This window comes from Capricornis sumatraensis, chromosome 11 (genome assembly GCF_032405125.1).
Source record: "Capricornis sumatraensis isolate serow.1 chromosome 11, serow.2, whole genome shotgun sequence".
In the NCBI taxonomy this organism is placed as follows: Eukaryota; Metazoa; Chordata; class Mammalia; order Artiodactyla; family Bovidae; genus Capricornis; species Capricornis sumatraensis.
The window spans coordinates 54,730,742-54,874,920 of NC_091079.1; the positions used below are offsets into that span (position 1 = coordinate 54,730,742).

Here is a 144,179-nt window from a genome sequence, read left to right on the forward strand (position 1 = left end):
CAGTCGTGTCCAACTCTTTGTGACCCAATGGACTATAGAGTCAACGGAATTCTCCAGGCCAGAATACTGAAGAAGGTAGCTGTTCCCTTCTCCAGGGGATATTCCCAACCCAGGGATTGAACCCAGGTCTCCTGCATTGCAGGTGGATTCTTTAGCAGCTGAGCCACCAGGGAAGCCCTACCCTGCAAACAGGTTCATCAGTGCCAATGGGTTTTTTAAATTATACTTCAGTTGGTCTTAGTGCTGTTTGTGCTTCTATAACAGCAATGTACTTTCTTTGTACAAGGTATACACTCACTAAACACTGAGTGATAATCAGACTGCTTTGAAGGATCCATTTGGGGGGACTTGGGCCAGCTCTCTGATGCTTCCAGAAAAATGAGCACAGATAGATTAACTTTCACCCTTTCCTTTTCCATGTGCAAATGGGTTCGATTGCTAGACTGATTGGAGATAACCGGGCAGACTGATGTGGGGAGGCAAGCCCAGCTGAACAGATGTCTGGAACTAAAGTCATTTTTAGGAGGAAAAGATACAACACAGACCTAGAATCAGAAGCTTAGGGAGGGGCTGCTGTCCTAGTTACTTCCTGTCTGCTCAGCCCTGAGCCAATCTCAGGATATCTTTGACATCACTTCCAACTTTTGCTTCTGAAGTGTCAGGGATCCCTAAAGAACAGTGCCCTAGGCATTCTCCAATGAGCATTCTGCAGCTTCCAGAACAAAGGCTCAGAACAGAGGAGTGGGGCAGGCATCTGATGAGCCCATTGCTGAATCAAGGCAAATTCTTCATGAGGGGCAAAAAGTGAATCTCTGATAAAACCCAGGTGTGGAGAGCCTTAGAGAAGGTTCTCCCCTTCAGTTTAAATCGGGTTGCTTGACAGGACATTACCAAGCCACAGGTGATGGGGAAGGACATGGTATACTTAATTTTTCATCTGTGGAAGAACATTCCGTTCTATGTGCTATTTTTAAAAGTTCCTGCAACGTAAGTTCCACACATTTTCTTAGGAAAGGAATTTTTTATTCTAAACATTGCACTCGGGGCTTTTACTATTACAGTAGGTTTTTTTCCTTCATTTTTTATTAATTCCCAAGTACACAATGCAGAGATAAACAGACTTAGTCTTTTACCATTTACAGCTCTGAAGTGTTTATGTATAAATCCAGGAGCACTGGAGTTCAGTGCGTAGAGTGATACAGATCACATTACTCTGTCTTATGGTGTGTTCTTTGGTTGTAATTTCCTGTTTATTCAAGGTAAAGAAGGGTCTTGCTACCACGGACTGGAATCAGACATATGCCGTTTGCACCTCTGAGAGCTGAAGTTCCAAGGACCATCTCTGTTTTTTTAAACAAGTGGTGTTTAACTCCTACAGGGTTTAGACCTGCCCATTTCCTCTTATGTTTATGCTCCATTGCTCTATTTACATATTTCTTCCAAAAGCCCTAGGAGAGCAGCTGCATACATTGTAATTTCTTTCCTTTATAATGTAACACCTTTTCCTCCTGTATCACATGGGCAACTGCTACCTTATGGCACACCAGCTCTCTTCTCCTGCTGCTCATGGCCTGCTGATTACCTAGTAATGTCTGAAATAAACATGAAGTTAACAGTGATTCGATCTCTAAAACAAATAGGACAGTTCTCTGCAGCCCCAACTTCACAAAATGCAGTTCATTCCATCATACCTAAGTTTCGTTAAATTGAAAGAAATATCCATCTCCCGAGCTGTCCAGGGAGGCTAGAGCTTTGCTTGTCCTTAATGCCTTCGTTATTATTAACTGGTTAGGGGCCCCTATATCACTGCCCTTCTTGCTATAAAGCCTTTCAGAATGCAACTGTGATTAGTGACTATGCCCTCTGCCTTCAAAGCAAGTACCTAAGAAATGCTCATTTTTGGTTTCTGACTAATCTTCCTATTTTCAGATGCAGTGCTGACTAATCTTTCTATTTTCAGATGTGGTGCTGAGTGGACTTACAGAAATGCAAAGTAAGGAGGTAGTTTAAGAATTAGCAAAAGTCTCTTAATGAGAAATTGACCTAGCATTGATCGACCAGATGGGTAGCTAGAACACATTTCGAGAGTGTCTTATAATCTTATACCTAGAACTACACATGAGCCCTTAGAGAAGGAAATGGCAACCCGCTTCTGGCCTGGAGAATCCCTTTGACAGAGAAGCCTGGCAGGCTCTGGTCCATGGGGTCACAAAGAGTCAGACCCAGCTGAGTGGCTGGGCACACATGAGCCCATGCACAGTGATGGGAGTTAAATAAGCCAGAGCTTCTGGAAATTCTAAAGAACAGTTCAGTGATGACCCTTCTCAGTTTCTGTTTCCGTTCTGACTCACTTTCACCTCTCGTAGGGTGTCATAGACGTTTATAGTGTCCTAAATACTGCTCCTCTAATCCAGTGTTTGTCAACCTTGGGCTACTGAATTCGGGGTCTCTGTCCTTTGGTTCTTTGTTGTGGGATCTGTCTTATATATTGTGGGACACTGAGTGATATACTCATTATATGCAAGTAGCCTTCTACTGAACTGAACTGAGCCTTCTCCCAGCCCGGTTGTGACACCCAAGATGTCCCTGTCTCTCATTCTCTGCCCCCCCATTGAGTACCACGGCTATAATCCTATACAGCAGCGGTCCCTGACCTTTTTGGCACCAGGGACCAGTTTTGTGGAAGACAATTTTTCATGGACTGGTTTTGGGATGGGTGCTTTTCATGTGTGGTTCTGGGATGATTCAAGCACATTTACTTTTATTGTGCACTTTATTATTATTACATGAGCTCTGCCTCAAATCATCTGGCATTAGATCCCAGAGGTTGGGAACCCCTGCTGTACAGTAAACCCTACATATGAATGAATGAGTTCCATTCTAAGAGCATGTTTGTATGTCCAGTTTGTTCATAAGTCCAACAAAGTAAGTCTAGGTACACATCTAACACAATCAGCTACATGTTGTAGAGCTGTCCTATCATAGGTTTATAATTCGTTTCACACAAATAATACATAAAGATAGCAAAAACTAAAGAAAGCATTTTTAGTGTTACTGTACTTTGAAAAGTACAGTAGTACAGTGCCACGGGTGGCACTCAGGGACTGGCATCGAGTGAACAAGCAAGAAGAGGATGAGGGAGACGAGGTGGGATAGGGGAGAGCCGAAGGATCGTCAGCAATAGCAGACGGAGGGCAAGTGCAGTGTCACTCAAACTGACACTGATAGACACGTTCAAGTCTGAAAGTTCACAACTTGAAGGTTCGTATGTAGGAGACTTGTTGTCTAGTTGTCAAGTCATGTCTGACCGTTTGTGACCCCATGGGCTATAGCCTGACAGGCTCCTCTGTCCATGGGATTCTCCAAGCAAGAATACTGGAGTGGGTTGCCATGCCCTCCTCCAGGGGATCTTCCAGACCCAGGGATCAAACCCACCTCTCCTGCATAGGCAGGCAGATTCTTTACCACTGAGCCCCCAAAGAAGCCCTGTAATTAGAATGCATGTGCTCAGTCACGTCTGACATTTTTGAGGCCCCCTGGACTGTAGTCTGCTAGGCTCCTTTGTCCATGGGATTGTCCCAGCAAGTATATTGGAGTGGGTTACCGTTTCCTCCTCCAGGGAATCTTCCGACCCAGGGATTGAACCCAGGCCTCCTGCCTTGCAGACAGAATCTTTACCATCTGAGCTATCAGGGAAGCCCAATAAGTGAGACTGTAGGCAAAGGAAGACAACTAAGGTGTGGATTGGTCTATATAGAATATTTCATTAAAAAATATTGGGGGAAGTGAGCTTGTTTGTACAGAGAAGGGAAAGAATGGAAAAATAGAACCCACACTATTAATTTTTCAGTTTATGAAATTACAAAGGAAAAGTTATATGCTCACCAAGAAGGCTAGCTAGGGCAGGGGATAGAGGAAGAAAGTATAAAGTAAAACGTGGACCATCTGAGATTTTGCCTGTGCTGGCGATTGATGACAGGAAAACACTTGAAGAGATCTTGAATTGGATAAAGTAATTATTTTAAGAAGTGCATGAAATCATCATTATTGCAGCCAATTCATTTAGCAGTGGTATTTGGGGTTCCAGTGGATAATGGGTCTGGTCTGGGGCTCCCTTAGGGGTCCCTGTTTACTAAACCATCTTCACTGCCAGTTTCTTCTTTCTGGCTCTAAGGAAGGCTGAGTGTGCTTTGTCCTGAGACTACCCCCTATCTCATGACCCACCCTTGAGCTGCACAGAAAGGCAGGGCTGGACCTCAGAGTGTAGATGATGAATAACCTCTGCCTGCCCGGTGAGTCACTAGCAGATTCTGCCTTTCCTCTGTGCTATCAGATATCGGACAAGAAAAAAGTGGGCTTCTTTTCTTTTCCTAGCCTTACTGAAATATAACTGACACATTACATTGTGCAGGTTTAAGGTATATAATGTTTTTATTTCTTTATTTTTCATTGATTTTTTTTTTAAAAAATCAGAGTATAATTACTTTGCTGGAGAAGGAAATGGCAACCCACTCCAAATATTCTTGCCTGGAAAATTCTATGGACAGAGGAGCCTGTTGGGCTTTACAGTCCATGAAGTCACAAAGAGTTGGCCATGACTGAACAACGGAGCACACACAGTTGCTTTACAATGCTATGCTAGGTTCTACTGTACAGCAAAATTAATCAGCCGTGCATGTACATATATCCCCTCTTTTTTGGATTTCCTTCCCATTTCGGTTGATTTGATACATTTGTAAAATGCCACATGATTATCACCATGGTATTAGCCACCACCTCCAACCTGTCCCATAGTTACCATGTCTTTTTGTGTTGAGAACATTTAAGATCTACTCTCTTACTTAGACTGACAGATGAGGGAAAGAGATGGAAGGAGAACTTTTCACTAGGTACATTTTTAGGTCTTTTGGTTTTTGAAACACGTGAGTGTATTAGCTATTCAAAAATTAAAATTACATAATTTAAAATAAAACTGCCCAAGGATACACACACACACACACACACAATCTAGTCTTTAGCAACATTTAAATTTTTGATACAGGATTATGATCTATAATCACCACACGGCTCTTCTTTTTTTTCTTAATCTTTTCATCTTTTCGTTTTGGAAGTCTAGTCTCTCAAGCATGAACTTCAGATTCTACCCTCCTTCGCTCTTAAGCAAACTCTTTCACATAACTGATGATATTATTTACCACGTCCATATTCTGGGAGAGACAATGTCTTTAGGACCTTGGGTTGGGCCATCAGCCAGAGAAGTTCATCCTCTGTATCCACGTGTTGGCCTGTGTAATAGGCATTCAATAAATATCTGTTGAATGAATGAATAGTCAGTCAAGAAAGCTTAATTTCGTTTTTATTTCTGGGGAAATTTTAGTCATATTCATAACAGTAATAGGATGAAGATGTGTTTTAAAGTCATATCTATCAGTTAAATAGAAGGATTTATTATGTGCTCATTAGAAGACAATTATCACAGTAATAAATTGTGTTTGCCTTCAGGCTCTGTAGAACTAAAGTCAGTTGAAGCATAATGAGTAGAAACGACCAAAGTATTGGGTTGACCTCAGAGTTCCTTTGGGTTTTCCCATAAGATGGTATAGAAAAACTTGAGTGAAAATTTGGGCCAGCGCAATAGCATGGCCACAGGACTGGCACAAGCTGAACAAAGAAAAACTCCATTAACATCCAACTACTATAGCAAATCAGTAGTTACTTAGAATGGTGGCTGGCACTTGTGAAGTGCTCAGCAAAGGTCAGGATGCTGATGATGGCATCATGATAACAAGATAATTTTAAATGCTATTTGGATAAGACATTAAATAATGTCCAATCACACTGATAAAGTTATTTCTTTTTAATTTGATTTCAATTATTCTGATGATCTCTAGAAATGTTGCCAAGTGGTACTAACATATCTTGTACACCTACTGATGTTCACTCTTTGAGCTGACCTCAAGTTCAGAGCTTACATTTAATACCATTATTCTGTTTTCATTGCATTTATCTTTATGATCATTTTCTATTTATTACAGACAATATTGATTTTATTAATAGTGTTTAAAGTTTCCTTTAATATTTCTTTACATAGATAAAGCAAGTGAGTTTAAAGAAAATATGAAGTTAGGAATAGAACAGAAGGTAGGTAGATGAGGCAAACTCCTGACGGTGGAAGGCTTAGGTATGTCTAAAATTTGCAAAAGGGACATTCCTGGTGGTCCAGTGGCTAGGACTCTGGTACTCCCAGTGCAGGGGACCCAGGTTCGATCCCTGATCAGAAAACTAGATACCCACATGCTTCAACTAAAGATCCCGCCTGCTGTGACTAAGACCTAGTACAGCCAAATAAATGAATAATGTAAAATAGAAACAAGCCCCCAGAACTAAAGTTTGGGAGAGCACTTTGGGGCAGTTACTTGGACCCAGTGAACATCCATAATCCGAATGTTTCTACTCAAAACTGATGCTGTACCGCCTGCGGGTGCCGCACCACCACTGCCTGGCCACCTTACTGACACAGATGGCCCTGGAAGTGCTCCTCCCTGCACTGGATTACTAATGGAAAGGAGGGAACACCACATGCCAGCGGCTACAGCACCCTTGCCAGATACATGGCCCCCTTTCCAGCTCTCCCTGCCCAGCTGGTAACTGGATACACTCACAGAATCCTGTTCAGCAGCAGGTAGATATCCTCCCCAAGAGACATAACACTTCTTCCAATGATGTGCAGGTAAATGTTAACAGCAGGGTCTCTGAGGGGAGGGCTGCTTTGTGCCAGTTGCTGATCTCAGTGGTCTGAGTACTTCACCTTAGTTGATTGCAAGCATGGCTGACAGCCCTGTGATTAACACAAGGCTGACAAAATTCCTGAAGATTTGACAATTGCCTGGGGTGGGTATGGGAAGCCAGTAGCAGAGGTTTCAGCACACCACTGCCCTTGGAAGCATTCAATCATGGAACTGTTCCCCCCCACCCCAAGTCTGTCTTTTCTTCTAAAGTTATAAACTCCAGGAAAGAAGAAAACACATATGTTTTATTCACCATCCTAGCCTCCATGCCTAGCACAGTCCTGAGGACTAGCAGATGCCCTACAAATACTCATGGGCTAATGTTATTGGTGAAGGATGTGAGGGTAAAAGAAGTTCCCACAAAGGCGCCAGTATCCTTAAATACTGCAGATTTCTTTTTTTTTTTTCTTTTTAAACCATTAAATATACCTCACTGTAGAGTTCAGTGGCATTAAATGCATTCACATTGTTGTACAACTCTCACCATCATTTATCTCCCCAAGTTTTCACCTTCCTAAACTGAAACTCTGTCCTCATTAAGCACTAACTCCCCATTCTGCCCCTCCCCCATCTACCAATGTACCTTCTGACACTGATTTTGACTCTTCTAGGAATTTCATGTAAGTGGAATCAAACAGTATTTGTCTGCACTTACTGTATACTGGAAAATTCTTGCAGATTGCTTAAGCTCAGAAGAGTTTTGTTTTTTAACCTTTTTAAAAATTATTTTTCTTTGAGCAACAGAGCATCATGGTTCCCAGTTTCAGAGAGCGAGTGTATCTTCTTGTAAGCCCGAGATGAGCTGGGGCTGGAAAGAAATAATTGTGGAAGTAGAACAGGTCAGGTCTCTCCCGGTTCAAGGGCTCCCTAAGCCCAGTTCTCTCTCCCATAAGCGCAGTCGCCCTACCACCTACAGGCCCTCCGGCTTAGAGTCCTACAACTCTGCTCCTACGAGCTGTCTCCTAGAGTCAGGACTGGCGGTCCTTCCCTGCTGATAGTGGGAGCATTCCTGCCTGTGCCACCCTGGGGTGGGGGCAGCTGGGATGAGCCAGGTGCGGCAGGGCACCCATCCCCACCCTGAGGTAGCGCGCCTAGAGGGGACTGGAGGTGGCGCACGACCAGGGTGCAGTGCTGGTGGGCACAGGACGTGGGCACAGGACGCTTGTCCCCCCAGCGCTGTCTCCCAGGCCACCCGAGAGGCCACCTACACGGCCATTGTCGCCCCTGGATGTGGGCAGCGACAGGCTGGGGTGTGTGAAGCTTCAAATTTCTCTTCTCCTTTAAGTTTAGGATGGGGGACACCTCTTTCCTCCCAGAAGCAGGGACCTGCACTCACCCTTTGCGGATTGCTTCAGTGGCTTAAAAAAAAGTTGTCCTTGTATCCTACCCCTCTGCCCTTTCTGCAGAGCCTGTGTGGGACTTGGTGCCATCTCCCTGGGCTTCAAAACCTCGGAAGCTGGCAGAGACTGGCTGAGACCAGAGGCAGGATGTTTCCCCCAAACCCGGCCCCCAGCCTGGAGAGAACCTACTTTTCCCACTCAGTATCTCTGGCCTGGGAGCTTATAAAGGGCTAACAAAGAAGCTCTATAGGCCAACATACCTTGGTTCTGTTTCCAATGCCCTCACTAAAGGGCTGCTTGGTGACCTCAGGCAAATTACTTACCTACTCTGATCCTTAGTTACTTCCTCTGAAAACGGATGGTACTGGACCAAGTAACTATTAATACTAAGGTCTTTTTCAGCTCTGATGGTCCAAGATGCTAATATTCTAGCTCCTGGGAATATGAAGCCGCTTGATGAAAGTGAAAGAGGAGAGTGAAAAAGTTGTCTTAAAGCTCAACATTCAGAAAACGAAGATCATGGCATCCGGTCCCATCACTTCATGGGAAATAGATGGGGAAACAGTGGAAACAGTGGCAGACTTTATTTTGGGGGGCTCCAGAATCACTGCAGATGGTGACTGCAGCCACGAAATTAAAAGACACTCCTTGGAAGAAAAGTTATGACCAACCTAGATAGCATATTCAAAAGCAGAGACAGTACTTTGTTGACTAAGGTCCGTCTAGTCAAGGCTATGGTTTTTCCAGTAGTCATGTATGGATGTGAGAGTTGGACTGTGAAGAAGGCTGAGCGCCGAAGAATTGATGCATTTAAACTGTGGTGTTGGAGAAGACTATTGAGAGTCCCTTGGACTGCAAGGAGATCCAACCAGTCCATTCTGAAGGAGATCAGCCCTGGGATTTCTTTGGAAGTAATGATGCAGAAGCTGAAAGTCCAGTACTTTGGCCACCTAATGCGAAGAGTTGACTCATTGGAAAAGACTCTGATGCTGGGAGGGATTGGGGGCAGGAGGAGAAGGGAACAACAGAGGATGAGATGGCTGGATGGCATCACTGACTCGATGGATGTGAGTCTGAGTGAACTCCGGGAGTTGGTGATGGACAAGGAGGCCTGGCGTGCTGCGATTCATGGGGTCTCAAAGAGTCGGATACAACTGAGCGACTGAACTGAACTGAGGATATGAAAATATAACACAATTTCTTCCTTTAGGATAATTATATACTTATAGGGAAGAAGACTAACAGGTAGAAAACAAATGCCTCAGGCTTGTTTCTCATATGGCAAAACAAAACCTAATACAGTATGTGTTTAAAAGATGCAGTGCTTATTCAGAATTCTCCAAGTGCAAGGCATTTAAAGCACTTGACTAGGAATGGACAACAGTCAAATAAAAGAATGAACAGTCCGCTGTTTCTAAAGACTGTATATATAACACTTTTTTTTTGAAAGAAAAAAGTATATTTACAGTAAGGGATATAAATGTAAAAGATTACAACACACAATAGCACCAAAATGAAAAATGGAGAAACTGAGTGTTGCAAAGAAGATTGAGACGTAACTATAGCTGCCATTGGAGAAGGAAAACATAATGTCTTCCATACATCATTTGCATTATAGCTAGAACAGAAAACAAGGCTAGAGTGATCAGGTGATTTTTGTTGTTGTTATGGTTCTAGGTCAAGACTCAAGACAGTCCAAATATGTTCATAGTGTCATTCAGTTCAGTTCAGTTCAGTCGTGTCCCACTCTTTGCGACCCCCTGAATCGCAGCAGGCCAGGCCTCCCTGTCCATCACCAACTCCCGGAGTTCACTCAGACTCACGTCCATCAAGTCAGTGATGCCATCCAGCCATCTCATCCTCTGTCGTCCCCTTCTCCTCCTGCCCCTAATCCCTCCCCAAATCCAAGTCTTTTCCAATGAGTCAACTCTTCACATGAGGTGATGACACCCAAATCCTATTTTCTATTAAGTACTATCATTCACTGCCATCTAGTGTTGAGCAGATGAATTTTTTTTTTATACTATATTTCCTAAATTCCTTTCCCGGCCTTATCAGGTTAAAGTGAGCATGCAAATTCTCTCTCCTGAACATCTGGTCTTGTGCTGTGATGTCTGTGTGTGAAAACTCCTGTGTTGTCCCCCTGCTTCCAGCCAGGCAAGCCCTGCTGCTCAGAGGCTCTGTTTATTTTCTATTCATCTTCCCTGGACCTCCATCATTGGCTCCAGCCTCTGTCCATGGACTTTTCCTTCAGATGCGATAATCTCACAGGACCAGATGCATTAATTGCTGGGCAGAACATTCTTAGCAGAAAGAGAAAGTCTATAACTCACAAATAAATTGGAAAGATGACTAAGAAAAGTGCTCCATTTTTGGGAAAAAAAAAAAAACACTCCAAATCAAGAGAAGCCTTTTAACTTTATGTTAAATACTTGGGTTACAAATGTTCTGAAATTTTTTAAACTAAAAGTTATTTAAGTAAAGTTCAATTTGTTTTCATGCTTGTCTTATGACTTTAGTAAACATGTATCTGGGCATAAACAGAAATGGCCTTTACTTCAAATATCTTCAGTTACATTTGTCGACTAAAAGTCACAGCCTGAAAGTAGAGAGTTGCTTTATTTGGTGGGACCATTTAGGGTATGGAGACAGTATCTCACTAGCTCTGAGAAAACTGCTCCAAGGAGGCGGCGGTGGGGGACGGGGCAGGGGTCGGGTGCGAGGGTGGAGAGTCAGGCTATATACAAGTTTGCAACAAAGGTAGCAGGCAGTCTGGACCTCAGAGATAAGGTATCAAGGAATTTAGCTTTCTGTGTACGGGGAAGGTGCAAGCCTCTGGGCTCTCTGAATCCATTCCTTTCGCATGCACCTCAGCTCTCTGGGGCCAACCCTGTTTCCTTGTCCACCTTAAGAGTGGTAGATTCGCAGCCTCTTGCATCTCGCCGCTCCCCGCCCCCCACCCCCAGCTCCTCAGTAATCACAGCGGGGATTGGTGGCATCTTCTGGATTGTACATTTGGGAGCCCTCATTCTCATTTGGAGGCCAGAAATGGCTGATGGCCGTGTCATTTCTTATTTATTGATATGGAGGAAATATTTTCATTTCACAGTTTTTTCTAATTCCCTCATTTTATTTCAAACTATCTCCCATAGCTCAGTAAAATTCCTATTATAGTTGTTTTAGTGAAATCGTTTAAACAACAAAACAGACAAAATATAAAAATTTAATTAGTTAGAAATAGAGTGAAAAGAGAATAATTCACTCACAATATTCAAATTTAAATCATCTGTATTCATAAAACACTATCTTAAGAATCAGAATTCTATCAACCTTCCTTTTGGGTAATTTGTATAAACCCTAAATAGAAATAAAACTGAAGTAGATTCAAAATCACATTTTGTAAGAGATAAAAATGATTGTTGTGTTCCGAATCTTCAGAAGTAAGCTTATCTGAAGGTTGAATTAATTTCTGTGCTGAGGATGTAGGGCTAGGAAAAGAAACAGTGTTAGTGGAAACATTTTATTAATATATTGTGAACAGAAGACGTGTTAGAACAGGAAAGTCCCTTGTTCTAGTCAGTTAGTTCACTCACTCTCTCCTTACCCCTTTCCTTTTAGTAAAGCAGATTTATTTTCTGAAGATTTTCATCAGAAGCCTCTTTTTGTTGTTGTTCAGTCTCTAAGTCATGTCTGACTTTTTGTGACCCCATGGACTGCAGCATGCCAGGCCTCCCTGTCCTTCACTATCTCCTGAAGTTTGCTCAGACTCATGTCCATTAAGTCAGTGATGTTATCTAACCATCTCATCCTCTGTCGCCCCTTCTCCTCCTGCCCTCAGTCTTTCCCAGCATCAGAGTCTTTTCCAATGAATTGGCTCTTCACATCAGGTGGCCAAAGTATTAGAGCTTCAGCTTCAGCTTTAGTCCTTCCAGTGAATATTCAGGGTTTATTTCCTTTAGGATTGACTGGTTTGATCTTCTTGCTGTTGAAGGCACTCTCAAGATTCTTCTCCAGGACCACAGTTGGAAAGCATCAGTTCTCTGATGCTCAGCCTTCTTTGTCCAACTCTCACATCCATAAATAACTACTGCAAAGCCTCTTTTATGGTGCCGTTAAGCTATTCTTCATTCTTCTGACATATTCAAAAGGCTATTTTGGCTGTAGCCACTTGAGACTAGCTGATTTTGATAAAGCTTCTCAAATCCAGAGTAACTCTTTTCTGTAATGTCCATCCATTAGTTCAAGAGTTAGCAGTTTATTGTGCTCAGTCACTAGTTGTGATTAGACCTTTCTCTACCACCTTGAGAGCCCAGGGTCAAATTTTCAGGAATTTTGCAAATCTCTCTCTCTTTTTTTCCCTTGCTGTTGATTCCTGCGGTTATGAGAGCAGGAAGACAGTTACTAACTAGTTCTTTTTTGGTTCATCATATTGGTGGCCATGGACCAGCAGGTACATGAATTGGTGGTCTAAGTCCCTCCACGTCGTTAGCTTAGAGGAGAAAAGGAGAGAGAGAACTCTGGGAGTGGATGCACTAGGCTATATGACGATCTTAACTCAGAGTGAGATAAAGCAGCCTTTATTTGTGTTTTTCATTTTTTGGCCACAAAGCATGTGGGATCTTAGTTCCCCAACCAGAGATTGAACCCATACCCTCTGCATTGGAAGTGTAGAGTCTTAACAACTGGATTACCAGGGAAGTCCCAAGCCTTCTTTATTATATCACGCACTTCAAACTTCCAAAGTTCTTTCTAAAGAAAGTTGTACTGGTAAGAAAGGATGTGGTGATGGGCCACACCATATCACATCTGCAGTCAGAAAAATTGCCGCTACCTTTACCATAGGGCCCTAGGCAGGCTTCTCTCCATCATTTAGACAGTCTGACCTAAGTGTCAGCAAAATCCCTTGACTCAATAACTGGCTCACAGTTGAAAGAGGAATGGAATGACTGAAAATAAACCATAGTAAATTCTTAAGTAAAAAGAGAAATAAGCATGTAGAATTTATAGCTAAATAAATTTGGTTTCCAGAAAATTGTGCTGCTCACCATGGGCTTTCAGCTATTATCCCATTCCCCCATAGACAGCCAGGAAGAAAAAGAAGGCCTTTCCTGGGATATGAATTAACTAGTTTCTAATGTACTTTCTCAAGACTGCTTTTCTGTTTAACACCTAATCTCTTGCACAGCGTTGTACCATTTCAAAAACCTGATTAAGCCAAGTTGTCTTTGCCTTTTAACTAAGACAGCCTCCCAGTGGCTCAGTGATCAAGAATCCACCTGTAATGCAGGAGACAAGGATTTGACCTCTGGGTTGTGAAGATACCCTGGAGAAGGAAATGGCAACCTGTTCCAGTATTCTTGCCTGGGAAATCCCATGTACATAGTCCATGGGATCACAAAAGAGTTAGTGACTAAAAAATAGCCTCCTGGGAATGCTTCTGGTCTAAGTTCCATGTCTTCCCCAGGTGAGGTGCCTAGCATCAGAAATGGCTCAACACTTTAAGGAGCTGCCTTCTTCAAACAGGTGTTAGAATTTTGTGATTTTTCTCTTCTAATTTGTGGTAGAGATTGCTGGTTGACCGCCAACATCCATTAATCCATTCTTTCAAAGAATAGCACATAGCTGCATGGAGTAAGAACTGTATTTCTCAACTTCTCTCAAAGCAAAATGTAGTCATTTTGCTAAATCCAAATATAATAGTATATATGTGGTATAATACATATAGATCCTAGGAGTCTTCTTTAAGAGACCATTGCTGCAGTCCTTTTTCCTGTTCCTTCCTGCTATCCACAGTCTAGAACCTTAGGTGCCAACATTTTGGACCTTGAACACAGGGCACATGCTTGGATGATGTGCAAAGGATTCTATGGAGCAAGGTGGCTATATTAGCCCTGTACTCCTTACCTCTAGCCGTTATGATGACACAGAGAAATCAACCATTGGTTTATATCATTTTAACTTTAAACGTTTCATTTATATGTATGTTATTTTGAGTTTTGCTCTTGTAAGCAGATCTGTTACGAGGTGAATTGTATCCCCTGTGAAATCCATATGTTGAAGTTCTAACCCCCAGTGCCTCGGAATGTGACCTTATTTGGAAACAGAGTCATTCAGATGTAATTACGATGAGGTCATAAGGTGGGCTTTAATCCAAAATGACTGATGTTCTTACAAAAAGGAGAAATTTGACACAGACATGTACAGAGGGAGAATCCCAGGTGAGAATGAAGACACAGATCTGGGTGATGCTTTCACAAGCCAAAGAATGCCAGTCGTCAGAAACTAGGTGCAAAGCGTGGAGAAGATCATCTCTCATAGCCCTGAAAGAACTGACTCTGCTAATGCCTTGATCTTGGACTTCCAGAATTGTTAGATAATAATTTTTCTCTTGTTGAACTTCCAGTCTGTGGTACTTTGTTATGGCAGCCCTAGCAAACTAATACACTATCCTAACCGAAGTCTGTATGAAATAACCAGGACAACAGCCTTACCATTCAGATAAGAACAACATGATCTGCATTCCCACTTGAATGTCTATCATAATCTCTTGCTGCTGCTGCTGCTGCTGCTGCTGCTGCTGCTAAGTTGCTTCAGTCGTGTCCGACTCTGTGCGACCCCATAGACGGCAGCCCACCGGGCTCCCCCATCCCTGGAATTCTCCAGGCAAGAACACTGGAGTGGGTTGCCATTTCCTTCTCCAATGCATGAAAGTGAAAAGTGAAAGTGAAGTCACTCAGTCGTGTCCGACTTATAGCGACCCCATGGACCGCAGCCTACCAGACTCCTCCATCCATGGAATTTTCCAGGCAAGAGTACTGGAGTGGGGTGCCATTGCCTTCTCCCATCATAATCTCTTAGCAGTTACCAAAGAACAGTTTCGGCCAAATCTCAGTTTATGTGGCATGCCAAACCAAAGGAATCTAGTGACTGTCCCATGAAAGTACAAGTACTCTATCACCAGGAGTGTGTTGCTGCTGCTGCTAAGTCACTTCAGTCATGTCTGACTCTGTGCGACCCCATAGACGGCAGCCCACCAGCCTCCCCCGTCCCTGGGATTCTCCAGGCAAGAACACTGGAGTGGGTTGCCATTTCCTTCTCCAGTGCATGAAAGTGAAAAGTGAAAGTGAAGTCACTCAGTCGTGTCCGACTTATAGCGACCCCATGGACTGCAGCCTACCAGACTCCTCCATCCATGGGATTTTCCAGGCAAGCGTATTGGAGTGGGGTGCCATTGCCTTCTCCAAGGAGTGTTTTAAGCACACCCAAATGTTAGTTTATTTTAGTTCCCACATAGAATACTCTCATTTCAGTGGAGCAGCTATCAGCATTTCAGTCAAAAGTGTTATATTTCCCATCATTGACTCCTCCTGGTAGAATGAATACATGAATGAATGAGATGGAGCTGACTGACACTAACTGAAGGAAATTTTATACATCAGAACTTTCCACTAAGCACTGGCTATATTGTCTAAAGGTAGGACTTCTAAAGTTATATGTCCCTGGATTCAAATCCCAGCTCTCTTTTACTTGTCACATCATCTTAGAAAACATTTTGTAATCATTCCATACCTCAATTTCCCCATCTGTAAAATGGGGGAAACATAATAGTTATTTTCTTCCCAAGTGGTTACGATTTATTTTACGTGAACTACTTAGAATGGTTCCTGCCATGATGTGCTGTTTGTACTGGCTCACAAGGACTGATAGTTTACATCTTTTTTGAATCTACAAATCTTCCCATCCCCATATTCGGTGATGTCATATTAGTAACTTGCAGTAATTGGCCTTGCGGAGAATATTTACACCATGGAAACTGGCAAATGTTATACATCAGAGGCTGGCTGGCCAGCATGACTTTGATTAAAAACTACCTATTAGTAAGTTCTATATAAATGCTTACATTATTATTATTACTAGCCAGTAGGTACTCCTATTCCCTGTGGGTTTGAGAAGGCATTCTGCTAAGTAAATAAATAGTTTTGAGTTAAACTAACACTTATAGGATTCCTTTAGAAGTTGATTACCTCAAGGGAATCATTACATACATTTGTGGTCTTTAGATCTTAATCCTTAATTCACTTGAAATTGATTTTTGGCTCCATGGAAGTAGGAACTGTGTCTGCTCCTCTCGTTGCTGTAGCCCCCACACCTACCAACAGAGAAAGCACTCATAAATATTTTCTAAATGAATAAATAAATGAATTAAAATTTCAAAGGGCTTTCACATCTATTTCATCTTTTTCTTAGCTGTCAATAAGTCAAGATTTATCCCCAATGCCTGGTAAGGAAACTGAAATCCCAAGAAGTGCCTGATTGCTGCTTTGCTTTCTTTCATCACATTAGGTCCATTAGCTCAGCATTTCCCAAAATATGTCCCATAGATTGTGAACTTTGGAGGATGTTAATAGTTGCCATGTGACAGGGGATCCGTGGGTAGTAAATATCAAACTTACTATGTTATAAAACCAAAATATATTGGTTTGTTCATTACAGGTTTTATCAGAGCCCTTACTAAGTCAGTATGCATTGTGAAACTGGAGTGGGGGTCGTTGAGTATGAGCATTTCCTGTATTGGATGGTAGGTTTTTAAAATCATGTCTGTAATAATAGTGTGAAACAATCACCAGAGCAGTGCTTCTCTAGGCCAGAGTACTAGAGTGGGTAGCCTTTCCCTTCTCCAGGGGATCCTCCCAACTCAGGGGTCGAACCACGGTCTCCCACATTGCAGGCAGATTCTTTACCAGCTGAGCCACAGGGAACCCCAAGAATACTGGAGTGGGTAGCATATCCCTTCTCCAGCAGATCTTCCTGACCCAGAAATTAAACTGGGGTCTCCTGCATTACAGGCGGCTTCTTTACCAACTGAGCTATCAGAGAAGCCCCTGAATCACCAGGGACCTTGTTAAAAATGCAGATTCTGACTCAGTGGGTCTAGGTTGGTGCCGGAGACTCTGCATTTCTAACAAGCTCCCAGAGGATGCCCATGCTGCTGGTCCAGCAGGCCATGCTTTTAACAGCAAGGCACTAGAACATTCCAGAATCAAGAGTCATCTAGCATCTCAGTGAAAGAGTAGGTGACATCCCTGGAACATATGCTATTCACCATGAGAACCAACTGTTGAAACAAGTATCCTGTTTGGGGTGGGCAGATGAGGGAATATGGGGGATTCCCTGGTGGTTCAATCGATAAATAATCCACCTACAATGCAGGAGATGTGGGTTCGATTCCTGAGTTGGAGAAAGGCATGGCAATCCATTCCAGTATTTTTGCCTGGAAAATTGCATGCACTGAGGAGCCTGATGGGCTACAGTCCATAGGTTTGCAAGGAGTTGGACATGACTGAAATGACTAAGCACACATGCACGAGGGAATATGGGACAAACCCATATGAAGAGCAAGATTTGGAGAGAGCAGAGGGCAAGACTAAATTTTAGTAGCATGAATAGGGCAGGTCTCATTCAACTAAAGTTTAGATAGCAGACTAATTGGGGAAGGGACACAGGGAAGAATCAGTATCTTTTCAATTGGCATATGGATTAAAACAGCTTCATTTTTGTCAATAAAAATCAGGTAAAAGAGGAAGAAAGCCAGACCCAGTAATGGTTCAGATTTAGTTATTATTTTCTCTCTCTACTCACAAATTCAAATTCCAAGGGTTATAAACTCTTTACTCTTTTAAACTTTTAAAACTTTGATTTATTAGGGAAAATGGGATTTTAATGTCAGAAATTGGAAGGGGGAAAAAGTGGGCTGGGATCAAAAGAGGTTAACCTTGGGTCAGATGAGGAAGTAATACTAAAATTATAATCAAGAGTCTAAAGGCTTCCTAAATCCTCCTGTCTCCAAAGACCCATCTTTCTGACCAGGTCCTCTTCTAGTCTGGGAACCTAATTTTGGCACCTGCATTACCCCAGCAGCTGCTACTCTCTGCCACAGCCTAGCAGATTCTTCTCTGGTGGTTCCTCAGCAACTATGTTTTAATAACCTTTGTGGGTCACACAATTCATAAACGTAGAGCTGGGATTAGGCTAATGGAGGTGTGATAAGATTCTCCCGCAGTATTTCTATCAATGATTCATGACTACCAGGTATAGCTTGACACATTTTGATAACTTACTTGAAACAAAAAGGTTAATAACTCATGACTTCCTAATAGATCAAAACTTTTATCAGTGTAAAGCAATATATTTTTCTAATTTTAAATTTTTCCCTTGAATTCTTTGTGTTAAGTTCATTTTGTCACTCCTGTTGCTTACATTTTCACATTTACCTTTGCTCATCTTTCTGTAATGCTGGTTTAGATTATTCTCTAGTTGATTAAATTTCTTAAGCCAAATGGAGAGTATTTTTGCTTTTACTAATGTTTATATTTGTTGTCAGAATTGATAGGTTTTATTATTTTTCTGTTGTTTATGACTTTGGATTTTTGTGGGTCTCAATGTTTTCCTTTTTGTTTTTAATGCTTTGGTTATATTGATTCTTTTTGCCTATTTTCTTCTCTATTTTAGTGCATTGACATGCATTTATTCTGTTTAAATTATGTTTGTAGTTACTTAAAATTTTTTGAAAAATAATCTAACCTATATTTCTTTAGTTTCAAATGTGGCACTTTAGTCACAAATGATGCACTATCTTTAACTTTTAATTGAGTAGAATCAACTCTTTGCTAAAATAATGAGTGATGCAGTATGTTTACTATCCCCTGATCACCATGCATAGCTGTGAAATGCAAATGATTTGATCTTTTTTATAGTTACCAGAGCTGTCAGTGGTCAATACAGAAGATATTGATATAATCTACAGTTATATTGCACTGGCTCGGTCTTTGAAATCTGTACAATGGAAATTTACAAAGAGGTTTGTCACTTTCCCATAAACATCTGTGTCCTGTGTTGTATACATACACGTTATGTACATGTTACGCTGTTCTTGATCTCTTGAAACATTTGTTGATAAGTGAGAATTCATAAATGTCCCTTTTTCCAAAGTATGGAACACACAGGCATAATCAGTTAAAAATGAGTTTTAAAACATCATAAAACAACTATGTGTGCCCAATAGGACCTCAGAAAGCATTCTTTTCTTTGTGTTTCAACCCTGTGTTTTATTGTTCCTGTCTTATCTAGTGAAATTGTCGTACACGTCAAATATACTCCTCATTATGGTGAAAAATGAAACAAAAGGTGCTTTTTTTCCATTACCTTATATCCTGAAATAGCCAAAATATATACACACAGCACCAGAAGAACAGAAAGTTTGCCTTTTTCTGACTTGTTTTTAAAGTGCAGTGCAGACAGGCTAATTCCAGCTGGGATTTCTGTGGGTCACAAGTGTCATTAGCTGTGCAGGGTTGAAGCCCCTGTCTGGGGCTGACTCTAGAATATTTACATGGTCAGGTTAAGCTGGAAGTGTATTTTTGTTTGTGTTGCCTTAAATCTTCTTCTTTGAAGGGTATGATAGCTGCTAAATGACTAAGTAGTTTTTTTTTAAATCAGTGACACTTTCTTTGTTTAATATAAAAGCATCTGATTCAATCTCAATAAAAAGTTTCAAGTTACACACATAGAATTCTGTATATGAGCACAAGAGCCTCAGTGTATAGTCATAGTTTGCTATCTACCGACTTGATCTGTATCATTTGAAATGTGCTGTTTAAATCTGATTTTATATTTCAGAAATTATCTTCAGTAGTAACTCAATATATTCACTTGTGAATAATTCATAGAATGTCATTTTTCAAAATATGAAGATATGTATATATATCCATGTGAGCTCAAATTCTGCAGCCAATTACTTCTGATACTCTGTGTATGTGTGCATGCAGTCACGATTCAGTTGTGTCTGATTCTTTGAGACCCTATGGGCTGTAGCCCACCAGGCTCCTCTGTCCATGGGATTCTCCAAGCAAGAATACTGGAGTGGGTTGCCATGCTCTACTCCAGGGGATCTTCTCAACCTAGGGATCAAACCCACATTTCCTGCATTACAGATGGATTCTTTACTGCCTGAGCCACCAGGGAAGTCTTACTCTGTGAATGTAATATTTTTCTATGATTATAGTTTCCTTAAATATTTTTTTAAAAGAAAATATTAACAATAACCAAAAACATTCAAAATTGTACTTATTTTTGTGAATGCCATTTTTAAATGGATGATTTAATCAAAACACCTATTTGACTTTCCTCATTCATCCTTTCCCAGCAGGTAAGGAAAGGATAGGAAACATTTTACCCAAGCGGTAGAGCTGCGCCCAACCACAGAGGCCTTCCCCGCATTGTTTACTTTAGTTACTTGCTTTTCAAATTATAAACAACCTTAAAAGCTAAAAAATAATGTTTCAAACAACTTAACACTTTTTTGGCACCGTTTTATTCTATTTCAATGTGGATTTCTATAGTTGTGTACCAGTCTTGGGAAAAACAAGAAGCACCAATTCAGCTTTTCACAGTTAACTTCTCTTGCTGAATCACCATGTGCAAAGAACAGCAATGAAGCCCTGGGTATTATATTCATAGCAAGGAACTTGCCACATTTTTATGTTTCTTATCGTAAACGTCTCTCTCTCTCTCTCTCTCTCTCTCTCTCTCTCTCTCTCTCTCTCTCTCTCTCTCGTGTGCCTCAGTTATGTCCGACTCTGTGACCCCATGGACTGTAGCCTGCCAGGCTCCTCTGTCCATGGAATTTTCCAGGCAAGACTACTGAAGTGAGTTGCCATTTCCTCCTCCAGGGGATCTTCCCAACCCAGGGACTGAACCCTTGTCTCTTTCATTTACTGCTTTGGCAGGCAGATTCTTTACCATTGCACTACCTGGGAAACCCTAGGATTTAAAATGTTAGTAACAAACATATGTCAAAAATATTTTCACAGAATTTAGCTTTTTCTCTCACTGGCTTTTCTTCAGAGTTAAAAAAAAAAAAAAACACTGCCTTAAAAACTACTTAAATGAAAACTACTTAAAAAATGTAGCATTTTGAAAAATTAGACCAGTCACATAGGTGGTACACTTCTACACTTCATCTTATAAAATTAACATAGTCCATGTTTCAAAGTTCTGTGGATTGTCATTTATCAGTTTATGGAAACTTCCAAAATTGATTTTCTCCCATTTTTTGGCAGTGTCACTTATCAGCTTGGGTCAAATCCATTTTAAGGCAGCACAGCAATTGTAGGAAGGTAAAATGTGCAAACAGGGCTTGTGTGCTGAGTGGTAAGACAACGGTGATTTGAATGAAAAAGGGCCCCTTCATTCCTCAAGACTAAGAAGGAAGGACAGCACTGACCGTTAGACTCTAGGCAGCACTGTACCTGCTGCAGAACTGAGGTTCCACTCCTCTGAGTAGAGGGCCAATTTGGATTAATGCATTTCTCATCTTAATTAAATTTGGAAGATTACATATATTTTACAGATTTATATTTGGTAAGGTTTTCAAAGTGACACTGCATGGTGGGAATTGCAGAGGTTCTTACAGGCAGTTCAGTGTTGTAGTTCTGGGGACTTCCCTGGTTTCTGTGACATACTCAGCATTTGAGGCAAAACCCTCCAGGCCATCAGGTTTCTGATGACCAACTGTGTCTGCTGGTGTGGAAGAGACTTTGAGTCCCTAGCTGAAAACTGCAGTTGGGTTTGCTGGTTTCCTTCCTTCTGAGGACCGAATCTGTATCTCAAAGGCTGAGGACACCACCCCGCATGACAGTAAATTTGGGACTTGCTGGTTTATCTGGTTGTGAACATAAGAGATGTGGATTCGATCCCTGGGTCAGGAAGATCCCCTGGAGGAGAGCACAGCAACCCACTGCAGTATTCTTGCCTGAAGAACCCCATGGACAGGGGAGCCTGGCGGGCTGTGGTCCATAAGGAACACGTGGTCCGTAAGGTCACAGAAGAGTTGGACAGGACTGAAGCCACTGGGCACACAGCACAACAGCTCTTGTGTCTGCTGAGGTGTTCTGAAAGCAAAGATGTCTGCACTCTTCAACCCCACTTCGGGTTTGTCTCTTATGGTTTCCTCAACTTTGGCTTCTTCAGAATCAAAGCTTTGTGTCTGTACAGAATGTGGTTCTTGACTGAGCTGGACGGTGTTGGCCTTTACTGAGTCAATTTGCAGCTACTTGTCTCCCATATGTTCCTTTTTTTAATCCAAGTCCTTAATGGGGATTAAACTGAGGATCCTGCTTTGTCCCTGGACCACATCCACAGAAGGTCCTGATGAAGAATTTGAGTTCTGAGAACAACTGTCTGAGGGGCTATAGCAGAGTTGGTTGTTATTCTCACAGAGTCCTGAGCTTCAGGATTGCTTCACAATTAGATTCTTGCAGCTTGTGTAGAAAGTGCTGGTGAGACCCTCCCTTCAGGTTTTGCTTATACTGATATACTGTCCTTCCTTTTCAGAAGCCATAATCACCCCTCTCCTCCTTCCCTTCTCTACCAATTTTTAAAAACAGCTCAACAACAACTGAAGTTGTAAATTTCTCTTCCTAGAGTTTTCTTTCTCAACATGTGTGCTTAGTCACTCAGTCATGTCTAACTCTTTGCCACCCCACAGACTGTAGCCCACCAGACTCCTCTGTCCATGGGGATTCTCCAGGCCAGAATACTGGAGTAGGTAGCCTATCCCTTCTTCAGGGGATCTGCCTGACCCAGGAATTGAACTGGGGTCTCCTGCATTGCAGGTGGATTCTTTACCAGCTGAGCTACCAGGAAAGTATTAATACAAGATTAATGCAGATTGACACAGTGAAAAACAGGCAGAAAAGTGGTGTTTCAGTGTTTCTTCCACCAGTTAGAGGAAAATCATTCAACTTCTCTAGGACAAGAATCAACAGAAAAGGGGCACTAAACTGCTTTTCAGAAGCAGGTTGGACCAGTTTTCTTAGTATCTCTCAGGCTTATAGTGTTTATTATTTTCCCTGATTTTTATTATTTATGTATTTATGTTCATTGAGCATACTCAAGGCCCTGTGCCAGAAACTACACAAGATAAAAGAAAAAAGAAACAGGATGGAATTCTTTTTAAATATAAATTTATTTAATTGGAGGTTAATTACTTTACAATATTGTATTGGTTTCACCATATATCAACATGAATCTGCCACAGGTATACACGTGTTCCCCATCCTGAACCCCCCTCCCACCTCCCTCCCCATACCATCCCTCTGGGTCATCCCAGTGCACCAGCCCCAAGCATCCAGTATCATGCATCGAACCTGGAGATGGAATTCTTTAGATTGCTTGAGACCATTCGTGATAGTCAATCACTGACCTCAAGAGTCTACCCCCAGTGGCCAGTGCAACAGACAGAAGTGGCAAAGGAGAAATAAAGTCTCCAGTTCAAAGGAGGCAGGGAGCACTATCTTGGGGCATTAGGAAAGACTTCTACGTGGAGGTGCCATTTAAACTGAAGTGGGAAAAAGTTGGAGAGAGGAGACAGAGGACATTCTGGGTGGAAAAGAGATAGTAAGAGGTATGGAGATGGGAAACCATGAAGTTTTTTTTTTTCCATTTATTTTTTAATTGGAGAATAATTGCTTTACAATGTTATGTTAATTTCTGGCATACAACAATGTGAATCAGTCATAAGTATACATATGTCCCCTCCCTCTTGAACCTCCCTCTCACCCTCCATCCCATCCCACCCCTCTAGGTTGTCACAGAGCACCAGCTTGAGCTCCCTGTATTATACAGCTTCTCCCCATTGTTGTTTTTCAGTCATGTTCAACTCTTTATGACCCCATGGACTGCAGCACACCAGGCTTCCTTGTCCTTCACTATCTCCCTGAGTTAGCCCAAACTCATGTCCATTAAGTCAGTGATGCCATCCAACAATCTCACTCTCTGTTTCCCCCATATCTTCCTGCCCTCAATCTGCCCCATCATCAGAGTCTTTTCCAATGAGTTGGCACATTGCATCAGGTGGACAAAGTATTGGAGCTTTAGCATCAGTCCTTCCAATGAATATTCATGGTTGATTTCCTTTAGGATTGACTAGTTTGATCTCCTTGCTGTCCAAGGGACTCTCCAGAGTCTTCTCCAGCACCAGTTGGAAAGAATCAGTTCTTTGGTGCTCTTCCCATTAGCTATCTGTTTTACATATGGTAATGTATATGTTTCAATTCTACTCTCTCAATTCGTCTCAACCTCTCCTTCCTCTGCCATGTTCACAAGTCTGTTCTCTAGGTCTGTTTCTTTCATAATATATACTGGAGGATATACAATATAAATAATATATATATATATATATATATAAGTAAGAACAAGAAGAGAGAGCATAGAAAATCACCCATGTAAGTAAAAACACACCCCAAGCTTAACACTGTTCAACACAACACAAAAATGCATACCCAGTCAAACACGTTCATTAAAGAGGGTGTTTCCTGGGTGGAGAGTACCATGAGACTTGAGGCGAAGAGGAAAATGAAACAAGAGAAGGACTTTGAAAGATCAATGATGAGGCGTTGATCATACTTTGTACTGGACATCAAAAGAAAAAGGACATAGATGATGGAGGTGTTTTTGCAAATCTCAAAAATAAACGTATTAATAATAGAAGGCTTACACAATAATTGGGGTGACTATATAGATTTTACATTTATTATCAGCAGCAGCAACAAAATATACAGAAATAACAGATGCTACATATAGTAAAATTCATGTATAACAGAAGGTCTATTAATTGGGGCCTCATCTCAAAGTGACATCAGGTGTGTTAGGAGCAGCCTGAAGGTGGGGAATCTATTCTGGTGGGAACACAGCACACAGGGTTCCAAGCACAGAGTTTTTCAACCCAGCGTTTTAACACCAAGTGGTAGGATCTAATACAATACTTCATTGTCTAATGCATTTCCCTACTGTAAATTATTAAGCAGGGATCCAGTATTGATATTTGTATTCTAGCTTAATAGTTATTACACATATTACTCCTTATCATTACAATGTGTGTTCTAGTAAATGAGCTTTCTACCCACTCAAATAATTCGAGGTAAAGTCCAACCTGAACTTATTAGCAAGGATAATCCCTGTACATGGTGACTGGCAGAAAATATGAAGAGAAACAGAGAGTCTACCTTTTATATAGAATACAGGAACCATGATTTCACAAATAGTGAAATCAGAATCACATTTCTGCTTTTTCTTCACTCTTGTCAAATTGGAATGTAGACCCAGTAAGTCACATAACCCCCCATCTGACCATCAGGAACCCGTTGCACAGTTGCACAACTAATACTTAAGGGCTGTGTGTTTTTGCCTTTACTGCCCTCAAAACACAATTCCATTTGCTATTCCTTTGTTCTAACTGCTGTTTCTTAAACCTGTCCTGAAAAGAACTGTGGTAATCTTCATCCTCTGTCTCAGAGATGATTTCCATCTTCTGAATGATGAGTTTAATAAGCTCGTGCTGTTTTTCCAGAAGAGAACCGAGATCCTTCAGCCTGAAAGGAAACACATTTCATGGGTTAATTTCCAATCATCCTTTCAGTCCTTGAGTACAGAAAGCCTACTGGGTTCTAGATCCAGTTAACTGTCCCAAGGCCTTCCCTGGTGGCTCAGATGGTCAAGAATCTGCCTGCAGTGCAGGACATCTGCATTCAGTCCCTGGGTTCGGAAGATCCTCTGGAGAAGGCAAATGCACTCCACTCCAGTATTCTTGCCTGGAAAGAATATGGACAGAAATCCCATGGACAGAGGAGCCTGGCAGGCTACAGTCCATAAGGTAGAAAAGAGTTGGACTCGACTGAGTGACTATCACTTTCACTAGTCATGATCCTCTTAATGAATACATATTTTAAAAGTTTAAGTGGTTCTCCCAAGTTTAATTTTCATCCCCATTTTAGAGATTAAAACAGTTAGTTGCACAGGAAGGTTAAACGCCTTGCCTAGGGTCATGCAGTTAGAAAACAGTTGAGTAGGTCTTTGAAAGCAGGTAAATTAGCCCTGAAGCCCTCAGGCTTCACCACTGAACACTGCATAGTTTCTCCAGGGATCCTCAAAGCTTCTAGAGTTTTGATGTAAAAATTCAGACAGCTGATGAAGAACGCAGTTTAGGATACTGTTGGGAAAAATGATCTGTCAGTAGCAGCAAATCAGTTGTTGGGTCTAAAAAGAAACAGTCTCAAAATTCTCAGTATACTAGCCACATCATCAATTAAAGCATGACAATACAGATAAACACAATTAGACAATATAGACTTTTACTATTCATCATTATTTAGAGTGTTAAATTTTAAAAATACAGATAAAAGGAAAAATACATACCGGTACTTTTGCTTCATTATTTCTGTTTCTAAAGATGTATCAACATTTGGTATTTCTTGTCTCGTTTCATGGGGGCAAAAGATATAATGAAATACACCACGCTATGGGATAAGAGATTAATAGTTATTCAGGTAGAACTCCATTCAGGAACTTGTTCCTGAACAGGTGCCATCAGTCAGCTACAAGGCGGGCATGCCAGCACAAATATTCAGAGACACAATCATGGCCCTCAAGGAGCTCACAGCCTCTTGATAGAAATAGACAAATATAAACAGCCATAAAATGAAGTCACACATGTAACTGAGGGATGTATAAGATGTATAGTTAGTATAGAAGATGGAATAAACTGGAATAGGAGATTGTTTAGGAAAAGGTATGACTGAACCATGTTTTCTCATTAAAAACATCCAACACAAATACTGGTATTCCACACATGATTGGTTGTTATTTCTTTCAAACTGCTTTGTACCATTATCCAACACAACTTAATGTCACATGGGGAAATTTCTGGAATAGACTTTTTTTTTTTAGTGTCTTTTTTCTTATTTATTTATTTTTATTGAAATGTAGTTGATTTACAATGTTGTTAATTCCCGCTCTACAGCAAAGTGATTTGATTATACCTATATATACAATCTTTTTTAATATTCTTCTCCCTAATGGTTTATCATAGGATTTTTTGCTTTTCTTAAATATTTTTAAAATTTATTTATTTTTAATTGGAGGATAATTGCTTTACAATATTGTGTTAGTTTTTTAATGTCTTTTAAACCATCAGTGCACTGCAAAGGGTCAAAGGCAGGTGTGAAATGACCAGGAATGAGGTAACTGTAGTCATCTAGGCAAGAGAAGATGGCCACTTGCACAGGCCACAGGGGAAGTCAGGTGGACCAAATGCGGGATCGACTGGGTGTGAAGGTGAGAAAGGGAGAGGAGATGGACGACATCTCTCACAGGCAAATGAACGGTGCTGACATCCAGTGAAACTTGAAGGTCTGGAAAAAGATGGAATGGTTTCACCCTCTCCCTGTAGGGGATGTTGAGAGGAGGTGAAACAAGAGGAGTAGAGATCATAAGTGTGCTTTACATGAGTTTGTTCTGAACAGCAGTATTTGAGGTACCTTGGAGATACACCAGAGAAGATGCCATATAGACAGTTGGCTACAGGGGCCTGGAACTCAATGAGCTCCAGGCCAGAGAATCAGCTGCTGAGCTTTCTGTGTTTCAGTGGTGATGGCAACTGCAGTTATGAGAGAAATCAAACAAAAATAATGTAGTGCAGAATAAAGCCTAAGCCCATACTGAGATTGACCTTATCATTTATAACTACATAATGGAAATGCAAAGAGTTGGACACGACTGAGTGACTGAACTGAACTGAACTGAATGGAAACTCAACCTATGAAGAACTCAGAAAGAATTAGAATCCAGTACTTCTGACTGTTAGTATAAGTTCCTTTTCCATTATAATGCAATAGCCTTGTTCAGTCTTTGACACTTTGTATATTTTCTGTAATGTACACTCTCCCTGTGTGTGTAAGTACCTGTTTATATATACACATGTATTCTATATATGTACACACATATCTTCACACATATGTAAGTCACACGTGACTAGGAAGAACAAATGAAGTATGCCTACACTGGTCCACCCACTCCCTACTCTCACTGGGGGATGTGGTACGTATTTAACACAGAGGCTATGGATGAGCCACTTGGAAGACGGAAACTTTGCCCATAAACGGGCACCCTTAGGGATAACACAATGAATGAATGCCAATATCATGTGACTGATGACAGTATTTATCACATGTACTTACTAATATCCCTCTGCTGTATCTGGGTCTGTTGGGATACACGATGATGGATTTCTGATCAACTTTGTGTAGGAACCAGAGCGGCAGCTTCTTCTCCAAGCTGGTGTGAAGTTCCACCTAAAGTACGTTTGGGAATTATTGATAAGAATCACTGACGTTCTTGGTCCAGCCTCTAACTACCTGGCTGGCCAAATGCCAACATAGAGAGAGGCTCAGGCAATTACCCAGTTTCTCTGCTGAGATTGTTGGGGAAAATCTTTGTCATGATTACTGACTCTCAGACCAGAGCAGGAGCGCTACACTGACGCAAAAAACCGGCAGGGTGGGGTACCTCTCAGGGCTAAGACAATACCTGTATTAAATAACTGTGTTCTCAGAAATCAGCAGTGTTTATACCTGAATAATTGGGAGGTCATTAGTGAGTTCAGTCAGTCATAATGAAATAAATAAATATAACACTTACCTGCATGGCAATTCTCTTCAACAGTGCATGTTTCTGGACCTCAGCAATGTCACCAACTGCCAAACCAATCTGAAGGACAACAGGGCAGCGAACCACTATTGGTTTAATGACTCATCTAAAAGTGTGTGTGTTGTTCCTTTGGCTACAGTCAGAGTGGGCTTGCAATTTACTAGCAGGGCCTCAAGACACTGTGCTTACACACCGTACAGAAACCTGCAAAAGCCTGTAGACCTTTGTAACAGTGCTGGTCACATCAGTGGGTCCAGTAGTCATAAGTGTTCTCATGAAAAGTGAGGGCACACAGATTAATCTGCACTTCATCTTAACTTAAAATGAAAATATGTTACTTTTGGACAAGACAGGGGTGAAGTGAAAGTCGCCCAGCCGTGTCCGACTCTTTGAGACCCCACGGACTACATATAGTCCATGGAATTCTCCAGGCCAGAATACTGGAGTGGGTAGCCTTTCCCTTCTCCGGGGGATCTTCCCAATCCAGGGATAGAAACCCAGATCTCGCACATTGCAGGCAGGTTCTTTACCAGCTGAGCCACAAGGGAAGCCTGGGATTGGTGTAGCCATGCAAAATGGTTGCAAACTCCAGGAGTTGAGCACTTGAGGGAAACAAGAGTGACCTGACAACATGGAAAAGCTAAAACATTAAACTGAGGGAATGGAAGGAATTTATATCTTCCATACTTGGGGAGGAAAAGGTTCACTTTAAAGCTGAGTGAGGATCTGATAAAATCTCCCTCTAGAAATCCACAGCTAGGTAGAATTAAGTGAGGTAAGCTGTCAGCTCAGTTCTATTGAACCTGAATTAAATCAGCTACATTCACTCACTCTCTCATCACCTGTTAGGAACTTCGTACATGTCTATGCCAAATCAGTCTTCTATAGGCGGTAGCCAGAGAGAAAAAACCAGTCCATGCTCTCAAGGAGCTCAGAGTCAAGTGAACTCCATGAGAGAAGGACTCTGGCTGCCCAGGACACCACCGTATGCCCAGTGCTTAGAACAGTCCATGGGACTGCAAGAGTCAGACATGACTTAGTGACTCAACAACAGCATGAATCAAAACATTACGTAGTCTGTATTATTATTTTTTTCCATCAACACTGCCTAGCACAGTCTCTGCTGTACAGTCAGATTCAGACAAAATGTACTGAATGTGTGCTTGTCCATTTATTTATCTATAAATATTTATTTCTATGGACAGTCACAAATTCAGTAACAATTTTGCCAGTGAAGGTTCCCCATGGACCCGGAATTGGGATGTATCTCTGTCTACATCAACCAAGATGCCCGTGACTGGAGCAGACTCCCTGTGGAAGAGAACACCTGTGTCTGCTGAGGGCATCCAGGCTCTGACTGGCTCAGAGGTGGCAGCTGAATGCTGCCGATGCCCTCTGCATGAGCGACTCTTCCCTGCTTGAATCTCCAGAGGGTCAATGAGAAATTCTAGGGCAGAGATGAGGTCTTAATCTTCCACTCCATGAAGGTCTCTGCCTAACCTCTGACCCTCAGCCCAGCTGCAAAGCAGCACTCACCATTCATCATTTCTTTATTACCCTGTTGATACTTTGTACTTCTTCATGGCATTTAGAGGTGATGTCAGGCTACATATTTATTTGTTTACTACTCATCTTCATGACAAGTTTATAATCATGTCAGGGCTTGGTACTGGTATGTTTTGTTCACTGTTGGGCCTGGATCAGCGTCTGGCATTTTGGTAGATTCTTGGTAAATATTTGCTAAATAGATGCATCTTAGCATCCCCTAACTTCACACTGCCTAGCTCGCCCCAAGTACTAATGAATGTTGAATGAATGAATTTTATAGCAGTTCCTTTTCTCCCTTCGTGAAAGGAGACAAAAGAGGCTACAAAGCATTATCATTCTTAAACGCCCCAAGTGATCTGCTGACAGCAAACAAAAGGATAAATTACTTACAAGTAAATTCATGAGGACAATTGGGACGAACATGGTGAATGTGATAAGGTGTACAAAGGACAGAAGTGGATACTCCAATTCATCCTTCAAATATGGCTCTAGGAAGGCATCGTGATAATTGATGTCTCCTAGCATCATGCTGAAGGTCTGCATTATAGAAAGGAACGGAGAGCTGAAAGCATCCTGGGAAAAGACAGTAAGGGGAGAATGAAATTCGAAATGCATATATTAAAAAAAAAATTCCCTAGAGAGTAAAATGATAGAAATCACATTTAAAGTACTTTTTTAAAAAGTCATAAGAGTATGCTACTGAAATACAGTGATAAGAACTATCAATACTAATAAACTGGTGGTAAAGTCATCAAAACGGCTTCCTTGGCGGCTCAGTGGTAAAGAATCTGCCTGCCAAACAGGAGACACAGCTTCATTCCCTAGGTTGGGAACATCCCCCGGAGGAGGAAATGGCAACCCACCCCATTAACCTTGCCTGGGAAATCCCATAGACAGAGGAGCCTGGTGGCCTACAGTTCATATTGTCGTGAAAGAGTCGGATGTGACTAAACAACAACAGCAACAACAAAAGTCCTCAGGAAGATCTTTTCTGCACATATAACAAATCACCATGCACTAGACATAAACTTTCTGACAATGGAAAAAGTCATTTACTTTTCCCTGTGATAAAAATCATGTGAATGCTATTATATCAGATAAAAATATTCAAATATTGTGAGGTTACTATGAATTTTGTACACCATCAAGATTTAAGTATAAATATGTATTCCCAGTATTCACAGCAACAAAATCAACGACTCATGCAAATACCTCACCTGGATATTCAGGAGCACGTAAAAGCAGAGTCCAAAAGCCACAAGAAGGAAGACAAACACAATTGTCGATTTCAACAGAGTTTTCATGATCACCTCCAACATCACGATAAAAATTCCACACTTTTCAAATCTAGGGACGTTTTGAAAATTACAACATTTATTCACTTTTCTGCTGAAACTGAATTTCATTCAGTGTCAATAGTTATGAGGCACCAGGTACTAAGTTTCATAGATGAGATCATTGAGGCCATCTACTTTCAGAGAGGGACACAAGAATTTGTGAAGAGTCAAGCCTTTTATTTTCAAACTGTCAAACTGCTCTGTTTTCTTTTGGTTTTACTTCTTCCTAATGTTTATCTTGAATTGTTTTACCACTTGGCCACTGAAAATTATTTCATAGCTTCCCAGTATCAATGCTACCAATTGCTTACAGGCTTCCCAGGTGGTGAAGTGGTAAAGAATTTGCCTGCTAATGCAGGAGACGCAAGAGACGTGGGGTCTATCCCTGAGTCAGGAAGATGCCCTGGAGAAGGAAACGACCACCCACTCAGTATTCTTGCCTGGGAATTCCCATGGACAGAGGAGCCTGGTGGGCCACAGTTCATGGGGTTGCAAAGAGTCGGCCATGATTTAGTGACTACACAACAACAACAACGAAGGATGTAGAAGTCACTCAAGCTGGTTTACCTCTGAAGATACAATAAGAAGTTCATCCAGTAGAGGAAAATAGCAACCGCTCCACACTGCCACTGCACATATGCTGGTATCCTGATGAACAAGGGCGACACAAATATGATGCTGGTTGTGTAGATGGTCCATTCAGCTGCGTTGTCCTTATCCAAAAAGTAATTCCTTTTCTGGGGTTGAAAAGAATAAAGAATTACCACATGTAGAGCCTGAGACCTGGAAACTTATGGATGGTTATATATATGTAACCAGTAACAACATTTGTCTGGCATTACAGCTGGTGAGAAGTTTAGGACCAAGGGGCCAGCAGCTCTTGCCATCCTGGACTTAACTCAGAGTCTTGGGTATAGATCAGTATTAGAGGTGCCCCGGCCTCTCCTGCTGACCTGGCATTTTGGGAGCCTAAGCAATTCTATAAGTTTTGAGGCTTTACTCATAAAGTTCACTCCATCTTAAGGAAACTCCTGGGGGGCTGCAAGTTGTTTTAGTAATTCCTTTCTGTCTATATAAAGACATGCATGTGGATTTCTCAGGATAATGAACTAAAGCTGCTTCTAAGGAGGTTTGGGGCCAGTGCTAAGACTTAATTACCATAATGATTTGTTGTCATCTATTCTTAAATATTTCATGTTTTGAGCATCAGATTTCCCATAGGGTAGAAAATTTACATATGAATAAGGAATTGTGGAGACCAAAACTAATAGAGAAATCATACAACTTTACAGTTCAATATAAACTATCATTTGTAATCCTCGTCTTTAAAAAATAAAAATAATGACAAGAGAGAATAAATAATATGCCCGAAATCATTTAAGGAATAGTGGAACAACATAGTCTTAACTCTCAGAATTGTGACAATTTAGTGGAAATGTGTATGTATGTATGTGTGTGTGTGTACTTGCGATGTATAATATCAGACAAATGCAAAGTACTATTATTACTACTAACATTCTTTAATGCAAATATCCTTGTGCTTATATCATGTAACATAGCAAATTCTTTCAGAAAATGAGGCATTGTATAAAAGCTATATGACTTATAAAGAACACAAAATTATACCAAAAAATGAATAATGAAAGACTTTAAGCTTCCACACTGAGAGATAAATGATTGATGCCATTTATCAACTGCATCAAAGACCTACACATAATTTATATAAACCTTGGGTCTGATCTGAATGTGTGTTCACCTGTTTAAAAAGACATTGTTGTTGTTGTTGTCTAGTTGCTAAGTCATGTCTGACTCTTTGTGACCCCACAGACTGTAGCCAGTCAGGCTCCTCTGTCCCTGGGATTTCAAGTAAGAATACTGGAGTGGGTTGCCATTTCCTTCTCCAAGGGATCTTCCCTACCCAGGGATCAAACCTGAGTCTCCTGGATTGGCAGGTGGATTCTTTACCACTGAGCCACCTGTAAAAATTATGCAATAAAAAGCTTCCCCAATTTCATTGTTAACTTGAAATTTTATCTAATAAAGTAAAGCTTTTCTATTAGGAAAGGAATTCAAAGATCCATTTGAAATGGAGTCTTAAGCCAAATAAACAGTTACACCTAAAATTACTTCTGTGAAGAGTGACATTTAAAATTATCAAATTGAAAAAATCTGTGTTAGCAAAATATGAAATATATCTCAGAGAAAAAAGTCTTTCAAAAGTTCATCAGAGCTGGGTAGACACATACATACTAATAAAACTGGAACCACTTGCTTCAGATAAATCAAATAGGCACCATCCAATGCAGGAGCCTTATCTGAAATCATGTAATTTCTACATTTTGAAGAATTTATACTTGGTATATCTGATTTATACATTCATCCAGCTATGTGATTTTATTCTGACATAAATTGCTTCAATAATAGTTTAGCAATTAATCTATATTTTGCATATTAAAATATTTGCAACTGTAAAGATATAAAACATATCATGTACCTGTTGGAAAATTTGGGCCACTTCTTTGCAGTATCCTAATATACTTGATAGCAAAACTAAAATCATACAGAAATTTATAGCGTAGGAATTCTGAAACAAAAAAGACAAAGTTATAAAGGATATCAAAGAAAACAACACTTTTCTTCATCATTTTCACTATTAAACATTTGTTTTTATCTGCTTTTATTTCTAGGTACTGTCCATTTTTTCTTTAAACAGAAAACTCTTGTGATGCCAATATAAAGACAACACAGTCATTTCATAATGTCTTTATTAATAGAGGTTGCCAATTGAATTCTAAAGGAAAACGAATCTATAGATCTATATAATTGTCTTTAACTGTGGTAAAATACATATAACATAAAGTTTACATTTCAAAAATGTTACATTTTACATATAGAGTTACCTTTTAATACATATAATTCTGTGGCATGAAGTACATTCACAATGTTATACAACTATTACCTAGTTCCATGCCTGTTTCATCACCTCCAAATGGAAATCCTATCCCTGCTAAGCATCACTTCCCCCTCCCCAGTATCCATGGCAGCTAGAAATCTGCTTCCCTGTATATGTTTAGTTGTTCAGCCCTGTCCGACTTTTTGCGACCCCGTGGACTGTACCCTGCCAGGCTCCTCTGTCCATGGGGATTCTCCAAGCCAGAATACTGGAGTGGGTTGCCATGCCCTCCTCCAGGGGATCTTCCCAACCCAGGGAGCGAATCCAGGTCTCCCACATTGAAGGCAGATTCTTTACCATCTGATCCTCCAGGGGAGCCCTTGAATACTGATGTGGGTAGCCTACCTCTCCTCCAGGGGATTGTCCTGACGCAGAAATCTAACCGGGGTCTCCTGCATTGCAGGCAGATTCTTTACCAGCTGAGCTACCAGGGAAGCCTACTTCCTTGTATATCTTATTTTAAATTTTTATACTTCAGCACCCATCTAAGCTAGGTACATGTCAATGTACCTTATACATGTGAGGTGCATTGGCTCTCATACATGTCAATTCCTTTTGTTAGTTGATAAGCTCATTTATTGATCTATTTATTTACATTCCGTCTCATTCTACAAAGGGTTTTAGAAGTTGCTGCATATATGAATTCTATAAACTCTTTGTACTAAACAAAGTCTTGATAGTTCAGATTTATTCTGAGGTTAAAGTATTTTTAAAGAAAAAATGCCCACAGTTCTGAAAGTCTCTTGTTTTAAAAAGTTGGAATATAAAAACCAATTGAAGATACCTTGGTGTCTAAAATTTCTGAATGGTCACTAGTTTCATTGATGATTCCAGTTGAGTTGAAAGCCATACCTGGTCTGATACTGACAACAAGAAAGGTCATGGGAAACAGACCAAGACAGTAAGATCCTAGGTTCAAAACATGGGCTCTAAACCCATAAGCCAACCTACAAAACATAAGCAAACCACACTCAGTGTTTCAACCACAAATATTCAGTTAAGATACCTGCAGAAAGAGGAGTTATAGTCTCTTCTGGAAATGCATTTGATAAGTTCATTGAACTTGAAAGATTTTAGAATTCACCTTTTTCATTTCCAGAAAAGGAATCACAACTTCCTACGAAATTATGACTTACTTAAAATCTCTCACCAGTTAATGGAAGGAACTTTAGCTCTGACTCCAGGTTGAATGCTCTTCCCAGGGATACTCTAGTTACTTCATTGTCTGCTAAACTGCAGAGCCCGGGAATGCTTCTTTGTGTTTTATATAATGATCCCCCCAAATATTTCATTTAATGCTAAAGATAAATTAATATCAACATTTTTAATACCAAAATTTGCCTTTGACATATTTCTTTTTTAAAGTATAAAACATTAAAAGTAATAAAATATAAAGTATTCCGATACCATTAAATAATTATTTAGAAGATTTTTTAACAATCAAATATTACTGGGTCAGTTTATTTTTTGTTTTGCAAGATTTTTAATGAATTTAATGAGAGCAACATTCAAAAGAAACGCTACTTAATACCCACCATTTCATAAGTAAGTATTCTTTACACACAGGGTGGTTGAGAAGCTCTATGCGGTTATGTTGCACCATTGCCTGAGAAATAAGGAAAGATCAATAAAAATACAATCACATTAAACTCTTGAGTATAAACTCAGCTTTTTGTTTGCTGGCTTTATAACTTTATTTTGATTTTTATCAAAACAACACTTGCTTATTTTAGAAAATTTGAAAAATCAAAAATTCTATCAAGAATATGTTTCTTTAAAAAAAAACACAAGCTAGAGAGAACCATTTCCTACAGATGCTAAAATGATTTGCATGGAACAGATGTGAGAGTCAGCTGTCATCACCAGTCTTACGGGCATTAAATCCACATGTCTCCTCTTCCTTCACACTCCAAGTCCTCAGTGAGCCTTTTAAAGATTTTTTTTTTTTTCTGACGTGGACAATTTTTGAAATCTTTATTGAATTTGTTACAATATTGTTTCTTTTTTTATGTTTTGCTTTTTTTGGCCATGAGGCCTGTGGAATCTTAACTCCCCAACCAGGGATTGAACTGGTGAACTGGCATACCCCCTGCCTTGGGAGGGGAAGTCTTAACCACTGGACAGCCAGGAATTCCCATCAGCCAGCCTTTTAAATTTCACATTAGGTGATGGCTGGTACCATGGTCTGTATCAAAGCCTTCCACGTAGGGAAATGAACTCATTTAAAGTAAATGAAAGTTCTTAATTGATCTAGAACAGTGCTGTCCAATGGAACTTTCTGCAGTGACGAAAATTTCTATATCTATGCTGTTGAGCAGAAGAGCTACAAGCCACATAGGCTTCTGAGGGCTTGAAACATGGCTACTGCAAATAAAGTAATGAATTTTTAACTTTATTTTAATTTTCATTAATTTTCATTTAAGCAGTCACATGTGGTTCAGTTACTATATTAGAGAAAGTAGATATGGATCCTACACCACCATTTGCCATCCAGCCTTCAAATATGTTTTCTCCCACATGCTCACAAGCTTTTGTGTTGCCAATACTTACACCACAAGTCTGCTGCTCCACGTGGCTAAAATCTGTTGAAACTAGTAGCTGCTGTCCTTTTAGACCAGAAACCCACTCATCTGATACCTGTTTTCCTCTGCAGTTATTTGAGTTTGAAACTCCTGGTTTACCCTGAAGCAGATTGTCTGCATGGCTTTCAAGACCTCACTTACAAGAAATGTAAAAGCACTCTTTGGAATAAGAACTGGTTTGGATCCAGTCTCTTGGGAAATTTGGGTCCAAACTGTGTGATTAGTGCCTGCTTTCAGATTGGGTTCACTCTTCCAGAAGGATATAAGAGCTGCTGAGAGGTTTGCGCTTACCCTGGAGGCCAGTGGTTAGCTGAATTTGGAATCGATGACTGTAAACTGTCACCCCCTGCATTTTCCTGGGGTTTTACACTATTGGAAACTCTTATATATGTATGTCTGCATTGAAGTGGATGGAGGCGGGAGCAGACGCTGATGGTCAGCCTGTGTTGTTTACGGTTTATTGGATTCTGGGTTGGGCACATCTAGCATGACCATTAGGACTAAGGTGATCAACAGTGTGGAACTTTAAGGGCACCAAGTTACAATCATTTTGTATGATTGCTTTCTCTACTAACAAATAAAGAATTAGGCTGCATGGCATACACAGAGATCAAACTGTAAATCTGGAATTCTCTCTAGACTCCTTCCTGGCACTATCATACCAAAACATTACAGAATTCATGTAGAAACTACCTGATTAAGGAAAATAGTGGACTTACATTGAGAGTTAAAAGAGGCTCATATACGACGTCCTGTACAGGTGTTCCTTTTTTGGTGAATTCTAATGGACACTGAAGATATGTGAAATTATACTCGATCTGTAGAAGATAACAATTTTTAAAAATTGCAGTCTAGCATAGGCCCCCAAAGTCCTTCTTAACACATCAAATATGCAAACCCTATCATTTGAAAATTAAGTGATTCAAATAAAGTTGAGCCATTTAACCTGAAGAAAAGTAAATAAGCTATTCTATATTCATTTCAAAAAATAAATGTGCCAACAGGGTATTTGATTCCTTTCTAAATAACTCTCTAGTTGTGGGGGAAAAAAAGTCTTCTAGAAAGACCACTTAGATCTTTTAGAATTTCATTCTTCAGGCAATATTACACAAGAAAATATAAAGATATAAATAATAAGGCTAAATAAAACTATTAGAAACAATTAATCCATGAGAGAAAACTGAAGATCCGAGGGAAAAATTATCTCATAAGTAGATAATATAATAATATGAGAAATGAAGACAATTACCGTCTTTTGAGATTCTGGAGTTCTAGTAACATTATTTTTACTATTCCTTAAAGAGTTAGAATGCATTTCAAGTTATTATGATAAAATAAACTTACATGGTAGTCTTGGGAGGACTTGTCTTCTGTGGAGGGCATGACGCAAAAATCTAAAAGTACCTTTGAGAGAGAAAGACTGACAAAGCTATTGGGCAGGAGACTATATCCAAGATGGTATTTGGTCCCATTTCTAAAATAATACCCACGATATTACTTTCCCCTTCCTTTGCTTCTTGTACCTCAAAGACTCGTACACTATGATCTAAGTCATTCAGGAACAAAGTCTAAAACATGAAGTATTAACACGTACCACTGCATGCCTCAGCAATACCAAGTGATATAGAAAAATACACACCTGAGAATGAAATTGCATTTACTAAATTTTAGGTAAGAAATATTCCATTTGCTTTGCCTAAAACTTGATGTCTTTCTGGGTTCCTATAAAATATGTGGATGATTGAGGATTCCTTTGCTTAGCATCTTCTAGTGGTAACTTAATTGTCTCTAACTGAGACCTTTCAGCTGAGTCCTGAGTTCTTCCCACAGTCTAGGTTGCTTCTTCTGTATCACCTGATCCTGGAATATTGTGTTTGCTTCTGTACCTGGCTTACTGAGCAACAGTGACAAAGTTCACATCCAAAGTGGTGTGGACAGAATGTTAGACCATGGATATTACAATGACAAGCAGTTGGAGGCCCTCGAGATGCTCAGTTAAGGGAGAAATCACTTAAGAGTTAAGCATTAGATCCTCCCCTGGGAAGTGTAGGGACAGATATTTTGTGGGGGTTCCTGTCTACTACATAAACAATTTGAGTAACCCCAAATCTGTGTGCTGCGACCTTTCTGGTGGCCCCAAATCATGATCCTGAGAAAGAAATTCTGCCCAGTCAGTCTGCCCTCCTGAAACCAGATGTGGACACAAGGCCCCAGGTAACCCCATCAGTAGGTCCTTGGAGTTCCTGGGACATCTGGTCAACCCTACCTGCAGCACACAAGGGTAGAGGGTTAGACAGCACCCTGAAGGGGAGACACAGGAACTCAGGCCCCATTGAGAGGGCATGCCTGTCCTGGCTGGTCTCAAGCACCAAGGCAACTTAAAAATTTTGAGGCAGTCTCTGTTGATGACCCAGCAGCAGTACTAGGAATCATAACAGACATCATGAAAAAGAAAGACAAGTCCAGTCAATTGTGCTGTGCAGGGAAGAACCAGACACAGGCCTGGCAATTACAGTTTGAAAGATTTGTAATAGCCAGCACTGGCAAACTGAAGGCTGGGCTGCCAGAGAAAGGAGAAGGTCATGGAAGAATTGTGTATGTTACACAAATGTGTGATGTGAGGCTAAACTAAAAGACTTTTAATTCCCCCTAGTTAAAAAAAAATATTCATAATACTAAAATAATACCAAGTCATTATAGAAAATGAACTAGAAAATATATGGTAACATGAAGAAGAAAAGAAAAACCAAATCATAATCACAACTGTAATTCCTATTAGCATTTTGGAATAATTTCTATGTTTTCCATATGTGAATATAACTTTTTATTATTATTCATAATGCTGCAGGAAGCATCATTGCACATAAATCTGTCTATACATCTGATTATTCATTAGGACAGATCCAAACAACTGGAATTACTGAGTGAGAAAATCTGAAATCATGTTCACAACTAATAAATGCAAATTTGAAACAATAACATGCATGCCCCCAAACCCCCACATCTAGAGGCTTTATTCAGCTGGCAACCTCCTCTAGTGCTCTCTGCTCTAGACTTGGATTGTTTGAATAAAAAAATATGTTTAACATATTTTCCTACATTGCACATAACCACTAATAAGATTTTTTAATCCAAGTAGGTCCTTCTTAAATTTGTTGGCTAGATTCCCTTGTAGCCTATATAAAACTAAACGCTTAATTTTAGAGATGGAAATTACTATGTTTAGGTTGTGATTACAACAATAAATCCTCACATTTTATTACATGCCAAGCATATACCCAGAGGAATTTTGTTTTTAGAACTTACTTTCATGCATTCAGGGAGGTATTCTACCAGTTCTATGACTGGACATCTATTCGTAGGAGAACAATGATTAAAAACCTTGAAACACTCTCCCCATCTGTAAAAAAATAATAAACACAATTCTTAAACTGTCTGTTGTGTGCAACAACAGAACTACCAGTTGAAATTCAAGATTACTATCTTTAGGGGAAATTGATTGGTTAGCTGAAATTCAAGATTATTGTGTTTAGGAGAAACTGATTGGTTCCAATGGAATCAATATGTGAACTGAAATCAATCCAATAGAGTCCTTATTCATTCATGGAAATTAGAAATGTGGGCAAATTCAAGGATGGTTGTTATAATCACTGTTCTGACTCTATCTAAATGCCTTTTCAAGAAGGTAGGTTTTGACTTTGATTTCCCCCTGAAGTCATGAAGGGGTATTACTTTCAAATCTGGTCATGCTGTATGGAGACATCCACATTGACAAACATACAACAACAACATAGTACTGGTCACATGACACTTTACCTTTAACCCAGGTATACATCATGTATTGAATTAAATACAAAGTAACATGTATCAGGGCTTCCCGGGTGGCTCGGTGGTAAAGAATCTGCCTGCCAAGCAGGAGACAGTGGGTCCGATCCCTGTGCCGGGAAGATCCCCTGGAGAAGGGAATGGCAATCCATTCCAGTATTGTTGCCTGGGAAATCACGTGGACAGAGGAGCCTGGTGGGCTACAGTCCACGGGGTTGCAAAAGAGCAGGACGTGACTGCGCAACTAAACAACAACAACATGTATTAAGTACATTAATAACCACGGGCTCTGTGAGAACATCGCAGATTTGCATCTTTCTTCACTGCCATCTGATTGGACAGATGTTTATGACACCAAGAATGAAAGTAATCTACAACAGGAAGTAAAAAAGAGCCCATTTATCGCCAAGATCCTATCTTTGTAATAGGAGGCTAGTTCTAAAAGCTACCCAGGCAAATTTTCTGTTAACCCTATCAGTAAAGTCCGTCCAGGATATCTGTACCATCAATAGAAAACTCCAGGTTGCACTGATGAGTGCTTCTAAGGAAGAATGGGCCAGAGGACCTGGAGACTTCCCATGCTCCAAAACACAGGCTTGGTCTGCTATGAATATGAGATTGCTCATCTCTGAGTCCACTACCGGGGGACACTGGGCCTTGGTGAGAATCTATCTGTGATGACTAATATATAGAATAGATTATGTTTGAGACATGGGACAAACTACCCTCCAACTTCATCATTAAAACTCCTTAGAGTACGGTTTAAAAAACACCCACAGCCACGCAAGATCATGGGCTAAAGGAAATTCCATTTCCTGGTACTGGTAGCAACAGGGATTTACCTTGAAGAATATTTTCACCAACATCCAGTTTGGGGGTTTCCACTGGGCAGGAGAGCTTCGGGCACGTTCAGGGGAGTCAGGGCAGAGTTAGCCTGACAATGAGCATGGTGCCACAGACTACAGACGCCTGACCCCTGGGGGCCTCACACGAGTGCTGTGAAGTGGGTCTGTGCTCCCGCCACTTAGAAATGGGAGCTGGGGACCAGAGAGTTTAAGCAACTCTTCAGGTGTCTGTGGTCACTCAAAGAGTTCATTAAAAATATTAGGGAAATACTGACATTTTAAAATGTTGACTTTTTGCATCTGTCTCTAAAGCAAGGGAAATAAAGGCAAAAATAAACAAATAGGACCTAATGAAACTTAAAAGTGTTTGCACAGCCAAGGACATCATTGACAAAAAGACAACCTACTGAATGGAAGAAAATATTTTCAAATGATATGATGCAGCTCATATAATTCAACATCAAAAAAACAAACAACTTGATTTTTAAAAATGGACAGAAGACCTCTATAGACATATTCCCAAAGAAGACAAATAGATAGCCAACGGGCACATGGAAAGATGCTGCTAATCATCAGAGAAATGCAAATTCAAACCATAATGAGATATCACCTCACACCTGTCAGAATGGCTGTTGTCAACAAGAACATATATAACAAATGGTGGCAAGGATGTGGAGAAGAGGGAACCCTCATAACACTGTTGGTAGGGATGTAAATTGGTACAGTCACTATGGGGGTTCCTCAGAAAGCTAAAACTAGAACTACCATATGATGAAGTAAGTCCACTCCTGGGTATATAGGTATACAGGATATATAATCCTAAGGAAAAATAAAAACACTAACTCAAAAAGATACATGTACCACAGTGTTCAAAGCAGCATTATTTACAGTTGCCAAGATATGGAAGCAACCTGTGTCCATCAACAGATGAATGGATAAAGATGTGGTATATATATATGTGTGTGTGTGTGCATATATATACATAGACAGATAGATAGATACAACGGAATATCACTCAGCCATAAGAAAGAATGAAATTTTGCCATTTATAACAACACGTATGGACTTGGGAGGGTATTATGGTAAGAGAAATAAGTCAGACAGAAAGACAAATGCTTTATGGTATCGCTTATATGTGGACTAAAAATAAATTAGTGAATATTTAAAAAAAGAGAGACTCGTGGATATAGGGAATAAACCAGTGGTTACCAGGAGGGAGAAGGAAGAGGGGAAGAGCAAAGTAAGAGCAGGGGATTGGAGGTACAAACTACTATGTATCAAACAAATAAGCTACAAGGATATAATGTGCAACATGGAATATAGGCAATGTTTTAGAAAACTATAAATGGAATATAACCTTTAAAACTTGTGAATCACTGTGTTATACACCTGGAACTTACATAATATATTGCACATCAACTAAACCTGAATGAAAAAAGGAAAAATAAATAAAAATGGTGATCGACAGCTGAAACTTTTATTCTTTTTCTCTTCCTGCTTCCTCTCGGATTATCCCCAATGCCAGAGGACACTAGACAATTGTGGGCAGGACGGCAGTGTACCTTTTGTTCCTGATGGTCGTGAGGACCACCTCCTTCCTCTTATTGTGAATTGCAACGTGCAGGAAGGAGGCCTGCTGCTTGTTCAGGACCACATCGGCATCGTAGCTCAGGAGCAGCGAGACGGCTTTGGCATGGCCCTCCCTCGCCGCAAAGTGAAGCGCGGTGTTCTTTCAGAGAAAACAAAACCCAGAAAATCCAGTGACAAAGGCTACTCATCCTTTGGCTATTTTACAGCTTTGTTTCACTGTTGAATTGCTTAAGATATTATTAACAAAACTATTTAATGACAAAGAGTTAAAATTTGGGGCTCCTCCAGTGGCTCAGTGGTAAAGAATCTACCTGCCAATGCAGGAGACCTGGGTTTGATGCCTGGTAGGAGAAAAATCCCACATGCCGTGGAGCAACTAAGCTCCTGCATCATAACTACCGAGCCTGTGCTCTAGAGCCTGGGAGCCACCACTACGGAAACCACACACCCTAGAGCCTGTGCTCCACAACGAGAGAAGCCAGCACAGTGAGAAGAAACCCGTGCACTGCAACTGCAGAGCAGCCCCCGCCTGCCGCAGCTAGAGGGAAAAAATCCATGCTCTTTCAAAGATCTAGCACAGCCAAAAATGAAATAAATTTAAAAAAAAATCAGAGGTTGATAAAAGATTGCCGGTCTCGAGTTTTGCCACATAAAAGACATTTTAAAAAGCAAAGATAGTCCTCTAGGCTCTGTCATTTCGTGAAAGAACGTACATTTCAATACTCATTCTCCAAAAAAGAATGAAGGACATTATAGTGGACTGAAGGAGAGTCTCTCAAATCAAATACGCTTAGTTTTAGGGAAAACTTACCCCTGCCCTCTTCATTTCCCTTGGTCCCCCAGGGAATGGTGAAAATTTTATCATTAGTTCACATGGGCCTGTAACAGGCCTCTACGAAACACACCAGCTGTCCTCAACATACACCCACCCCTTGGGGCTGTCTCCTTATTCTGTTCCCCTTTGACTCTTTCCTCACTAATAGTCTGCATAATAAGGAATAGTTAGGGAGTCTGGGATGGACATGTATACACTGCTATCTTTAAGATGGATAACTAACAAGGACCTATGGTATAGCACAGGGAACTCTGCTCAGTGTTATGTGACAGCCTGGATGGCAGGGGAGTTTGGGAGAGAATGAATACATGGATATATATGGCTGAGTCCCTTTGCTCTCCAACTGAAGCTATCACAACACTGTTCATCAGCTGTACTCCAATATAAAAAGTTATAAAAAAAAGAAGAACCCAATATAGGGCAAGAAGGGAAGAGAGTAGCTGAGAAGGTTTCTGGCAATGTTGGAAGGTTCCTCTATGCCAAGATTTGGGGAGGTATGCGGAACACAGTACATACCCCTTCTTCATCTAGCCGATCTGTGCATTTCAAGTTAGTGTCGAGAATGACCTTCATGGTCTGAGTATACCCACCCAAGGAAGCGTGATGCAAAGCAGTCCAGCCACTGTGGTCACTGTTAGAGAAGAGAAAAGCTGTGCATTTACCTCATAGATGAAAAGGGGAAGGACACCTCCCAGTTGAAAGTGGGTCTGGTGATCAGAGAAAATAAGCCATATCTGAGATATTTGAGTTCTAGCAAGTAATTCTGTGTTGTTGTTGCTGTGTTGCTAAGCTGTGTCAGACTCTTTGCAAACCCATGGACTGGAGCCCACCAGGCTCTTCTGTCCACAAGATTTTTCAGGAAGGAATACTGGAGTGAATTGCCATTTCCTTCTCCAGGGGATCTTCCCGACTCAAGGATCAAACCCACATCTCCTGCATTGGCAGGTGGATTCTTTAGAATCTGAGCCACCTGGGAAGCCCAAATATGTATTACCTGGTTAATTAAACATGAGTTAATTTCAAGCTTAATTGGGTGAGGGCCTCCCTGGTGGCTCAGACGATAAAGAATCTGCCTGCAATTCAGGAGACCCAGGTTCGATCCCTGGATTGGAAAGATCCTTTGGAGAAGGTAATGGCTGCACACTCCAGTATTCTTGCCTGGAGATTTCCATGGACAGTGGAGCCTGGTTGGCTGCAATCCATGGGTAAAAGTTGCAAACTCTCAGTTATAAGATAAACACTAGGGATGTGGTGTATGACATGAATAAATATAATTAAAACTGTTGTCTGTTATAAATGAACATTAACAGAGTAAACCCTAAGAGTTCTGATCACAAAGAAAAATTTTTTTCTTTTTTTTTCTTTTTCCATTTCTTGGTATCTGTATGAGATTAAGGGTGTTCGCTGAACTTACTGTGGTAACCCTTTCATATGTTTTACCTCTTAAGCTTACACAGTGTCAATTATAATCTCAATAAAATTGTAAAAGAAAATAAATAAAGTCTATAAACACATTATCAAATACTTTGGGTGAGTGAAACTACAGCTAGCATGTCTGTGTCATATACATTTTCTTTAAGGCTGTAATGTACTTATACACACTATTTTCAATATTGCTTTATTCTTTCACTGAATATTGTATCAAAAATTTTTCCATGATGGTGTTATTAATCCTTGTGGTTACCATTCATAGCTAATAATAATGATGATCATTATAATAATAATATCATTATACAAAACATGGATAGAAGATGCTTAGCTTAATGCCACTTATTTTTTCTAAGAGTTCAGGTCTAAAGAGATTGTTCCTCTCATGCTCTCAAAAATTCTTACTTGATCCTTTAGGGAAATGTCTGTCTTTTCTCTCAGAAATTCAAGATATGAATACAGTGAACACTTGCCTTTTTTCCAAATTAGACATAGAAAAAAATGTGTGAGATACTGACACAATTTAATTTCAGGGCCAGTAAATAACCGTATTAGGTGCCAGAGACACCTCACTATTACAGTTATGACATCGTTATGCAAGAGCTCTTGTCTTCTGGGTTCACCAGGGGTCCCCTTTGCAAGTCTGTTGCCTGGTGTTCATTTGGAAGCAGGAAGGAACTGAGCAGAACATTGATTTCACGGCTGCATCATTGCTGTGCTGGGGCTGGTACTCTGATAAAGAGATGTGTTTTTTAACATTAGCCTAATAAACTCTCTGCTACCACGTTGGTGCAATTAGAAATTATCCCATCATACATCTATGAAATGCTTCTGGGTTTTCCTTTTATTTTTACAAAGATGTCATTTAATGATGCCACTTTTTGTTGTACTTAATTATTTTAACTTGGGCTTCCCTGGTGGCTCAGACAGTAAAGAGTCTACCTGCAAAGAGTCTACCTGCAATGCAAGAGACATGGGTTCAATCCCTGGGTTGGGATGATCCCCTGCAGGAGGGCATGGCAACCCACTCTAGTACTCTTGCCTGGAGAATCCTCATGGACAGAGAAGCCTGGCGGGCTACAGTCCATGGGGTCACAAGGAGTCAGACATGACTGAGCAACTAAGCACAGCACATTTTAACTTGGTTTTGTTTCATGTGTTAGATTTCTTTTGTAGTGAAATTCAGGAAATTTTTATGTCTCATTTTGCAGCTTAAAGGAAGTTCTTCATGTCCATCAGTCATCATACTGAACGAGATGTAGAGTCTTTGATTTGTATAGCATGTGTGTGTCTGTAAAAACACACTGCCTTGTGTCTGCCAAAACAGCTGATAGCATGATGAAGGTATACAGGAGAAGGGATATCTCAAAAATTCTGGAAACTACACAAAGCCACTTATTCTGTGACTTTGAACAAGGCCTTCAGCTCTATGAACCTCAGTGTTTTCAGCTGGAAATAATACTGACTTCCCTTTCAATATTTGAGAAATCATGTTATGTTTTGAGGATTAAGTGAAATGGGTAAAAGTACTTAGTGAGACTGAAAGTGAGATATCATAATCAAAAATAAATAAGAAAAACACCCTGACAATGTCTAGCCAGTTACAGAGAAGATGTAAATATTGCAATCTTATATCCTCACCTGAGAAATAATGCACCCTTTTTCAGAAGCAGCTGAACAACTTTATCATGCCCGTTCTTTGCAGCCAGGTGGAGAGGAGTCATTCCATGCAGGTCACCTTCATTCAAAAGCCTCGTGTCACTTATGTCTTGCAGGAGCCTCTGACAGGTATTGATACGCCCATAACTTGGAAAAAAAAAGTTTAATATTTTCAAAGCAAACATTTAACAGAAAGAGGACATGTTCGTAAGACGCTTAAAGTGACCCTTACCTGGCTGCAAAATGCAGGGGTGATTTCTTATCTTTGCTTTTGGAATGAATGGACACATTAAAGTTAAGTAGGTTGTTTACAGAGACAGGGACCCCCTGTCGACACGCATAGTGCAGAGGGGTGCACCCATCATTGTCCTCGTCCATCACCAGCTCTTTTATATGCTGCATCTATGGGAAAGATGGATATTCTAAATATAACTCTGTGATGATGCTAACAGAGTGTTTTTCAACCTATTTTGTAGGACAGTATTTTCTAACAAGGACCAATATATACACCTTGAGTAGAAAGTATAAATAACCTTAAGGGTTATATACCAGGGACTTCCCAGGTGATGCTAGGGGTAAAGAACCTGCCTGCCAATGCAGGAGATGCAAGATATGTGAATTCGATCCCTGGGTCGGGAAGATCCCCTGGAGAAGGAAATGGCAACCCACTCCAGTATTCTTGCCTGGGAAATCCCATGGACAGAGGAGTCTGGCAGGCTACCGTCCATGGGGTCACAAAGAGTTGGACACAACTCAACAAGGATACCAGAGTAAAATAAATGCAGATGAAGATGGGTGCTCTGTCTCCATATAATGCATATTACGTATTAAAGGTGCTGAGAAATCCTGACAATATAAAATTATTTAATATTTTAAACCCAGCATTTTCCAAATGTATTTGACCACAAACCAACCTTCTCATCTCTCCCTTCATTCCACCCCCCACGCCCGGCCCAGTAATACTTAGCAGCTTAATGTTAATGTGCTCTGTTAGTCAAAATTAGCAAAACTGTTAAATTAGTATCACTTTAAAAAAATGAATAAAATAAAATGAAATGAACATCACTTTATCTTTTTAAATAAAAATCAAATGGCAAATGAGCAGCTTAAATCAATCCATAACCATTTTATATTTTAGATATTCAAATATACTTTATTCTTTAAGACATAGACTATATTTATATTTATTTATATATTTATTTTAAAAATATGATGCACTTCAAATGTACCTAATAGTCACTCAGTAAGTATTAGTTGGTGAATATAAATATAGAGATAATGTTTTCAAGTTGTCAATAAGCATGTTGAGTAGCTTTTCTTCATTGATTAGGAAGTGCTGCTAATTCATTCATGTACTTGACTTCTCAATTGATACACAATTCATAATGGTCCAAGAGTGAAGGAAAGGCATTCTATCATAGATAAGGATATATGGAAACTCTCCATAACTTAGAAAACAATCTCAATGTAATTTATTTTTATCATTATCATAATCATCACTACTATATTGTAAATATTCAAATATGACATCTTTCTTTAAAAATAAAATTTAAATTCCAGATTCAGCCTTCAAAGGAATAAAAATCATAATAAATGAAATCAGTTTACTCTCTGTTGAACTCAACTCACTTTATGGAAATCCACACATATGTATTACCTGCAGAAACTCAGGATGCAAATTTTTTAATCCATAAGGCTGTTGAACAGTCAAATGCAAAAAATTACGTCCAAGATTATCTTTTATGTCCACACGGGCACCTAAAAAGCACAATATAAATATAACTCCTACTCATTTATTTAAAGCATAGCCTATGGTGGATTTTCAATGTAAGAAAATAAAAGATTGACTTAAAACTTTGCCAGCGTTTAAGTTAGGGAACTTTATTTAGGTAAGAAAACTAAACATGGTTTAAAATGTGTTTATCTTACAGTGTGTATGTGTGTGTACAAAGGGGTAGAGAATGTGTGATTTATTACATTATCTAATATGTGAGGCCTCATCTTTTAAAACATAAAATAGAATTATAGAGAGATTAGAGATCAAGAGAGAAGAGGTGACGGTATCTCTTTTCTTCATTATCAGACTGGGTTAGTATCTAAAACGGGAACAGTTATAGCATCTAAATCAGGTGGATTTGTTCACTGAGAGGATGCAGATAAAGTGTTTAGTAAAAGGTTATCAATTATTGTTCTGAAGTTATCTTTTCAAGTATTATGCCCTACTGGGCTGAAAATTATTCTAGATATGGGAAGTATCCCATTTGTGTTCATAGCACCTGGCCCACAGCCTGGCACACAATAAATGGACACTGAATGTTTAACCAAACCGAGCAGAAGTTCTAAAGGCCTGGCTCAGTCCCTCTTAGTACCTTTAGAGAGGAGCAAATTTACAGTATTCCAGGATGCAGAAGCAGTTGCTAATAGAAGTGGAGACCGTCCTTCAGAGTCGGTGATATCAATATCTGCTCCCTAAAATAAAACAAGTCGTTCAGCAAAAAGCCTGTGAGCAGACAAAACAGCTCACACTACTATCTGTAACTTAATGTTCATTCACTGGGACAGAATGTCCAAAATACAGCTAGCACTCACGCACATGACTGCTTGACATTTCCCTGTAATTCACGTTGTATGAATCATAGGGAAAATCAAGGCCTTATTCTATAACTTCAACAACCGAAGTCCTTCTCCCATGTTAATCTTTTGACTGACATCTGGCAGTAGATCCATCTTCCTGCTGAAATCACAAAATGTTGACCTATATCAGTAGTTTAGTTCCCACTGTAAGAAAAGATTATTAAATATCTGTGGTTAAAAAAATCTAAGTTGATTGCATTTGTCATTTTAAAAGCGTTCACAAGAAATCATTCACTTCTATTGCCAAGAGAGTGGATTCTGGGAGCTCTCATCATAAGGAAAAAAATTTTTTTGTAACTTTCATGGTGACAGATGGTAGCTGGAGTTGCTGTGGTGGTCACTTTACATTGTATACAAATATTGAATCATGCTCTACACCTGAAATTCACATAATAGTATGAGTTAATTATAACTCATGAAAAAAAAAACTGTTCTCTTTTTAAAAACTCTGCTTCATCTGAAACAGATGAACTGAAATAACTGAATTGAAATCATTCAAATCCTAAAGTAAAATTTTAGTCAAATGTTAAAAAATTTTTGCATTTGGGAAATCACATCTCATATGTATATATTTTAAGGGAATAAGCTGGTATTTACCATTACATATTATGGTTACAATATTTGATATGACAAGAAACAAAAACTTTTTAAAAGTTCATGGAAAGAATTCTATCTTTTGCACAGGGTAATAAAAATAGCTTAAACTCCGATTGGGGCTAGGATCCTGTTCTTTTGGGACCCACTGAATACAGACAAGGGCAGCCTGATAGTGATCAGTGAGGTCCTGCCATGCTCTTACAGGTGAAGAGAGGGCTGTATTTGCAGGAAATGTGAATAACAAAATCTGGGCTATAATGAGTCTTCCAGGGATTCTCCTATGTAAATACCACAATTTCAATAGTTGCTATTGACAACAAGCACATGTTAAATACTCCAGGCCAGACTCCATTCATTACTGATATGATAGGGCTTAAATAAATACATCATAGACTCATCTGTAGAAAGGGCTTACATTGAACCCAAAAGCTGCCTGATCGCATTTCTTCGAGTGAAAAAGGTCTTGTGCTTTCACTTGTAACAAACCTTGGACAGTATTTTTAGTTCTTCACATTCTCATTGTTTGAAAGCTGGCACGGAGGCAGCAGGGGTAGAAGATTATAATGGAAGGTGAAGGGCGCACGTGCTTTCTGTCCTGCCTCCACCTGCAAGCCACTTGTACTGAAGAGGGGTTGACAGAGTCAACAAGCCTGACCCTTTCCCAGGACTGGGTCACAGGAGAGCATTCCTTGCCATGAACCTATCAATTCCCCACAAAAAATGCATTGATATGGGCATCAAGAGTACACTCTGGTACTTCTAGCTTCCTGGCAATGAGGTTTGGCCATTATGCATTCATATACAATATACCCTATTTGTGAATGTATCAAGTATTTTTTTTCTTCTAGTTTTATTGAGATATAATTGACGTGTTGTTGTTCAGTCGCTAAGTCATGTCCAACTCTTGGTGACCCCATGGACTGCAACATGCCAGACTACTTGTTCTCCAATATCTCCTGGAGTTTGCTCAAATTCATGTCCATTGAGTCAATGATGCTATCTAACCATTTCATCCTCCACCACCCCCTTCTCCTTTTGTCTTCAATCTTTCCCAGCATTCAGGGTCTTTTCCAATGAGTTGGCCAAAGTACTGGAGCTTCAGCTTTAGCATCAGTTCTTCCAAGGTGGCTCAGACAGTAAAGAATTTGCCTGCAATGCAGGAGGCCCAGGTTTGATCCCTGGGTCGGGAAGATCCCCTGGAAAAGAGAATGGCAACCCACTCCAGTATTGCCTGGAAAATTCCATGGACAGAGGAGACTGGTGGGCTCGCGGGGTCACAGAGAGTCGGACATGACTGAGCAACTAACACCTTCACTTTCATAACTGACATACAGCACTGTATAAGTTTAAGCTGTGTGGCATAATAATTGGACTTACAGATATCATGTAGTGATTATCACAGTAAGCTTAGTGTACTCCCTCATCTCAGAGATACAAAATGAAAGACACAGAAAAAATTTTCAAAATGTTCTGCAAATGTATCAATCATCTTTTTGTAAACTCTTTTGCTTGTAGGCAAGAAATCAAAGCGAAAAACAACTATTGTATATTAATGCATATGTGTGGAATGCAGAGCAATGGTACAGATGAACCTATCTGCAGGCAGGAATGCAGAAGTAGAGAACAGATGTGTGGACACAGGGGTAGGAAAGGGTGGCTGAACTGGGAGAATGGGATAGACATATATACTTCCATGTGTAAAACAGCTAGTGGGAAGTTGGTGTATAGCACAGGAACCTCAGCTTGGTGCTCTGTGGGGACCTAGATGCATGGGATGGGGGAGTGGGGGGGAGATCCAAGAGGAGGGGGATGTGTGTATACTCATAGCTGATTCACTTAATTGTACAGCAGAAACTAACACAATATTGTGAAGCAAGTATACCCCAAATTGAAAAATTTGGCTGAATTTTGAAGATTCATGGTATGTAATTATATGATTTTTCAACTGTAAATAGTAATAAAAAATAAATCTGTCAAAGAAATAGTTACCACTGAAATTAAGTAGTCAGCGAGTTCATGGTGATCAAATAATGAGGCTCTGCAAAAAGAGAATTATAAACATATTAAGGAACTACTGACATAAATATACAACATAAAGCTACTATTCAATATATTCAGAAAGTGAATTTAAAGGATCATCGAATAACATGATAAAAGGCTAGGGAGTTAATAACCTTTCAAAATCTACAATTGGATTCTGATTAGGGTAACTTTTCAAGTAGGAGTAATAGCGAAAGATCAAATACATCACAAGATTTTCCTCCTCATCTTTCTGCAAACCTATTTTGTCCTTGTAAAAAACCATCATGAACATGTTCTGAAGTGAACAGTAAAATCTGTCCTAAGAGTTTAAAATAAAAGGCCAAAATAACGGGCTATTACTACTGTGACCATGAGAAATAGCAACAATTGCATACAAGGTACAGCTAAGATTTACCTGCAGGGTTCACAATGTCCCTTTGTTGGCAAAAGTTAACAAGGCAGTGTTAGCGTTCCTAAAGTTTTAGGAAGCCAAAAAAAAAAAAAAAACCCAATGGATATAACTGAAGTCACTTGGTATCATCTCACAAGCAGCCATAAGGATAATGTTAATTAATACAGAAAATACAGATTTTTAATCTATATTAAAGCATCACCATAACAAATGTTAATACCAATTATTTAAAAGTCTGTTTCCTAATGCAAATCTTATTTTTTTGTTCCTACTCAAGACTATCTCCTCTATTCTTAACTTTCTGTGTATGTCTTAGTATCAGCTTGCCAATTTTCATTAAAAATTCACAAGAGGTTGCATTCTAAATGTTATTAGATGTATTGAGCAATTTTAAGAGTCAAATAATGTTAATTTAAGGCCCCATTTGATTTGTTCTGTATCTTCTCAGTCTAGGGCTCTGGTACTCCAAGTGTGGCCTGCACACCACTGAGATCTTTGCACTACAGCAGCAAAAGAAGCTGTGGACCAAGGAACAAACTTTCCTTTGAAGCTCAAGATGAACCCCAGTGTCACTGGCTATGAAAAGGACATTCCAGGATCATAGATCAGCATTAGGTTCATCAGAATTGGACTGAACTAGTCCAAGAAATCTTCAGCCAACTCAAGTTGAAAGTGTCCAGGCTAACTATATTTTTTGGTCAGGTAGATGGGTCTGTTATCCTAAAATAACTCCTTCTTGTGCATATTTGTATATTAAAGCTCTACTGTAAATGTACACATTTTAACTATACTCAGATCACTGCTGCTGCTGCTGCTAAGTTGCTTCAGTCGTGTCCGACTCTGTGCGACCCCATAGACGGCAGCCCACCGGGCTCCCCCATCCCTGGGATTCTCTAGGCAAGAACACTGGAGTGGATTCTGAATTGGCTAAACATTGGCATCACAAAGAGTGTTTAAAAATTCCTGAGAGTCATCAGCAATTCTGATGTAATCTGAGTATGAACTAATGTTGGGATTTTATAAACTACTCACAGGATTCTAACGTGTAGTAGTTTGAAAAATATCTGGTCTAGCAGTTAATCTGTCTACTGAGTTTTTGTTTTATTTCAATATTTGTGTTTTTTTTCCTGTCTAGGGTTTCCAACTGCATCTTTTTCACATCACCAATCTTTGATTCATAAATGCCAATTTGTTTTCCATAATGCCTTCTCTTAATACATTTACTTTACAAATTGATCATTCCTTCTTTTAAATTTCTGAAAGTTTTAAATACCTTTATTATGAAATTATTTATAAGTTGCCCTGTTATTTCTATTTCTTTGGAAGTAAATTAGCCTTTTGTTGATTAGACTGTCATAATCTTATGAATTTCCTTTATGCTATGAAATTTTAGTTTGCAAACTCATCCTGCATGGAAGTTCCTTGGAGTTCCTTCTGTTCATGCATAGCCATTATGGCTAGTGGTTTTGCTAATGTGTACACTCACACCTCCATCTCCCCAGTTTAGAACCAGATCTCATATTGGTAGCTAGAGTTTCTTTTTCACTGTGGGATAGTGTATATTTCTTGGTTCAGTTACTTATTGAGACTATCTCAGCTCTTCTTCTGCCATTCCAAGCTTCTAGCTCTGCCTCCATGTGTATTGTGTGTGTGTGTGTGAGAGAGAGAGACAGACAGACAGACAGACAGAGACAGAGAGAGATGGTGAGAGATAGAGACAGAGAGACAGCAAAGCCCCTTCTCAGCCATTTCTTTCACTCACATAGGGAACAGACAGTTTTTGTCTTCGCAAGGAATTGAACACTCAGTCTACACTGCCTGTTTCCTGTTTTAGCAGCTAGTAAGCCTATCATTTCAGATGCTTTTATCTGATGTGTATTTCTGTTAAACTCAACAGAAGTATTTATCTTCTTTGGAGCTTGGCTATCATTCCTTAAAACTAAGTACATATATGTTTTGAGAACTTTTACATGTAATTGTGGGACTACGTTGAAAGGGAAATCAAGTGGGAAAAGAGGACCACTCATATGTACCTGTTCCATTATCCCCACTGAGAATGAAGATAACACATATGTGAGGACCTGAAACAGGTTAGAAAGGTTTTGAAAAGCCATGTATGTTGACCTCCTGAGCATATAGGAAGTGAATCTTGAGCTTATAGCCACTGGATAAAGAACTGATCCAGAATATTCCACTGGAGAGTTTATCCTATGAAAATCTGTTCAACTTTCTATTTTTGATTCCAGAGGAACATAGAGATTGCAGTTGAACCACAGGATCTTTGTTATCTCTGCTCTTTTCTTTTGAACAATGGATTCTCTGCTACCATAAGTAATAACTTTGTCTTGTCTTCTTAATTAAACACATGAAGACAAAAAATCTGTACTCAGAATGATAGGAAGAAAACTTGCCTGTGAAGCAGTGTCTCGTGATTTCCATCCACCTCATTAACAATATCGCTGCTGCCAGAATAGGAAGATACCATCAGCTTAACGATCTCAGTGGCTCCCTGCGTGGCAGCAAAATGAAGGGCTGTGCACTTCCCTTTCTGTAAAGAGTTTTGATATCAGCATCAATCAATATTCCATCCCAATTTAAGGATCAAACCTAAATTCAGTTGCTTTTTTCTTCCCAGTCCAACAAAATCAAGGAGTATGGAATTTAAGATGGCAAAGAGTAATCAGTTTCACCTATTGAGAAGCCTCAACATAAAAGTCATAGCTAGCAACTTTATTTCCTTGCAAGGCGACAGTTCTTGACAGCTCCGACTGTACTTAGCTTCTATCATCAGTGTCTTTATCTCTACTGTAGCTGTATCTGTGTTTGCAACTGTCTTTGGTAGCTCTCAAAATTCTTTAGATAGATTGAAATTTGAGAGAATCTCTTTTTTCTGCTTTTGCATGAATAGCAGGAAGTAACATCTATCCAAATTAACTGTGAAAGAGCTGTAGGGCACTTTGGCAAATAGAACATGAGCAATTCTACGAGAGGAATCTGAACAGTTACCTCCAGCAGGTCCAGCTGTGCACCATTGTCCAGGCACATTTTAATCATGTCCAAGTCCCCACTTTGAACTGCCATGTGGAGAGGGCTGGCTTTCCCACTGTTCACAAAGTTAATGTGAGACAGTCTGCTATACCCATGTTCCTCACCTTTAGGAGAAAGTAAAATTCAAAAGAATAAATGCTATGAATATATAAAAGATATTTTTTTTAAAAAATAAGAAAGGACTTTTAGACTTACCTAAAAGCCCAGGGATAAATTATGTTATTTCTCAATAGCATCCACCAAAATAGGCTTCCTTATAGTACATAATGGAAGAAAGCTTCTACTTACCAAACTTTAATATTATTTCCATGCATTTTTTGGCACCCGAAAATGCTGCCTGGTGAATAGGGAAGCACCCCCATTTATTTGATTTACATGGCTTAGCTCCTTTATTTAACTGGAACAAAAGAAAGAACAAAAAAAAAGTCAAATGACAAAGATAAACCCGTCACAAGGATGGACAAGAATTTATATGCCTCTCCCATAACTTTTTGCTACTCTGTGCCTATGTAAAATTATTCACATAGGAAAGCTTTGTATGGTATGAAATCTGGACAAAAAAGTAATTTTGGAACTAGGCTAACATTCTGAACTAGAGACACTTTAAATTTTCTAATGACAAAGTAACAACATAGATACAAAAATGTCAACTTGATCTTCCACCAAAGTCAACACAATTTTTAGTGAAATTAAAGAGATTTTAAAAACATTATCACAATTGCTCCTATACCCTTTCTCATTTCCTTATACAAATAAAGTGATAATATTTCCCAGATCATTTTCCTGTCATTTGTGCAATTAACAAATGATTAGACCAGCACTTGTATTAAATCATGAAAATCAGACATTTTTGCTAATGAATGTTCTCTACTAAAAAGTTGTTAAAATGAACAGAATGGTATATTACCTTCACCTCTGAGTCAACCATTCTCAATCATCATTTTCAATAGAACACTGGATTTCAGTTTTAAGTACCTCTTACCACAAAATGAGAGATTTTGAAAAAGCAAAAATGTGTGAAGAAGCAAATACATGTATCATCTTGCTTTCTAGGGGCAGCATTGTTTGACATTTTAGAAGACAATATTTTCTGTCTTTGAGTAAGTGATATTTATGTGTATACTATGTGATCACACCATTTTAAAAAGTATTTTATTTAGTATTCTTAAATTATATGATTTTATTAAATACATATTCCATTTCAGTTCAGTTCAGCCGCTCAGTCATGTCCAACTCTTTGCAACCCCATGAATCGCAGCAAGCCAGGCCTCCCTGTCCATCACCAACTCCCGGAGTTCACTCAGACTCATGTCCATCAAGTCAGTGATGCCATCCAGCCATCTCATCCTCTGTTGTCCCCTTCTCCTCCTGTCCCCAATCCCTCCCAGCATCACAGTCTTTTCCCATGAGTCAACTCTTCCCATGAGGTGGCCAAAGTACTGGAGTTTCAGCTTTAGCATCATTCCCTCCAAAGAAATCCCAGGGCTGATCTCCTTCAAAATGGATTCCATTTGGGGGTACATACAATGAATCCCTATTACTGAATTTCAACTTTTTCTCAGTTTTCTCTGCTATATATAACACTGGTGTTAATATCAGTGATATCTTTAATTATCTCCTTGAGATGTATTCCAAGAATTGGGATTGATGAGTCAAATACATTTGTGCCAACAGTGAATGAAATTCCCCAACTCATTACATTTTCTAACACTCATTACATTTTCAATCAAGAAGGAATTTTTGTCCTTTCAATTTAAGAGATTAAAAAAATTTTCATTGTTTTAATATCTTACTCTTTGATTACTAGAGAAATTAAATAAACTTTATGTGCCCCTTGCCAGTTTTCTATGGAGAACTGTCTTTTTCTTATAAATCTGTGAAAATACAGATAATTTTATATCCATTTAAAGATAAACAGATCAATATAATCATATGCTTTGTTGGCTCAGGTCAATCAATGGATTATAATATAATCTAATACTGAACTCTCCATACAGTCCCTAGATAAGGCCAATGTGGTATTACATGGTACTTTCATTATTTTGATGAATTAATTGCTAGTATTTTTAAGACTGCATCTATATGAAATTGATCTACATTTTTCTTTGGGGGGAGCTCTCAAGTTTTGGAATTATTATTATGTCTAATTTACAATAGGAAAATGAGTACATCAAGGCTGTATTTAACTTTACCCTGCTTATTTAACTTATATGCAGAGTACATCATGAGAAACGCTGGGCTAGAGGAAGCACAAACTGGGAGCAAGATTGCCGGGAGAAATATCAATAACCTGAGATATGCAGATGACACCACCCTTATGGCAGAAAGTGAAGAGGAACTCAAAAGCCTCTTGATGAAAGTGAAAGTGGAGAGTGAAAAAGTTGGCTTAAAGCTCAACATTCAGAAAACGAAGATCATGGCATCTGGTCCCATCACTTCAGGGGAAATAGATGGGGAAACAATGGAAACAGTGCAGACTTTATTTTGGGGGGCTCCAAAATCACTGCGGATGGTGATTGCAGCCATGAAATTAAAAGACGCTTACTCCTTGGAAGGAAAGTTATGACCAAACTAGATAGCATATTGAAAAGCAGAGATATTACTCTGCCAACAAAGGTCCATCTAGTCAAGGCTATGGTTTTTCCATACATGAATGTTAGAGTTGGACTGTGAAGAAAGCTGAGTGCTGAAGAATTGATGCTTTTGAACTGTGGTGTTGGAGAAGACTCATGAGAGTCCCTTGGACTGCAAGGAGATCCAACCTAAAGGAGATCCTAAGGAGTCCATCCTAAAGGAGATCAGTCTTGAGTGTTCACTGGAAGGACTGATGCTGAAGCTGAAGCTCCAATACTTTGGCCACCTCATGTGAAGAGTTGACTCACTGGAAAAGACCCTGACGCTGGGAGGGATTGGGGGCAGGAGGAGAAGGGGACGACTGAGGATGAGATGGCTGGATGGCATCACTAACTCAGTGGACATGAATCTGAGTGAACTCCGGGAGTTTGTGATGGACAGGGAGGCCTGGCATGCTGCCATTCATGGGGTCGCAAAGAGTCAGACAAGACTGAGTGACTGAACTGAACTGAACGTTATAAAACTAATCTGCACAATGTCACTCTTTTCTTGTGCTACAGGAAGATTACCTGAAACAGAAACTTCTTTGCAAGTTTGAAAGAAACTATAAAATCTACAAAAGCATATATTAGCTGGTTCCAGAGCTTTAACAAAGTATTAGCAATGCTTTTTTCCCTAAACTTTAATAGTTCCTTACAGATATTTAATTTTGTAGTCTATTTTAACACTTTAATTACTTTCAGTTATTTATCCATTGGACTTCCCTGGAGGCTCAGATTGTAAAGAAACTGCCTGCAATGCAGGAGACCTAGGTTCAATCCTTGGGTTGGGAAGATCCCCTGGAGTAGAAAATGGTACTCATGCCTGGAGAATCTCATGGACTGGGAAGCCTGGCTGGCTATATATAGTCCATGGGGTCGCAAAGAGTCGGACATGACTGAGCAACTAAGCACAGCACATGTATCCATTAAAAATAATTTTCAAATTTTCAGGATAGGATTGCATACTGATCTTTTGCCATTTAAAAATTCTCCTTCATATTCAATTAAATCCTTTTGCTATTTCTAATTTTGTTGATTTTTGCTTGAGGTTTTTCCATTGTGGTTGGCTGGTTCTTGGTTTAGTTGCTAAGTTGTGTCTGACTCTTGTGACCCCATGGACTAGCCCACCAGGCTCCTCTGTCCGTGGAATTTCCCAGTATAAGCTGTCATGATTGGACCAAAAAAAGTTAAATCTTTTTAAATTCTTTTTTGGTCCAATCATGAAAGCTTATAAGAATATATATTTTCATCCAAGTATATTAGTAAATATGTTAAAAGGTACTTGTAATTTGTAATATCCCACAGATAGTCTGAAATTATTTTGTTTCATTTTATTTACTCCCTGGAGGTGGTGGAGAGGGAAAAGCAAGTGCTAAAAATAGAAAATCTGGCCTGAATAATGTACAAGTGCTTGAGGAATATTTTAAAGAAAGCTCTTTGATGAAATTCTAATACCACACTCAGAAGGGCCACTCTGTGGAGCAGGACTCAGCCATGGTGACAGATTCCTGAAGAGGTGGACTGGATCATCCCAAGAAATCTCACCGGAGAGAAGGCTGGCTCTTCATGTTGGGCTATGGCTGAGGAGCTCAGTCATTATATCATGCAAGGGTCCCTTTCTGAGAACCCAGGGCAGCTGTTTCTTCTCATCTTGGAAACAGATATGGCTGTTTCTCCTGGCTTTTATTTCAGGGCCCAACAATAATTTTGCAAATAACAATCTTCATCTTTCCTTTGACAATTCAGAAGCTCAGAGTCCCAAGTATGATTCACCTTAATGCACATACCGGCCATTATGCTTTGTTTTTTTTGTATTCTGGGCTTCCCTGATGGCCCAGCTGGTAGAGAATCTGCCTGCAACGCAGGAGACCCCGGTTCGATTCCTGGGTCAGGAAGTACTCCTGGACAAGGGATAGGCTACTCACTCCAGTATTCTTGGGCTTCCCTGGTGGCTCAGCTGGTAAAGAATCTGCCCGCAATGCGGAAGACCTGGGTTCAGTCCCTGGGTTTGGAAGACCCCCTGGAGCAGGGAAAGGCTACCCACTCCAGTAGTCCATGGGATCACAAAGAGTCAGATATGACTGAATGACTTTCACATTCACTTTCATTCTAGGTTTGACCACCAGTCTCACATTAATTTTTCTTATTGATATTTTCTTTTCACTTCAGTCATCTCATGTTCTCTGTAATGCTTTCCTATTTGTCTTCCGGAGGAAATTTCAGACTCATTTAAGATTTAAGGGGTGTGCTCAGTTGCTTCAGTTGTGTCTGACTCTGTGTGACCCCATGAACTACAGTCCACCAGGCTCCTCTGTCCATGGGATTCTCCAGGCAAGAATACCAGAGTGGCTTGTGTTGCCCTCCTCCAGGGGATCTTCCTGACCCAGGGATTGAACCCAAGTGTCCTGCATTGCAGCCAGATTCTTCACCTGCTGAGCCATCAAGGAAGCCCTAAGGGGTGTGAACATGTACTCAAACTCACAGAACTGTTTTTTCCTGACACACTTTCTACATTTTATATTTTGCTAAAAGAGAAACTAAAAATAGTTTTATTTATTTTTTATTTTTTGGCCACACCACATGGCACATGGGACCTTAGTTCCCTGGCCAGGGATCGAACCTGTGTCCCCTGCATTGGAAACATGGTGTCTTAACCACTGAACCACCTGGGAAGTCCCTGAAAGCTGTTTTAAAGAACAAAAATTCATGTTGTACTAAAGGATAAAGAAAACAGGAAAAAATATAAATAAAATACAAACCAAAAGCTGCATGGCTTCACTGTTATCTGTGAAACATGTGATTATCAGAGCTGTGTTTCCATTTTCTCCTTCCAGGTTAACATCGGTACCGCTGTGCTCAATCAAGACCTACATAAAAGAGGGAATAGTCAGTCAAAAGTCAACCTGCAGGTTTTCAAATAGGGTATTTGTCTTCCACTGGATGTTAAGCTTTCAGTACCAGGAACCACGTCCTTATTCATCTTTTCCATTACTCTCCCATGGATCTGACATGAAACCTTGTACCTAGTGGGTACTACAAAAATTTCTCATGTAGATTAAATAATGGCAATTTCTATAGCTCATTAATTAAGTCAACATGGAGTTGTAGAATTGAAAATTGACTAAAAATTGTAAATACTAGTTAACATTGCTCACTAAATATTTTTCACTTGTATTAAGTTAGCTATATATGTATATATATATATATAGTTTTTACTGGAGTATAGTTGCTGTATAACATTGTGTTAGTTTCTGCTGTACAGCAAAGTCAATCAGCTGTACACATATATCCCCTCTCCCCTGGCTTTCCTTCCCATTTAGGTCACCACAGAGCAGTAAGTAGAGTTCCCTGTGCTATACAGCAGGCTCTCATTAGTTATCTATTTTATACATAACAGTGTATCAATCCTAATTCCCAATTTTATCTTACCCTCTTCCCCCACTTGGACTTCCCTGGTAGCTCAGATGGTAAAGCATCTGCCTACAATGTGGGAGACCCGGGTTCAATCCCTGAGTCGGGAAGATCTCCTGGAGAAGGAAATGGCAACCCACTCCAGTATTCTTGCCTGAAAAATGCCATGGACTGAGGAGCCTGGTAGCCTACAGTCCATGGGGTCACAAAGAGTCGGACACAACTGAGCGACTTCACTTTCACTTTTCACTTCCCCTCTTGGTATCCATACCTTTATTCTCTCCATCTGCATCTCTGTTTCTGCTTTGCAAATAGATTTTTCTAGATTTCAGATATGTGATTTTAATATATGAGATTAACTAATAGCTACCAAAAATAAATTGATGGAGCCAAAAAATAAATTGAGAATGTGTGGGTGGTGATAAGGTAGGAATGTAAGAAAGGAGAAAGAGAGAAGAGAGGGAGGCAAGGGGAAACAAACATGGGAGGGAACTGTTTCCTTTTCCCATCCTGACATTTGTCTTTGACCCAGACTGCAAGTATTCTGGGAAATGTCCATTAAAACCCCATTCCTTCCAGGAAAGAAGAGAGTCTCATGTAACAGAGATATAGCTTAATTCAGTCGGTTCAAACTTAGTCCGGAACCAGAAACTCTTTCTCCGATGTAAGAAATGAGAATTCCTGCTAAAATGGTTAAGCAGTTTTTCTAATGGAATTTAATTGAAGACCTGTTACCCTTTCATCTGGCTGACTTCCAGCTGATTATTGGCTAAGAGTCTATTGATCTTGAACTAGTTTTCTCCTAACAAAATTTTTCTTACATAAATGTCTCCCTCAAAAGAGAAATCTCTGAATTAGCCTGCTAAAGGCCTTTTCTTTTGCAGCAAGACTCTGATAAAATTATATCATGTGCTCACACTAAATTAAGAAAGAATTTATTAAACAAGCTGTTCCCTAAAAACACAGAGCTCCTAGTTAATAGAATGTGTCCTGATGTGTGTCAGCAGATGAGTCAGGCTTACTCATCAGCTCTTCTCATAAAGGAAAATTACACTGGAATTTTAGACCATAAGAACACACAAGAAGATTGTGGATGAAGGAAAATGAGAACACACAGTTCAGTCCACGGACTTTCTTAACAGTCTGGACTGATTCACGCGTGAAGTAATCTACCCAAGTCTACAAGGAGAGGCTTTTTATCTCTGCCCTCTTAGAGTCACAGCTCATAGATCTGGAGCATCTGTTAGGGTGTTTCTTCTCACTGCCACTAGCACAGTCTTTCCTAAAGCTGTGTTAAATTGTAGGTGGCAGGGGGCCCAGAGACAGCAACTAAACTGTGTGTGGGGAAGCGCCGGAAGCGCAGGGGGAGGGGGCGGCGGCGACGCGGATCTGGCCGCGTTGGCGGGGCCGGGCCGCCGCCTAGTCGCCGCGGCTGCCTCGTGGCGTGGCAGAGCCGAGGATTTAACGCCGGAGCCGGAGCTGCCCCGCCAGTCGCGGAGCAGGCCCTCACCCACGCTGTCCGGGAGCTTCTTCGGACACGCCGGCTAGCGAACCGTCCCCGCAGCCGTCTTTCTTCCTCAGCAGCTGTTTCCACGCTGAGTTTTCTGGGAGCGTAAAAGGAGACGGCCCGGGGACGCCCCAAACCCCTTTTGCTCCTGCCCATTGCAAGTGCCACTACCGCCGTGGGCCTCGCCATCTCCTCCCTCTTCTCCCGCCTCTTCGGCAAGAAGCAGACGCGCGTTTTGATGGTTGAATGGGATGCTGCTAGCAAGACGACCGTTGTGTATAAACTGAAGTTAGGGGAGATAGTCACCACCATTCCTACCATTGGTTTTAATGTGGAAACAGTAGAATATAAGAACATTTGTTTCAAAGCATGGGATGTTGGTGGTCAAGATAAAATTAGGCCTCTCTGGAGGCATTACTTTCAAAATACCCAGGGTCTTATTTTTGTGGTAGATAGCAATGATCGTGAAAGAATTCAGGAAGGAGCAGAAGAGCTGCAGAAAATGCTTCAGGAAGATGAGATACAGTGTTGCTGCTTTTTGCAAACAAACAGGACTTGCCGAATGCTGTGGCCATTAGTGAAATGACAGATAAATTAGGTCTTCAGTCCCCTCCTAACAGAACATGGTATGTTCAAGCCACTTGTGCTACACAAGGAACTGGTCTGTATGAGGGACTTGACTGGCTGTCAAATGAGCTTTCAAAACGTTAAATGAAGCTGGATATCTAACCAAGGACATGTTTGATAGAATCGGTCTAGGCTTGTTACAACAAAATTAGTTTGCATCTTGGTTATTAAACAGTATCTGGGACTGGTTTGGGCAGAATATTACTGCATTTAAACTTATTTTGTTACCAAGTATTGTTTACCAAGTATAATGTTGCCATTTAGCAATATGCTTGGTTTTAGAGATTCTCCTTAACTTGGGGGGAAAAAAAAGTGTCCTCTTTTAATTTTACTTCCCTTAAGCCTAAATGATGCCTGGAGGTAGCTAATGTGACACCTTTTAAATAAATCCATTTTGAATTTTTTTTTTTTTTTGAGCCCACAAGGAATAATGTTTTAAAGTTACCCCCTGCTACTTTAATAATACCTTTATCATTCCTGGGACAGTCTGCTGATTTTAAAAAAAGGTAGCATTCCATTTGTATTTATTTTCCCCTTGCCAAAAAGATTTTTTAATACTGCTTGTACCAGCCAGGGAAATGCTCCAAAACACTATTCAGATCTTGCACTGAGGAACTTCTATTTCTCCCCCCATTTTTATTGACTCCTGGCTTCCATCAGCCAGGCTTCCTTGGTGTGGTTTGGATTTGAAAATTAGTTCTGTGCTAGATGCAAAGAGTGGATATGGAGATGATTTTTAATCCTTAGAGATTGTCTTCCTTTATATTGTATCTCTTTTATGCTGCATGTTGCTTTTGGTATCAGCCTGACTCTTTGCCCAGTATATGATAGTTCTGCTGATGTTTTATTGTTTATTGGTGAACATATCTTCATTAAGAGTTTTTGGAAAACTCATCAAACTCAATGAATATGTTTTATTCATAACCCATTTGGAATAATTCCTAATAAAATGATAAAAACATTAAAAAAAAAAAACCAATAAACTGTGTCTAGTTCAAGCTCAGTCATGACCAGACAAGCAAGTCTGGAGGCTGGCAGGTGAGACCTCCAGAGATCCCTGTGATGAGAATCCAGGAAGCCTCATGGGAGGTCCAACTGTATACTTTGGGGTTAAGCCAAGAACTAAGACCTGCAGGCTACTGAGAAGCAAGGCCAGCCCCCAACCCCGGTCCAATGTGCCCCAGGAAACACTGTGCACACCAGTGGTAGCTGTGTAAGAACTGAGGTCACACAAGGTCACACATGGGTAACAGTTTTTTACTTTACAACCACAAGGCAGCAGTGGAAGGTTTGGGGGAAGGCTGGATAATGGAGATTGAAATTGGCAAAAGCTGGTGTTATAAATAGGGCTTCCCTGTGGCTCACAAGGTAAAGAATCTGCCTGCAATGCAGAAGACCCAGGTTCAATCCCTGGGTCAGGAAGATCCTCTGGAGAAGGAAATGACAACCTACTCCAGTGTTCTTGCCCGGAGAATTCCATGGACAGAGGGAACCTGGTGGACTGTAGGTGGTATAAATAAACGGGAGAGGCAGGCCCTGAAGACGCAAGAACCCACAGAGACCCTCCTAAATTCCTTCTCCTTCTTCTCTGGTGAAGCAAAAGGGCTTGAAAACATCTTTTGATGAAGTGATGGTTGGTAAGACTAAGCAAAGGAGAGACAACTAATTTCAGTTCCCTTACAACCCTATTTTTTCTTTTTTTTTCTTGTTCTGGTGTCACAAAGGAAAATCTGTTACACCCACCCTCTAGTTTGTAAATCAGTTATGGGTTTATTTCTAGACTTTCTTCTATTTCAGTGTGATACCTATCCTTCTGTATTTGTTAGCCTGAAATTTTTATTTCTGTTAACAGTAGATTTTAACTGTTACCTGCCTGTGAGTTCCCAAATCACACTTTCAGACGTAAGATTAATTAAGTCAATGAGCATTTGTTCTTGAAAAGAGCCTTCAGAGGAAGCACAAGAGTTCACTGGGGAAATGTGGCATCTCTCGGGGGGAGGGGTCTGCACTCACTGGTGGCCCAGCATGGATGAGACAGAAGTAGCATCAGGCTCATGAATAATGCAGACATCGACAGAAACTGACAGCCTGTTGCCAAAGGCCTCTCCAATAACCTCTGCAAGGGGCTGTTCTGACTTGTCTTCTTAGATACTTAGAACAGATACTTAAACTCTCCCCTTCCCCTTCAGCCAGAACACCTAGTTACTAATTTATTCATTCAAGAGCCATCATTTAGCAGCAATGCTGAGGACTGGAGATGTTCCATTAGTCACACACAGTGTCTTCTTCCAGTATAAGCAGTCAGAGTGGGAGATGAGTGTGTGAACATTTGATTGCTGTACCCTGTGCTAAGGATTATGGCAAAGGTACATACAGGGCACAAAGGGAGAGTGGAAAGGGGGCTCCTCTCACACCCTCTCTACCTGGCTTACAGGAGCCAAGGACTCAGGAGGCTGAGACAAAGGGGTCTGAACTAAGGAAGCTTGGAGTTCATGGACACCCCTGAGGTACTGTTGGTGTATTATAGGCTGAGTAGGTTTGGGTATGGTTTGATAAACTGAATGTTTTTGTCCCTCAAAGTTCATATATTGAAATCCTAATCCCCAGTGTGGTATTAAGAGGAGGGGCATTTGGGAAGTGCTTAGGTCTACAAGATGGAGTAGAAGGACAGGCGCTCATCTTCTCCTGTGAGAACTCCAAAATTACAACTCGCTGCTGAACAACCATTGACAGGAGAATGTTGCTGCTGCTGCTGCGAAGTCACTTCAGTTGTGTCCGACTCTGTGCGACCCCATAGACGACAGCCCACCAGGCTCCCCCATCCCTGGGATTCTCCTGGCAAGAACACTGGAGTGGGTTGCCATTTCCTTCTCCAATGCGTGAAAGTGAAAGTGAAGTCACTCAGTCATGTCCAACTCTTAGTGACCTCATGGACTGTAGCCTACCAGGCTCCTCCAGGCAAGAGTACTGGAGTGGGGTGCCATTGCCTTCTCCAAGAGAATGTTGGATCCCACCAAAAAGGGCAAAGGAGAAGCCCCAGCAAGATGCTAGGAGGGGTGAAATTCTGTTTAGAATCAAACCCCATACCTACCAGAGACACTTGGAGGGCTCAAACAAAACCTTGTGTACACCAGGAGACTCCACAGAGACTGAGCCATACTTGCCTCTGAGTGTCTGAGTGTCTTCTGCGGAGGTGCGGGTCAGCAGTGCCTTGCCACCAGAGTAGGGGCTCTGGGTGCAACAGACCTGGGTATCACATAAGTCCTCTTGGAAGAGGTTGCCATTAACTCTACCATAGAGCCACCAGAACTTACATGGGACTAGGGAAACAGACTCTTGGAGGGCACAAACAAAACCTTCTGCACACCAGGACCCAGGAGAAAGGAGCCGTGACCTCACAAGAGACTGACCCAGACTTGCCTCTGAGTGCCCAGGAGTCTCTGGCAGAGGTGTGGGTCAGTGGTGGCCTGCTGCAGGGCTGGGGGCACTGAGTGTGGCAGTGCGTGCACAGGACCTTCTGAAGGAGGTCGCCATTTTTTTCATTACCTCCACCATAGTTTGCTCTCAGGTCAAACAACAGGGAGGGAACACAGCCCCACCCATCAACAGAAAATTGGATTAAAGATTTACTGAGCATGGCCCCGCCCATCAGAACAAGACCCAGTTTCCCCCACAGTCAGTCTCTCCCATCAGGAAGCTTCCATAAGCCTCTTATCTTTATCCCTCAGAGGGCAGACAGAATGAAAACCACAACCACAGAAAATGAATCCAACTGATCACATGGACCACAGCCTCATCTAATTCAATGAAACTATGAACGATGCCATAGGGTAACCCAAGACAGACAGGTCGTGGTGGAGAGTTCTGACAGAATGTGGTCCACTGGAGAAGGGACTGGCAAACCACTTCAGTATTCTTGCCTTGAGAACCCCATGAACACTATGAAAAGGCAAAAAGATAGGACACTGAAAGATGAACTCCCCAGGTCAGTAGGTGCCCGATATGCTACTGGAGAAGAGCGGAGAAATAACTGCAGAAAGAATGAAGACGTGGAGCCAAGACAAAAACAACACACAGTTATGGATGTGACCAGTGATGGAAGTAAAGTCCGATGCTATAAAAAACAACATTGCATGGGAACCTGGAATGTTAGGTGCATGAATCAAGGCAAATTGGAAGTGGTCAAAGAGGAGATGGTAAGAATGAACATCAACATTTTAGGAATCAGTGAACTAAAATGGACTGCAATGGGTGAATTTAATTCAGATGACCATTATATCTAGTATGTCTGCAAGAATCCCTTAGAAGAAATGGAGTAGCCTCATAAGTCAAGAAAAGAATCCAAAACGTAGTTTTTGGGTACAGTCTTTAAAATGACAGAATGATCTCTGTTCCTTTCCAAGGCAAACCATTCAATATCACCATAATCCAAGTCTATGCCCCAACCAGAAACGCTGAAGAAGCTGAAGTTGAATGGTTCTATGAAAACCTATAAGGCCTCCTAGAACTAATACCAAAAGAAATGTCCTTTTCATTATAGGGGACTGGAATGCAAAAGTAGGAAGTCAAGGGATACCTGGAGTAACAGACAAATTAGGCCTTGGAGTACAAAATGAAGCAGGGCAAAGGCTAACAGAGTTTTGCCAAGAAAATGTACTGGTCATAGCAAACACCCTCTTCCAACAACATGAGACAAGACTCTACACATGGACATCACCAGATGATCAACACCAAAATCAGATTGATTATATTCTTTGTAGCCAAAGATGGAGAAGCTCTATACAAAAACAAGACCAGGAGCTGACTGTGGCTCAGATCATGAACTCTTTATTGCAAAATTCAGACTTAAATTAAAGAAAGTAAGGGAAACCACTAGACCATTCAGGTATGACCTAAATCAAATCCCTTACAATTATATAGTAGAAGTGACACATAGATTCAAGGGATTAGATCTGATAGATAGAGGGCCTGAAGAACTATGCATGGAGTTTCATGACATTGTACAGTAGCCAGTGATCAAGACCAAGAAAGAGAAATGCAAAAGGCAAAACAGCTGTCTGAGGAGGCCTTACAAATAGCTGAGAAAAGAAGAGAAGTGAAAGGCAAAGGAGAAAAGGAAAGATATACCCATCTGAATGCAGAGTTCCAAAGAATAGCAAGGAGAGATAAGAAAGCCTTCCTCAGTGATTAATGCAAAGAAATAGAAGAAAACAATAGAATGGGAAAGACTAGAGATCTCTTCAAGAAAATTAGAGATACCAAGGGAACATTTCATGCAAAGATGGGCACAATAAAGGACAGAAATGGTATGGACCTAACAGAAGCAGAAGATATTAAGAAGAGGTGGCAAGAATACACAGAAGGACTATACAAAAAAAGATCTTAATGACCCAGATAACCCCAATGGTGTGATCACCCACCTAGAGCCGGACATCCTGGAATGCGAAGTTATGTGGGCCTAAGCATCACTACGAACAAAGCTAGTGGAGATGATGGAATTCCAGCTGAGCTCTTTCAAATCCTAAAAGATGATGCTGTGAAAATGCTGCACTCAATATGCCAGCAAATTTGGAAAACTCAGCAATGGCCACAGGACCAGAAAAAGTCAGTTTTCATTCCAATCCCAAAGAAAGGCAATGGCAAAGAATGTTCAAACTATTGCACAATTAAAGTAATGCTCAAAATTCTCCAAGCCAGGCTTCAACAGTACATGAACTGTGAACTTCCAGATGTTCAAGCTAGATTTAAAAAAGGCAGAGGAACCAGAGATCAAATTGCCAACATCTGTTGGATCATTGAAAAAGCAAGAGAGTTCCAGAAAAACACCTACTTCTGCTTTATTGACTATGCCAAAGCCTTTCACTGTGTAGATCACAACAAACCATGGAAAATTCTTAAACAGATGGGAATATGAGACCAGATGACTTGCCTCCTGAGAAATCTGATGCAGATTAGGAAGCAACAGTTATAACTGGACATGGAACAACAGATTGGCTCCAAATCTGGAAAGGAGTACGTCAAGGCTGTATATTGTAACCCTGCTTATGTAACTTATATGCAAAGTACGTCATGCAAAATGTTGGGCTGGATGAAACACAAGCTGGAATTAAGACATCTGGGAGAAATATCAATAACCTCAAATATGCAGATAACCCCACCCTTATGGCAGAAAGCAAAGAAGAACTAAAGAGCCTCTTGATGAAAGTGAAAGAGGAGAGTGAAAAAGTTGGCTTAAAACTGAACATTCAGAAAACTAAGATCATGGCATCTGGTCCCATCCCTTCATGGCAAATAGATGGGGAAACAGTGAGAGACTTTATTTTTGGGGGCTCCAAAATTACTGCAGATAGTGACTACAGCCATGAAATTAAAAGATGCATGCTCCTTGGAAGGAAAGCTATGACCAACCTAGACAGCATATTAAAAAGCAGAGACATTACTTTGCCAACAAGTCCGTTTAGTCAAAGCTATGGTTTTTCCAGTAGTCATGTATGGATGTGAGAGTTGTACTATAAAGAAACCTGAGTACTAAAGAATTGATGCTTTTGAACTGTGGTCTTGGAGAACACTCTTGAGAGTCCCTTGAACTGCAAGGAGATCCAGCCAGTCCATCCTAAAGAAAATCAGTCCTGAAAATTCATTGAAAGGGCTGATGCTGAAGCTGAAACTCCAATACTTTGGCCATCTGATGGAAGAACTGACTCCTTTGAAAAGCCCCTGATGCTGGGAAATACTGAAGGCAGGAAGAGAGGGGGCTGACAGAGGATGCGATGGTTGGATGTCATCACTGACTCACTGGACATGAGTTTGAGCAAGCTCCAGGAGTTGGTGAAGGACAGGGAAGCCTGGTGTGCTGCAGTCCATTGTGCTGCAAAGAGTCAGACATGACTAAGCAACTGAACTGAACTAGGTCATGAAGGCAGAACCCTCACGAGTGGGATTAGCACTCATAAACGAAAGCCCAGAAAGCTCTCATTCCTTCCTCAATATGAAGACACAGAGAGACAGAGGTGACCTATGAACCAGGAATCAGGCCCTTACCAGATACCAAATCTTCCACTGCCTCAATCTCGGTCAACCCAGCCTCCACAACTGTGAGAGACAGCTGTTGTTCAAACCACTGGGTCTGCGGTTTTCTGTGATAGCAGCCGGAACTATGACACGCCATGTCATCCTTTGCAACATTTTTCCTACAGGAAAATTTACTGCAAGGTTCAAATCACCTACCTCAGAAATGAATTTCTAGAATATAATTCATTTGTAAACTGCATTTCTCAAGGGTTCCTCTAACTGACCCAATTCACTCTCTTAAAAAAATATTAAGAAATTTCCCCATATTATTATTATGTCTTCTGCTAAGACACGTCACCCACTGAGGCATGTCATGGACTCTCACAAAAACAATAAATCCTAATTATATTTCGTCTCTTCACCGAGGCACTGGTCACCTCCTTTTTTTTGAAGCATTAGATCAGCCAGGTAAAAGCAGTAAAACCCTGACTTGAGAAACATAAAAATGAAGACAAATTTCCTAACTCTTGCTTTCTCCTCCTAACTCTTACGCACTAACTAAGCACGTTATTTTATTCTCTCTCTTCCTCAGTTTCCTCGGCAATGGAATGGGGATAATAATGGTCTTACTTTATAGATTTTTTAAAATGGGGATTTAAAAACCAGAAACACAGAAGGCTTCTAAACAGAGAAAAAGGCTGGTAGCAGATACATAAGAACTAATCAGGAAAATAAGATGGTGCTTGTTATTCTTCACATCATCATCATCACGATCACAATGGAGATGGTTTTGGTCAGAAGAAAAGCCAACTTTAAAATCATCACGCGTTGTTGGCCCTGGCGGCCAAGGTTGGCCTTTTGGACAAAGCAGACATAACTGGACATGAGGCCCAGCCCACGCTACGTTGCTCGGCCTGGGGAGCCACCAGCAAGCTCACCTTCATCACGTCGTTGTACCCGCCCTGCACAGCCACATGCAGCGGGGCCATCATGCTGCAGTTTCGGAGGTTTGGGTTGGCTCCTTTGCGAAGAAGAAACTTAACACTTTCCACCTGGTTTTTTCCTGCGGCCCAGTGCAGCGGGGTATTTCCATAATCATCCATCACATTCAGTACTAGAAAAAGACACCAAAATACAGGTGAGATATTGCTTGGATTGTACTTGGCACCTACTGCATGCCTATTTACTGCAAAGCTCGGTGCCAAGTGCCATGGTAGAGGCTTCACCTTCTTTAGGAAAAATAAAAAGATAGCTTCAGTTCTCAAAAACATCTAACAGACACCTTTGGGGATGCATGTCAGTGACGGCACTGACTTTGTCAAATGAGTTAGTTGTCAATCTGTAGGATCCATAGGAAATAGGTCTTCCTATTGCTACATGCTTTTATCTGTACTATGAATTTGGGGATTTGTTGCAAAGCATTGAGTTTATATAAAAGTAACAATTTTACACCAGGCAACTCTAAGTTCCATGCAACCATTATTTCATCCAACCCTCTGATAGCTCACAAGGGGCCATGACCATTTTTCAGAAAGATGAGGACTAGAGAGGTTCAAAATCCTGCCAACATTATGCAGCCAGTAAGGAGCTCTGTAAGCTGACTCAGTTCTTTGAATCTCAGTTTTCTCATGTTCAAATTTGGTGGAAGGAAGGAAAGAGGGGAGGGAAGAAGAGGAGGGAGCATAACATAGATACACCTTGCAATATTTTTAGGAGAAGAATATCAAATTATGTCCTTAAAGATCTTAATGGAGTGTTTGGCCTTTAGCAATGGTTCAAAAAAATGTTAATGAGAAAAAAGATGCACCACTAACAAACACAAGACTGGAATTAGAGCTTGTGCATCTTGATGCCATACATGGTTTCGACATATTTCTACAATATATCGTTGTATTATTTACCCTGTGATTAGCATGCCCTTTGACACTGCAGGATTTACTTTATATCTGCTCTAAAATAGACACAACTGTCTGTTTTATCAACCATTTTAATTGGTGGTAGTATATTTTTATGTCTGAAGAGAAGGGAAAAGAGCTCATTCATAAATATGACTTAAGGACCACCTACAATGCCTGTAATCATGCTGCAGCCATATTTCTCATTTCTCTTCTTTTTAACATTTATCTCCCCACTATCTTCTCTCAGTCACTCCAGTGCCTCATTTTCAACCACACACACACACACACACACACACAGAGTCTCTCTCTCTCTCTCACATACTCACACACATCCCTTGACCATTCTGTCTGATCAAGATCAAGCACCACACTCAACATTTTATTTAGCACCAAACCTCATGAAACCATGGCCAAAACTTACAAACTCCCACTCATCAATTAAATAACTTGAATTTGGCTTTTACCACCATTGCTTTTCATAAATCACTTTTACAGAGGTCAGGAGGCCTTCTAATGTCAAGGTTATTGTGTCTCCTTTCTATGTGATCTCTTTGTGGTACCTGAGCCTTCTGACTGATCTCTCCCTTGGCTCATGTGCCATCAATCTCACACATCACTGTCTTCACCATCATTTTTCTGGCTTTTCCTCTGCCCTCTGACCCTGAGCATTGGTGTTTTACCCTTAGCCACCTTCACTGGCAATTCTATGGTCTTCTAAAGGATTTTCATGCATTTACACAATTTGAGCTACTTCTTATGCAATGCTGGCCCTGTGGTGTGACCCTTTCCTTCTACATTTTTGGTCTACTAGACACAAGGTATTAGGCTACAAGTCTACTAGAAATTTTCAAGTGGATGTCCCCTGGGCCTTTTAAACTCAGTATGACCATATTTAAATTATCTCCTCACAGTCACTTTTCTTCTGTTTTCTTATAAACCTTCTTTTCCAGATGGCTAGACTATTCATCTAATCCCTAAATTAAGAATGTCAACATCAGTCCACCTTTTCATCACTTACTCATTACACTCAATCTTTATGAAGCACTTTCCACTCTACATGTGAAATAGCCCCGGAATCTCTCCCTTTCTCCTTATTCCAATCTCAAAACCCTAGGAGATGCTCAACTTCTCTTTACTACTAAAACAGCTTTTTAACTGACCTCCATCTTACCGTCAATAATAATGGTCTTATTACACCACCTCACTGCTGAAATCTCTGTGTCACCCCTCTTCCTTATCAACTACAGCTGAGTTTCTCAAAGAAGGCTGGGGGCTCAAGGCTGGGGAGGATGTGACATCTTCTTGGGGTGTCAATTTTATTGACACGATAAGGGTGGCACTAGAGGTAAAGAACGCACCTGCCAATGCAGGAGACATGAGAGATGCGTGTTCGATCTCTGGGTTGAGAACACCCCCTGGAGAAGGACATGGCTAGCTCTTCTACTGTTCTTGCCTGGAGAATCCCATGGACAGAGGAGCCTGGTAGGCTATAGTCCATAGGGTCCCAAAGAGACAGACACAACTGAAGTGACTTAGGATGTGCACCAGCGAGCGAGCAATTTAAGTATGTGATGACCTCAGTGGAAACAGTATATAAGAATACATGAAATATACATGATTTTTTATGATCTATCATGCAATTGCAAAGAAAATCTGCACTGGCAGTGGGCTGTCCCAGATTCCTGCACCGTCCTCTGCAGTATTTCTGTGGAAAAGATTAAAGAGCATTGGCACATTCCTGAGTGAGACATTCAGGCCCTTTATAATCTGGAACTAACTGACGCTCCAGAATCACTTCATTCCACTTTTTCCAAATGAGTCTAATGAGATGATGAAATACCCAGCACCAGCTGTAAAGTTCTGTTACCTTCACAGGAGGACTCACTGACAATCATCTCCATCAGCTCCACTTGACCTTCTTCTGCAGCATGGTGCAAAGAGGAGGCATTCACATCATCATATTTTTTTACTCTCTTGTGTATCTTCACAAAGTTTTGTAAACCACATTTGTTTCCCTCGAACACCACCTAGAAGTATATACAAAATTGTTACCTTAAATAAGCATATATAAAACTTATTAGTATGATAAGTTCATTGTCAAAAGATTATCATCCAAACTAGTTCTTGTGCTTATGATAAAGTAAACAAATTTTTTTCTGAAGAACACAAAATCTTTAGACATATAGAGCATGCCCCAGAGCATACATGCTCAGCTGTTGTTTGACTCGTTGTGACCCTATGGACTGTAGCCTGCCAGGCTCCTCTGTCCATGGGTTTTTCCAGACAAGAATACTGGAGTGGGTAGCCATTTCCTACACCAGGAGACCTCCTGAACCTAGGAATCGAACCTGTGTCTCCTTAATTGGCTGGCTGATTCTTAGACATGTAGAAAGAAAGTGAAAGTATTAGTCACTCAGTCATGTGTGACTCTTTGAGGCCCTCTGGACTGTAGTCCACCGACCTCCTCTATCCATGGAATTCTCCAGGCATGAACACTGGAGTGAGTAGCCATTCCCTTCTCCAGGAGATCTTCCTGACCCAAGGATCGAAGCCGGGTCTACAAATGCTTTCACATCGATAAGCACATTAAATAAATAATTTGATTTTCTGATCCCAAACCTGTATATGCTGTAGAAATAAAGGCCTTGAGAAGAGTTTGGAAGTAAATGTAATAGATGTGAGCTGAGAAGAAAGTAAGTAGAGTGAAAACATAGAAGCATTGTTTCTTCCAGGTGAAAAATGTACTGAAACCACAGCATAAGGGATTCTGGTTGATGAAAAAAGATTTTCATGAATGCAAGGAGTAAAAGTAGAAACTAAATTACTGCCCTTTCTTTGGCCTTCCTGCCGATAGTCAGTTCCCACCCAATGTGTTCCTAGGTAATGGAGATAGAATCATATTGAAGGATGGTCATGTAAGTCTCTTGGTCAGTTATCTAGAACAGCTGCCTAATTTCCTCTGGGAATGAACTATCTCCCCTCTTTTGACCACTGGGACTCTGAGCCAGGCCAAGTCAGGTCAGGTGCAGTGCCTCATGGTTCTCTGCAGCCAGGAAGGGCTAGCATTTAGTTTAGTTCAGTTCAGTTCAGTTGCTCAACTGTGTCTGACTCTTTGCGACCCCATGGACTGCAGCATGCCAGGCTTCCCTGTCCATCACCAACACCCAGAGCTTGCTCAAACTCATGTCCATCAAGCTGGTGATGCCATCCAACCATCTCATCCTCTGTCATCTCCTTCTCCTCCTGCCCTCAATCTTTCCCAGCATCAGGGTCTTTTCCAATGAGTCAGTTCTTCACAGCAGGTGACCAAAGAACTTGAGCTTCAGCCTCAGCATCAGTCCTTCCAATCAATATTCAGGACTGATTTCCTTTAGGATGGACTGGTTTGATTTTGCAGTCCAGGGGCCTCTCAAGAATCTTCTCCAACACCACAGTTCAAAAGCATCAATTCTTCAGCACTCAGCTTTCTTTATAGTCCAACTCTCACATCCATACATGACTGCTGGAACAACCGTAGCTTTGACTACACGGACCTTTGTTGGCAAAGTAATATCTCTGCTTTTTAATATGCTGTCTGGGTTTGTTGTGGCTTTTCTTCCAAGGACAAGTGTCTTTTAATTTCATGGCTGCAGTCACCATCTGCAGGGATTTTGGAGCCCCCTAAAATTAAATTCTCTCACTGTTTCCACTATTTGTGTACTTACTTACCACCAGAGATCAAGACACTGAGAGGTTACATTGTTTGCCCAAAGGCACACAGTAAGGAACGAAGTTAGAATTTGAATGGAAGGTACATGGAATGCAGATTTTGCCTGACTGATGAATGCCAAAAATCCAACATACAGTGGAGACTGAAGTTGTGATAGAGAAACTGTATGATAAAGTCTCCAGATCATAAGAACAAACTTTGCAGGATAAGTTCCATAAGTCTTGGGCATAGTTGGCAGTTGTCACTGGCCTGGAAAAGTATGATTCCAAACAGACATTAATGTCCACTGATGTCAGGGGAGGAGCAATAACTTTCTAGAAGATGTAAATTTTCTCTAAGGTTTGTTTTCTTCCTGCTCTTTATATTCTTTATTATAACTGCACTAAAGATGACTTATCATGGATGACAGTATATCTCTTCCTTGTGAAATTTCAAGGTGTTGATGTTCTGCTTTTGATTCATTCTCACAAGGTATGAAATTTCCAAATTTACACATATTCAGTAATAAATTTTAAATGAGCTCTTCACAGAAGTAGGCTCTTTTTCAATGTCTCACCCCATCAAAGGAAGTGTTTACCTGACTCCATTAGGAAGTATTATAGCACTTGAAATTGATATGTTCTTCCAGTAATAATAAAGGAATTCTCTCATTTACCCCACAGTGTCAAAAAGAGCAATTTACAGGTCTACTCACTGATGTGCAGTCAACACAAACCCAATTACACACTCTTTGACAGCCAGCCCTGGGTTCAGAGGCTCATGAGGTACTGCTGAGTCCACAATGATAACAAAGCATCTAATTATTTTATACAAGCTCATCAGATGTGCTGTGTGAATTTAGTTCACGGCATGTTACCTAGGCTTCGAAGAGATTTCTTTAAAGAAAGTACTGAAAGTCAAGGATGTCATCTGGACAAGTTATTACATATTCAGTCAATATAGTTTTCTACTATCACAGGGCCACTTCAGATTCTTTCAGATTCTGAACTCTATGACTAGATATAGAATGTAACAGACTAGATCACGCTTGTTGTCGTTCAGTCGCTAAGTTGTGTCTGACTGTTTGTGACCCCCATGGCCTACAGCAGGCCAGGCTTCTCTGTCCTTCACGGTATCTCAGTTTGCTCAAATTTGTGTCCGTTGAGTAGATGACACTCTATTAACCATCTTATCCTCTGCCTCCCCCTTCTTCTCCTGCCCTCAATCTTTCCCAGCATCAGGATCTTTTCCAATGGGTTGGCTCTTCACATCAGGTGGCCAGAGTATTGGAGCTTCAGCTTCAGCATCAATGATTATTCAATATTCCAATGAATATTCAGGGTTGATTTCCTTTAGGATTGATTGGTTAGTTCTCTTATTAGGTTTAAAGAAGCTAATTCTGAGTCCTTTAAACTAGAGGTATCAAATACACCTATTTTAGGTTGTTTTAATGAAATATATATATGCAGTATGAGGCAAAAAGGAAGGAAATTATTACAATGAGAAATTTTAACAAATGGGAGATTATAACTATGAGAAGTAAGTAAGTGAGGTAAGTGTTAGTCACTCAGTCGTGCCCAACTCTATGCAATCCCCCAATGAACTGTAGCCTGCCAGGCTCCTCGGTCCATGGAATTCTCCAGGCAAGAATACTGAGTAGTTAGCCATTTCCTCCTCCAGGGGATCTTCCCGACTCAAGGATTGAACCCAGGTCTCCTGCATTGCAGGTGGATTCATTACCGTCTGAGCCACCAGGGAAGCCCATATCAATGAGAAATTAAGGCCAAATGCTGACGTATTAACTCCCTTGAAAGAAAGTGATTGGAAAAGATTAAAAGCATCAGTCAGATGATTCATATTCCACATTTCTAATCTTCTAAGTTTTCTGCCATACTTCAATTTTGTCAGGAGTCCTAAGATATTGTGTGTGCATGCTGGAGAAAATATTGTACACCATGTCTTCTTAATGAGGAAAGTTAAGAACTCTCCAGAGTGCTACATGTATTTGTTTGTAACTAGTCTCACTGCTGAGATTTCTACAGGATGATTTAAAGTCCAATCCCAAAGAAAGGCAATGCCAAAGAATGCTCCAACTACTGCACAATTGCACTCATCTCACACACTAGCAAAGTAATGCTCAAAATTCTCCAAGCCAGGCTTTAACAATATGTAAACCGTGAACTTCCAGATGTTCAAGCTGGTTTTAGAAAAGGCAGAGGAACCAGAGATCAAATTGCCAACAGCCACTGGATCATCAAAAAAGCAAAAGAGTTCCAGAAAAACATCTATTTCTGCTTTATTCACTATGCCAAAGCCTTTGACTGGGTGGATCACAATAAACTGTGGAAAATTCTGAAAGAGATGGGAATACCAGACCACCTGACCTGCCCCTTGAGAAACCTATATGCAGGTCAGGAGGCAACAGTTAGAACTGGACATGGAACAACAGACTGGTTCCAAATAAGAAAAGGAGTACATCAAGGCTGTATATTGTCACGCTGCTTATTTAACTTCTATGCAGAGTACAGCATGAGAAATGCTGGGCTGGAAGAAGCACAAGCTGGAAGCAAGATTGCCGGGACAAATATCAATGACCTCAGATATGCAGATGACACCACCCTTATGGCAGAAAGTGAAGAGGAACTCAAAAGCCTCTTGATGAAAGTGAAAGAGGAGAGTGAAAAAGTTGGCTTAAAGCTCAACATTCAGAAAATGAAGATCATGGCATCTGGTCCCATCACTTCATGGCAAATAGATGGGGAAAGAGTGGAAACAGTGGCAGACTTTACTTTGGGGGGCTCCAAAATCACTGCAGGTGGTGATTGCAGCCATGAAATTAAAAGACGCTTACTCCTTGGAAGGAAAGTTATGACCTACCTAGATAGCATATTGAAAAGCAGAGACATTACTTTGCCGACTAAGGTCCGTGTAGTTAAGGCTATGGTTTTTCCAGTGGTCATGTATGGATGTGAGAGTTGGACTGTGAAGAAAGCTGAGCACCAAAGAATTGATGCTTTTGAACTGTGGTGTTGGAGAAGACTCTTGAGAGTCCCTTGGACTGCAAGGAGATCCAACCAGTCCACCCTAAAGGAGATCAGTCCTGGGTGTTCATTGCAAGGACTGATGCTGAAGCTGAAGCTCCAATACTTTGGCCACCTCATGTGGAGTTGACTTGTTATAAAAGACCCCGATGCTGGGAGGGATTGAGGGCAGGAGGAAAAGGGGACGACAGAGGATGAGATGGTTGGATGGCATCACCGACTCAACGGACATGAGTTTGCGTGAACTCCGGGAGTTGGTGATGGACAGGGAGGCCTGGCGTGCTGTGATTCATGGGGTAGCAAAGAGTCGGAGATGACTGAGCAACTGAACTGAACTGAACAAAATAAAATATATAAATCCCTCAATCTACAAGCTTAACTGTGGTTTTCAAAAGCCTTGGATAACCTAAATGCTTGTGCTCGATTTAGGCAAGAAAACTAAACAAAGACAAATTAAAACACAAAGAAAGTAAGTTTGAGACACTGTATTGCAGAATTCCTTCACTAATTATCTCTAGAAAACACAGACCACATTGATAAGTAAAGAAAGTACATTCGGTGTGATTTTCAAAATTTAAAAAAATTTTCCAGTCCCTTAATGTTAATTCCAAAGACGCTATCCTAGTGTTTGACCTTCACTTAGAACTTCATTTCTTTGTATTAAGCTAAAAGACGATAGTTATTATACTAATATTAAAGAGGAGGAAAAGTATTTAATCTGGATTTAATCTGGATGCACCTTGGGAGGCTTGGTTTGTGGTTTTATGTAATTTTCTATGCATGTCTGACTCACAAGCAGGATTAAAAACACTGTCTATTCACCTAACCTATTTAGAGGGCAACTTGGCAATTTCTACCAAAATTAAGCCCATAGGTGACTTTTGATCCTACTAGGCCTTTAACATATTCATTAAGGTACTGTAGACAGAGGAAGCCATATCTACACCCACAGACAATCACGTGTGTGTGTAATAGCAAAACAAAACAAACACACACGTGCTGGTCTGGTAAAGCATGACACATTAATACAAGGGAATATTATAAAGCTGCTAAGAAGAATGAGATACATCTCCAGCAGCTGATTTTGAAAGTATTCTAAAATATATTCCATGAGCAAATCAAAGTGTACATGGTTTCACCATGCAAAGAGATTTGTGGTGGCCTTGGAGAGAGCTTTTAACTCTTTTAACGTTTAAAAAGAGATGCTTCCTCCTACTGACAACGCGAGGCATCCAGCGATGTGTTTTCTGAGCATCCGACAGCCTCTGCCCTCAGCGCCATCAGCCAGCAACCTGAGCTGGTGCAGCCTTTTGGTCAGAGCGACTTTGGAATCCGCAAAAGAAACAGAAGCCCCATTCTAGCCGTTGGGACCCCGGAAGACCACCTACCTAGCTTCGAAGGGTCTCCTCCCTCAAAGTCCCTTCCGACTGACTGCCCTGACTGCCCCAGCCACTGGAGAGGGCCGTCCTCCCAATCCCTGCAACACCTCACTGTTAGGTTCTGCTTCCATTTCCCTCCGCGAGAGAAGCGTGCTTCCGAACGCCAAACTCGTGAGTAGCTAGCTCTCCGACCGCCAGATTCAGCCATCTAGCTGTTTGGTTCTAAAGAAAATCTATAAAAAGGAGAACAGCACACACTCCAAAACTGGTTCCGATTTTGGACCCAGGCAGTTGCGGCCAAACGCTGGCGGTACTTTGGGGGTAGGTCTCCCCACGCTACAGCTGCCCACCACAAGCAAAAGCAGGGTGAACAAACAAGCAGACAGGGAGGATAAAGCCGGCACCAACCGGCGGGCGCCTTTTAAGAACCCGACTCCCCGAGCTCCCCACTTCCCGAGGTGCACACTGGACCGCACGCACACCCCGATGCAGACAGCCCCCACCTGGCCGGGTCCTCCCATCCCGGGGCTGCCCGCTAGGAAGCTTCGAGTCGAGGAGGGTAAAGTTAGGAAGAGCCGACCCGCGCCCGGACTTGAGAGCGCGCCCGCCCGGGTACCTTGAAGTCATTGCTGTTGTCCTTGTGGTCCTCGACGCCCAGGCAGACGAAGTCCCGGGGCTCCTTCTTCTCCCCGGGGCGCAGCATCTTCCTCAGGCTTCGCCTCATTGACCACGCCCCGGACGCCCCCTGCGGCAGCTGCTCCCCACCGGCGCGGGCACCTAGGGCGAGACGGTCGCGGTGAGCCGGCGCCGGGCGCGGCCTGGGCGCTGGGGGCGCGCGCGCCGCTGGGGTCCGCGCCGGAGCTCCGAGCTCTCCCGCACCCGGCGGTCCCCGGGAGAAAAGAGGTTTGCTCTGCGTGAGGCCGGGAGGACTTCTGGCCAGAGTTGCCCGGCTCAGGCTACTTGTAGGGCAGGAAGCAGGAGGGGCGCATGGAAGGGTGGGGACGCGCCATCGTGTCCACGCGCGGCCAGGGCGAGGCCGCGCCACGTGTGTCCCCCGGGCGGTAAGCGCGACTGGCCCGTCCCGGCTGCAGCAGCGCACCCTTGAGTCTAGGTGTCGTATCAGAGTGTCTCCACGGAATCTAGACTTGTAATAAAAACCCTGAGAGCCCAGTGCTGTCCTGCAATCACAGAGAAAAGAAGGGGGAAGCAGGGGGACGGACGGGGGAGGGAATGACAAGAGGGTGGCTGGCTACACTGGGAAGATGTTTATTTTCCTATTATTGAAATATTTTTTAATTCACATATTTATTTAAAAAAGAAGAAAATCACAATACTCAGACCATTCTTAAAGTGGGACAGTCAACTCATGTAAAATGGGTGTAAATCAAAAGAATACCCTAGAATTTGAGGCATTGTGTTCTAAGGCTTCCAATTTTGAGATCAGTCCTGGCTTCTTGGACACTAAAGCAGAAAGTTGTTACACTTTTTAATAAAAGGCTTTTAGTAGAGTCTTATTTCTATGCAATGCAGTATTGACAGACCTCTGTATTCTCTCTCTTCCTGGCACATAGTATTACATACAGTTTTGAAGTAATGATGATGTTTACAACAAGTTTGGGGGGAATGTTTCATAGATCCTTTAAGTTATAAATACTACACAATGTCAAGATTGTGAGATCTGACAGCTTTGCCTTCAAGAGTACTAAACTGTGAAACTTGTCATATTATGATTAAGGAAGACTTGGAGTGTTCATTGATGTTTAAGATTTTAATATTTCTAAAGGCCATTACAGTGACCTGGATATCTGCTGAAGCCAAACTTAACATTTTGCTTTGTTTTGTTTTTAACAAAAAACTGTTTCAAATAAATCCTATTTCAACACAGTGAAAAAAAAGTTTGTTGTGAGACTTCTCTGTCAGTCCAGTGGTTAAGACTCTGGGCTTCTAATGCAAGGGCCCTGTGTTTGATCACTGGTGGGGGTACTAAGCTCTCATATACCATGTGGCAAAACCTAATTTTAAAAATAAATGAACAGGTTTATTTGTTTTCCCAGCTAAAAGTCACCAGGCTTCAGCTTACTGTGTCTGCACCATTGTAGAAGGCTCTTTGAGCTGGAGAGGTTTTTAGAAAAACTTAGCTTTCCAAAAGAAAAGAAAGTGACAGTTGGTCGCACAGTCGTGTCCGATTCTTTGTGATCCCATGGACTGTAGCCTGCCAGGCTCCTCTGTCCATGGAATTCTCCAGGCTAGAGTACTGGAGTGGGTGACCATTTCCTTCTCTAGGGGATCTTTCCAACCCAGGCATCGAACCTGGTCTCCTGCATTGCAGGCAGATTTTTTTTAACCAGCTGAGCTACTAGGGAAGAAAAGGGGAGTGATTAAATCCTAGCAGTGGGCTGAGGGATTAGAAGTCACTTTGAACCTCTGGCCCCATTTCCTGTGCATAACAATACTAATCCCCTCAGGGATTGGTGTTTCAGCAGGGCTAATAAAATGACTGTTAGATTATACAAGAAATCATGATGACTAGTGTCCACTTGTTTACCCTCAGCACTGTTTGAAGAGGCTTATCTTCATGGGCCAGTGCTGAGTTTATTAATCAACAGAGCTGGTGTAGTTGTGGAGTGGAAGGTGTCTACTCTCTGTGAGAGAAGTTAGTTTTACATCTACCTACAAATAATATAGCCACTGAAACTGTGTTTGCCATACGTTGCCACTATGTTTGGGCCACAAGTTTAGAAAGAAAAAACTTCCTTCCAAAGCTAATTACTCTGCACAGCCTTGAATTTAACTGACAGTCTTACAGCAGTTGGGGAGCTTCTCAGGTGGCACAGTGGTAAAGAATCTGCCTGCCAGTACAGGAGACACAAGAGACAGGAGTTTGATCCCTGGGTTCAGAAGATCCCCTGGAATAGGGAATGGCAACCTGCTCCAGTATTCTTGCCTGGAAAATTCCATGGACAGAGGAGCCTGGGAGGCATAGGGTCCCAAAAAGTCAGACATGACTGAGCACTCGCCCTCTTTTAAACACTCTGGATTGTCATAGTCACCTGTAATCTCCAGACCCTAATATAAGAGCCCTGTGGACCCAAGACCTGACAGAGAGCAGGCCCTGAATAAAGGTTTGTTGACTGCTTACCCTGCAGGCTACACTGGGGAGAATTTAAAGGCAATGCCAAAGAATGTTCCAACTACTGCACAGTTGCACTCATCTCACATGTTAGCAAAGTAATGCTCAAAATTCTCCAAGCCAGGCTTCAACAGTACGTGAACCGTGAACTTCCAGATGTCCAAGCTGAATTTAGAAAAAACAGAGGGGCCAGAGATCAAATTGCCAATATCTGTTGGATCATCAAAAAAGCGAGAGTTCCAGAAAAAATCTGCTTTATTGACTAGGTCGAAGCCTTTGACTATGTGCATCACAACAAACTGTGGAAAATTCTAAGAGATGGGAATACCAGACCACCTGACCTGCCTCCTGAGAAATCTGTATGCAGGTCAAGAAGCAACAATTAGAACTGGACAGGGAACAACAGACTGGTTCCAAATTGGGAAAGGAGTACATCAAGGCTGTATATTGTCACCCTGATTCTTTAACTTATATGTAGAGTACATCATGAAAAATGCTGGATTAGATGAAGCACAAGCTGGAATCAAGATGGCCAGGGAAATATCAATAACCTCAGATATGCAGATGACACCACCTTTATGGCAGAAAGCGAAGAAGAACTAAAGAGCCTCTTGATGAAAGTGAAAGAGGACAGTGAAAAAGTTGGCTTAAAACTCAACATTCAGAAAACTAAGATCATGGCATATGGTCCCATCAGTTCAATTCAGTTCAGTCACTCAGTCATGTCCAACTCTTTAGGACCCCATGGGCTGCAGCACACCAGGCCTCCCTGTACATCACCGCCTCCCAGAGTTTACTCAAACTCATATCCATTGAATTGGTGATGCCATCCAACCATCTCATCCTCTGTCAGCTTCTTCTCCTCCTGCCTTCAATCTTTCCCAGCATCAGGGTCTTTTCAAACGAATCAGTTCTGCCCATCATCAGGTGGCCAAAGTATTGGAGTTGCAGTTTCACTATCAGTCCTTCCAATGAATATTCAGCGCTGATTTCCTTTAGGATAGACTGGTTGGATCTCCTTGCAGTCCAAGGGACTCTCAAGAGTCTTCTCCATGTTTACCTATGGCTGATTCATGTTGAGGTTTAACAGAAAACAGCAAAATTCTGTAAAGCAATTATCCTTCAATAAAAAATAAATTAATTAAAAAAAAAGTCTTCTCCAATACCACAGTTCAAAAGCATCAATTCTTCGGCACTCAGCTTTTTTTATAGTCCAACTTTCACATCCATACGTGACTACTGGGAAAACCATAGCTTTAACCAGACAGACCTCTGTTGGTAAAGTAATGTCTCTGCTTTTTAATATGCTGTCTAGGTTGGTCATAGCTTTTCTTCCAAGGAGCAAGCGTCTTTTAATTTCATGAGTGCAGTCACCATCCACAGTGATTTTGGAGCCCCTCAAAATAAAGTCTGTCACGGTTTCTATTGTTTCCCCATCTATTTGCCATGAAGTGATGGGACCAGATGCCATCATCTTCGTTTTCTGAATGTTGAGCTTTAAGCCAACTTTTTCACTCTCCTTTTTCACTTTCATCAAAAGGCTCTTTAGTTCTTCTTCACTTCCTGCCATAAAGGTGGTGTCATCTGCACATCTGAGGTTATTGATATTCCTCCCAGCAGTCTTGATTCCAGCTTGTGCTTCATCCAGCCCAGCATTTCGCATGACGTACTCTACATGTAAGTTCAATAAGCAGGGTGACAGTATATAGCCTTGATGTACTCCTTTCCCAATTTGGAACCAGTCTGTTGTTCCATGTCCAGTTCTAACTGGCTCCATCATTTCATGGCAAATAGATGGGGAAACAATGGAAACAGTGACAGACTTTATTTTGGGGGGCTCCAAAATCACTGTGGATGGTAACTGTCACCATGAAATTAAAAGATGCTTTCTCCTTGGAAGAAAAGCTATTACCAAGCTAGACAGCATATTAAAAAGCAGAGACATTACTAGACGAAGGTCTGTCTAGCCAAAACTATGGTTTTTCCAGTAGTCATGTATGGATGTGAGAGTCGGACTATAAAGAAAGCTGAGCACTGAGAGATTGATGCTTTTGAACTGTGATGTTGGAGAACATTCTTGAGAGTCCCTTGGAATGCAAGGAGAGCAAACCAGTCAGTCTTAAAGGAAATCAGTCCTGAATATTCTTTGGAAGGACTGATGCTGTTGCTGAAGCTGAAGCTCCAGCTTCAGCTGATGGGAACCTGATGGGAAGACCTGACTCACTGGAAAAACTTTGACGCTGGAAAAAATTGAAGGCAGGAGGAGAAGGGGACAAGAGAGGATAAGGTGGTTGAATGGCAATACCGACTCTATGGACATGAGTTTGAGCAAGCTCTGGAATTTGGTGATGGACAGGGAAGCCTGGCATGCTGCAGTTTATAGGGTCACAAAGCGGCAATGTGACAGAACAACTGACCTGAACTGAAATTCTTTATTCTAAGAACGACTTCTTACTTAATAGAAGTCTTTATATCCAAAAATTCTATTAAGCAAGTTATTTGCAAGTATAGTCTTAGACCTTGCGGCTTCTTTTTGTTTTCTTAATGCTGTCTGTTAAAAAGCAAAACTTCTAAATTTTGATAAAAATTTAATTTGCTCATCTCATGGATTGTGCACTGTGTGTCACATTTAGAGATGTTTGTCTGCTAAGATTATAAGGTCCTCCTCAGTGTTTTCTTCCAGCAGGTTTATGATTTTAGCTTGTACAAAGATTCATTTTGAGTTAATTTTTGTGTGTGCTGTGAGAGTCGAAAGTTTCTTTTTATTTCATATGAATATTCAGTTGTTACCATTTGTTGAAAAAAACCCTGTATTTTCTTCATAGGTTTAACCGTGGACTACTGTCAAACATCAATTGACCTTAAGTATAGAGACTTGTTTCTGGACTTTCTGTTCTATTCCATTGATAAGATATATTTGTGTTTAAGTCCATACCATACAGTTTTGGTTTCATAGCTTCATGGCAAACTTGAACTCAGATGTTGTAAGTCCTCCAAATCCTACTCTATTTTTCTGTAAATTGTTTTGGCTATTTTAAGTCCTTTGCCCTATAAGTTTAGGATCAGCCCATCAATTTCGTGGAAAAGGTTGCTGAGACTGTGATAGGGATTGCACTGAGTCCATAGATCAGCTTGGTGAGATGTACCACCTTACCATCATCTTCTAATCCATAGTGTGGTGTTTTTATCCATTTACTTAGATCTTTCTTGATTTCTGTCAGCAGCATTTTATAGTTTTCCATGTACAAATCATACACTATTCTTGTTAAATGTATCCTTAAGTATTTTATTGCTATGCTGTGCTTAGTTGCTCAGTTATATCCGATTCTTTGTGACCCCATGGACTGTAGTCCATGAGGGATTTTCATTTTCTTTCTGGGAATATATTTAATGACCAATTCACTTTTATTTTATAGATTTTTTTTATTTTATATTTTTGCTTGAGTAAACTTTGGTGATTTGTTTCTGTTCAGAAATTTGTCTATCTAACTTGCCTATTTCTTGCTGTAAAGTTCATAAAATTCTCTTATAATCCTTTTAATTCTTGTAGAGTTCCCTCTTTCCTTCCTGATTTTGGTGATTTGTGTCATCTGTCTCTTTTCAGAAATAATTTATCAAATTTTTTGATCTTTTCAAAGAAGAAACTTATTAATTGCATTGATTTTTCTCTATAATTTTGATACTTTTTGTTTCACTGTTTTTAAAGATTTTTCTCTTCAATTTTTTTTTTCTGATAGTTTTGGATTTGACTTGATCTTTCTTTACTTCCTCGATATGTAACCTAGAGGCAGTTGATTTTAGAGCTTTCTAATATAAGCATGAGAAACGCTGGGCTGAAAGAAGCACAAGGTGGAATCAAATTGCCAGGAAAAATATCAATAACCTCAGATATGCAATGATACCACCCTTATGGAAGAAAGTGAAGAGGAACTAAAAAGCCTGTTGATGAAAGTGAAAGAGGAGAGTGAAAAAGTTAGCTTAAAGCTCAACATTCAGAAAACCAAGATCATGGCATCTGGTCCCATCACTTCATGGGAAATAGGTGGGGAAACAGGGGAAACAGGGGAAACAGTGGCAGACTTTATTTTGGGGGGCTCCAAGATCACTGCAGATGGTGATTGCAGCCATGAAATTAAAAGACACTTACTCCTTGGAAGGTAAGTTATGACCAACCTAGACAGCATATTCAAAAGCAGAGACATTACTTTGCCAACAAAGGTCCATCTAGTCAAAGCTATGGTTTTTCCAGTAGTCATGTGTAGATGTGAGAGTTGGACTGTGAAGAAACTGAGTGCCAAAGAATTGATGCGTTTGAACTGTGGTGTTGGAGAAGACTCTTGAGAGTCCCTTGGACTGCAAGGAGATCCAACCAGTCCATTCTAAAGGAGATCAGTCCTGGGTGTTCTTTGGAAGGACTGATGCTCAAGCTGAAACTCCAGTACTTTGGCCACCTCATGCGAAGAGTTGACTCATTGGAAAAGACTCTGATCCTGGGAGGGATTGAGGGCAGGAGGAGAAAGGGATTACAGAGGATGAGAGGGCTGGGTGGCATCACCGACTCGATAGACATGAGTTTGGGTGAGCTCCGGGAGGTGGTGATGGACAGGGAGGCCTGGAGTCCTGCGATTCATGGGGTAGCAAAGAATCGGACAGGACTGAGTGACTGAACTGAACTGAACTGAACTGAATATAAGCATTTAAAGCTACAAGATACTTTCTAAGCACTGTTTTAGTTGCATCCAATAAATCCCGTGATTTGTTGTGTTTACATTTGTGGCTACTTCTTTAATTCATAAGTTTTTTTTTTTTGGAAATGTGTGTTTAATTTCCAAGTATTTGGGGTTTTCCCAGATTTCTTTCTGTTGTTTTTGACAATCTGGTTGTGGTCAGAGAAATACTTTGTATGATTTCAGTGCATCTAAATTCAAATGTGAAGTCACCGAGACTTGTTTTATGGATGTCATGTGGTCTCTCCTAGAAACTGTTTCATGTATACTTCCAAAGAATGTGTTTTCTCTTTCTTTTGGTAACGTTTTGCATACTTTAAAGTCCATTTGGTTTATAGCGGTGTTCATGTCTTCCATATTCTTAGTGACTTTTTGTCTACTCTTCTATCAGTTGCTGAGAGAAGAGTATTAAAATCTCCAGTTATAACTGTGTGTGTGCCTGCGTGCTCAGTGATGTCCAACTCTTTGCAACCCTATGGGCTGTAGCCCACCAGTCTCCTCTGCCCATGAAATTTTCCAGGCAAGAATACTGGAGTGGGTTCCCATTTTCTCCTCTAGGGGGTCTTCCCAACCCAGGGATTGAACCCACATCTCCTGCACTGGCAGGCAGAGCCTTTACCACTGCACCACCTAAGAAGCCCCCAGTTAGAACTGTTAATTGTTGGTTTATTCTTTCAGTTTTGTTCAGGATTTACTTCTTTTTGGGTAGCTGTGTGTTCTTAAATGTATGCATATTTGTAATTATTGCTAATCTGTTATATTTCCCCTTTTATTATTATGAAATTTCCTTGTGTTTAGTAATTTTTGTGTGTTAAAGTCTGTTTTGTCTGAGATAGCTATTGCAGATCACCTATGTTTATTGTTTACATGGTAGACCTTTTTGTATCCTTTATGTATCTTTAAAGTGTTTCTAATACATTGTGTCAAGTTAAATCTTGCTCTTTTATCCAATTCCATCTCTGTCTTTTAATTACAATGTTTAACCCATGAAATTAACTGTAATTGTTTCTATGGTGCTGCTGTTTTGATATTTGTTTTCTATGTCTGGTATCTTTCCCTTCTACTCTATTTCTCTTTTACTGACTTCTTTTGTGTTCAACAATTCTTTTAGCAAACTATTTTTATTCTTTGGTAGATTTTTTAATAAGTTATTTTCTTTGTGTAGTGATTACAGTGTTCAGCTTATCACTGTTTACTTCAGGTTGGTACTTATTTAATTCCAGTAAACTATATCAACTTTGTTCCAATACGCTTCCATTTCCCCTCCCATCTTTATACTATTATTGTTATTTGTAATGCATTTATGGATATATACTATATCTATGTATGTTATATAATTCAAAATAAAAGTGTTATAATATTTACCATATTCAGTGCTCCTCATTTCTTCCAGTAGATTTTCATAATAATCTGGTATCATTTTCTTTCAATCTGAAGAACTTCCTTTAGAGTTTCTTGTAAGGCTGTTCTGCTTGAAAAAAAATTATTAATGGATAATTTTTCTGGATGCATAACTTTTATTCAAAAGATTTTTTAAGCACTTTAAATGTTATTGCATTGACCTCCATTGTCTCTGATGGGAAATAATCAAAAAATTTTATTGTTGTTCCTCACTTAAGGTTTTTGTCAATCTCAAAAGTTAATGCTTGTCTATATCTTCCCATTTACAATACAACAGCTTACATTTCTCTCTTGCTGACTATCCCTGTAACCCATATTAATATATCCAGGGTTTTAGTTTCAGATGTAAAAATTAAGCTTTATAAAAGTATTTAGACAATTGTAAATTGTATCATTATTTTTTATATTACTGTTTCTCACAATCTTTATCATTCGTTTTCTTAGAGTCATATGAATTTTTCCTGGATTCCATATATAAGTGATTCTCCTAAAGAAGAAACATTTGTTGAAGAGAAATTGGTGGTAAAAAATTCTAGGCCCTACATGTCTAAAACTTTCCTTATTTTGGCTTCCTATTGGATGATAACTCCAATACTTTGGCCACCTGATGTGGAGAGCTGACTCATTTGAAAAGACCCTGATGCTGGGAAAGATTGAGGGCAGGAAGAGAAGGGGATGACAGAGGATGAGATGGTTGGATGGCATCATGACACAATGGACATGGGTTTGGGTGGATTCCGGTAGTTGGTGATGGATAGGGAGGCCTGGCGTGCTGTGGTTCATGGGGTCACAAAGAGTCGGGCACGACTGAGTGACTGAACTGAACTGATTGGATGATAGTTTTAATAGATAAAAAACTATTTCAAAGTCATTTTCTCTGAAAAATTTATTTATTTTTCTCTTTCATCATTCATTTTTACAGATAAAGTATCTTATATCAATCTGTTTATCATTCATTTCTTGGTAATTTATTTTTCTCTCTGGAATGTTTTAGGATTTTGCTCTTATTCTAAGTGTTATGAAATTTCACCAGTATGTAACTCAGTGAGGCATTTCTATTTCGCCTTGTTCTGAACTCTGTGGTACTTCTAATCGAATGATTTTCTTTGCTCTGGAAAATTGTCTTCCATTTTATTTATTCTCTTCTTTTGTATCTACAACATTAGGTATCTTTTCATGGCAGATAATAGAAAAACACAACCAAAACTGGCTTAACCAATAGTAGAACTGATTGGCTCATAGAACTAAAAAGTCTGCGTTAATGTAGTGTACTAGTGTAAGACTTTGGAGAAGGAAATGGCAGCCCACTCCAGTGTTCTTGCCTGGAGAATCCCAGGGACGGGGGAGCCTGGTGGGCTGCCATCTATGGGGTCGCATAGAGTCGGACACGACTGAAGCGACTTAGCAGCAGTGTAAGACAGATTGATCTGGGACTGAATGTCATCAAAGCTGTTTCTCTCTCCTCTTCTATCTCTTTTTTCATCAAGAAAGAGAAATTTCTCTACTGTTTGAAAGCTCCCACTCTTCCAAGTTTATGACCATTGGTATGATCACTGAGTTTTCCATCAGCTCTATAAAATTTTATGATGTAGTTTTGACCTCCCACCATTCCAGAATCCTTTAACATTTCTAAACTGTTGATTGTATGCATTTTTCTTTTCTTGCTTTCATTTGGATTTTCTCTTTATTAAAAAAGTTTTTTTTATTATTTCACATTTTCAGATAGGAAAGAAAGTAGATGTGTCTCAGACAACTATCTTAATTCAATCACTTTCTCTTATTTTCTCTGTAATTTAAAAAATTTTATCCTGTGTCTGCAAACTTGTGTGGAAATGTCCTTTTTTTTGTTTTTGTTTTTTTTTGTATAGTGCATCTTGAAATGATTAAGTTATATTAGAAAAGAGTTGGGTTTGGGAGGAAGGGGAGAAACTAATATTTAATAAAATTCTACTTCTCACTAGACCATGTCATTAGTTTGGTGACAGCAAAGTCTCAAATGGAAAATTTTGCTTAACACAGATATATAGATGTTATACACATATGTGTGTGTGTTAGTCACTCAGTCGTGTCTCAGTCTTTGCGATCCCATGGACTATAGCTCGCCAGGCTTATCTGTCCATAGAATTCTCCAGGCAACAATACTGGAGTAGGTTGCCATTCCTTTCTCCAGGGGGTCTTCCCCAGCCAGGGTTCAAACCCAGGCCTCCCACATTGTGGGCAGATTGTTTACTGTCTGAGCCACACATACATGCCCAAGCACAGAGACACACAGACACACACACACCATACACATATTACTGTGGACACCTGTGAAATAGTCATCTCTATCAGGAATCAGAGACTATCCATGAGCTTCGATACAGAGAAGCCTGAAGCAGATTCTTCCCTCTCTGCCTCCCAGAAGACCAACTGATAGATACAGATTATCCAAACCAGCCCCATTCCAGGGCCCTTGGCAACTGTGATCTAGAGAGATTATTAGCACAATTAATAAAAATGCAAATCTGATAAGGTTATTTCAAAGGTGAGATATTTTTAAAAAGCTAATTAAGTTGGCCCCCAGACCAAGAAAACCTTGCTAAGAGTCGATTGTGTTTGGGAAATAGTAATTCAAACTTTAGAATAAAGTAAGATATATAAATTTATTTTACTTGTATTCTAGTCCTGTAAATTGTATTCTATAAAGCTTAATCAGATGGTGGGTTAATCTTCATGTTCTGAATTTTTATTTCTAACTATTTAACCTGAAGCAACAGTCAAAATTTAAAATACATTTCCAAGATGTCTCCCATGAAGGAGATAATGGTACATTTCTCATATTAGCACTGTTACTCTATAGGATTTGAAAAGTACAGTTGAAGCTCCCTGATGATTATGAAAAGCCTCTGTGGTACAACTTTACCTGCTATACACTTAATTCATTTATACCAAGGTCATTGTTGACTGGGGCAGTAAAAATACAATAGAAAGCACCTCTGCTACTTACCTTAATAAACTAATATATGAAAATGTCTTATTGAATTTATCTTAAGCTGTTCACACAAATAATATCTGTGGTTCGATGTATTTTCAGTATATAAAAATTTTATTGTTTTATTGTTTTAAGAATACATTCAATTTCCCAGTCTGTAAAGAGAGAAACTTTTTAGATTTCCAAGTCTTAATTAAGCTTCTCAGTAATTCCGGACAACCATAACTCAAACAATTTGAATAATATTATATGTAAAAATGAAGTTTTTACTTCATCCAATTCATGATGGGAGCTAGGCCAGATGCTGTCTATGGGGTCGCACAGAGTCAGACACGACTGAAGTGACTTAGCAGCAGCAGCAGCAGCAACATCAAATATAAAATGAGAACTTACATTCCTTAGAGTTGAAACACCAACTAGCCTTTGAAGTATATAATTAGTATTATCATTATGTTAATTTCTTATATCAGAAAACTTGACTCACCTAACATCTGAAATGTTAGGACATTTAAAAATCTTAAAGTTACAAGATAGTGAATAAAAATCATGCTTACCTTTATTCATGGAAATTGACGTCTTGTACCTGGTGTTACCCAGGTAAAGAGCTGTTCCTTTTCTCCCAGAGTCCGTAGGTTGCACCCACATTTATAGTCGTATATAATTACACAAGGGGTGGTTCATTCTAGGAGTCAATATTGTGTCTTTTTATTAGACTACCTTATATAAATGATGAGTGAACACAAAGTTTTCATACTTTGAGCTTTGAAATTTGATTACTGGCTACTGAAAAGGAGTCACCTGATTTATTATTGCTTAAAGTTTATCTCACTTACTCTTATAATGTAATATCACAAATCAAACTAGTTAAAAGTGGTACCCTCAGGAGAGTTGTTTAGCTTCTGCAGGAAACTAATCACCATCCTTCTACTGAATAAAAGACGGACCACCAAGAAAAGAATATAAAAGTTTGCAGCATTGTCATTCACGTATAAAATGTGCTATATACCAGTAAAATGGGGACAAAACTGAGTTATTCAAGAGAAAATCATCCAAAATAGAATATGACAAATGCCTCATGCCATAAGCGTATATTTGGGTCTGCCATTATTTTAAGAAAAAATTAATTTCTTAAGAAAGTAATTACCAAGATACTTTGTGAAAGCTGTAATATCTTTTAAGTTACACTAGCTTTGTACATCAAATAGGACAACTTGATTGGAGATGGTCCAGCTGCTATGTCCTTTGTTTTCTGTTTCTAATGCATTTTCATTGTCTGTCAATTATTAACTCAGAAACAATTTTTGAGCAGAAAATGTGTACTAGGTAGTATATTAAGATGTCCTAAGGAGCTGAGATCTCCTCAAGAAAATTGGAGATATCAAAGGACCATTTCATGCAAGGATGGGCACGATAAAGGACAGAAACAGTAAGGACCTAATAGAGATTAAGAAGAGATGACAAGAATATACAGAAGAAATATTTTTTAAAAAGGTCTTAATGACCAGGATAATCACGATAGTGTGGTCACTCACCTAGAGCCAGACTCCTGGAGTCTGAAGTCAGGTGGGCCTTTGGAAGCATTACTATGAACAAAGCTAGTAGAAGTGATGGAATTCCAACCGAGCTACTTAAAATTGTAACATGATGCTGTGAAAGTGCTGCATTTAATATGTCAGCAAATCTGGAAAACTCAGCAGTGGCCACAGGACTGGAAAACGTCAGTTTTCATTCCAATCCCAAACAAGGGCAATGCCAAAGAATGTTCAAACTACCACACAATTGCACTTGTTTCACAGGTTAGCAAGGTTCTGCTCAAAATCCTTCAAACTTGGCTTCAGCAGTACATGAACCGAGAACTTCCAGATGTTCAAGCTGGATTTAGAAAAGGCAGAGGAACCAGAGATCAAATTGCCACATCTGTTGGATCATAGAGAAGCAAGGGAATTCCAGAAATACATCTACTTCTGTTTCACTGACTGCTGCTGCTGCTGCTGCTAAGTCGCTTCAGTCATGTCCAACTCTGTGCGACCCCATAGATGGCAGCCCACCACGCTCCTCCGTCCCTGGGATTCTCCAGGCAAGAACACTGGACTGGATTGCCATTTCCTTCTCCAATGCATGAAAGTGAAAAGTGAAAGTGAAGTCACTCAGTTGTGTCCGACCCTCAGCGACCCCATGGACCGCAGCCCACCAGGCTCCTCCATCCATGGGATTTTCCAGGCAGGAGTACTGGAGTGGGATGCCATTGCCTTCTCTTTAACACTAAAGCCTTTGACTGTGTGGATCATAACAATATAGAACATTCTTAAAGAGATGGGAATACCAGACTGCCTTACCTGTCTCCTGAGAAACCTGTATACAGGTCAAGAAGCAACAGGTAGAACCAGACATGGAACAACAATGGTTCCAATTTGAGAAAGGAGTAAGACAGGCTGTATGTATATTGTCACCCTATTTATTTAACTTATATGCAGAGTACATCATGTGAAATCCTGGCCTGGATAAATCACAAGCTGGAATCAAAACTGCCTGGAGAAATATCAACAACCTCAGATATGCAGATGATACCACGTTGAATGCAGAAAGCACAGAGAAACTAATGAGCCTTTTTTTTTCTTGATAGATCAATTTATTACTATGGTAAGATTTTTTTTTAATTTAAATTTTTATTTTTACTTTATTTTACTTTATAATACTGTATTGGTTTTGCCATACATTGACATGAATCTACCATGGGTGTACATGAGTTCCCAAACATGAACCCCCGTCCCACCTCCCTCCCCATAACATCTCTCTCTCTGGATCATCCCTGTGCACCAGCCCCAAGCATCCTGTATCCTGCATCAAACATAGACTGGCGATTCATTTCTTACATGATAGTATACATGTTTCAATGCCATTCTTCCAAATCATCCCACCCTCTCCCTCTCCCTCAGAGTCCAAAAGTCCGCTCTACACATCTGTGTCTCTTTTTGAAGAGGCTGAAAGAAGAGAGTGAAAAAAGTTGGCTTAAAACTCAACATTCAGAAAACTAAGATTGTTTCTTCTGGTCCCATCATTTCATGGCAAATAGAAGGAGCAAAAGTGGCAGTGACAAATTTTATTTTCTTGAGCTCCAAAATCACTGCAAGTGATAACTGCAGCTATGAAATTAAGATGCTTGTTCCTTGGAAGAAAAGGTATCACAAAACTTGAGAACATGTTAAAAATCAAAGACATCACTATGCTGACAAAGGTCTGTGTAATTAAAGCTACGGTTTTTCCAGTAGTCATGTATGGATGTGGAGAAGGCAATGGCAACCAACTCCAGTACTCTTGCATGGAAAATCCCATGGATGGAGGAGCCTGGTAGGCTGCAGTCCATGGGGTCGCAAAGAGTCGGACACGACTGAGAGACTTCACTTTCACTTTTCACTTCATGCATTGGAGAAGGAAATGGCAACCCACTCCAGTGTTCTTGCCTGGAGAATCCCAGGGACGGAGGGGCGTGGTGGGCTGCTGTCTATGGGGTTGCACAGTGTTGGACACGACAGAAGCGACTTAGCAGCAGCATGTATGGATGTGAGAGTTGGACCGTAAGGAAGTTTGAGCAACGAAAAATTGATGCTTTCGAATTGTGGTACTGGAGAAGACTCTTGAGAGTCCCTTGGACTGCAAGGAGACCAAGCCAGTCAATCTTAAAGGAAATCAATCCTGAATGTTCACTGAAAAGATTGATGCTGTAGCTTAAACTCCAATTCTTTGGCCACTTGATGCGAGGCATCCACTCATTAGAAAAGACCCTGATGCTGGGAAAGATTGAAGACAAAAGGAGAAGAGGATGACAGAATGAGATGGTTAGATGGCATCACTGACTCAATGGACATGAATTTGAGCAAACTGTGGGAGATAGTTAAGGACAAGGAAGCTTGGCATGCTGCAGTCCATGGGGTCGCAAAGTCAGACACAACTTAGAGATTGAACAACAATTACAGAGGGGAAAAAAAGAAGTAACTGTTTTTCACAGTTAGTTGTTTTGGTGTTGTTTTTCTGTGGACTTTCCAGGGATGAAATGAATACAGTAATTTCATTTTAGAAATTAAAACAACTATAGACCAATATAGTTGTTGTTGTTCAGTCACTAAGTCATGTCTGACTCTTTGAGACTGTATACAGAATACTACAAAAGTTGGTCCATGGCCCCAGTAGGAAATAAGCAAACTCATGGCCAAAATGCCATCCACCCATAGAAGTTCCCCACATGCTCTATTAATCCAGCTTTTTCCAGGCCAGAAGACCAAAGGTCATGCAATGACATGGAAGTTGAAGTAAGAAAACCAAAGTCTGAGTCCCAGTATGCCATCTGGCAATTCCATAATCCTCGGTTGTTAATTTCTCTGATTTTCTGATTTTTTATGCACAGAAGTAAAGCCAGCCCCACTAACATTCTGTTGAAAGCAAATTAGACAGTGTATGAGAAAATGCTCTCAAACTACACAATTCTGTGCAGCCTAATCTGCGTTTTATGAGCAGCATTACAAAAATGCTTATTTATTATGCTGATGATCCTTTTAGTAACAGAAGAAAGCATTAGGAGTTCAATACAAGACAGACCATTAGGAACCTTTCAGATGCAGAAACATTTAATCTTGGACTCCTCTGGACTCTTCTGAAGTCAAAGGTGCTTTATTGTGGTTCTTGGGAATAAGATAAACCATTGAGGAAATGACTATAACTTTTTTAATTGAATCATTCTAACAAAAGTGAAGCAATACCTGATGATTCTTATTTCAGAGTCACAGGATATTTACCACAATTACTGGATGGTATACACTAGACGGATGGCTAACATTTATTAATGATCACAATGAGCCAGATTTCATACTTATTATCTCATTTCAGTACTTTAGATTTATTATGTCATTGAATTCTCATGAGTGCTTATGAAAATAGGTCCTTAATTTTTTCCCGTTTTACAAATGAGAAAGCTTAGACATGTAGATTGCCTTTCCCAAACTCCATAGATGTTATGAAAAAAAAAAAAAAAACTCTCTGGCCAATCCAATATATGACTTTTAAGGACTGTTAGGGACAGAGATGGGCTTCCTAGGTGGCACTAGTGGTAAAGAACCTGCCTCTCAAAGGAGGAGATGTAGGGACACAGGTTCTATCCCTGGGTAGGGAAGATCCCCAGGAGGAGGGCATGGCACCCCATTCCAGTATACTTGTCCGGAGAATCCCATGGACAGAGGAGCCTGGTGGGAGAGGAGTCCATATGGTCGCAACATACAGCTGAAGCAACTTAGCATGCATGCACGCAGGGATAGATATTCCTTGACATCCTTGACTGCCAACTCCAACATTTCATAATCTCCACGCATCAACAAGTTACCTCACCTACTCCTTTCATCCCTCTAATCATGCAATTGTTATTTTCAGCTGTAAACACTGAAATTTCGTAGTCTGATTCATCTTGACTCAGCTCAATAAAAACTTCCCAGACAAATTGCTTGCCCAAGAGCCAGTCCTTCCAGATATAAATTTCCTGTGTTGTGGTTTAAGAAAATGAAACAAAGTAAAAGTACGTTCTTGCTCGGGAAGGCACAGAATCAATCCAAGTTAGGGTTAATATTGGACAAACTGTGTACTGTCCTCATTGGGAGACTTCAAGCACAGACCCAAGGGAGATAACCAGTAATCTCTAATAAAGATCAGAATGAGAGTCAAGGTGACCATCATTACCCTCTTTCCTTGTAAATCACTTCATAGATGAACAGCAAGGCCCTACTGTATATATACTGTATATATCCGAGGGCTTCTTTGGTGGCTCAGGCAGTAAAGAATCTGCCTGCAATGCAGTAGACCGCCTGCAGTGCAGGAGACCTGGGTTCCATCCCTGCGTCAGAAGATCCCTTGAAGAAGGAAATGGCAATCCAATCCAGTATTCTTGCCTGGAGAATCCCAAGGACAAAGCAATCTGGTGGGCTACAGTCCACAGATTTGCAAAAAGTCAGACACAGCTGAAGCGACTGAGTATGCATGCACGCAACAGGCAGGGGATCAGAAGAGTCTGACTGGGGGCAGTAGAACTGCAAATGGCAGCCCTGTTCATCTCTTCTTATCCCCCAGTTGCTCCCCAGTACTGTCTTCCTTTCACTTTCTCTCCTGCACCCTGCGTTTCTAGATTTATGTGTTGTTGTTTTTTTTTTTCTTCTTTCCTCTTGAGAGAGCGTTTAATGAGAATTTCAGTCACATTCATGGGAATAATCTGATCCAGTTCCATCCATCTGTTCCAACAGCAAAACTATGCTCCCCTATGGACTGCAGTCACACAAAATACTGGCCAATCTGGCACCAAGGATGCACTGCACCCCTCCTACTTTGATGCTCCCTGTTGGAACTACTAATTTTCTTTCTGTGCAGATGTTAATCTTCCGTTAGGATTAACAGAGCCGGTGTTTATATTACCAAATGTTGCCTGCTTATCTGTAAAGTTGCCTCATCACTATTTCACAGGGTTATTGCCTAGCCACAAGGGTGACTAGACACATGAAAAATTTTAAACATCAGAAAAGCTATCATAGCAAATGAAATACGTATTTGGGGAGAACATAAGCTCAGATGTGTTCGTTCCGGAATAGTAACCAAGATAAAATCTCTAACTCCACTTGTTGATTTTTCCTTCTTTCAGGGGATTTTCAGGCTATCTTTTGAGTTCTTTGATACGTTTTTACAGTGTTGTTTTGATTTCCAGAAAACATCTTGGTGACTTGGTGTCTAAAGATGAAATATCATCAGAGCTGAATAGTTTAATTATTTTTTATGGTAGTGATAAAATTGCATTCATTTGTTAGTACTCCTTTCTATCAATTCTTTGTAGTGTTGTAGGATTGAAAATGTCTGCTCAAATATTATCTACCTCTCAACTCATGCTTGATCTAGAATAAGTTTACTAAAGTGACATGGCTCATAAACCTTCCATAAAATAGATAGACAAAGTATAGTGTTGTGTCTGTGCATGAAAAGTTTTAATAAATAAGTTGTTTTTGTTTTTCTTTCTTTTCATGTTGATTTCTGTTGTTCTACATCTGGTATATAACATATGTTGACACTTAACGAGGTTGGAAACTTTGTGTGAAGACTTTGTTCAAAATGGTGCGTGGCAGAAAACCACGAGGCAACCCAGGACATTCCATTCCATCTTTTTCTTTGGTAATACTGAGTTTTGTTTGATAAGCCCCAGGGACTGAACCATAATAGGTCTAATTATGACTATTCATTGGAAAGACTGATGCTGAAGTTGAAGCTCTAGCACTCTGGCCACCTGATATGAAGAACTGATTCATTAGAAAAGCCCCTGATGCTAGGAAAGGTTGAAGGCAGGAGGACAAGGGGACAACAGAGGACGAGATGGTTGGATGGCATCACCAATTTGACAGACATGAGTTTGAACAAGCTCCTGAGTTGGTGATGGACAGGGAAGCTTGCTATGCTGCAGTCCATGGGGTCACAAAGAGTTGGACACGGCTGAGTGACTGAATTGAACAGATAATCCTGTTCTACTTTGCCAGTGATTGGTTTGCCCATGAACAACTAGAACTTGAAACATGAGAAGGTTGGCTGGGGGTGGTGGGCTTCTGAGAATAACTTTACTCCTTGTTTGAAGAAGGACCATATGAAAGGCCCTTTGCTTTCTGCCACCTCCTTTTGTTAGCTTGGGACATGAATGGTACCAAAGGAGGAACAGAATCTGTGTCTATGACATGATCATTGAGCTACTGAAGCAATTTTGAAATTGGTCTAATCCATGGGATTTTCCAGGCAAGAGTACTGGAAAATCCCATGGATGGAGGAGCCTGGTAGGCTGCAGTCCGTGGGGTCACTAAGAGTCGGACAGGACTGAGTGAGTTCACTTTCACTTTTCACTTTCATGCATTGGAGAAGGAAATGGCAACCCACTCCAGTGTTCTTGCCTGGAGAATCCCAGAGACGGGGGAGCCTGGTGGGCTGCTGTCTATGGGGTCGCACAGAGTCGGACACGACTGAAGTGACTTAGCAGCAGCAGCAGTACTTTTTGTTAGCATAACAATAAAGACCTTTCCTTGCAGTTAAAAACAGTTCTTCTCTTTAGATTCTTGGATCCAGTATCAGTGTTTGGCAGAAGAGGTTTCTGCACACTAACAAACAGTTCTCCAGACACCATCAGGGTGCCCTACAAGTCAATTCTGACACCATCTGGTAGGTAGCATCAGACTCTACAGGCTAGGCGCTCAATCCCACAGTACTCCTCCACTCCCATTTCAGATGCCAGTAGCAAGCCCAGATTGTCACTTGTGCTTCTGACCCACTGGCTACAGATTGGAGGTCCCAATGACCCTCTTGTTTGACTTCAGATGACAGTTACAAGTCCAGCTTGTTATCTGTCCTTCCATCTGGCTATAAATCAGAGGTTCCTACTACCTCCTCCTTGGGTTCAATTAATTTGTTAGAGTGGCTCACAGAACTCAAGAGGAGAAATTTACTTACTAGATGACCAGTTTATTATCAAAGGATATAAGTCAGGAACATCTGGATGAAGACAGGCAAAGCCAAGTTTATGGGGAAAGGGTGTGAAGCTTATATGCCCGCTCTAGACTCTCCACAGATCTTCATGTGTACACCAGTGTGGAAGTACTCCAAACCCTCTCCTTTGGGGTTTTAATGGAAACTCCATCACATAAGTATGATTGATGAAATCACTGGCTACTGGTGATTGAACTTGACCTCCCCTCCTCTTCCTTAGGGTCAGTGGGGGTGGAACTGAAAGTTTTAACCCTCTATTAATGTGGTTGTCTCCACTGAACACCATCCTCCATCCTTAAGTTACCTACCCACTTCCCAAAAATCACATTAACACTACAAAAGATACCTCTGTGGGTCTCAACAAGTAGGGAATTCCAATGGTTTTAGGAGCTCTCTGACAGAAAAGGGGACAAAGACCAAATATACATATATAATATACATATATAATATATATATAATAAATCATAATATCACATCTCCTAATACATAGCCTCTCTCAATTTCTCACTAAAGACACAGGAAGAATACTAGTAACTCATTCTAAAAACAAAAGAACAACATCAAAAAGCCCTTATCATTATCATCCCCCCCATACTAAAAATGACACAAATTTAGAAGGGTGCTGGAAGAAGAAGAAACCAATTAAAATTTAAAAAGAGATTAGCTCCCAAATTTTGGCTTCATTTTTTATTCGGGACAGGAGAACTCACCCATATTGTCAAGAATAAAACCAACTGGCTGGAGTTTCTTCCATGCCCTGCTTATTTTTTGCCGGGGCCAGTTACAATGAGGGAAGAGTCAGTAATGACAACTCTGCCAAAGCACTCTTCCGCTTTTGTCACCACAAAAGTTTGCTGATGGAAACATTATCCAGCAAAGCATCACTATATTTCCAGGGCTTAGACCAGCTTCCTTAATGATGACTCAGAGCTCCCAACATCACGACCTGTGGAGTAAATACAGGTCATGGTAATATAAATACCTTTTCCATCATAAAGGAGAGTATATTTGGTGTAAACATCCTGTACTCAAGAACCATAATTCCTTTATACAAATGTCCAAACCACAGCAATAAACATGTCCCATGTATTATTATATGTCACTTGAATCCACAAAGCTAACTTGCAGGCAGATTCTTTACTCTCTGAGCCAGCAGGGAAGCCCTATAATTTTCTACAGAAAGCAAAAATTTCATTTTCTGCCTTGATTATCTTCTGAACCCTCTTCTAATTGTAAGTTCAAATATTGATTTTTAAAAAGCAGTTTCTTCTAATTTATTTGCTCACTTGCATCATTCTGAAAAACAGAATGTTGTAAAAGATAGTTAACAAAACTAGAAAATTCTATCATAGAGACCCATAGGAAAGGGGGATATTTTTAACATGGAGTTTGAATGTATGTATTTATGTGTGGGTGTGTTTGTGTATCTAATGTTCAGGACACATTATCATTTATTCATGAAACAAACCATTAGTAACTAACTAAGCTTGCTTTTGGAGAAGGCAATGGCACCCCACTCCAGTACTCTTGCCTGGAAAACCCCATGGACGGAGGAGCCTGGTAGGCTGCAGTCCATGAGGTCACTAAGAGTCGGACACGACTGAGTGACTTCATTTTCACTTTTCACTTTCATGCATTGGAGAAGGAAATGGCACCCACTCCAGTGTTCTTGCCTGGAGAATCCCAGAGACGGGGGAGCCTGGTGCGCTGCCGTCTATGGGGTTGCACAGAGTCTGACACGACTGAAGCAACTTAGCAGCAGCAGCAAACTTGCTTTTAGGTATATAGATGATGGTACATGCATGCTAAGACACTTCAGTTGTGTCTGACTCCTTGTGACCCTGTGGACTCTAGCCCACCAGGCTCCTCTGTCCATGGGATTCTCCAGGCAAGAATATTGGAGTGGATTGCATTCTCTTCTCCAGGGGATCTTCCTGGCCCCGGGATCAAACCCGTGTCTTTTATGCCCCCTGCATTGGCAGGCAAGTTCTTTACCACTAGCACCACCTGGGAAGCCCCATAAATGATGGTAGGGTTGAACTAATAGATGAAAAAAAAAATCAGGAAAACAATGTAAGAATCAGATCCCATTTGAAATGGACTTCATTCATGAAGAGTGAATTTCAAGTAGGGTGAACTTCTCTAGCTATAAAATGAATTATGTATATGCCCTGTTTGAAAACTTGAATTCTGATTTTTTTTTATAATATCAAGGAATTATTGCTGATTTTTCAGTATGGTAATGTTACCATAGGTCTGATTTTAAAAGAGTCATTGTGATTTAGAGATACTAACTAAAATATTTCCAGATGAAATGAATGATATAATGTCTGGAATTAGGTTCAAAGCAATATGGGAAGTGAGAAGTAGGAGTATCTTTGAAACAAAATTAATCATAAACTGATCATTGTAGCTGAGTATGATTACATGGATACATGATGGTTCATTATACTGTTTGCTGCTGCTGCTGCTGCTGCTAAATCGCTTCAGTCATGTTTGACTATGTGCGACCCCATAGACGGCAGCCCACCAGGCTCCCCTGTCCCTGAGATTCTCCAGGCAAGAACACTGGAGTGGGTTGCCATTTCCTTCTCCAATGCATGAAAGTGAAAAGTCAAAGTGAAGTCACTCAGTCGTGTCTGACTCTTCATGACCCCATGGACTGCAGCCTACCAGGTTTGATTTACCGTTAAAAAACTTGGTAAGGGAAATCTCATTTTCCTTGACTTGAACACACTTGAGAAACTGGCATCCAAAGGGAAAAACACAATGTTACCAGAATCTCAAGAGACCCCACTTGGGTCTCTTTTTACTACTGGAATATCTTTCCCCATGCCCACTCTCCCAAGAGTGATCACCATCCTGGCTTCTCACATCATATCTTTGCTAATTTATGTAATTTATATAAATGGAACACTTCTATGTACCTTGGTTTTTAATTCAATATTAGGGGGATTTTTCAATATTTGGGAATTATTTTGGAATTTTTTAGGTAGTTGTAAATCACTCATTCTCATGGTTGTAGAAATATATTCCAATGTCTGAATATACCAACATTTACTGATCCATTCTACTACTGAGTGACATTTGAAATTTTCAGGTTGTTTACTGTTACAAATTAGTGCCTCTATGACAGTTCTATGCCAAGTCCTCTGAGGGACGTATACTCATATTTTTGTTGTTGATTATATTTGTTGCTGTTGAGAAGAATTGGGCTATAGGATGTGTATTGTTCATTTATAACAGACAGCACTAGATGGCCTACCAAAGGGATTATACCAACTGATATTCACACCTGCATTGTCTAAGTATTCCACTTTATCCACATCTTTGCCAACACTTGATATTTTCTGCCTTTCTTCACTTTATATTTCTAACAGGAATACTGTGGTATATTGTGGTTGAATTTGCAACTCCTTAAAAACAATAGACCATTCAGGAATGACCTAAATCAAATCCCTTATTTGATACAGTGGAAGTGAGAAATAGATTTAAGGGCCTAGATCTGATAGATAGAGTGCCTGATGAACTATGGACGGAGGTTCATGACATTGTACAGGAGACAGGGATCAATACCATCCTCATGGAAAAAAAATGCAAAAAAGCAAAATGGCTGTCTGGGGAGGCCTTACAAATAGCTGGGAAAAGAAGAGAAGCGAAAAGTAAAGGAGAAAAGGAAAGATATAAGCATCTGAATGCAGAGTTCCAAAGAATAGTAAGGAGAGATAAGAAAGCCTTCCTCAGCGATCAATGCAAAGAAATAGAGGAAAACAACAGAATGGGAAAGACTAGAGATCTCTTCAAGAAAATTAGAGATACCAAAGGAACATGTCATGCAAACATGGGCTTGATAAAGGACAGAAATGGTATGGACCTAACAGAAGCAGAAGATATGAAGAAGAGGTGGCAAGAATACACAGAAGAACTGTACAGAAAAAGATCTTCATGACCAAGATAATCACGATGGTGTGATCACTCACCTAGAGCCAGACATTCTGGAATGTGCAGTCAAATGGGCCTTAGGAAGCATCACTACGAGCAAAGCTAGTGGAGGTGATGGAATTCCAGTTGAGCTATTTCAAATCCTGAAAGATGATGCTGTCAAAGTGCTGCACTCAATATGCCAGCAAATTTGGAAAACTCAGCAGTGGCCACAGGACTGGAAAAGGTCAGTTTTCATTCCAATCCCAGAGAAAGGCAATGCCAAAGAATGCTCAAACTACCGCACAATTGCACTCATCTCACACGCTAGTAAAGTAATGCTCAAAATTCTCCAAGCCAGGCTTCAGCAAACCGTGAGCCACAAGCTGGTTTTAGAAAAGCAGAAGAACCAAAGATCAAAATGCCAACATCTGCTGGATCATCGAAAAAGCAAGAGAGTTCCAGAAAAATATCTATTTCTGCTTTATTGACTATGCCAAAGTCTTTGACTGTGTAGATCACAATAAACTGGAAAATTCTTAAAGAGATGGGAATACCAGACCACCTGACCTGCCTCTTGAGAAACCTGTATGCAGGTCAGGAAGCAGCAGTTAGAACTGGACATGGAACAACAGACTGGTTCCAAATAGGAAAAGGAGTATATTGTCAAGGCTGTATCTTGTCACCCTGCTTATTTAACTTATATGCAGAGTACATCATGAGAAACGCTGGGCTGGAAGAAGCACAAGCTGGAAGCAAGATTGCTGGGACAAATATCAATAACCTCAGGTATGCAGATGACGCCACCCTATGGCAGAAAGTGAAGAGGAACTCAAAAGCCTCTTGATGAAAGTGAAAGAGGAGAGTGAAAAAGTTGGCTTAAAGCTCAACATTCAGAAAATGAAGATCATGGCATCCGGTCCCATCACTTCATGGGAAATAGATGGGGAAACAGTGGAAACAGTGGCAGACTTTATTTCTGGGGGCTCCAGAATCACTGCAGATGGTGATTGCAGCCATGATATTAAAAGACACTTACTCCTTGGAAGGAAAGTTATGACCAACCTAAATATCATATTCAAAAGCAGAGACATTACTTTGCCAACAAATGTCCATCAAGTCGAGGCTATGGTTTTTCCAGGGGTCATGTATGGATGTGAGAGTTGGACTGTGAAGAAAGCTGGGAGCTGAAGAATTGATGCTTTTGAACTGTGGTGTTGGAGAAGACTTTTGAAAGTCCCTTGGACTGCAAGGAGATACAACCGGTCCATTCTAAAGGAGATCAGCCCTGGGATTTCTTTGGAAGGAATGATGCTAAAGCTGAAACTCCAATACTTTGGCCACCTCATGCAAAGAGTTGACTCATTGGAAAAGACTCTGATGCTGGGAGGGATTGGGGGCAGGAGGAGAAGGGGACGACAGAGGATGAGATGGCTGGATGGCATCACTGACTCGATGGACATGAGTTTGGGTAAACTCCAGGAGTTGGTGATAGACAGGGAGGCCTGGCATGATGCAATTCATGGGTCACAAAGAGTTGGACACGACTGAGCGACTGAACTGAACTGACGTTTTTCTAATCGATTGGTAAGAGCTCTTTGTATGTTCTGGTATAAAGTTTTGTTTTTTGTTTTTTTTTTCCAGGTATATATCTTCCCCCACTCCGTGGGTTGTTTTTACACTCTTTTTGAAGTGTTTTTGGGATTCCCAGGTTGCCCCGTGGTAAAGAATCCACCTCCAATGCAGTAGATGCAGGAAACACAGGTTCAACCCCTGGGAGGGAAGATCCCCTGGAGGAAAGCATGTCAGACCACTCCAGTATTCTTGCTGGGAAAGACCCATGGGGAGAGGAGTCTGGCAGTCTACAGTCCATGGGGTCACAAAGGAGTTGGACATAACTTGGCTACTAAACAACAACAACAGGATTAGAAGGCACTCTAGGAGTCAAGAGATGCTTTCTTGGCATGGGTTCAAAAAAGCAGGAAGCTGGAGGCCAGGTCTGCACCTGTGACCCTATCATCGTATCCAGACTCTCAATGCTCTGGCTTGTTCAAACTACAAAGATCATTTGGATAAGGATGTCTTCATCTTACATGATTACAGAATCCTTCTGGGAATGCTTCTTATTCCCAGATATAAGAAAATTAATATTTATTAATAATAAATATTTCTGTATAATAATAATAATTATTATATAATAATATTTCTTTATTCCCAAAGAAAGTTGATATTCTATCTCCTAAAGCATTGGAACATATCAAGAAGGGACTTCTGCTTCTAGTGTCTTAAAAGTTTTGATTTGCCTCAAATGACACAATGTACCAACAGTGGCTCACAATGACCTCCATTAGTTGGGATTTGTCGAATAACTTCTGAGGACCTTGGGCAATCTCCTTCTCCTTTATCAATATGCTGAACTCTGTTAGGAGAATCCTTTACATTTTGCTGCTGCAGTTGTTTAGTTGCTGAGTTGTGTTCAACTCTTTTGTGATCCCGTGGACTGTACCCACCAGGCTCATCTGTCCATGGGCTTCTCCAGGCAAGAATACTGGAGTGGGTGACATTTCCTTCTCTGCTGCATCAGTTTCCAATTACTGAGGCTCTTTGCCTACTGCTCCCACCACCCTCAAGTATCTACATTATTACAGTTCAACAGGTCAACAGGCTTGAGGTTTTCCTCAGCACTTCTCTGAACAAGAAACTTCAATTCACTATAAGAAGGTTAATAATATTAAAACTGTGCTCTCAGAGAGCACTATTCATCTCCCAGAGGCTTAATGCTGCCCATCAGGGTTCTCACTAGATGGAGATGAGGCTTTTAAAACTCATTAGCTTTCCAAGAGCATCCCCTGCTCTCTTGGGTTCAGATCATTTTCACACTTTTCCTTTGGGTGTGGCACCCGTAACAAGGGAATCAGCTATCAGCTGAGTTCCTGGAATGAAGCCCATTAGAAAAAATGTTCTCTCAGTCCACCTTGATGTCAGGTCCAACTCTACAGAAATCTCCATTTAAGCTTTTCTCAGATAAAATTTCTATCCATTTTTAGTTAGAAAAGCACCTCATTTAACGCTGTTACATAAATTAGGTTATATTGGAAAGCAAAGAGAATAAAAGGGTTTGGGGGGTAGAAGTTAATAATATATTTTTAGGATCCAGAATTTATGACTATCTTAATGGAGGCAATAAGTTTATATGTGAGGTTTCTCTGGGGGCTCAGATGGTAAAGAATGAAAGAACTGCCTGGAATGCTGGAGATCTAGGTTTGATCCCTGGGTTGGGAAGATCCTCTGAGAAGGAAATGGCAACCCACTCCAGTATTCTTGCCTGGAGAAGCCCATGGAGAGAGAGGCCTGGTGGGCTACAATCCATGGGGTCACATAGAGATGGACACGACTAAGCGACCAACACACAAATTTATATTTTAATTAGTATAACTAAGGATCTTTATAAAATCTGAATTAAATATTTTGTTTTGACTTCCACTTATCATTCATCTTCATATATCATGCAATTTCTTGAATAGAGCGGTCATTTAATCATGCTGAATAACTGAGGGATAACATATATCAAGAGCTTCCCCCATGGGTTGATCCAGACACATTCATATAAGGGGCTCTCATTACTTTGAAAACATTCTATGCAAACCCATTTATATAACAAACCCATTATATAACAAAACAGTGGACTCTAATGAACAGATTCAGATTGAATAATCTTTCCATCAAAATCTTAATAATTTTTGCTCTCTGCTTCTGTAATTGCATTTGATATCTCTTTGCATCAATAAAGCAAATTATTTCCTGCCGGACGTAGCTTCATTAGCATTCAAGTCCAGAAGCCCCTTCTAATTGTAGTTAAATGATGCTGTTGAAATAGAAGACTATTTTGGAGCATAAAAAGAAACCATTCTATCTGGCAAGATCAAATATCACGTATGGGAAGTTTTTATCACCCGAGTGCCTCTTGAACCCAGAAGAGTAGATATGACATCTAAAGCGTTTCATAAAACATCTTCCAGAAAGTCGCTGAAAAAAATAGAAGAAAACAAGTAGGAAAATGCCTATTTCATGATAAAATTATCCCTGAATAAATGAATAAATATTCTTCCACAATATATATGAAGGTAAGTTCCCAGGCGGCTCAGGGGTTGAAGAACCCATCTGCCAATGCAGGAGACACAGGAGATGCAGGTTTGATACCTGGGTTGGGAAGATACCCTGGCCCTTCATCAGTGGAAGACGTATATGTAAATGAGTTGTTTTAATTGTACAATAATAAATTACCTTTATTATCATTATGTTTCCAGGGGATAGGGCTTCACTGGGCAGGAAGTAGGGACCCCAGAGAATGGACCTCTTTATGGGGAGGAGGAGGACAGAAGTGCTGTAGTTGGGTCTGTCAAAACCCAGAAGTATAAAACCCATCATAAATTCAAGGGAGGCAGCCCATGACTTGGCTCTATGATTCAGGGTCTTTTTTTCCATTCAGCATATTTTAAAAGAAAAGCTTCAGATATGATATATGTGTCCCCATTGATGTCCAGCTCAGTAGTTAATTATTAATATATGTATTGTCCCCAAATGCCTCACAGTGAGCCTTCTACATAATAGTTGCTTAAGAGACAGTTCTTTAATTTCCTGGATCTGATTCACGGCACCCCCAGCGGGAATGTAGTTAAAGTGTCTCTCCGTGAGGCACACCATTTAATTGACCAACCCCCTGGGCAACAGAATCTTGAAGATGAATATCTCTAATAGTGCTTAGAACATACTACAGCAACAGCAAGAAGCAGTTGAGAGTGACTGACCCCACTGCGTGGAATAAGACTGATAGACAGTTTTCTCTGCAGTTATCTACATTATGGAAGGAGATTAGGTAGACAGGTAGGTATAAGTGTGTAGAAATAAAACAATTGAAATTAATGAAAGCCTAATTACCTACTCTTTTTCCTTCTCTCCATCTATCCTGTTCTAGGAATACAATTATTGTAAGTGCAATACAGCAATGTTCTGGTGTTAGTCACTCAGTTGTGTCCGACACTTTGTGACCCAATGGACTTGAGCCCACCAGCTCCTCTGTCCACGGGATTCTCCAGGCAAGAACACCACAATAGATTGTCATTCCTTTTTCCAGGGGCTCTTCCTGACCCAGGGATTGAACCCAGATCTCCCGCATTGCAGGCAGATTCTTTACTATCTGAACCACCAGAGAAGCCTGGTAATGAGTTTTAATTCTTCCTAAGGAACTGGCTCAATGGTTCTAGTAGTTTGCTAGAGCTACCATAGCAAAGTGCCATAAACCATGTGACTTAAACAGCAGAAATGTATTGCCTCACAGTTCTGGAGGCTAGTAGTCCAAGATGAAGGCTGTGACGGAGAATCTGCCTCAGGTCTCTGTCACGATTCCTGGAGGTTTGCCTGCAATCTTCGGTGTTCCTTGGCTGATAGAAGCCTTGTCCCAGTCTCTGCTTCCCTTGTCATATGATGTTCTCCCGGAATGCATCTGTCTCCGGGTCCAAACTTCCCCTTTTGATAAGGACACCAGTCATTGAATCAGGGACTCATCCTACTCATCTTAACTACGTAATTACTGGGTTGGCCAAAACGTTCTTTTGGGTTTTTCTGTAAGATGTTATGATATCTCTTATAAGCAGAATGGAAAAAGAAATGATATAAATGAACTTATTTACAAAACAGAACCAGACAAACAGACTTAGAGAATTAACTTAGGGTTATCAGAAGGGAAGGGTGGGGGAAAAGAGACAGTTAGGGAGTTTGGAATGAACATATACACACTGCTATATTTAAAATGGAAAACCAACAAGGAACTGCTCTATAGCTTATGAACTCTGCTCAATGTATGTGGCATCCTAGATGGAAAGGGAGTTTGGGGGAGAATGGATACATGTATACGTATGGCTGAGTTGCACTTGAAACCGTCACAACACTGTTGATCAGCTATACTCCAAAAAACAAAAAAAAAGTTTAAAAAGGTTATTTATCAATAAACAACCTTTGGATATAATTTTTTCCCAACTAAAGTCTGTATTTTGCAACTTACTTTAAAAGCTATTTGTCTTTAATTTCTGTTGAAAATATGTTCATCAGTATAAAAAAACCTCTCGTTCTGATTTTGTTATTGCCATTACCAGAGACTCTGTCAAAAAATATGATGGTTTGTCCCTACACTAAAAAGTCACTAAAATAGCCCCAAATTGTTCTTTTGGAATCTCACATGAGAGTCTGGTTTTTTAAGCAATCTTTATTGGAATATAGTTGATTTACAATGTCATGTTAGTTTCAGGTATACAGCTAAGTGAATCAGTCACACATATACGTATTTGTTGTTATTGTTGTTTAGTCACTTAGTCATATCTGACTCTTCACAGCCCCATGAACTGTAGCCCACCTGGCTCCTCTGTCCATGAAATTCTCTAGGCAAGTATACTGGAATGGGTTGCCTTTTCCCTCTCCAGGGATCTTCTTGACCCAGGGATCCAACCAGTGTCTCCTGCATTGGCAGGTGGATTGGATTGTTTACCACTAAACTACTCAATATTCAGAAAACAAAGATCATGGCATCTGGTCCCATCGCTTCATGGGAAGTAGATGGGGAAACAGTGGAAACAGTGGCAGACTTTATTTTTTTGGACTTCAAAATCACTGCAGATGGTGACTGCAGCCGTGAAATTAAAAGACACTTACTCCTTGGAGGAAAAGTTATGACCAACCTAGATAGTATATTCAAAAGCAGAGACATTCCTTTGCCAACAAAGGTCCGTCTAGTCAAGGCTATGGTTTTTCCTGTGGTCATGTATGGATGTGAGAGTTGGACTGTGAAGAAGGCTGAGCTCCGAAGAATTGATGCTTTTGAACTGTGGTGTTGGAGAAGACTCTTGAGAGTCCCTTGGACTGCAAGGAGATCCAACCAGTCCATTCTGAAGGAGATCAGCCCTGGGATTTCTTTGGAAGGAATGATGCTAAAGCTGAAACTCCAGTACTTTGGCCACCTCATGTGAAGAGTTGACTCATTGGAAAAGACTCTGATGCTGGGAGGGATTGGGGGCAGGAGGAGAAGGGGACGACAGAGGATGAGATGGTTGGATGGCATCACTGACTCAGTGGACGTGAATCTGAGTGAACTCCGGGAGTTGATGATGGACAGGGAGGCCTGGCGTGCTGCGATTCATGGGGTCGCAAAGAGTTGGACATGACTGAGCGGCTGAACTGAACTGAACTGAAACTACCTGGGAGGCCAACATATATACAGAGCCACTCTTTTTTCCCCCCCTATCCTTTTCCCGTATAGGCCGCTACAGAGCACTGAGCAGAGTTCCCTGGGCTATACAGCAGGCTCTTATTGTTTATCCATTTTATATCTAGTAGTGTGTATACTCAATCTCCCAATTTATCCCTCCCCCTGCTTATTCCCTGGTAACCACAACTTTGTTTCCCACATCTGTGACTATTTCTGTTTTATAAATAAAGTCACTTGTACCCTTTTTTAAGCTTCCACATATAAGTAATACCATATGATATTCATCTTTCTCTGATTTACTTCATTCAGTATGACAATCTCTAGATGCATCCATGTTGCTGCAAATATTATTTTGTTCTTTTTAATGGCTGAGTAATATTCCATTGTATTTATGTACCACATCTTTATCCAGTCCTCTGTTGATGAACATTTAGGTTTCTTCCATAACCTAAATGTAAGGCCAGACACTATAAAATGCTTAGAGGAAAACATAGGCAGAATCCTGTTTGACATAAATCACAGAAGGATCCTTTTTGAGTCACCTCCTAGAGTAATGAAAATAAAACCAAAGAAAACAACAACAACAACAAAAATGGGACCTAATTAAACTTAAAATCTTTTGCACAGCAAAGGAAACTATAAGCCAAACAAAAAGACAACCCTCAGAATGGGAGAAAATATTTACAAATGAATCACCCAACATGGGATTAATTTCCAAAATACACAAACAGCTCCTGCTGCTCAAGATCAAAAAGCAAATCATCCAGTTAAAAAACGGGCAGAAGATCTAACAGATATTTATCCAAAGGCATACAGATGGCTGAAAAGCACATGGAAAGATGCTCAAAATCATACTTCTTTAGAGAAAGTAAAGTCAAAACTATAATGAGGTGTCACCTCACACCAGTCAGAATGGCCGTCATCAAAAAAGAATCTACAAACAATAAATGCTGGAAAGAGTGTGGAGAAAAGGGAACTCTCCTATACTGTTGGTAGGAATGTAAATCGGTACAGCCACCATGGAGGACATATGGAGGTTCCTTAAAAAGCTAAAAATAGAACCATCGTATGACCCAGCAATCCCACTCCTGGGCATAAACCCAGAGAAACCCATAATTCCAAAAGATGCATGTATCCTAGTGTTCGTTGCAGCACTATTTACAATGGCCAGGACATGGAAGAATCTCTTTTTTTTCTGCCTTTTCCCTAGATGTTGTATCTTTGCATATATCCTTATTAACCTATTCTTGCTTTGTACATACTTTAACTATTTTGCTTCTTTTAATCTACTGTAGAAACCAGGCACTCACATTTCTTTGATTCCTCTGCAAATAAGCAGAAATGGGATTAAACACCACAGGTGAAATATTCCTGAGTACTGGTGTTTGGATGCCGTGACACTTATTTGGGTTTCTTAGATTCTCTCAGTACTTTTCTCAGCTTGATTTCTGTCTGTTAGTTGTGTCCCCAGAAATCGGAGATTTCCAAACATCTGAGTTGTTGATAGGCAAGGCACCATCCTACGAATCAACAATAACAAGTGCACTTTAACTTACATGATCACTTTTTCTCTGAACCCAGCTCTTATATCAGGCTTTCCTGAGAATACTGTCTCCAATTTCCAAACAGTTCACAGTCTTGTTGAACTACATAAGACACCCTAATGAAAAATACGGAGAACATTTACAAAGAAGTGGACATTTCAAGACCTTAATAGAATGTTTCAGTTCAGTTCAGTTGCTCAGTCGTGTTCGACTCTTTGAGACCCCATGAATCACAGCATGCCAGGCCTCCCTGTCCATCACCAGCTCCCGGAGTTCACTCAGACTCACGTTCATCAAGTCGGTGATGCCATCCAGCCATCTCATCCTCTGTCGTTCCCTTCTCCTCCTGCCCCTAGTCCCTCCCAGCATCAGAGTCTTTTCCAATGAGTCAACTCTTCACATGAGGTGGCCAAAGTACTGGAGTTTCAGCTTGAACATCATTCCTTCCAATGAACACCCAAGACTGATCTTTAGAATGGACTAGTTGGATCTTCTTGCAGTCCAAGGGACTCTCAAGAGTCTTCTCCAGCACCGCAGTTCAAAAGCATCAATTCTTTGGCGCTCAGCCTTCTTCACAGTCCAACTCTCACATCCATACATGACTACTGGAAAAACCATAGCCTTGACTAGACGGACCTTTGTTGGCAAAGTAATGTCTCTGCTTTTGAATATGCTATCTAGGTTGGTCATAACTTTCCTTCCAAGGAGTAAGCGTCTTTTAATTTCATGGCTGCAATCACTATCTGCAATGATTTTGGAGCCCCAAAATTGTTTATAGGTTATTAAATAGAGTGGCACATGGGTGAAATTAACCAGGAAAGAAGTACCTGTCCCCAGGGGACTGAAGAGAAGGCAAGATGAGATCCCTCTCTGGGGAGCAGGGAATCAGATGAAATTATGTCCAAAAAAGCTCTTGGTAGTAGGCCAGGAGGAATGAAAGCAGAGAGCCTAATACTGAGTCCTAAGAAATGCACCTTGGTAAGGGTTGGGGAGAAGATTAGGGGAGGAACCACAGTGCCTGAAGTATAATAGTGTATCATTAATTGCCTCTCAATAAAGAGTCTATGGAAACTTCCCTGGCAGTCCAGTGGTTAAGACTGCGCTTTCCAATGCAGGGTGTGCAGGTTTGATCCCTGGTCAGGGAGCTAAGATCCCAAGTGACTCATGGCCCAAAAACCAGAATACAAACATCAGAAGCAATATTATAGCAAATTCAGTGAAGAGTTTTAAAATGGTCCACATTAAAAAAAGTTTTAATTTAAAAAATGTGTACTTTGTAACAGATATGTATACCATTATATAATTGATAAACAACAAGGACCTACTGGGTAGCACAGAGAACTATATTCACTATCTTGTAATAACCTATAATGGAAAAGAATCTGAAAAAAAGATATAAATATATAACTGAATCAATTTGTCATACACCTGAAGTTAACACCTTATGTAAATCAACTAGAGTTCAATTAAAAAATAATCTGTTTGTTTATATTCATTCTCCTAGTAGAGGGTTCAAGTGTGTTTTTTCCCAAACATAGCAGTTTCAGTTACACTTTCATCCTTTCCCCATCATGCTTAGCGGGGCCTACAGTTAATTCTGGTGCAAGTAGATGCAAATCAGGCACTGCCCTAAGCCGCCCTGTGCACTCACTCTCGGCTTCATCTCTCTTCTTACTCCTCCATTCCCACTATCATGGCCTTTAGTTTCACTGGAGGTTCCTCTGTGGTCAGGGTTCCGCTCCCCTAACCTACAAGTTCAGCCTAACACTTCTCAGTTTGTTACTAAGGATACTTCATCACTAAGAATGATGATATTTCTGCATCCTTGGTGCCCATGTACCACATTTAGGTAGAACTAGCACTTGGATATCCCTAGCAACAGCAGCAGTGGTTCAGACAGTAAAGCATCTGCTTACAATGTGGGAGACCCAGGTTTAATCCCTGGGTCAGGAAGATCTCCTGGAGAAGGAAATGGCAACCCACTCCAGTATTCTTGCATGGAAAACTCCAAGACGGAGAAGCCTGGTAGGCTACAGTCCATGGGGTTGCAAAGAATCAGACACAACTGAGCGACTTCACTTTCTTTTCTTCATCTTCCCTGGTGGCTCAAATGGTAAAGCATCTGCCTACAAAGTGGGAGACCTGGGTTAGATCCCTGGGTTGGGAAGATCCTCTGGAGAAGGAAATGGCAACCCACTCCAGTACTCTTACCTGGAAAATCCCATGGGCAGAGGAGCGTGGTAGGCTACAGTCCATGGGGTCGCAGAGTCGGACACGACTGAGCGACTTTGCTTTCACTTTGCTTGCTTTCAGACATACTCATCCAAGAAAGAGTTCATGGGGTGATGCTGTTACACAATTTAATTTCTTTCTAACCTTATTCCAAGTTTATCAGATTTTATTTACCTTTGGAAAAAATGCTTGTTCTTTCTCAACAGATGTATTTTCCTTTTTGCCTCTAACAACTGTGTGCTGTAGCAGTGAGAGCATTAAGATTTATAACATTAAGAAAGCCATTGGCTACATGATCACATCAGCTATGTGGTTAAGAATCTTTTGCCAAAATTTCCTTTGAGGATACAATATTTCAACCTGAATTATGAAAAATTCTTTCCTACTTTGGAAATCAACAAGTTACAGCTCTTACTAAATGGGGATTTACAAATAGGATTAATGAAATCCATGTTGCACCTACATCTGTTTCCTTTCAAGCAGATCGCCTCTTTTAAATGTGAAAATGTTGAAATACATTTCTCTTAGACATCATGCAAGGAATGAATTTCAAAAAGTTCAATTTTGTCAGAATTTTTGAATTGAAAAGATTAGAATCCAACTTTTGGATTTTTTTTAATAAAATGAAACAGACAAGTAAATTTAGAAACTTGCACAAAGTACATCACTAGTTGGTAGAAGAACAGGGATTGTTATCCAGATTTCTTAAATCCAAGTCATATTTATTGCTGGGTTTACTGAGCAAAAGACTGAGTCATGGAAAAACAAGAATGATCAGCACTTAGAGTGCTTAGGGATCATTAAGGCCATGACCTGCACACCAGTCAGATACCACATAGAGAAATGAAAGCTTCCTGTGTTCTCTTTCCTTTTCCAGAATTCATGGGAGTTGATATTTACTGGAAAGTCTGAGTTCATCTGCTGCCAACTGAAGCTATTATTTAATTAGTTACCTGGAATGGCAAGTAACCAAAGGTGGCTCATAGTGGTAGGTGGCAGATGCAATTAGATTATAGTCAAGGATATTGAAATTTGGTGTTCCAGGTGGGAATCCTGTGGGAGCAAGAATGTTGTGTTTGCAGAGGAATAAAACAAATGGCACCCCCTTGTCAGGAATGACATTGTTCAGTCACCCAAGCAGAGAACTGCAATGTGTACTTTGACTGAACAGAAGAGGGCAACATCTGGAAAAAGTGTTCCTTGCTTGCCTCTTTAGAGAATCAGAGATTCCTGGAGTTCACTGGATTTTGAATGCACACCAGCTTAGTCCCAGGCTGTCTGCTGAGCATTGAGTGTGTCCAATCTAAATAAGAATATGAAGCTCTAAGTCACTATGGAGATAGGAAGAACTTGGGGATTTGAGCATATTAACCTCTAGGATTCTTCTCTTTCCATCTACAGGGTAGTTAGTTAGAACTGGTTTCCTAGGATTGGGTAGAACCTGAATTTAACGTTATAGGAGCCTGGACTGGCTCAGGTTCAAGTGTTTGATCTTGACCTGGCATATACAGTTGAAATGCATAGTGATCCTAAAAAGGGGCACTTGTTTCTAAGTATAAAGAAAGAAGCTGCCATACTTATGTGGGTCTGATTGCTTTTCCATTACTGAAATATAAACTGTTGTTTCACTTTCTCTTCCTCTTGGACTTGAGAAACTGGCACAAATATCATGTGAATAAAATGGTTGTGTGTGTGTGTGCTCAGTCGCTCAGTCATGTCCGACGCCTTGCAACCCCATGGACTGCAGCCCTCCAGGCTCCCCTGTTCATGGAATTTTGGTTTTACAAAGAGCTTGATTGACAGCTTGAAACTATCACATAACTATATGCTATTCAGTTCAGTTCAATTCAGTCGCTCAGTCATGTCCAACTGACTCTTTGCAACCCCATGAATTGCAGCATGCCAGGCCTCCCTGTCCATCACCAACTCCTGGAATTCACTCAAACTCACGTCCATCGAGTTGGTGATGCCATCCGGCCATCTCATCCTCTGTCGTCCCCTTCTCCTCCTGCCCTCAATCCCTCCCAGCATCAAAGTCTTTTCCAAGGAGTCAACTCTTCGCATGAGGTGTCCAAAGTACTGGAGTTTCAGCTTTAGCATCATTCCTTCCAAAGAACACCCAGGGCTGATCTCCTTTAGGATGGACTGGTTGGATCTCCTTGCAGTCCAAGGGACTCTCAAGAGTCTTCTCCAGCACCACAGTTCAAAAGCATCAATTCTTCGGTGCTCAGCCTTCTTCACAGTCCAACTCTCACATCCATACATGACCACAGGAAAAACCATAGCCTTGACAAGACGGACCTTTGTTGGCACTATTAAAACAAGATAAAAGTAAAAACTTAATTTGAAAAGATTTGAGGGACTTCCCCTCTGGTCCAGTGGTTAAGAATCCACCTGTCAATGCAGGGGACATGGGTTTGATCCCTGGTCTGGAAAGATCCCACATGCCTACGGGACCACTAAGCCTCTGTGTCACAGCTACCGAGCCTATGTGCCCTAGAGCCTGTGCTCTGCAACAAGAAAAGTCACGCCAGTGAGAAGTCCACGCACTGCAACAGCGAGGAGCTCCCACTTGCCACAACTAGAGAAAGCCTGCGCAGGGCCATCAAGATCTAGAACAGCCAAAAATAAGCAGATAAATAAATAAATTAGAGAAGTTGGTTTAAAACGCTTCAGTGGAGGAAATTAGCTGCCATTATTTTTTCACATAAAGAAAGCTGAGCACTGAAGAATTGATGCTTTTGAAAAGTGGTGTTGGAGAAGACTCTTGAGAGTCCTTTGGACAGCAAGGAGATCCAACCAGTCCATCCTAAAGGAAATCAGTCCTGAATATCCACTGGAAGGACTGATGCTGAAGCTGAAACTCTAATACTTTGGCCACCTTATGCAAAGAACTAACTCATTTGAAAAGACCCTGATGCTGGGAAAGATTGAAGGCGGGAGAAGGGGTCGACAGAGGATGAGATGGTTGGATGGCATCACCGACTCAATGGACATGAGTTTGAGTAAGCTCTGGGAGTTGGTGATGGACAAGGAAGCCTGGTGTGCTGCAGTCTATGGGGTCGCAAAGAGTCGGGCACGACTGAGTGACTGAACTGAACTGAACTGATTCTTTTCCATGTTGCTTGATCAACATGATAAATTCTGCTGGTTGCTTCCCAAACACACCCACCCCTTCATGCTTTGTAATAAGGCCCCAGTATTAACTGGGCACAGATAAATAAACTTCCTGCCTTCCTAGCAACAGGGACAGTCATGTTACTGCTTTGGCAAAGAAATCAAATACAAAAGCGTTATGTGGTCATGTGTCATTTTGAGAAAATTTCCTGAAAAAGACAGAACATACTCTTCTTCACTTCTCTTCTTTCTTTCTTCCTTCCATATTCAATGTGGATTTTATATAATGGCCAGAGCTCTGGAATCCTTCTTGTGCCATGAGGAAGTGGTTTGGTAGAGCAAATAGCAGAAAGAAGGCTGGACCTTGGATGATTATGTAGCTGCTAAAGTAATTGTGCTACCGGTGTCTGATGTCTTTTTAATAAAAGGAACATTGGCTTCCTTCTTGCTTAAGCCATAGTTGTTTAACCTTATAAATTAAATGTTTTCTTAAAACATGAAATAATTTAATGATCAATGGTGTCTTCTCTAAGAACTTACTGAAAATATACTTGGTAGAAGCAACTGTTCTCTACAAATTGGGAACTTACACCTTTTGTCTAGTGTTTAGAGGTGTACCTCACTCATTCTTTCACTTGGAAAGAGAATAGCTGATCTCACTGGTGAACTCAGGGGAAAAAGACAGCAGGCACAGGTCTCTTTTAGGCGAGGCAGTTCCAGCTCTTCCTGAGGTCAGTTTACCGTGGTTGGCTCTGCCCACAGCAGGAGAGCAATACAGTCACGGAGAGAAAGTAAGTCTCAGCAAAGAAATTATTTGGCAGCCTCCCCTGGCCTCACATCTCCCATCTAGCTTTATCAACATGTAAACTGATGTTTTTCGCCTCCACTAGTTTGTTTTAGGGCTTCCCTGGTGGCTCAGAGGTTAAAGCATCTGCCTGGAATGTGGGAGACCGGGGTTCGATCCCTGGGTCGGGAAGATCCCCGGAGAAGGAAATGGCAACCTATACCAGTACTCTTGCCTGGAGAATCCCATAGAGGGAGGAGTTTGTTTTATTTCTTAGTTAGCTTTAATTTGGGGCAACGGGGCTGACTCACGTCTAGGAATGCTTATTTACCACCCTCAAACTCTAAGAACAAAGGTCAATAAGAGGCTGAGGGGTGGCCCATCACGTTTTGTTAAGATATTTTATCAATTCATTTTTATTAACAGCATCATGCTGCAAAGATAACATAACTACGTAATTACTATTGGATTACTCCTGACAAAGAGAAAATTCATATTTCTAATTCTTTGAATCTTTTTTAAACAAACTGTTCCATTAGTATTTCATATAATTTCCTTTTATGGTATGGAAAATATTCACCAAATTATATAAGGATACTTTATAGACATATTGTTTAGTTCCAAAATTATGTAGACATAGCTTCCAGGGAAAGAATCACAAAGTTTGAAATCATCTAGACCTATTGTGGGAGAACCACAACCAGGCATAATAATTGTCTGCATAAATATCCTGTGAGCTGTAACATGGGGTAGTTCACCAAATAATTGTAGACAACTTGGATTTCAAAACATCTTACCACATTCTCTTTTCAAGATACAAAGTTGAAACAATTGGATCTTTCATTAAAAATGAAAAAAGGATAAATTTATCAAAATCCATACTTGAAGCTCTTTATTATATTTAAGGACAATTATTCTATTAAAAGAAAATTTCTTATAAATGGTCATCTAAGTTAATTAAATATCATTATGATAAAGTTGAAAATTTTGTATAATTTTTTCTTCAAGTTTGAGATACTGAATACTAATGACTTTCCAGATAATGAATCTTCCCTGTTTTGTTTGAGGGCTAAGGATTGGGTTTTGGGTATGTGTTATGTTTACTTTGTTAGGCTGAATTGTGAATTTTACCACTTCATATGTTCTGAAACAATTTAATGGCACATAAATTTTCTAGAAAATATTTAGATAATTCACTTGTAAAAATTAAAAGTATTTTATGTAGGCAATTGATAAATGTTTAAATTTGATCCTTATTAGTCCATTAATAATAAATACTTCATACTGAAGCAATTTGGTAGTTTTCCAGAAAATATTTATTTTACCGTATTTCCAAAATTTTTTTAGCATACCAATGGGCACAATATTTTGTAATAGTAGTGGCCTTATTTACATATTTGTCATGCTCTCTTTGTTTTTTTCCATCTTTTCACCATTAGATTTTCCAAAGTTTGCCTGCTTTTTCTCCCCCCAAACCATATTCCATTACTTTCTAAATAATTGGCTCCTGCTGCTGCTGCTGCTAAGTCACTTCAGTCGTGTCTGACTCAGTGCAACCCCATAGACGGCAGCCCACTAGGCTTCCCTGTCCCTGGGATTCTCCAGGCAAGAACGCTGGAGTGGGTTGCCATTTCCTTCTCCAGTGCATGAAAGTGAAAAATGAAAGTGAAGTCGCTCAGTTGTGTCCGACCCTCAGCGACCCCGTGGACTGCAGCCTTCCAGGCTCCTCCATCCATGGGATTTTCCAGGCAAGAGTACTGGAGTGGGGTGCCACTGCCTTTTCCTAATTGGCTCCTAGATTAAGTAATTCCATGATTCTTCCATTACAGTAATTTTTTGGAAATAACCATAAATGTCTGTATTTACATAGGTAGCAGATGTTTTAAAAAAGTTTTCGATAATGTGTATAAGGCAAAGTATTTTACTGTAATATTGTTTTTGTTTGGAGTCTTCAGTGAATCATTGAACTCCCAAACCTCCTCTTTAAAGCAATTCTCAGTCTGAAAGGGAAGACAGACATACAAGCAAAATACTATAATACAGACACAGATAATTAACATATTCACTAATAAATATATCCCCAGATAGATACAGAGGGGATTATAAGAAATTTGGATCTGAGTTCAGTTACTCATGTAGGACCGGGGGAATTAGGGAAATTCCTCCAGTTAGGGAAATTTCCTCCAAGAATTTGAACTTGGTGTTAATAATGTGTAGGAAAATTCAGACAAATCTGGGAAAGGAGAATGTTAAGGCATTCCAGGGAGAGAAGAGAGTGTGAACAAAAGCACAGAAATGAGAAAAGGCATGGCGTGTGCTGTGAACTGAGGCAGCTGGGAACTGCTAGTGAGAGAGAAGGTCAGGGAGGGAGGCAACCCTAATTCTCTGCTTAGGAGCTGGACTCTTTCCTAAGTGACTAGAGGTTTAACCACAAGGAGATTTGAAGTTGGGCAAATTTCCCTTTGGGCTCCATGGAGGATTATTTGAAAGACACAAGGATGGGAAGCAGATTAAGGGGAGCTGAAGAGTGAATGAGAGATGAGAAAGTGTTGCTCATGGTTTCAAGAAGTTTGGGGCTTATATAGAGAGAAGTAAATTGGATGGTGGCTGCTGGGAGCAAAGGTCAAGAGAGGTTGGGCAGATTTTGTATTTTAGAATGGAAATGTATTTCTCTTCTGACATGCTGAGGAGATGGAACTGACAGTAAAGGGGAGTCTGAAAAGAAAAGAGTTGCTCTTCCCAGATGGCTTCTCCTAGAGTGGAAAGTGGTCCATCGTCTTATCTCCTGTTTGGACTGTGCTTATTCTAGCCCCGCCCCCCGCATTCGCTCAAGACTTTGAAGCTGGTGCTGTATGTAAGCTTTCTGTAAGTTGTGTTTAAAATCAGTCATTCCCAGGATGAAAGTAGATTTATCCTGAAGATATCGATATTTAGATTGCGCTTCTTGCTTCGTGTCAGAAAGAGAAATGGTTAATGAAGGTTGATCATAAACCAATCTCTTTCAATTGGGGTCCTGGAAAGCAGGCTTGTAGCTGCAGCACTGATGCCACCTGCTGGACACCTTCGGAACAAAGCTTTTCCTTTGCCTCTTGGTTTTCTTCTGTCCTTCCTGAGCAATAAGATACAAAATTTAATGTCAAACGCACACACTCACAAAAACACAATTAAACTTTTAGAGTCCGCTGTTTGTTAATCAGGCAGTAACTATTCACCACGAACCCTCATGATTCGGTCATCCAGACTGGCCAGCATCTTCTACTTGGCCAGCATCTCCTGGATAATGGTTTGATTATTAAAAATAGTATCAATATAATAGTAAATAAGCTATTTAGTGAACTCTTACCTTTATCCTCTAATCCATTACCATAATAAATATTAATTTCCTTGTAATACTTTAGTTGTTACTAATGATTGCTTCTCAGTAGAAGCTAGCATTACTGCTCTCCAATACGAGGGATAATTTATAAAAAAGCACAAATTTAAGAACATATTTAAAATGTTTGAACTACTTTCCCCGCTAGTGGAACAGTATTTGGGGGCTCTCTTGACCTCCCATTTTATATTTTGAAATTTTAAACAGTTTAGATCATTGTTTGAATTAGAGATTGTGAAAGTTTTTTTTCCCCTAAAAGCAAAGTAGCCTTGATACACAATAGGCATCTACTGTTTTATTTGGCAGTTTTTGAGAAAGTAAATGCAAAATTTCAAATGCTTAGACTTAGCTGATTTTTCCTAACCCCCCAGATGATGGCAGCGCATCCAGATTTTACTGTATTGGAACACATGAGGGAAAAGAATTCACCTCCACTTACTCAGTAGGCCTAAATACTGTATTTTGTTCCATGTAATTCTGATCCTCAAAGGTTTCTAATCCTAATACTGTATTGCTTTGTGTTTTGAACAAAGGACTACACCATCACTGTAACCACATCTACAGTTTTTCTGCTAGTGAATGGCATTTTGATTAGCACCTGGCTCCTTCCTTGGGCAGTAACAGACCAAGGAGTTATTTCTAGGTAAGTAACATCCAGTGGAACTTTCTACCATGGTGGTAATATCATATCTTGCATGCTCATTCCCTAAGTCGTGTCTCATTCTTTGTAACCCCATGGATTGTAGCCTACCAGGCTCTTGTCAAGAGCCTGGCAAGAATACTGGAGTGGGTTGCCATGTCCTCCTACAGGGGTCTTTCTGACCCAGATCTCGAACCCATGTCTCCTGTGTCTCCTGGATTGGCAGGCTGGCTTTTTACCACTGACCCACCTGGGAACCTACTCTGTCCAGAACAGGTGGCCTTTGAGCACTTTAAATGCGTTGATGCTGTTCGTACTACTAGTAGGTAGCACTCCTGGTAAGTGTGTGGTGCTGCTGAGGGACTCAATTTTTATTTTGACTTACTATGAATTCATTTTTATGGTAGTAGAGACCCTCCTGGAGAATACAGTTCTAGATGGCACAAGTGAGTTTGTCAAATGATCAAAACTTTTTTCCTGACATCAAACGGATCAATGTTACTTTGTGGTTTAAAGCTTGCTCATGGCAGTCCATCCGGTATTCTTGCCCAGAGAATCCCATAAACAGAAGAGCCTGGTGGGCTACAGTCCATGGGATCGCAAACAGCTGGACATAACTGAAGCGACTTAGTAGCAGCAGCAACTATCTTAAGTTCAGTTAGTCTGAAAAGACTGCCTCCAAATTAAACTATTTTACAATATTGTTTTTTTAATTGAAGTATAGTTGATTTACAATTTTGTGTTAGTTTCAGGTATATAGCACATTGATTCAGTTATATGTAGATATATATTCTTTTTCAAATTCTTTTCCTTTATAGGTTATTACAAAATTTTGAGTATAGTTCCCTGTGATATACAGTAGGCCCTTGTTGGTTATCTAGTCAGTATATAGTAGTGTGTATATATTAAGCCCAAATTCCTAATTTATTCTCCCCACTCTTCTTTGGTAACCTTAGTTTTTTTCAGATGTCTGTGAATCTATTTCTGTTTTATAAAAAATTCATTTGTGTCATTTCTTTTAGATTCCACATACAAGTGATATTATTTGGGATTTGTCTTTCTCCTGACTTAGTATGACATTCTCTAAGTCCATCCACATTGCTGCATATGGCATTATTTCACTCTCTTTTATGTCCAAGTAGTATTTCATTGTATAAATATACCACATTCTTTACCTGAGCTTCTCAGCTGGCACTAGTGATAAAGAACCCTCCCTGCCAATTCAGGAGACAAAAGTTTGACCCCTGGGTTGGGAAGATCCCCTGGAGGAGGGCATGGCAACTCACTCCAGTATTCTGGCCTGGAGAATCCCATGGACAGAGGAGCCCGTGGCAGGTTCTAGTCCATTGGGTTGCAAAGAGTCGTATACAACTGAAGTGACTGGGCATGCCTGCATGTGGATATTTAGGTTACTTCCATATCCTGGCTGTTATAGTGTTGCAGTGAACACTAGGGTGCATGTGTCTTTTCAAATTAGAGTTTTCTCTAGATATATTCCTGGAATTTCCTCTGGTTCTTTCTAAAGCTCACCACATCGTCCCCCAGTCCCTGCCTTCCTACTTGTCTATACTGATGGATTTTCTCTGTTGTTGTTATTGCTCTTCGGTCATTCCATCCATTTGCTGCTTCTGACCATTGATTTCTGTGTTCTACACATTCTCCCTGGACTTTAATTCCCATTTCTCTGCTGTTGATTTCTTAATCCCTACAGCACCCCTGATCTGGCTATGCCTCTCAGTGCAAATCTGATTGCCTAGTGCTGCAGTCTCCAGCCTTTTGGGCACCAGGGACTGGTTTCATGGAAGACAATTTTTCCACAGACCAGTGATGGGAGGGGGTATGGTTTCAGAATGATTCAAGCATGTTAGGAAGTGGCTGTAAATACAGATGAAGTTTCCCTCGTTGGCCTGCTGCCCACCTCCTGCTCTAGAGCTTGGTTCCTAACGGGTCATGAACCAGGATCGGTCCATGGCCTGGTGATTAGGGACCCCTGGCTAGTGGATATCTCCACTTGGGGAGCTCTGATAAAATACTCAAAGCTAAATTTGTATTCCACTAAGTGGGCTCTTCAAATAGACTGTATTACAGCCAATCAGTTACCACAGCAGGTACTGGGCTCCTTCACACTGTTCCATGATGTAATCAATCCCCACGTTCTACTAATTTTAGCTCCTGATAATCTTCAAACCCAACTCCCTTCTCTCCATCTTTGTATTTACTGCCCTGTCCAATCTTTCATCATCTCTCTCCCACAGCAGCAACCTTCTCAATGTTTCCTTATTTTGTTCACTTGCAACCCTTCCTCCACATAACCATGTCTTTTAAAAGACAGCTTCTCCATTTATACCCTCCAATGTCTCCTGAGTTGCCTAAGGATCAACGCTAAGCCTCTTGCATTGTGTCTTGCAATGTTTCCGTGACCCACTGCACTAACCATCCAGCCCTGACTCCTCTCCTTCTGGCCTCACGCTTTGTCCTGCCATGATTGCAATGCTTGTTCCTCTCTGAACGCCTTACTGCATTTCCTTTCTTTCCTTTCAAACCTCTGAGGATTTATTCATAATGTTCCCACTCTTAGGACCTTGGTCTGGCACCCCTACCCCCAGACACACACCCCACTTCCTGACTATTTCCTCCTTATTCAGGCACAACTCAGGCACCCTTTCCTCTAAGACACTTCTTTTTTTAATTCCCAGGTTAGAGCACATCACCCTACTCAGGTTCTTTGTATGTCTTTGTCTTTGCAATTAAAACTGTTTGTTTGCTCACTCAGCTGCTTAAAAGCAAGGAATTTATCTTATTCAATGACTGTATTCAGTAGATGCTCAAAAGCTTTATCAAATTAAAAATATATATTTATTTATTTATTTGGCTGCACCAGGTCCTAGTCAAGGCACGCAGGACCCTCGATTTTTGCTGTGTCATTGGGAATCTTTAGTTGTGGCACATGATCCCTTAGTTGTGGCATGTGGGATCCAGTTCCCAGACCAGGGATTGAACCCAGTCAGTCAGTTCAGTCACTCAGTTGTGTCTGACTCCTTGTGACCCCATGGACTGCAGCATGCCAGGTTTCCCTGTCCATCACCAACTCCTGGAGCTTGCTGAAACTCATGTCCATCGAGTCAGTGATGCCATCCAACCATCTCATCCTCTGTCGGCCCCTTCCCTCCTGCCTTTAACCTTACCCAGCATCAGGGTCTTTTCCAATGAGTCAGTTCTTTGCATCAGGTGGCCAAAGTATTGGAGTTTCAGCTTCAGCATCAGTCCTTCAAATGAATATTCAGGACTGATTTCCTCTAGGATTGACCGGTTGGATCTCTTTGCAGTCCAAGGGACTCTCAGGAGTCTTCTCCAATACCACAATTCAAAAACTTCAATTCCTCAGTGCTCAGATTGAACCTAGGCCCCCTGTATTGCAAATGTGAAGTCCCAGCCACTGGACCACAAGGGAAGTCCCTTTACAAAACTTTGGAATGAAAGCGAAGTCATTCAGTCATGTCCGACTCTTTGTGACCCCATGGACTGTAGCCTACCAGGCTCCTCATTCCATGGGATTTTCCAGGCAAGAGTACTGGAGTGGGTTGCCATTTCCTTCTCCAGGGGATCTTCCCAACCTAGGGATTGTCTCCCGCATTGCAGGCAGACGCTTTACCATCTGAGCCACTAGAGAAGCTCAGAATGAAACGAAACTCATGATCAAATTGTAAGAACTGGCTCTCTCATCATAGTGTGTAGAAAATAGAGGGTAAGCTCATATGGAAGAAAATTATATGACAGCTCTGGATAGGACTTTCCTATCTTCAGATTGTCTTAACCTCTCTGCCCAACTGCCCAGTCATGAAGATTTCTTTACAGAATCATCCCAAGTGACCTGTAGCTCATCTCAAACGTCTGCTATGACAATCAACAGTAAAATCAGTTCTGCCAGACAGTGATGGTGAGGGAGCATCACAGACACTCCCTGGGAGAGAGGAATCGCCAGTGCAGGAGACCTAAGAGACCTGGGCTCAGTCCCTGGGTGGGGAAATCCCCTGGAGGAGGGCATGGCAACCCACTCCAGTGTTCTTGCCTGGAGAATCCCATGGACGGAGGAGCCTCTCAGGCTACTGCCCATGGGGTCACAAAGAGTCGGATACAACTGAGCAAATGAGCTCACACTCACGGCTGCATCTGTAGAGACAGTTCAGTGGTACTCTTGCTATAGATGCCCCCTTTAAGTGATTTGTACAGGGTGGCAAGACAAGGGTTGACACAGCACAACAAGGGTTTATCAGGTACAATAAGAAATAAATAAAAGTGTGAGTCCCAGGCCAATCCTTCTCACATGCAAGAATAATCAAAGAAAGAGAAAAAAAAAATTAAGTCTTGTTTAAATGAGGGCTGCTTTCTAAATCACAGCAGATGGTAAACCAAGGGAAAGATGTGACTCATCGTATCTATTTAGAGAAAACCAGTGAACAGACTGTTACCCATCTTCTTATGACTTTGTTTGCCTGTGAACTAGCCTCAGATATTTACCAAATTTATCAAACTGTCCCATTGTAAAAATGGCTTAGTAAAGAAAAAGGCAGGAAATGACTGTTGACCAGTCATTATATTACAGAAAAACATGAACCCCCACCCCCACCCCGCAAACCAAGACCCATAAAGGAACATATCCACAGATGGGTTCTTTTGCATATTACCAGATGCCCAAGTACACTTACAGACCTCAGTTGTCTACAGTGCCCTCATCCACAAAGCCTTATGATTTCCACACCGTGTCAATCACAGAATTACGCCTCTTCATTAGTTTCTACCACCGCTCCAAGTACACTAAGTATTTTATGAGATTTATGAATCACACTCAAGAGCCTGTTGCCCTAAAATTCCTCTTGGACCACTACCTTTCCAATCCCCTACTTCTTACGCTTGGGATACACCCTGCATCTCAGCTCACCTCCCCATCTGGTGGATGCCAGCCGACCTTGCATTTTGTATTCCTCCTCACAATTTCAGGCATCTATAATGCAGAGCAATTCATCTGTCCCAAGCTCTACTTCAACTTATGTTCCATCACCCGCCAAAGCTTTTAGCGTTCTAGTTAGAATATCTACCCTTTTGGGGAATGATTCAAATATTAAACATATTTTTGTGTGTCACTGACATACACTGACATACACAGAGGATTTCTTCATAATGTTTAATGAGAAACACTGTTAAAATCCACATCGTTGAAGTCTGTTTCAAACATATATATGGAATTTAGAAATATGGTAACAATAACCCTGTATGTGAGACAGCAAAAGAGACACAGAAGTATAGAACAGTCTTTTGGACTCTGTGGGAGAGGGAGAATGTGGGATGATTTGGGAGAATGTCATTGAAACATGTATAATATCATATAAGAAATGAATCGCCAGTCTAGGTTCGATGCAGGATACAGGATGCTTGGGGCTGGTGCACTGGGATGACCCAGAGAGATGGTATGGGGAGGGAGGTGGGAGTAGGGTTCAGGATTGGGAACACATGTGCACCCATGGCAGATTCATGTTGATGTATGGCAAAACCAATACAGTACTGTAAAGTAAAATAAAGTTAAAAAAAAAAAAAAAAGGTCAGTTTACATTTTTGACCCTACACGGGCTTCCCAGGTGGCTCAGCTAGTAAAGAATCCATCTGCCAATGCAGGAGATGCAAGAGACGTGGGTTCAATCCTCAGGTCAGGAAGATCCTCTGGAGAAGGAATGGCAACCCACTCCATTATTCTTGCTGGAGAATTCCATAGACAGAGGAGCCTGGAGGGCTACAGTTCAGGCAGTTGCAAAGAGTCGGACATGACTGAGTATGCAGGCTCACACACACACATAGATAGAAACTAAGATTTCACATATATCAGTTCAGTTCAGTTCAGTTCAGTCGCTCAGTCGTGTCCAACTATTTGCGACCCCATGAATCACAGCACACCAGGCCTCCCTGTCCATCACCAACTCCCAGAGTTCACTCAGACTCATATCCATTGAGTCAGTGATGCCATCCAACCATCTCATCCTTTGTTGTCCCCTTCTCCTCCTGCCCCCTATCCCTCCCAGCATCAGAGTCTTTTCCAGGAGTCAACACTTCACATGAGGTGGCCAAAGTACTGGAGTTTCAGCTTCAGCATCATTCCCTCCAAAGAAATCCCAGCGCTGATCTCCTTCAGAATGCACTGGTTGGATCTCCTTGCAGTCCAAGGGACTCTCAAGAGTCTTCTCCAACACCACAGTTCAAATGCATCAATTCTTCGGCACAGCTTTCTTCACAGTCTAACTCTCACATCCATACATGACCAGGGGAAAAACCATAGCCTTGACTAGACAGACCTTTGTTGGCAAAGTAATGTCTCTGCTTTTCAATATGCTATTTAGGTTGGTCATAACTTTTCTTCCAAGGAGTAAGCGTCTTTTAATTTCATGGCTGCAATCACCATCTGCAGTGATTTTGGAGCCCAAAAAAATAAAGTCTGCCACTGTTTCCACTCTTTCCCCATCTATTTGCCATGAAGTGATGGGACCGGATGACATGATCTTCGTTTTCTGAATGTTGAGCTTTAAGCCAACTTTTTCACTCTCTTCTTTCACTTTCATCAAGAGGCTTTTGAGTTCCTCTTCACTTTCTGCCATAAGGATGGTGTCATCTGCATATCTGAGGTTATTGATATTTGTCCCAGCAATCTTGATTCCAGCTTGTGTTTCTTCCAGTCCAGAGTTTCTCATGACGTACTCTACAAAGAAGTTAAATAAGCAGAGTGACAATATACAGCCTTGATGTACTCCTTTTCCTATTTGAAACCAGTCTGTTGTTCCATGTTCAGTTCTAACTGTTGCTTCCTGACCTGCATACAGATTTCTCAAGAGGCAGGTCAGGTGGTCTGGTATTCCCATCTCTGTCAGAATTTTCTACAGTTTATTGTGATCCACACAGTCAAAGGCTTTGGCATAGTCAATAAAGCAGAAATAGATGTTTTTCTGGAACTCTCTTGTTTGTTTGATGATCCAGCGGATGTTGGCAATTTGATCTCTGGTTCCTCTGCCTTTTCTAAAACCAGCTTGAACATCTGGAAGTTCACGGTTCATGTATTGCTGAAGCCTGGCTTGGAGAATTTTGAGCATTACTTTACTAGCGTGTGAGATGAGTGCAATTGTGTGGTAGTGTGAGCATTCTTTGGCATTGCCTTTCTTTAGGATTGGAATGAAAACTGACCTTTCCCAGTCCTGTGGCCACTGCTGAGTTTTCCAAATTTGCTGGCATATTGAGTGCAGCACTTTCACAGCATCATCTTTCAGGATTTGAAACAGCTCAACTGGAATTCTATCACCTCCACTAGCTTTGTTTGTAGTGATGTTTTCTAAGGCCCACTTGACTTCACATATATACTATTAATAAAAAAATCTTCAAACCTAAAATTGTGTTCTTTTTATACATCATGGTGGGAAGGGTATGTACGTGGAGATGAAGATAAGATAAAATTGGAGGAAAATTATATCCTTTTAGATAACAGAACATAGAGATGAATGAAAAATAAGACAGGCAAATACTCTGGAGATTAATCTGATTAAAACAAATATAATTTGGTTTATATAAAGCTTTGTACGTAAGGCAGATCTGCTTTGTCTATAAGACAAAGTATAACAAGCCTTGCACCCAGATAGCTCCCTGGGATACCAACCCCCTATTATGTTTTCTGTTCATTTGAAAACAATACAGAAATTGCCAAATTCTTTAGAGCCTCAAGCCCTGCAAACAAAGCTACACAGGAAAAGCTCACACATTGTATACAGTCACCATGTCTCTTTAGATGATATTCTTTGACCTGCAATGGTTCCAGTCTTTCTTTGACTTGATAATTTTGTAGAATACCTCCTCCATATGAGCTTTAGCTGACGTTTCCTCATCATTTGATGCAGATATACATATTTGCCAGGAAAGTTCAGAAGAGAGTTGTACTGTTTTCAGGGCATTTTAACAAGAGACTCATCATGTGTGACATTACTGGGAAGGTTACCTTTGATTTCTCAGTTAGGGTGGCATCTGCACTTTTGACATGTGCCCATCATTCGATCCCTGGGTTGGGAGGATCCCCTGGAGGAAGGCATGGGAACCCACTCCAGTATTCTTGCCTGGAGAATCCCCATGGACAAAGGAGCCTTGTGGGCTAAAGTTCATGGGGTCGCAAAGAGTCAGACATGACTGAAGTGACTTAGTATGCGTGTACATCATTCTTTAAGATTTTCCTTAATTTCAGGTCCAGTGGGAAATTCCAAGCTCCTCTTGTCCCTTCTCTGCTTCAGTCCCTTAATCAATGACTTTTCTAATAATGTTTTATAGTGACAAATGGTTTTAAGTTGCCAAGATCTGGGCTTTATGTGCACTCATTGCTACTGGAACCACTCAACCTCTCAATCTCTCTTGAATCATTGCTTCAAGAACTCAGAAGAAAGAGCTAGAAATAAATTATGCATATAAACATACATTTGTCTCTATCCATAACCACCAGTTTATACTGATACCTCTAAATTCCAACCCAATTCCACAAAGTTCCTTCTAGCCACCTACCTTTCTGTATTTTTTAAAAATTTATTTATTTTTTATTGAGGGATAATTGCTTTACAGAATTTTGCTGCATATATACAGCAAATATACATATATACAGGTATACGTATATATACATATATACAGGTATACATATATCCCCTCCCTTTGAACCTCCCTCCCATCTCCCTCCCCATCCCACCCCTCTAGGTTGATACAGAGCCCCCGTTTGAGTTTCCTGAGCCATACAGCAAATTCCCGTTGGCTATCTATCTTACACATGGTAATGTAAGTTTCCATGTTACTCTTTCCATACATCTCACCCTCTCCTCTCCTCTCCCCATGTCCATAAGTCTGTTTCTCCATTGTTGCTCTGTAAATAAATTCTTCAGTATCATTTTTCTAGATTCCAAATATATGCATTAGAATACAGTATTTATCTTTCTCTTTCTGACTCTCTTCACTCTGTATAATAGGTTCTAGGTCATCCACCTCATTAGAACTGACTCCAATGCATTCCTTTTTATGGCTGAGCAATATTCCATTGTGTATGTATACCACAATTTCTTTATCCATTCATCTGTCGACAGACATCTAGGTTGCTTCCATGTTCTAGCTATTCTAAATAGTGCTTCAGTGAACAATGGGATACATGTTTCTCTTTCAATTTTGGTTTCCTCAGGGTATATATATGTAGGAGTGGGATTGCTAGGTCATATGGTGGTTTTATTCCTAGTTTTTCAAGGAATCTCCATACCATCTTCCATAGTGGCTGTATCAATTTACATTCCTCACCAACAGTGTAAGAGCATTCCCTTTTCTCTACAACCTCTCCAGCATTTATTGTTTGTAGACATTTTGATGAGGGCCATTCTGACCAGTGTGAGGTGATATCTCATTGTAGTTTTGATTTTCATTTCTCTAATAATGAGTGATGTTGAGCATCTTTTCATGTGTTTGTTAGATATCTGTATGTCTTCTTTGGAGATATGTCTGTTTAGGTTTTTTTTCCCATTTTTGATTGGGTTGTTTGTCTGGCATTGAGTTGTATGAGCTGCTTATATATTTTTGAAATCAATCCTTTGTCAGTTGCTTCATTTGCTATTATTTTCTCCCTGTTTGAAGGTTGTCTTTTCACCTTGCTTATAGTTTCCTTTTCAGTGTAAAAGCTTTTAAGTTTAATCAGGTCCCACGGTTTACTTTAGTTTTTATTTCCATTACTCTAGGAGGTGGGTCATAGAGGATCTTGCTTTAATTTATGTCATCAAGTGTTCTGCCTATGTTTTCCTCTAAGAGTTTTATAGTTTCTGGTCTTACATTTAGGTCTATCCATTTTGAGTTTATCTTTGTGTATGGTGTTAGGAAGTGTTCTAATTTCATTCTTTTACATGTAGCTGTCCAGTTTTCCCAGCACCATTTATTGAAGAGGCTGTCTTTGCCCCATTGTGTATTCTTGCCTCTTTTGTCAAAAATAAGGTACCCATAGTTGCATGGGTTTATTTCTGGGCTTTCTATCTTGTTCCATTGGCCTGTATTTCTGTTTTTGTGCCAGTACCATACTGTCATGATGACTGTAGCTTTGTAGTATAATCTGAAATCAGGAAGGTGGATTCCTCCAACTCCATTCTTCTTTCTCAAGACTGCTTTGGCTATTCAGGAATCGTGAAATTTTTTGTTCTAGTTCTGTGAAAAAAATGCCATTGATAATTTGATGGGGATTGCATTAAATCTGTAGATTGCATTTGGTAGTAGAGTCATTTTCACAATATTGATTCTTCCTACCCAGGAATATGGAATATCTCTCCATCTGTTTATGTCATATTTGATTTCTTTCATCAGTGTCTTATAATTTTCTGTGTATAGATCTTTTGTCTCCTTAGGTAAGTTTATTCCTAGATATTTAATTATTTTTGTTGCAATGGTGAATGGGATTGATTCCTTAATTTCTCTTTCTGATTTTTCATTGTTAGTATATAGAAAAGCAAGTGATTGCTGTGTATTGATTTTGTATCTGGCAACTTTGCTAAATTCACTGATTAGCTCTAGTAATTTTCTGCTACTATCTTTAGGGTTTTCTATGTAAAGTATCATATCATCTGCAAACAGTGACAGCTTTACTTCTTTTCCAATCTGGATTCCTTTTATTTCTTTTTCTTCTCTGATCGTTGTAGCTAGGACTTCCAGAACTATGTTGAGTAATAGTGGTGAAAGTGAAGACACTCTTGTCTTGTTCCTGCTCTTAGGGGGAATGCTTTCAGTTTTTCACCATTGAGAATAATGTTTGCTGTAGGCTTATCATATATGGCCTTTACTACATTAAGACAGGTTCCTTCTATGCACATTTTTTGAAGAGTTTTAATCATAAATAGGTGCTGAATTTTGTCAAAGGCTTTTTCTGCATCTATTGAGATTATCTTATGGTTTTTATCTTTCAATTTGTTAATATGGTGTATCACATTGATTGATTCTCCAGGCCAGAATACTGGAGTAGGTAGCCTTTCCGTTCTTTAGGGGATCTTCCCAATGCAGGAATTGAACATAGGTCTTCCACATTGCGGGTGGATTCTTTACCAGCTGAGCCACAAGGGAAGCCCAAGAGTACTGGAGTGGGTAGTGTATCCCTTCTCCAGCAGATCTTCCTGACCCAGGAATCAAACCGGATCTCCTGCATTGTAGGCAGATTCTTTACCAACTGAGCTCTCAGAGATAGAATTGGCCTACTGAAACCTCAGCTATAGAGCTAATTTTCTGCAAAGCTTCTCCATAGTGTACAATAGGATATGGTGTGTACATAAAATCGGCAACAACCATTTGATTCTGTTTCCTCCCACAGTCAGAATATGTGAGTCTAAGACCAAGCATGAAAACAGGAAGGGTTTATCTAATATACCTAATAACTTCAGTCACAAAATTTTTACTTCCCACCTTCATAGCGTTGAACTCTGATACAACCCCTGAGGATGTAACAGTTATTTCCCAGTTGGAAACGGGGAGGGCCACTGAGTCATTTGTGTGTTATCATTCTGTACAACAAACAAACAAAGAAACGAGGAACTTCCCTGGTGGTCCAGTGTCTAAGACTCTGTGTTTCCAATGCAGGGGGCCAAGGTTCGACCCTGGTCAAGAAACTAAGCCACATGCCACAACTGAGAGCTTGCATGCCACAAGGAAGATCAAAGACCCTGCACACTTTAACTAAGATCCCACGCTGCCAGATAAGTTTTAAAAAAAAATCAATAAAAACAAACAAAAACACCACATAGACTTAGAAAGGAGATCACTGTGGTAGCTAATGTTATAGATCCCAAATAGCACAATGAAATTTGTTTGTTGCTGTATAAGGACAGAAAGGGAGGGGTGTGTCTGAAGTCTAGAGGATTCTATGGGATACCCTCTGATATATCCATGACAATTAAAGAAGACAGTGGCAATTCAATTAAGTTAAAATTATTGAGAACTTAGATCCTTTCCTAGTGGCTCAGATGGTAAAGAATTTGCCTCCAATGCAGGAGACCTGGGTTCCATCCTTGGGTTGGGAAGATCCCCTGGAGAAGGAAATGGCAACCAACCCCAGCATTTTTGCTTGGAGAATCCCATGAACAGAGAAGCCTGGCGGGCTACAGTTTGCAGGGTTGCAAAAGTCGGACACAACTGAGTGACTAACACTTTCACTTTCACTTAGATCCTTTAAGAATGAAAGTTTGGGGTATTTAGGTAATCCTAACCGGCTGAAGTGTTAACTGGATGCAAATATAACCCAATGAGTAGTAAGGAAAAGGAAGTTATAAACATAAAGCTGAAGTTATAATGTGATTTTTTAGACTTTGCTCATCCACCCTGTCTTAGGGTACCTACCCAGAGGCTTCCCCGGTGGTTCAGATGGTAAAGGAGAATCCCCTGGAGAAGGAAATTACCTACCCACTCCAGTATTCTTGCCTGGAGAATCCCATGGACAGACGAGCGGTCAGCTACAGTACATGAGGCCACAGAGTTGGACATGGCTGAGAGATTAACATGTTATCCTTCAGTCACTGGTAAGCTTTACTTTTCCTCCCAGCCCTTAGCTCTCCCAGAAATCATATTGTCTATATACTCTAATTTTTTACTGTCTTTCTGTCACTGGGTATAAACTCCATGAGACCAAGAGATCTGTCTTTGTTCACTGCCTTCTGTCTTACACCAAGAATAGTGAGTGCTTGGCACTTAGTGATAACCTCAGATATGCAGATGACACCACCTTTATGGCAGAAAGTGAAGAGGAACTCAAAAGCCTCTTGATGAAGTGAAAGAGGAGAGTGAAAAAGTTGGCTTAAAGCTCAACATTCAGAAAACAAAGATCATGGCATCTGGTCCCATCACTTCATGGGAAGTAGATGGGGAAACAGTGTCAGACTTTATTTTGGGGGGCTCCAAAATCACTGCAGATGGTGACTGCAGCCATGAAATTAAAAGACACTTACTCCTTGGAAGGAAAGTTATGACCAACCTAGATAGCATATTCAAAAGCAGAGATATTACTTTGGCAACAAAGATTCGTCTAATCAAGGCTATAGTTTTTCCAGTGGTCATGTATGGATGTGAGAGTTGGACTATAAAGAGAGCTGAGTGCCTAAGAATTGATGCTTTTGATTTGTGGTGTTGGAGAAGACTCTTGAGAGTCCCTTGGACTGCAAGGAAATCCAGCCAGTCCATTCTAAAGGAGATCAGCCCTGGGTGTTCATTGGAAGGACTGATGCTAAAGCTGAAACTCCGATACTTTGGCCAGCTCATGCAAAGAGTTGACTCACTGGAAAAGACCCTGATGCTGGGAGGGATTGAGGGCAGGAGGAGAAAGGGACGACAGAGGATGAGATGGCTGGATGGCATCACCGACTTGATGGACGTGAGTCTGAGTGAACTCTGGGAGTTGGTGATGGACAAGGAGGCCTGGCGTGCTGTGATTCATGGGATTGCAAAGAGTCGGACACGACTGAGCGACTGAACTAAACTGACACTTAGTAAGTCTCAGGAAACATTTGTTAAATCAATGTGTTGATTCGTATCTTTTCCTTATCATGTCTTCCATATTTTTATCTCTGCAATTTTTAGGTTTAACGCAGAACAAAAAGGCTGACTCTCTCCCAGACAACAGGAGTTCTTCCTGCCTGATTGCTGATTGTCTTTCAGCTGAGACATTTTTTTTTCCCCCTGCATTAGAACTTGAACTTAAACATCAGCTTTTTGTTGGTCTTGAGCCTGCTGGCCTTTGACTGGAATTTCCCTTTTGACTCACCTGAGACAGCAACATGCTGCTGCAGTTCCGTGATCATCATGTGAGGTTATTTTTATAACATATATATATATATAATGAAAAAAAGTATAATGTATATATATGAAAACAAACACATCTTATTGATCTTAAACATATCTTAAACACATCTTAAAACCACTAGACCATTCAGGTATGACCTATATCAAATCTCTTATGATTATACAGTGGGAGTAACAAACAGATTCAAGGGATTAGATCTGATAGACAGAGTCCCTGAAGAACTGTGGATGGAGGTTCATAACATTATATGGGAGGTAGAGACCAAAACTATGCCAAGGAAAAAGAAATGCAAGAAGGCAAATGGTTGTCTGAGGAGGCCTTACAAATAGCTGAGAAAAGAAGACTCATATACAGAGGCTCACAATTCTTTTCTATAAATGACACAGAGATAAACACTACGCACGTCAACAGACTATCTCATAAGTGAGTGGTTGGTCAATTTCTGCAGAGGATGATTACAGATATTTTTATTCTAGTTACTCCTGCTGTTAAGACATGTACCTCAAGGATCCTATGAATCTTGGCTCACTACATTCATTCACATGTGTGAACAAAGGTCAATCCACTCAAGTTAAACTGAATAGCATTTCAATAGTACTTTGCAAACCAAGCACCTTCTGTCATGCATCCCCATTTGATAGACTGTCTCAGTGTAAATGCTGTCAACCCCAGGGGTACCTTTCTTTATACATGTTGCCATTGCAATTACAGTGTGTATCATTCCATCTTTGAACTGCATTTTCTAAAAGTGAGTAGATTTTGCTTTGATGAGTTAGTTTCAATAAAGAATAAATTTCTCTCTCATGTTTGAATTACTTAAGCTATTTTTCCCCACTAAAAATTTCTAGATAGTGTGCAGGTGTAAAATTTCAAAACACTTTTGATGATGTTTAAAGGAGTTCCAGTTGTAGAATTTTGAGGAATTGACACAAGAATCAATTTTGTGGGATTTTTTTTTGTTTTCTTGTACCTAAGATGATTCTAAAATATTAATACATATTCTTTTCTCTGTACTAACTAGATGTTTATTGGAATATGAGAGAATAAATTATAACTCAGTTTCTTCCAGCTGCCTTGTATTTTATTTATACAGTTTTATTGATTGTAAGTCTGAATTTCAAAAAGAGAGAAAAGCTCAACAAAGTTGAATGTCAATTAAAAGTTCTTTCTGTTCTGCCTTTGGCACTCTCCTTTGGCATCACTCTTTATATCTATTTTCTTCTGATAATAGAGACTAATCACAGCCTTTTTCACATCTCAGTGTTTGCTGGCACAAAGTAAGTGCTCAATAATGATTTTTGATGATCACAATTATGTTTTACTTAAGTTACATAAGAAGTGCACATGTCAATGTCTTATGAAAAGGTAATCAATCAATCATCAATATGGATTTTACTTGCCTCCCAAAATTGATACTATTCTGAGTAATTCTCCTTGTTCTGTGCCTAGAAACTTTTGGTGACTTTTGTTTGTGTGTTTGCTGAAAAGGTAGTGTCCTCACACTCCTGATTAGATACCTGTATTTTTACATTATTATTTTTTATCTCATTCAGAGGGATTGACAGTTTATTTGCCAGTGTGTGAATTCATCCACATGACTCTCCTGGAGAAAAAGATATAGTAGATTGACTGTTTTCTAACAATCTTTGAGAGAAACTAATCTTTGCATGCATGCTAAGTCACTTCAGTTGTGTCTGACTCTTTGTGACCCTATGGACTGTAGCCCATAAGGCTTCTCTGTCCATCAGATTCTCCAGGCAAAAATACTGGAGGGGGTTTCCAGGGAATCTTTCTGAATCAGGGATTGAACCCGTATCTCCTACGGCTCCTGCATCACAAACAGATTCTTTACAGCTGAGCCCTCATATAACTTATCTTTATCTCCTCTTTAAAAAAATTTTTAACTACTCCCATTACCATTGAATTGGTTTTCTATACAACATTTAACTTCCAGTGTCTGCATGCAGCCCTGTCACGTGTCCTGGTCTCCCTCTAAGCTTCATCACTTGAGTGTGGGGATCAATGATGACCAGTGCTCCCCACAAGAGTTGATTCATTGGAACCATCAGCTCAAGCAGATGGGTGTCTTCTGGTTTTACAGTTCAGAGAGGAAACATCATAAAGGAATTTGAAAGATTTGTTAGGTTGAATAATTAAGTGTGAAAGATAACTTTTATCATTGTAAAATACCTGATTAATGTCAAGGAAGAGTGAAATTAATCATATAGAATTACAATTTAATCATCTAACTGTAGTAAATGCCAAAGAATAGAAAAGAAATATTTTGTATAACCATGAGCAGAACAATGCAAGGATAAAACATGCCAAACAATGATAATATATGTATATATCAATTAAGATTTGTTAGAATGGTTAATGTTTTAAAGGACTTAATTTTATTGTAATTCAGTATTATAAAGGATTTAAATTTTGGTGGTTCATGGTAACAAAAATTTGATTATGATCATATTACTAATTTTTTGGAGGCATGGTCTTCCTTTCAAAACACCAAGTTCTCCCACTAGATGGCAGCAATGGTTCAATAACCAGAGGAGTTTTGAGACAAGCAACTTCTACTGTTCAAAGTTCCATTTAATCAAATGGAACCAAAGCAAAAAATCAAATACATGAACAGATAACTATTAAACTTCAATACTCTACTTAAGTTAGTCATGACACAAAGTATATAATTTCACCAAACTATATAGTGCAGAGAAATGAATGGCTTTTTAAAAATTGCATTGCCTTTTGTCTAATATTTTATTGGTAATACTGATAATGATTTCTATATTAGAATAAGAAAACCCTTTCAAATGGCATCATAGGCACAAATGGATTAACTGCCATCAGATACACAATCAGCTCCAAAGATATGTCAGGCCACTTCTTTTATCCAGGAAAAAATGTTAAATTAATAATTTGTTTTGAACTATTCTCAAGAAGGGGTAATATCATAATCATCTGTGTGTCCCCTTTACCTAAAACATTGGCTGGTACCTGTAGATATTCAGTAAAAATTTACTGAACAAAAACAAACTCAATGTATATTCAATTATATATGGATATGCAAATTATGTAAAATTCCCTTCCAAGCATTCCTGGCTTTCCATCCTTGCAAGTGTTGTAAAGGAATGCCAGAATTTATTTATTCACTACAAGTAAATATTGAAGACCTGCCATATATCAGTCATTTCTTAGGTGCTGAGAGTTTAAGCATGAATAATACCAGGTTCTTGCCCTCAGGGAATTAACACTCTAATGGAGTAGAGACTTGTAAACAAATAATTTTAGGAGCCTCTAGAAATTCTTTACAGATATACACATATACAAACTGCTGTGGGAGGAGAAAGAAAGGAGCAATATATTCTAATAACAGACAGATCTTTTAAGTCATTAAAAAGAACCATTGAGATGTTTTGCAAGCTGTTCACCTCACGTAAAACTCTCATGGGTCAGCAGCATAAAATATCAGAACCATGGCATGCCCACCCCACCCCCCGCCCCCCGCCCCACCACTATCCCAGAGAAAATACTAGATTAGAATTCTTCTAGCTTCTATTAAAATTGAGGCTAACAAAATTGAGATTCAAAGCAGAAATTCTGTGGATAAAGAAGATACACACACACACACACACACACACACACACACCTACACACACACAATGAAATACTATTTAGCCATAAAAAAAGAATGAAATAATGTCATTTGAAGCAACGTGGATGGAACTAGAGATTATTGTACTAAAAGTCAGAAATAGGAAGAGAAACACCATACGATTCTACTTATATGTGAAACCTAAACCATGACACAAATGAACCCATCTATGAGATAGAAACAGACTCACAGACATAGAGAACAGACGTGGTTACCATGGGGGAAGGGTTGGGGGAGAGATGGATTGGAACTTCAGGGTTAGCCGATGCAAATTACTATAAATCGAATAGGTGAACGACAAGGTCCTACTGCATAGCACAGGAAACTATATTCAATACCTTTTGATAAACCATAATGGAAAAGAAAACTATAAAAGAATATATATGTATATATTTAACTGAGTCACCTGCTGTACAACAGAAATTAACACAACATTGTAAATCAGCTATACTTCAGTTAAAAAAATAGAAAAGCAAAGCAGAGATTTTCAAGTATGTGAAAGACATTATCTAGCAACTTATTTAGATAACAGGAAGGTTTGGGCCAGATGCAGAATGTGTTTTTGCTTCCCTACATCCCTCTAAATCTTGGCCTAAAGCTGTAAGAGTAGGGTGCCCTTCATCCCCAAAGGGTCATAAAGAAGAGCGCTTGTGGAAGGTGCTCCTTCTTGGGGACCCTCTGTTTTTAACCCTTTCTCAGTTTTCCTCTGGCATCAAGGCTTCTTTCACCTAGTATGATAATCTTTAGTTGCATCCACGTTGCTTTGAATGTCATTATTTCATTTTTTATGGCTGAGTAGTATTCCACTGTATACATGTGCTACATCTTAATCAATTCTGTAGATGCTTTTTATGAAATTGAAGAAGTTGACCCCTCCTGTTGCCTCTTCTTACATTCATTTGCCCTGCCCCTATTTTTCAATAGTCCTACCTTCATCTATAAATTGTGCAATGATGTTTTTTTCAGAGACAGCCTCTGAGATGGCTTCCAGTGGTCCTCACATCCTAGTACTTTACCCTTGTGCAGTCCCCTCCCACATAGACTCAAGCTAACATGCATGACTCTAGGATACGGTGAAAATGGCAGAGTGTCACTTACAAGCATAGGGCCTAAGAGACACTGAAGTTTTCTGCAGAAGAGCCCTCGCAGATAGGCATCATCCCCACAGGACTTGTGCCAGCATCCAGGAGATGTCGGTTCTCGACTCCCTTTGAGGCAGTTTGTTGTTGTTTTTTAGTCACTAAGCATCTCTGACTCTAATGTAACCCCATGGACTGCAGCATGCCAGGCTTCCCTGTCCTTCACTGTCTCCCAGAGTTTGCTCAAATACATGTCCATTGAGTTGGTAATGCTATCTAACCATCTCATCGTCTGTCACCACCTTCTCCTTTTACCCTCAATCTTTCCCAGCATCAGGTCTTTTCCAATGAGTCAGCTCTTTGCATCACGTGGCCAAAGTATTGGAGCTTTAGCTTCAGCAACAGTCCTTCCAATGAGTATTTAGGGTTGCTGTCCTTTAGGATTGACTGGTTTGATCTCTTTGCAGTCCAAGGGACTCTCACGGTTTATGGACGTGGTTTACATGGAACTGAATAGTTGATAGAGTTCAATGGTCTTCTTCTCTAATTCATTTCCATTTCCTCACACAGCAGATTTCAGTGGCTTGACTTCTGTGAATACGATTTCCTATCAGACACTTATTTTGTTTATTTAGTCTTATTTGGTAAATACTGAAAACACTTGCACAGTCATCCCCCGGAGCAAGAACGGTCAGCTACTAGGAGCTAAAAATAAGGGGAACTCACAGGCATTTTCACAAATACTAACATTTAAACAGAATCCCTCTTCCTTTGTTTCAAGAAT

The 144,179-nt window shown here is 40.4% G+C and overlaps 1 protein-coding gene and 1 pseudogene across 1 annotated transcript; one reads left to right on the top strand and one right to left on the bottom strand.

The window, feature by feature from the left end:
• Nucleotides 1–25,352: 25,352 nt before the first annotated feature.
• On the bottom strand, nucleotides 25,353–81,885 carry TRPA1 (transient receptor potential cation channel subfamily A member 1). The gene is made up of 27 exons (XM_068983764.1): nucleotides 81,778–81,885; nucleotides 74,921–75,080; nucleotides 72,094–72,269; nucleotides 61,359–61,466; nucleotides 56,273–56,381; nucleotides 55,943–56,088; nucleotides 55,348–55,484; nucleotides 52,492–52,540; nucleotides 49,641–49,740; nucleotides 48,929–49,029; nucleotides 47,504–47,673; nucleotides 47,254–47,418; nucleotides 44,701–44,815; nucleotides 43,322–43,488; nucleotides 40,396–40,489; nucleotides 38,434–38,493; nucleotides 37,809–37,907; nucleotides 36,043–36,113; nucleotides 35,292–35,454; nucleotides 34,049–34,138; nucleotides 32,122–32,291; nucleotides 31,435–31,564; nucleotides 30,608–30,790; nucleotides 28,661–28,729; nucleotides 28,201–28,314; nucleotides 26,381–26,481; nucleotides 25,353–25,557 (listed from the first exon to the last, which is right to left on the bottom strand). The coding sequence occupies exons 1-27, from the start codon at nucleotides 81,883–81,885 to the stop codon at nucleotides 25,353–25,355; spliced, it is 3,360 nt and encodes a 1,119-aa protein (XP_068839865.1).
• On the top strand, nucleotides 62,085–64,228 carry LOC138088696 (ADP-ribosylation factor 4 pseudogene; annotated as a pseudogene).
• Nucleotides 81,886–144,179: the final 62,294 nt, after the last annotated feature.

What these genes read in the sequence shown, in the direction of transcription:
- TRPA1 (XM_068983764.1), bottom strand. Translation starts at nt 81,885, where the DNA reads ATGAGGCGAAGCCTGAGGAAGATGCTGCGCCCCGGGGAGAAGAAGGAG. An exon ending in GAATACTTACTTATGAAATG is followed by an intron (nt 35,455 to 36,042) that starts GTGGGTATTAAG and finishes TATGTTTTGTAG; the next exon opens with GTTGGCTTATGGGTTTAGAG. An exon ending in TGAAGAGAATTGCCATGCAG is followed by an intron (nt 28,315 to 28,660) that starts GTAAGTGTTATA and finishes AACGTACTTTAG; the next exon opens with GTGGAACTTCACACCAGCTT.